The sequence below is a fragment of the Thermobia domestica genome, chromosome 2, assembly GCF_964235325.1.
Source record: "Thermobia domestica chromosome 2, izTheDome1.hap1.1, whole genome shotgun sequence".
Classification (NCBI taxonomy): Eukaryota; Metazoa; Arthropoda; class Insecta; order Zygentoma; family Lepismatidae; genus Thermobia; species Thermobia domestica.
The window spans coordinates 165,092,453-165,236,631 of NC_137455.1; the positions used below are offsets into that span (position 1 = coordinate 165,092,453).

The 144,179-nt window shown below is 36.8% G+C and overlaps 2 protein-coding genes across 2 annotated transcripts; one reads left to right on the forward strand and one right to left on the reverse strand.

Annotated features, from left to right (window-relative positions):
• The first annotated feature begins 36,952 nt into the window (after positions 1–36,952).
• LOC145677026 (27 kDa hemolymph protein-like) lies at positions 36,953–45,264 on the forward strand. The gene has a single exon (XM_081747733.1). The coding sequence runs from the start codon at positions 37,445–37,447 to the stop codon at positions 38,321–38,323; it is 879 nt and encodes a 292-aa protein (XP_081603859.1). The 5' UTR covers positions 36,953–37,444; the 3' UTR covers positions 38,324–45,264.
• Positions 45,265–59,061: 13,797 nt separating this feature from the next.
• Positions 59,062–102,682, reverse strand: ERp60 (disulfide-isomerase A3). Its single transcript, XM_081747736.1, has 10 exons — positions 102,398–102,682; positions 98,689–98,776; positions 96,456–96,576; positions 93,188–93,416; positions 90,162–90,278; positions 85,435–85,535; positions 73,771–73,966; positions 65,400–65,631; positions 64,369–64,503; positions 59,062–59,679 (listed from the first exon to the last, which is right to left on the reverse strand). The coding sequence occupies exons 1-10, from the start codon at positions 102,541–102,543 to the stop codon at positions 59,575–59,577; spliced, it is 1,470 nt and encodes a 489-aa protein (XP_081603862.1). The 5' UTR covers positions 102,544–102,682; the 3' UTR covers positions 59,062–59,574.
• Between the last annotated feature and the right edge of the window lie 41,497 nt (positions 102,683–144,179).

The following is a 144,179-nucleotide window of genomic DNA, read 5'->3' on the forward strand; positions in this document are numbered from 1 at the left end:
CCACCGACCCAACTTGTAGTGCTTCCCAAGTTGACGGAGGTGCTGCCGAATGGTTTCTCCACTCATACTGAATTGAAGTCCCAGTTCCTCACATGTCAGGCCACTGTTCTCCTCAATTGCTAACTGGAGATATTCATTTTGGGCATGTGTTGGTCTTCCGGTAATTGGCGCGTCTTCCAGTTTTTCATCACCGTCTTTAATCTTGTTAAAGCACCGCTGCATTGTCCATGTAGTCACGTCACCCTGACTAAAGGCCTGGCATATCTTCTGCCCCACTGCAATAGCGTTTCACTTCAGTTTGAACTCGTACAGCATACACACCCTTAGGGCTCTCTGTGGACGTCCCATGTTCGCTCTGTCCTTACGCAAGTTCACTGTGTAACTGAACTGCCACAACCAGATAGTATGTTGGATATACCCACACCAACAATGACCTTCGCTTATCTCCATTTGCATTCAACTCATGGTGTGAGGGCCAATTGAACACAGACCTTCACAAAAAGCTACAGAACTTTCTTGGTTACCTTTATAATATTAAGGTTTCAAGAACTTCGTCGAATAATTTTCAAATATTTTGCTGAAAGTCGAATAAATATGAGGCTTTACTATACGCTACCTTTTAGCGTCCACGTATATTTGAGGTTCATTTTGTTAGACAGTGTCTATTGCAATCACTTGCATGTTACGAGGTTACGACCTACGGGGAAGAATCTTCACATTTTTGCTATCTTGGCTCCTGAACGGTTAAATCATTTTCCATTTGAAAGTTCATGTGTACCTATCGACTATATCTATAGTTCCGGGAAATCGGATATATAATAAAAGGAAATTTTTCCATATTATTTTAGTTAATTTATTTTTATGCTTTGATTACGGAAATCAAGCGATCACACAAGAGATAGCCTATACTATTAGTAACTTTTTCTATTTGATGTTAATCACAATGAAAACTGTGATACATGGGAAACGCACAAAGAGTGGTCTACCTTCATAATTGAACCACTGATTGGAAAAAGGGAATAAGTACAATTTTTTTCGATTTTAACCTGAGATAGCAGATTTGTTCCTTTGAGATAGTTACATCGTTGAGTAGAAAATAGGAATGTTTGGGCAACTCTATATGACCAATGTAGAAGACAAAATATCTCGCTGATTAGAAAAAGGGAATAACTGCGTTTCTTATTTCCTTCTTCCATTCACTATAGGATACCACCACAACTGTGAGACTGTGTGTATGCAGACAACCATTAGAGCCCTCTGCTGACCTTACGATACTTCACCTTGTCTTCGCATTGCACAATCTATAGAGAAATATTTGCCCCAATCAGTTACAGATTTACGTATTTTCAGTGATACAAGTGGTGATCATACAATACCAAAACTGCAATCATACAATGACATTAATGCTTTTCAGTCTGATCGTGTCATAACGCTTTACCACTGTACAGCAATATTTGCCTGTCAGAAGTCACAGTTTTTACCATGTGACCGAAATTTTGTTATAATCAAACGAGAATTCAAACGACACAATCGCATTTATTTACCAGCACAGTATAACCATATGATTACGAATGCAAGAAATACTGATACTCCATTTCAGGTTTACGAAGTTGTCAATGAAGAAATCTTAGATTTTAAACATTGGTGGTAACCGTTTTACAAGAAATCTTCAGGTAGCATTGTGGACAAAACAGTGAAATTCCAAGTAAGTAAATAAAGACACTGTTTATAAATCAGAATCTCTAGGTTATGTGCAAGCTCATAAGTTTATCAATAAACTAAGAACTGATATTTTTCGATTACTCAAAAGTAATGTCACAAACGTTCCACTGCCAACGTCAAAGGCATACGATTGGCAAGTCCCGATCAATCAGAAAAAGATAAACGATTCTTCACAAATCATCAAATGCATACCTGACCAATACAAAAAGTTTTATAGGATGATTTGTTCATGGAAAACCACTGACCAAGAAACTGTAGAAGACGAAGATGCAGACGGATAGGACCCTATGTAAAGTCATTCTATTTTGACAACGTATTTTCTACCTATTTTTTTCAGCTGTCTATTGTATTACTTTTCTTGCTCTATGAATAACATGTGCTTTACCAAAAAAACGAACGGTGACAATAACAGTGTTAGAAGCCTAACCTGCGTGATAGTTCGGATACATATATCCAAGATTAACATACAACATTGTATTCAGCATGTATATTTTCATAGCTTTCTATCATAAACTGCACATTACATGCCCTACCCACAATTATAATTGCGTGCAACTCTAATTGATTGGAAAAAGGGAATATTTTTTCCATTTTTAAGCTTATCTAACCAATTACAGTGCTACAATATAAGATTCTTCTTCTTCTCTTAGTGTTTGTTAGTTCTTTTGCTACAAGTAATCAATTATACACTTTTTGCAACAAATACAAACAACGCCTCGGGAAGGTTTTTTAGCGTTTTTGAAAACTTAGGTCTGATGCACTTATTCCCTTTTTCCAATCAGTGATTCAATTATAAATAGAAGGGGTAGATTGGTGCAGAGCGGTTGGGGCACATAGGTCCGTACCAATCTACCCCACATGCATGTGTACTATGTGCCCCAACCGAACTTCAGGATCATTATTTCCTATAACCAGTGTGGTATTGAAGGGGGAAAGGGGGGAAATTCCCAGGCACATCTGAACACTTCCCCGGAACCTCGTTTCCTTTGCGCTTTCTAGGGAGGGGGGAACTTGGTAATGGCATCAACATTCAAGTGTAATTTAAAAAATAAATTTATTAAAAAAAACAAGAAATCCATTTTTTCAACTTACTACTAAGGAATCTGTATCGAAATGGAATCTACTCCGCGAAGACAGAGTATAAAGTTTTAGTACAGTGAGTTATCCGAAACGCTGAAAAGTAACATCTCCTGAACAATGAACAGGTTGAGATGTGTTGCAGTCTCTCAGGTTTAGTTCAGTGTCTCGTTGAAAACTATATTACTGTGAACAGTGGATATAAGACAGTTTTTAACAAATATCCCCTCTATCTTTTTTGTATAATACACCTATTTTAAACTAGAAGGTTAACTACTGTAAATAAATATTCATAATAATTGTAATTATGCATATTTGTAACTTAAATTTATCGTGGTGTTCTAGTGATTACACAAATTACAATTATGAGCACACTTTATGGAGACGCTCTCACAGAGGGTACCCAAGATCATTTATATGCTATGTACCTTAAAAAAAAAAAGTGATTTTTCAAGTCTTTTGTGAGAAAAATACTGTAAACTCAGAAATTACAACCCTTTCCATATTGTACAGGGGTATTTTCCTGCGAGTAAAAGTTTTTTTTCCCCAATGCGTTGAGAAATTAACACTTAGTCAGCATGACGGCGGCGTATTTTGTGAACTACCGGGTCTACTGGCAGTAGCCTAGAATATTACAAAATAAAGTTATTATAATATAAACTAAATTATATTTAAAAACTTATACTTTAGCATCTTCTTTTAATGATAGAAGTTTCTGAGAATTGTATGTATTTAGAGAGATTCATTAACTTCTTTGCACGCAGCATGTTTCGCGAACTTAAAAAGTCTTCGATATGAGAACGCAACAGAAAACACTTTCTAGCTACTACAGCACAGTGTTGCCACACTTGGTACAATTGTACCAAATTCAGCCCTTTTTGTCATTCATCTGCCCGCTGGTACCACGCTAGCATTTTCAGCCCGTTTTGTGAAAAAATTGTGCAATTCCACCCAATTCAGCACCATTTACCAAATACTTGTCACATTTTCAAAAGTGTCAATAAGACTTTTCCTACATCTCACGTTACTCATACTGTGTGTTGGATTCTTAAAAAATTCTGTTGAACATTCATTCTGTGACGTTGTAACGCATAACACTACGAACTTCGTGTGGAAAAATCGTAATTCGAACTATACCGGGAGACAAATGACACTATATGAGCGCATCCGGCCCATTCGAGGTTGTCCTTTTTGGATGTTTTAAAAAGTAATTTTTAAAAAGAGCACTATCTTGATTTGGACTCTTGGAAGAGGGGAGGAAGTGTTCTAGAACTTAAGCTCTTTTAGTTTCGTGTTACACTGGTATAAAATAATGAATTCAGCCCTTTTTCTTTCAATTTGGTACTATTTTTCAGCCCACTCCAGAGTTAGGACTGTGGCAACACTGCTACAGCAAGAATCCTATCACAGCATTTCCTTTCGCTCCACCTTCGCCCATAGCGTACGAATGGGCTGCCAGGTAACAGTAGTTGCCTGTAGAGAAATCGGTTTCTTGACTGTGAGCGAAGAGTAAAGGAAAATCATACGAGTAATGACAGTGCATTTTGAGGGTCTCTGGGAATTGTTTTGGACATCATGAGCCTCGCTTCGTAGCGGTTTCCGTTAACGCAACGAAACTTTTGTGTTTTATAATAGTTTGCGAAGCTCCTACAGACTGAGGCTCCTTCTTTGCTAATCGCCTATTTCAGCGTTCGTTATTACTCGGGCAGCATCCATTTACTCAGGTTAGAGGGTTACCACCTATCCAATGCGAAATGTAGTGATGCTTCATGCAACAAATAAAGGTAGAAATGTACAATCGTTTTTCCGTAACACTAATAAGATAATATAAGTCTTGCTAGTGGAGAAAAAATATTTGTCTACTTGATAAAAGGATGGTGTAAGTTTTTTATTGTTATTATTTTGAAGATTGTATAATAACGTGGAAACTAAAATCCAGTAATAATAATAATAATAATAATAATAATAATAATAATAATAATAATAATAATAATAATAATAATAATAATAATAATAATAATAATAATAATAATAATAATGTACAGGTTTTATAAAGGTTAGTGGTAGCCCAAGCCATCACACCAATATACGCCACTGCTGCAAGAGTACTTTCTTCTAATAAGTATAGTTTAGGCACACACTGTCGAAGATATGACTTTCAACGAACAACATTCGAAGAAATTTATCAAGAATGTTTGAAAATGGTCTTGAAATTCCAGAGCCAGAAACAGATAGGCTATAGAAGTTTCTCGCGGAAACGAACCAGACATTTGCAATCGAAATATAAATATCACAAATTCATTTTGGATGAATTGGATGCAGAAAACGAATTTTCTAACGATAATATACTAAGAGACTTTTTTTTTTTTGCCTACTATTTATAAGGCAATCACTGAGATGGAAAACCTCTTTGGATCATGTAGCAAAATCATTAGATCAGTCACAGCTTGATAAAACTTGTTAAATTACAGCATTGTTGAGCATATGGCCCAGCATTATGGAAGTGATCTGAAAATATTCAAATGTAAACTCAAAATCCTCCCAAATAAAATTGAGTTTTATGAAGACAAGAGAAATCCAAAGTTGATTCCTTGATAAATTTCATTGATATATTTTGTGTTTACAAAAACTATTTCCTAGAAATTTACAAGCTAGCTATCTACTCTGTGACTACACTAGTTTCTAGTGCTACGTGTGAAAGGTCAATCTCGTGTTTGAAGATTAAAGACATACGCAATTCAATGACTGACAATAAGTTGTAAAACTTAAGATTACATTGAGAAGAAAAGTGCTAAATCATTAGATATTGACGAAGTTGTTAAGTTTACTGCTGGCCACAAGAATAGAAACACCATTCTTTTTTAAGTAGAGGACCTGTAAGAGTTATTATTATTATTTTTACTTGTAGAAAGTGTATTGCTCTGCTTAAATATTTTAAATGCCGTAGTTAAATAAGTACTTATTTATATTAGAAATCAACTGTATTAATGAATCCTAGTTGACTGAGTCAGTAAATTGTTACGTTTTCACTGTTTTGAAAATAGTAAAATCATGAACAACAAAGATGAAAACATTGACCCTGAATATATATACCGTAAATACGCGCGTAATTTTCGCCCTCCGTCCCAATTTTGTAGGGCATTTTCTGTATATTTTATTTTCCTCGCGTAATTTGCGCACGCAGAAACTTTTTGTGAAACAGCATTTTTCCAGGAATCAATTACGGTAGCTAATGAACAATTGGCAACGCAGCAAAACCATTGTTGTAAGGTAAGAAACCACACGAATTCTTTATCAATTTTTTAATGTTATTTTTCTACAAATTTAGAATTAGTTGTTTGTTGTCAATTCTTGTTACAAAGAAATCGTTTATCGGTATTTTCGTGTTATTTTGACTGGGGGAAAAAATTAGATGATGTTCACTGATGTGGATATTTTTTTCCGCGCATAATTTACGCACTCTCGTTTCAAAACAACTTTTTTCGTCTAAAAAAGTGCGAAAATTACGCGAGTAAATACGGTGTATATATATATATATATATATATAATCTGAGAATAAAATTTTTCATTCGTTGGAGATGGCCCCCTCAAAATTTTCTTGGGCCCTTCATTGGCCCCCTGAAAAAAATTCTATGGAAAAATTAGAAATATAATTTACAAAATTCAATGGGTTTGAAATACAACCATTTCGTAGAATGAAATGTGTATTTGAATAAAAGTAGGTGGGCACAAAGTAGTATTTAATATTTATTGTGGGTCGCGGTAACAACAAGTTTGAGAATCACTGGTGTAGGATATATAACATAATGTGACCATACAATTGGTCTTTTCACAGGGGATGCGCGTTTCTTCGCGTACGTCTCAAATTTGCACTAAAATTAAAATATGATGGGAAAAGACATATTGCCTTTTCGCAATGACTGATTCAATTGTATCATACATTAACTTCCAAAGTTACATTTTCACTTGAAAGAAATTAATGTCAAGATCATTATTGTTAACAGACATCAAACCAATCTATAAATTCACGTTTGACTCCAGAGACAAGTTACTTCAGTAAAATCAAGAAGTAATACAATGAAAATACTTGACAAAATACAACAATGCACTAATGCACTCATGGTACTTGGATATATATTTGAGATCAAGTGGCTAAGGGATTTGGTTGCAATTGGGTTTGAGTTGAGCGTCCGTGTCAGTAGCAAGGCTATATGAGACGTAGATCTACTGCTTAACGAGATCCAAACCAGCATGACCTCATACCAGGAATGGAACTCGGGTCTCCCGCGTCAAAAACGAATATACTAACCACATAAGGAGCTCGGCGTTTACTTACTACTTTGATCCATGGTGGGATGCTTGGCTCTATCACAAACCCGAGTAGTGGTTCGGATTACACTGTACTGTATATATATATATATATATATATATATATATAGAGAGAGAGAGAGAGAGAGAGAGAGAGGATATTTAAAAAATGCTCGGAGCCGAAAAAAAATGAATTTCTATCAATCAACCAATTGAAAATTCATAAGGGCTATGTGATGCATATTTTAGTGTGTATTATTTTATGCAGTATTATTAATAAATAGACATGTTTTATTTATACATTACACTTGAATAAAATCTTTTGCTACTTCTTAGTTTTATCTACATCATCTGCACTAAAATAGAAAATGACAGCAAAAACTAAACTGCAATGCATCGATGCGTCATATTATGGTTTCAATCATCTTGTAATGTCCTGCGAATATTAAAAAAAAAAAAAAATGCACCAAATGCTTTAATTAATAGTAAATAATGATTGCTGTATTAAACATATTTATTCCTTTCTGCAACCAAATATTTAACCTGTGGCCTTTCTTGCACTTCTTGTAAGCTTAATGTGGTTACTGTCACGAGGGATGTGCACAGAAATTTATTTCAGGAAGTCCAATTCAATATGAGGATAAATTATACTAAAATTTGTAAAATTACTCTTGAAATTAAATTAAATTTACAGAAAAGTCGTAATTTTGGGGTACAACCCCCAGGATCCAAGGGCGCCGATCAAGGGGGCGGGGGCAGGCCCCCCAAAAACTCGTGTGGGCCTCCTTATTGTATTTATGAATGTGCAATATTTGGCATGATTTGAATGCAATTTGTCTTAAAATCCTCATATATATACCTTCTACATCTAAATGGGCCCCTCCAAATTTACAGAGAAATCGGCGCCCTTGCCAGGATCCACCCCTGCGTACGTTTCTGACCGTCACTAATCTTCAGTAGACAAGTTATCAATTGCTTTGAACGTTTTTTTAAAAAGAAAATTATAAGCCTCCCTCATATATGATTAAAATAATACAAACTTTAGCTTTTAAGGCGATTGAGCAAGGTCGCTGCAGTTCGAGAAACCAGTAAAATCACAGCAAAAGTCTTGATTTTACACGTTAAAATACTTTTGCAGATAAATAATTTTTCGATATCTACAGATATGTGAAATTTAAATAAGAAACTGTGTATCATTTTCTCTTTTAAATTTCTCTATACAGCTATAAGCCACACAAGAAATTGAGATTTTCTTCTTCCAAACAAACGTCATTCTTATTCATAATAACAATGCGTGCAAGCCTGCTTTTGTCATACATCAGTAGGGTTGAAAGGACAACGCGTTTTGCAGCTTTAATTGGACCTCTAGTAATTATTTTATAACTTTGTGATAATTTCACATTTTATTTCTGTGATAGCTTGCGACTCCCAGGTTGGGAACCACAGGTTTAAACAATCAGTTTTACATTAGTTTAATTACATAAAATAGGGGATGGTTAAGTTCAAATTTTATTGCTGTTTATTTTGTAAATCTACGTTAGAAGCAAATCTTTTTCTTTTTTTACTTGTTTTTATAGATATTTTTCAATTTTCACATTTGTCTAGAAAACTTGTTTTAGAAAAAAGTCAATTTCTGAAGTTTTTCTTATAAAAACACACTATTGTTTTATCATTTACAACTCGAAGTAGAGGGAATTCCCCCAACTCCAGGATTTCCCACCCTGGCGCCAGTCATTGAATTTATTTTTAATTTCTCTGGAACAAAGAAAAAATCAATGTGAAAATGAACTGTCAAGAGTTCAGGGTTGCAATAAAGGGGCGACCTTCAATTCAGGTACTCAGGAAGACAAAATCATCTCCTGTAATTATGAAGAGATATTTTCTTCCATTTTCCTATTGATTCACGTCAATACTCTTCCTGGTCAATATGTTTCACTTTCTGGTCGCTCTAGTGCAGGGTTTCTCAACTTGGGGATCGCGCCCCCGCGAGAGGGTTTCATGCGAGTCGCGAAGATAAGTGGAAGATAAATGAACTGCCCAAATTTGGTTTTAAGGAAGTTACTTTATCCACTATATATACATGAAATGGATTCTACTATTATAGCAATAGTCATGAGATTTTCGCAGTATGTATATTAAAAATTCCATACAAATTTATTACAAACCAGAAATTATAAGGGGATCACTAGTAAGAAGATGTGATAAAATAGGGGTCGTGATAGGAATTAGGTTGAAAAAAATTTAAATGAAATTTTTAAGTATTATGTCCCCTGGTTATGCCGGCTATCAGTGCGGATTTAGACGAAATCGATCGACTATCGACCAAATATTTACCATTCACCAAATACTCGAAAAAAGTGGGAATACAATACCTCGGTCAGAGACGGCGCCAGAAACGCTCGATGGGGTGGGCGGAAAGAGGCGGACCTAGTTACTGGGTGGATGGACAATGAAAATGAGAACTGGTAATGTAGACTTTTTTTTTGACAATAATTAAGTTTCAAATTTTATACTCTTTAGTTAGCTAAGGCTCAGGCCGAAATAGGGGAGGAACAAGGATGTGGAAAACAGCTGTCTTGACCTTATAGAAGGTACAATTTCGGCATTCGCCTGGTGAAACTGAAGAAATGCAAGACTTAGGATGGGCTGTGGGAGTTCGTGGCTATATGCTCGACCTACCGAATCCCGCGTGGCAGACACACTACCTATATTTCCAGTTTTTATTCTTTTTACTTTTTAACAATAATAACGGTGTGTACTGTGTAGTCGATGAAGTTCAAGACAGCTTTACCTCCTCTGTCTCCGAGAATGCACATGGATGCATAGAAATAAAAGATGGTTCAAACAACACAAACTAACAGATAATACTTTATCTTTCGTTAATAACATAAAATACATAATAAGTAGATAAAATAAAACAAGATTTTTTGACGTGATCTCTATATGCAACAGCAAAGACCTATGTTACTAAAAGAATAGGGAAATTCGACAGCATAATTGTTTAATCATAGCTTACACAGATATCTGTGAAACTGAAACTCAAGTAAGCAATATACATATATACTGTATATGATAAAGAAGTATATAGCAATTAACAAAACTTCATCATGATCTACATAGAAGGAACAATGTATTTTAAGATCACATGGTACGAACAAGCTTACAATAAACTTTTATACCTGTACCTTAAGAAGAGCAATGCGTCGATTTTTATGTCCAGCATCGAATGCATTTACCACATCCTCTACAGCAATATTCATTACAAGTTTTCTTTCTACTGAAAGGAAACAAAGATCGCTTAGGCGGCCGTTTGCCATTCGTCGTTTCAATCCGTCTAAGACACGAGAAAGAACGCTCACATGGTGAACTAGATAAGGAATGGTGACAACAATTACGGCTAATTTGTGAATTTCATGAAAAGCAATTTTGAAACAATCCATCACTTCAGTAAACTGAGAAGCGGAGGTAATTTTGCATTGCTTTTCCTCTTCATAACGTTTCAAAACTTTCGGGAGAAGTTTCAGTTCCACCTCTACACTATCGACATCACATCCATAATGACGTGCAAGTGGTTCAATTTTCTCAAATGAGAGGAAGTGTTCACTTTTAGGGTGAAGACTGGTTATCCCACATAGAATATCTGTATTTTCTGTAAAACGCCTATTCATTTCTGCAAGTATTCTGTCAAGTAGAGGAAGAAATATCCTCAGTCTGTAGTCTTTATGGGGTTAGATATCTTCTTCCTCAACTGACATTTGCTCAGTCATAATATACTGACGTAAATGATGGGGCAGTGATCGTGTTCTAGACATTGGACCCGTTAGAGATATACCGTTATTTTCAGCAAGACTCAAAGACTCATTCCAAATTTTTTCGAACTCCTCGACAGTATTTCGAATATTAGTAAAATAATCCACTACACCCTTCGTAACTAAAACAGCGTCAGCCAGTGTGCTCTCCTTATTTTGTAGATAATCTGACAATCTTTTCAACTCTCCAAGAAAAAGTGTGAACAAGTTGAGTTGGAACACAAACTGAAAATTTACTTCACTCAATAAACGTCTTGCTTCAGAAGAGTGACTGCGATTTTCATTACTTATCTCAGCAAGTGTTAGAATAATTGCCCTAAACATTCTCTTCATAGCCACACAAGCTGCAATCCAAGAAAAAATATTTCGTTAGTTGTTCAGAAGATACTTAATGCTATAAATAATACTACATATTGAATACCATAAGAAGATAGTACATTAGAAGCTGTCATTTTCTGTGTAGTATCACTGACGACACCTCAGCAATATACAAAGGGCGCGATGACCGATTAGTGGAAGGTCATTATGATGATGTAGTGTCCTGCCCGAAGGTCAATCTTTAACCCGAAGTTCCCTGAGCAAAATGAATCCATGATGGCTTGCCATAGCCTTCCATGGAACGATGATAACGTCCTAAGAACGGGACCTAGAGTGGGGTCCAAATCACTTGTGTTTCCACTGAGAATCGAATCCGGAACTCCGTGCTTACAAGGCAACGAGTGTATCCACTCATCTACCGGGGGCACTGGAAGGTCAATAGGAGTAACATTATTTCATATCTGTTTATTTTCATGGTAACTGTACGGACAAAATGTGGACCAGTAATAATCTTCGATAACTACAGCAGGAAGCGCGCGTTATTCCGAATATTTGCTTGAACTGTTCGGATTATTAAATTGTTTGGCGTAAAAAGGGAATGTTCAAAAGCCACAAATTCAGTTACAAACGAATATTTGTCAAGGTTTAGTTGTAATCTAAAACATTTACAGTACCGTATATGTAGTGAAGCATTTAAGTCATTTGAAACAGTCTTGTATTCAAGAAAAGCGACCTGATCTAGTCCAATAATTCACAAGAACTGTTCCTGTTTGAGCAATCAGCCTAAAAATATCAACCCCGCTGGCTAAAATGTCATTCGGACTAGCGCAGGGTTCGAATTATGGTGGATTTGTATTAACGCGAGCAGCCTGTACTGCTAATAGAGAAACAAAATACGGAAATGTATAATTAAATGAGCTCGAATGAAAGCAAGTCACCTATACCAGTGGTGCCCACCCCCCTCATGTCCATGACGCACTCCCCTCAATTGCCTATCCGTAGGTGTTCTTCCATGAAAAAAAAATATTTTCGATTAATTTTTACACCCTCTCAAACATATTTATATAGATTTTACCCCCCCCCAATATTTCAATGACGCAGTTTGCGTCATAGCCCCCCTTTGTGGGCACCCCTGCCTATACTCATGTCCAATAGAACAAGCTAGCAATCATGTTTACACCATGCAAGGGGAAATAATATTAGCAATTCTAGCCGTGCTAACCTTATTGGTCCACAGCAATTTGCGAATTATCTGGGAATTATGGGGAAATCCCACTTTAAAACTATTCTAATGCCACATTGACTTGATCCCTAGTCTTCCGTTGCAAGCGCTGCTATCGGCTGAAGGAATTCCACTCGCTTTCTCTCGCTTAGCAACAGCTGAACCCTTATTGGCTCAACGCGTGGGTGTGTGAGGGTGTGAGCTTTAGTTCACATTTTTGCCACGGCTCAAGACATTTTGGCAGCACAATAGATACATCATGTAAGTTTTGTGTGTGTGTGTGTGTGTTATTTTCTCCTGGAGTAAAAACTGGAATTCGAAAGGAAGGTTTACATGGATTGTGATGTCAAATAATGGAATTCAAGGAATAATAAACACATATTCCTCCTGTCAGTGTATTTGAGGAGGGGTGGGGGAGAAATTTTAGTTTTCTTTCCTAAAAGAAACTTTACAGTAACAACAATACTAATAATGCACAAAACAATAAAAATCACGTATATGTCAATAACTGAAATTCAAGTAGAGATATTAAGTAACAAACTTTTTTTTTTATTATTATTGTTTCATATGTCTGCAGCAATTACGAGTGATTATTTTTAAGATTTTTTCCAATCCTACGGAATCGTTTTAAATGGCTTCGTAATTCACGAGCTGCTGGAATTTAAAGCCCACGTAATTTAAAGGTTAATCACGACTTTTAGCATCACTATATTACTACAAGTATCTGTCTTAAAATTATTGTTTATTGCAGAGTTAAACAGAGTCCTAGAACCAATTACATTACAATCGAAAGTAATACCTAAATTGCGTTTGAAGTACAGGATGTCACCTTCATTATTCTACATCTGTTGGGGTGCGCGGATGGGTGGGCGGTCGCCCACCCCCGCTCACCCTTAATGCCGTCCCTGACCCCGGTACATCAACTATTTATTCATTTTAGAAAGGCGTACGACTCGGTTAGGAGAGAAACATTATACAACGTTCTTGCAGAACTTGGAATACCGAGAAAGCTAATTAGATCAATTAAGATATGTTTAAATGAATCCCAAAGTAAAGTCCGGGTAGGAAAATTTTAGTCCACGAGCATTTAGGTCGAAATTAGCCTGAAACAAGGAGATGCGTTATCGTCATTATTATTTAACTTTGTTCTGGAATACGCTATAAGGAAAATCAAAGATAGCAATCAGGGCCAACAGTTGAACGGTTTTCACCAGGTTATGGCATATGCTGATGATGTAAACTTAATAGGGGATGATAGGAGAACAATAGAAAGAAATGCAGAGATCTTATTAAACGCTTACAGAGACATGGGTTTAGAAGTAAATACAGAGAAAACTAAATATATAGAAGTGCGTCGGGACCGTAATACAGCAAATTATGGATGCGTTAAAATATTAAATAATACTTTTGATAAAGTGGATAGCTTCAAATATCTAGGATCAATATGAACAGACGAAAATCATATTCACGAAGAAATTAAATGTCGATTAAAAGCAGGGAATTCGTGTTACTATTCGGTTCAAAATCTCTTGTCGTCGCGAATTCTGTCGAGAAATTTGAAGCTTAAAATATACAAAACAATAATCATGCCTGTTGTTCTGTATGGTTACGAAGCATGGTCACTTACTCTGCGGGAAGAACATAGACTGAAAGAATTTGAGAACAAGATCCTGAGACGAATATTCGGACCCAAGAGTAACGAGAATGGGGAATAGCGGAAACTTCATAACGAGGAACTACATAATTTATACGGTTTACCCAACTTTGTTAGGTCGTCAAGTCCAGGAGGTTTAGATGGGCAGGTCATGTAGCTAGAATGGAAGAAAGTAGAAACGCTTTCAAAGTCTTGACTGGAAGACCAATCGGAAAACGACCATTAGGAAGACCTAGGCGCAAAAGAGGGGACAATATTAAGATGGATCTCGCAGAAATTGGAATACAAAGTAGAGACTAGATGCAGTTAGCTAAGGATAGAAGTCAGTGGAGAGCTTTTGTGAACGCGGCATTGAATCTCCGGGTTTCATAGGCCATAGAGTTAGTTAGTTAGTAGTTATGCCGGCTAGGCTAAAGGAGACGGTGATGATGAGAAATGATTGAAATGGTATAATGAAGAAAGTGGGAGGAAACGGGAGAACCCGAGAAAAGCCACGCAGACGGTGTTTATCCACCACAAGGTTCGCTTGCCTCAAGCTGGGATCAAACCAAGGATCCCATGCATCAGAGGTGAACGCTGTACTACTGAGCCACCGGGTTCTCCCAGGAATTAGGTAGAGAGCCACTGCTCTAGTGTAATTACGTACGTATGTTGCCGATAAAGTTTCAGCGTTAGGCAACCAATATGGTTCACGTAAAGTTTACTTTATTAATACAGTATTATTTTCATTCAATAGAGACCCCATTCTATTTTATTTATTTAAACCTTTTATTTGAGGAATTTCAATGTTAATTTTCCCTTTGTGTATGCGCATATGAAGTATAGAAATATCCAGTTACATACCATAAAAAGAATGACATCATTGTGAATGTAACATGAAACGTTATGAACGAAAGTGTATAAAGATCGACATATATATTACAAATTGTTACGTATGATTCACGCTGGAAAAGAGATATGAGTCTGCGGATAAGTTGCAGACACGATTAACGCTTAGTCACGGTCACACAAAATGAAATGCCATTTTTTTTTCACGTGCTCAAATTACACGAATAAGGATAAAATTAAGCATTGCTTTTAATGTTCAGAGTTCTTTTGTGTCTTAAGTCTATAGTTGTATAATTTGGTTTTTAATTTAACGTCTCACAATTATGTACTAAAGCTAAGGAAGATACTGATAATGATACTGAATTAAATAGCGGAATGAAGAAAATAAGAAGAAACGGGAGAACCCGATAAAATCCATGCACACAGTGTTTGTCCACCAGAAAGTCCATTGGCGAGAACTGGGATCGATCTAGGGACTCCACGCACTATGCCATTGAGCCACTGCGGGTCCCTATATCTGTACAAAAATTAGTAATAAATATTATTGGTATTAGTTGCCAAAGATTTAACGGAAGGAATATGCGAGTTGGGAGTCAGTGACTGACTACTTAAGGTTTTCTAGCACAGTTTATAATCATTTTACATTTACAAAGGCCGTAGCTAAGAGCCCATGATTAACCGTGTACTCTTCAAATCAAATTTTGAAATCTATTGGTTAGTCTAGCTATGTTTTATATTTTGATTGGTTGGTTAGATTAGAGGAGTGGTAGCCAAACTTCTGAAGCTTCTGAGCCACCGTGCCGTTTCTAAATCCTACTGTGAGCGACCAACCAAAAAAACTACCAACTTCTTCTTCTTATTTTTCTTTTTCTTTTTCTTTTTTTTTTTTTTTAATCTTACATTAAGATGGTTTAGCTCAGTGGAGGAATCAAGGCTAGTCAACTGTAGCGTTAACGCGATCTGCGAAAAATGTCCCCGTGAGCTACAATAGCTCGCGATCGACATGACAGCTTGGCAATCACTAGATTAGAGTTTAGCGCCCACTTTCAGCACCGAGGTACATGAGACATGGATTTACAGCTTTAACGTAAGATTCGACCCACATAAGCTCCCACTAGGAATTGAACTCGAGTATTCCCACAAAACGCACATACACTAACCAAAGAAATACTAGGAAGCTAATGTTTTATATTTTGTAGAGTAAACAGAAACGATTTGTTAAATAAGGTTTTGTCTTATTTACTCATAATTATTTCTGAAATTTCTTTTATTGTAAATTTCGATAAAGTATGGGTTTCCTTGGTTTATTTTAGCAATTGCATTATTCTATACGCTTTCTCTCTCATATGTTTTATATGAGGTGTGTCACAAGCTGTCATGACAAAAAAATAGGCTGTCATTCAAAGTTTGGTGAGCACGAAAGATAAACTCTTTAAATCAATTAGTAACTACTCAAGAAAACTGTATAAATACTGCATGTAATTTATAAGACTAATCAATGGTTCACCATTACTGATCAGAACCATTGGAAAAAATTGGAAAATAGATACTGCTTTTGAAAATGAAATGATTACTGTTATTAACACAGTATTATCTTCATTCAAGGGAGAACTCATTTTTAAAATTTATTTAAATCTTTTATTTCAAGAAGTTCACTTTTAATTTTGCAGCTGTGCGCGTATATGGTATAGAAATATCCTTCAGTTGCATACAAAAAAAAAAAAAAAAAAAAAAAGACATCATTGTGAATATAACATGAAGCATTATGAATGAAAATGTATAAAGATTTGTATGAAATTTTTTGTTCAATGTTCCGGAATTGGACATTGGGCAAAACACTGGTAACTGTCACTTGGAAAAAGAGCAAGTTGAGTACAGAAAACAACTGATTTCGCAATCAGCTTACATGAGTGTTAGCATTGTTTTTCTATACTCAAGTCACTAGTTTTTCAAATGAGGATTACCACTGTTTTCCCTCCATTCCCTTTAATTGTGCACGGAAGCTAAGAAAGATTGTGATTATGATAATGAATAAAATGGTAGAACGAAGAAAGTGGAAGGAAACGGGAGAACCCTCAAATATTTACGCAATATGATATTTGTCCACCACAAAACCCACTTAACACGAACTGTGATCGAATACTCTTCCGCTAAACCACAAATGGCCCTATAGATACTGCTTTTGCGAGGAGACATGTTAACAGAACTTAGAGAGGGGAGATCATGGTTAATGGGTACCCCTGTTTATATGATATTTTTCTTCTGTAGTAAAAGCACTGATAAGAATAACAGCAAATGAATGAAAGAGAAAGAGGAGGATAATTGAACTAAACTTGCGTATTTTGTTTAGATTTATGCACTGTGTTCTTTCAATCTATTGGGTGCACATCAGTTAAAAATTTCACATGACACGCCTGAGTATTTCACTTTCAATATCAACTTGAAGTTTCCCTTGTAGACTATACGTGATCAATTGTTTCAGTTTGTCTGGGACTAAGGTTGCCAACTCTGGGAAATAAAAAACCGGCACCCCCTCACAATTCCCTATGATATAGCTCTAAGTATGAAGAATCTTCGTTCGGACCCATCCATGGGAAGGAAATGTACCATCGTCAACAAAAGTGCATTAGCACCTGTATTCTGCATACCTTTAGTATATTCACTAATAATATTAATAGATACAATGTACTATAAATGAGAAGCTGAAATCGGCATTGACCATTTTATTGCATTTATCAGTAATTACCACTTCTTTAAAATTATCGAAACAGATGAACAAAAGTATATTAATCTTTACATGACAATTTTGGATTTGGAAAATGAAATTTTGAGCTTATACTTCAACTACAGGAAATTGCTTTAAGAAGTCATTTTTCACTCTCAATAAATGTATAAAATTCCTTACAAGTAAATCTCAAGTTTTCCCTAATACAGTCCCTGTCATCTCTGTAAAATTATCAAAACAGATGAACACTATTAATCGTTGATAGATGGTGAAAGGTGATAGTTTTGGATTTACAGAATGAAAGTTACTTTTTAAATCTTATATTTCGAACTAGATGAAATTGATTCGAACCAGGTACAAATTTGAAAAAAAAAAAAAAAAAACGATCATAAAGGGGTTGGTAAGAAGTTTGTACCGGTCACCGGCTTTAATCAAAATTACAGCAATATTTCCGGCCAGGCCGGCGAAAAACCTGCCAGTTGGCAACCCTATCTGGGACTGAAACAGAACTTTCAGCTGTCTCAAGCAGTGATTCCAGATTTCTGCCGGTGGGATTTTCAATACACAGGTGATTAAGAAAGTGCAGTGGAAATATACTGCTAACCCATGGCGAGCACGATCGGAGATATGAACTGAGAGATTTCAGGAGGTCCACTCCCCGAGTCATTCCAAGAAACCATCACTGGTCACAAGCATCCTCCAAATCAAAATACGCATTATTGAAATACCATTACTTTTGCTGTTGTTTAGGGTAGACTGTAGGTCTATCTCTGTTTCCAAATATTTTTTTCTTTCCAATCTCTTAGTTGAGTATTCTCGTAAATTATGTGAGAGAAAATAAAGTAAATATGCAAAATAACTTCATACAATATGTGCGTGGTTGTGGCAGGGTGAAAAGAATGTGGACAAGGAAGTTCCATGAAACATAACATGATAGGCAACTTCCTGTTGTTACGGAAAAGCTGATAATTGTTCTGAATACCGTTGGGTGATGCAGTTTGTAAGAGGAATATAACAACATTGGATAAAATATATTCGTCCCAGCAAGATGATATGAGCAAAAGACAAAGCAAACTACTTAAGCATATTACATATTTCAGCACTCTTCAACTAGGTAGTTATTTGCTTTGAAGACAATGGTTGCTATAGGCTGCAGGGCATTTCGTCATTTCACTTTCCCAAGGTTTCTCACACAGTCACTCGCATACACTTTGGAATATTCATGTTGAATAAAATATGCTGTTCTAGTCAAGTGACGATACTTTCAGGGTCTTATATGGATTTTTTTTTTTTTTTGTTTAAATATTTCCTTTAAGAAACAGTATCCCTTATGCTGTACGACGTCTAACGATATACAGGAGACATGACACCTAAGTGGTTAGTTACTTGTGACTCATTTACGAGGAATAAGTATATTACTAAGCTAGGTTAAAACGTGAGTTGCTTTTGGTATTTGCGAATGCAGCATATTCTGTTTAGCTTCGAGTAAAGTCTTTTTCGTCATGTCTATGATAATCGTAGACATGACGAACAGGCATTATTCAACACAGATTATCAATTTAAAAGAAGAAAAAGATAAAATTAATTCCAGTCATGAATTTCGTGAGTAAAAATGATAAATACAATTACTCGCTCCTTTAAGCCGCATCAAGAAATAGCAACTCAATGTCTAAAATAGTTTCCTGGTTTCATGAACAAGAATGTTTTCACATTTCCTTATTCAATTTCTGTATAGAAGTATACAAATTAATGAATTCTATATGACTAATTAATTAAGGAGTTTAGTTATCAAAAAAGAAAACTCTTTTATTTATTTACTCTGTCTGTCCGTGTCTCCGTCCGGGAGACACAAAATCTCAAGAAATACTTGGCAGGTCATCATCAATTTCAAGAGTGTAGATGTTGTCGTTGCTTTTGCCCGTAAAGAACTGGTCTTCGCCAAGTTCAATCACAGGAATTGAATCACTACAAAATCGATCACAGGAGGATGAGATAATACATACTAATCTTTACTTCATTTACGTCTGCACTATTAAAACTATCTGCGACGATCGCCATTATATCTAATTATAAACATTTAGAAATCCTTTCTGAATAACTAACTCTGTGACAGTAGCTGTGTTCTAATCTGGAACAATTGTTAGATCTTGGTAGCGTGTGTGGGGCAGTTGATAATGGTACGTGTCCACTTATCTACCCACAAAAGAAACACACTTGTTGGCTACTGTGTTTAGTAGAATAAAGAGCTAACTCTACTACACACATTAATTAACTGCTGGTTTTAATCAGTGAGTCGATTTGCAAAGTACAAGCAATCGCTGTGCTGCTAGCTCTAATTTTCCTTAGAATTATCCGATTTGCACCTCAATGACTACATTACTTGTAAACAATTATAGACTAATTTAATTAACTGCAAAGTTAGATACCTAATACACTTATCGACATATCAGTTATAGCTTATACATTAGACTTGTTTTAATACAAAGTATTTGAAATTGCAGAAATGTAATAATACTCTTCGAATAGATTACAACTATTACCACTCGTCAATAAATTTTCAATATGAATGTTGGAGCAGGGTAGGGACAATTTCTCGTTGTTCACGAACAATTCAGCAGATTCCGATTTCTTAATACGTTCTTTCTTCTGTAATACGACGATGCTACTTAAAGAATAGTGAGGAATAATTTGTAGTGGGATAATAATGTTCTTTGATAATACGTAGAATAATAAAAATTAACTACCCGAAAATTACGATTATTGATTTGCTTCATGTTAACGAAATTTATTACGATTTTTATGTCTTCTTAGTAGAATTACTTTTATGGGTTGACTTAAAGTCATTCTTTATAAAGGAAAGAAAGAAAAAAGAAAAAAAACATTGCAAGCTTTATTTTAAGCTGTCAAAGTTAATTTGCATCCAAAAGATTTCGTCGAGTAACACTTTTACTGTAAGTTACACAATCAAATTTACAATTATTCTACCTCCCGTGTTGCAATTAGTCCTTACTTGCGTGATTGTTCAAAGTAAAAAAGAAGAAGGAAATTCATGTCTCCTGGCAAACATTACGTCGAGAAAATGTTTTCTCTTTCTGTAACCTTGTTGCTAACTTTACTTCAAACGAACAACAGTAGAAACTGATTATATTTCCCCGCTCTCACCACATCCTGACACAGTAAACGAATTACAGTGAAGTCACTGAGTTTGTACAGTAAGGATTACCATGTTTCATAATTAAAACAGGTAGATTCAGAATAAACTCATCTTTACATCTTCTTTTCTAATAGATTCATAGTGGCCTCAACTAGACGGTTCGGGTTAGATCCCCGGAAGCAGCGTGATTATTCTCGTGTTTTTTTTCACTGGATTAAAAACAATATTGGAGGGTAAAGATGACGGGAGCGTGATATTAACCATTTAATCCCTTCTATGTATCTGTTGCAGACTGCAGTAAGCTAAATTTCCACCTATTAAATTCCTCTACTAATGTTTGGTGCTGACTAAGGGCTAAGTTCAGTTCATATTACTTTTCAAATTACACTCATATAAGGCATATGATTGATTGATTCGAAATTTAGCAAGGGTTTTCAGCTATATGAGATATAAACCTGCAGTTTAACATGGAATTCAAACGAATTGGCAATCGAGAACGAGTTCCCCACACTGACGATCCGTATGCAAGCATATAGCTATGAGGATGCTATAGTATAAACGTCCATGATAACACTCATAAACCTGAAAATGCATAATTTCCGAATTATGAAAACGTGTATAATGCATACACTTAGACGAAATATTCAAAATGTGCGCTATAGCACCATATCAGTCACTGGCACATACAAGGAGGATCGGAATAATAATTATGTGGCATTTGTGATTGATGTGACGCCCATTGGCATTTCCACAATAAAATTAGGAATTTTTATAAACCTCTACTATCTGATGCTTCGCCTCCTGTGCCCCCTAAGACGGTGCGTTATCAAACAACATTCTAGATTTTAAAAGTGAATACCTTTTCACTACAATAACACAAAATTTCATATTAATTGATCAAAATATACCTTTTTCCCGTATGTCCCTGCTAAGTATATTTATGGTGAATTTTTCATGTGATCTTTGGTAGGGGCTGTAGCCCCATATCAGTCACTGGCACATGTAAGGAGCCATGGAATATTAGTTCTGTGACATTTGTGCTTAATATGACACTCACTAGCATTTCCACAATAAAATTTGGAAATTTTATAAAGATCCACTATCTTATTCTTCGACTCCCGTGCCTCCGTAAGGGGATGCGTTACCCAAATGTCATTCCACATTTGAAAATCGCATATCTTTTTACTCCAATAACGTCAAATTTTACATTAATTGACAAAAGCAGCCTCTCTCCTTATTTTCCTGCTAAGGATATTTATGGTGATTTTTTTTTAAATAAGATTTTTGGAAGGAAGGCTGTAGCCCCATATCAGTCACTGGCACAAACAAGGAGCATAGGAGCATTAATTCTGTGACATTTGTGATTAATCTGACGTTGCTGACATCCCGAAAGTTTGGGATTTCGGTAATGCTCCACACATCCCCTTTTCTCACATTCTTGCCCCTGAAGGGGAGATCTTACCCAAAATAATGTTCGAGACTGCTGTACTAGCACTGCAGATGAGTGTTATTGCATTTTGTAACAAATAGTTATTCATTTGCTTCAAAATCCTTACGAATAATTATTGCTGAAAACTGCTTCCAAAATTTAACATTGAATCTCCCATAAGGAAAATGAACTTTTGTGTTTACGTCCCGAAAAAGGGGGCTAAACAATTATTTTCTCTTGTTTGCTTTAGAAATTCGAAAAAAATTCAGACATTTTTAAAATAAGAATAGCAAATTTCACATTAATAGGTGAAAACTTCATGTTCTTCCAATGCTGCAATGTTGTAGAAAATTATGGGGGACAGTCTCTCTCTCTATATATATATATACGGTATATATATATATATATATATATATATATATATATATATATATATATATATAGTCTGGCAACAGTCTGTTAAGCAAGAGCCTTATTTCAGTCTATATCATGAGTGGTATGAAAATGACTGGGAAAAAAATTGACCTATAACCAAGTACTGGACGTCAAAATGTGATCTATCAGAAAACATTGTTCTCTCTGAGTCCAATTCAGTCCAGAGTTCAACATAGCCTTCTGTTCAGGGAACACGTTTTCGAAACTCACCGTAACTACAGCTCCTGTTCAGATTACATCTCAGATATAAACCCCAATAGTGGCTCAGATTCACTTCAATATTAATACTGTCTTTGATAACCTCGGCGTTGCACAAAAGCATTAAACAAGTTCAATTTTGTGTGGGTGCTGAACATTTGATTCTGATTAAAGAAAGTTTCATTTGGAAAACTAATGTTTTTTCTAATGTTGAAATAGGTAAATGAATTTGATGGCATAAAATATAATTGAAGAAAACAGTATTATAAGTTAGGACAAAGTAGGACAATCATATAAAAGAATTGTTTAAGAAAGGCTGCTTCCTCATCTTTTATTTTCTAATTCTAACCCTTATGTGTCTGTTAGAAAATTAATTAATCAAAATGTCGTCTTCTTTACTAACTTTCATAAGACCGAGGAAATTTCCACGCGTTAATCTGTAATTATGAAGGCTGTGTAATACCCTTGAATTATTCAGTCCTTGTTTTCCTCCTTCACTTTGGAATTCCATGCAATGTATGAAATCTCATGATCTAAGCTATGGAGTATTCACAAGTTCTTTCCCTGTATTTTACAAATATTTCCTGTCACGAATTTCCTTGGCGTTACCGTCTAAAAATACTGGACAGTGCAAGTTCAACTGAATGATGAGTGATCAGAACATCGACTCCCAAACTTATTATTTCTGGTTTTTTTAACTGGAATTCGATATCCATTAATTTTAGTAGTTCACAAAGTTTAATCGGAAACCTAAAGCTCAAAAAGAATTTTGGTTAACGTCAGAATTCTTGAATTATCACCGGAAATCGAAAACTGGGACCACGTACAGCAGAAACAAGCACATATTATTATTATTATTATTATTATTATTATTATTATTATTATTATTATTATTATTATTATTATTATTATTATTATTATTATTATTATTTTAACGTCCTATGTTATGCTTCGATGTTAAGACAGACGGTGATAATAATAATGAATGAAATGGTGGAATGAAGAAAGTTGGTAGAATCGGGAGAACCCCGAGAAAAACACACGCACATGGTGTTTGCCCACTACAAAACCCACTTGGTAAAAAATAGCTTCGAACCAGAGACCCCACGCACCAGAGGTGAGTAATATTGACTGAGATAACCGCGGCTTCCTCAAGCATATCATACAATGCATTAAGAAATATTTTCTCACACAAAGATAGTTTAAATATACGATTAACGTTTTCGTTTTCGGTGTAGGAGATCCATTTCGATTTCCAGTCGGAATACATGCAGTCCCCGTTAAGCTGGATCCGCATCGAACAAACAAGTTTCAAATTTTCTCATGAAATTTGCACCACTGGCTGTTTTACACTCTCTAACTTTTAAAGAATTATTTTTTAACTTTATTTTTTCCTGGTGTTTATATTATGAACTTTCCTTCATTTACAATACTTATCTATTGTGCATTTATTGTAGTGAAAGAGAGGGTACAATAGAAATGAAATGAACCTTTTATTTTCATGAATGAATGAAATGGAATGAAATCTTTTGGTATTACATCCTACGTTTTTGTGCTGTAGACTGAAGGAAATGGTTGGATAATGAATGTAAATGATGATGAAAGAATTGGTGGAATGAGAATGAGTAAGGAAACAATGTTGCCCACTACAAACTCACATTGTTTGGGATGGAACCTGGAACTTCTTTCACCAAAAGGGAACGCTATATCATTGAGCCCATAGTGTACTATGCCATTACTATTTAAAAGATTATTACGAGAATACCGAGAATATACGAGAATACCGGTTGTAGCTTATTTTCGATTTGGCCACAGGATTGGAAGTCGTTTTAAAAATATCTGCGTGGCTAGTTTACGTCATCCAAATTTTTCAGTGGCCAAAATAGATTTTAAACAAGCAGCACGTGAAGAAGTTTGGTTTATATGATGTGATATTTTCTCAATTAATACTAAAACCAGAAAAGATAGTAGACTTCTACTACTCGCGGTTTTAGTAGAGAGATTAGCGCGGAGATGAAATATTTTCTGCGGCTGTTAGTTGATTACAGAAAAATCACTTCTCGCTATCTATTACCGATTTTACTCTATAGCAGTTAATGTTGAAACCTGAACTGGTTGATTTCTGAAACTTCCGGTTTGAATAGATAGCAGGCCTAACAATTCTTAGAAAGCTAAATCGATCCCCCCCCCAAAAAAGAAAAACGATTCTCACTATCTCTCATACTTTTTGTCCCATGTAGATCAATATTGAAACCGGAAGTTGTAATGGATATCTATCACTTCCGGTTGTAGTAGAGAGGCCGGTGATGAAATGTATTCTTGGGATGCTTATGCTTGGGATACTTGGGAAAAATATTGCAGGATACTGCTTCCCTCTACCTATTATCGTGTCTCTATATAGGATCAACTTTAAAACCGGAAATGGCTGGTTTCTAGTTCCACCATTTCCGGTTTGAATATTACCTCCATTGTCAAGCTCGAGTCCTAACTTTTGTTCTTCTACATCGTAGCCAAAATTTATGCTGTTTTATGAAGTATTTCTTGATATTTTTTTCCCGGAAGGATGGACAGACTCATGGACAGAAGGGTAAAAATATATCGTAAAAAAGGAGCCTTGGTAAACCAAATCCCTTTAAAAAGCACAAATCACGTAAGCAAAGAAACATGGTAGAAATAATACTCACATCTTATTAAGCAATATACGCGTTGCTGTCCATACTAAAGAGGCAGGAATTTTGATGCATTGACAATCGGATAAGTTATTTTCTAAATACCTAGGTAGTACCTATATTTACAACATAAAGCATGATGTTTGATTGGGGAACAACATCACTGTCGAAGAGCGACCCGCTATAGCGACGAGAAACGATAGATTTAAGTTAATTGTTCTTTATTGATGCAGATTGAAGTTTGAACTTTCAGAGGTACGCTGTGGAAATCTGAGATCTAATCATCTCTGAGAGAGCAGCCCGACTAAAGCAACAGCTCGAAAGAAAACAAACATGATGAAATGCTTTAAGAGGAACATGGAAAATGCTGGCGGACATGTTGGGCTCATTTTATATTATTACAATAAACTGTTAATAAGTCCTCCCATTAGTTATATTATCAATAATAATAATAATAATAATAATAATAATAATAATAATAATAATAATAATAATAATAATAATAATAATAATAATAATAATAATAATAATAATATCTCAGATTCCCTCTGGTATTGTGGTTGAGTTTTGCGAAGATCGTTTTTTCCAAACTGTGTGCCCTTGTCATTGAAAAGCTTTCTTACTATCCTGCTTGCTGATAGTAAAGGTTTAGCCCTTTCACTGCGTAAGTCGACTTTTGTCGACGGAAAGAAAATTTCCTTGATCAGCAAATGTCGACTAAAGTCAATGTTTAAAAAAAAAATGGTTGGTATCTTATTGGGCTTGTCGAGAGTAGTGTTCCGTGTGATTTTTTGAGTGCTATTATTATTATTATTATTATTATTATTATTATTATTATTATTATTATTATTATTATTATTATTATTATTATTATTATTATTATTATTATTATTATTATTATTATTATTATTATTATTTGCGATGCTAGTGTGAGCATAATTGAGATTAGTGAGCGCTAGCCTGAATGATCACTGATTGCAAAGTGATCATCTCTAGTCCTGGATCGCATTTAACTCACGCACAAAAGAAGTCTGCAATATACCATTGAAACTGCGTAGTTCATCTGAAGAATAAGAGAGAAAACATCTTGCCTTTATTGTCAGGTTTCTACAAAACTGTAGAATGTCTTCAACTCTTCAGACCGCGTGGGCCACATGAACGATTTCACTGACGCTCGTGGGTCTCTGTATGAACGAGACGAAATTTTCGTGAAAGATGGAAACAACATAGGGCATTTCCTACAAGAACAGAGATACTTTCCGAGACGAGACACTATCTTCTCTACACCTTTTTGAGACTAGACAGCCTTAACTCCTAAAGCAACCCTAACTGCGGTATTTATGTGTAGGATTTAGGGTTTATTAATTACTAGATTTTCTGGGCTTTCGGGATGTTAGCCCGTCACGTATGAGGGATAACGTCCCTCAGTGGTCACACTATACGAAGAAAAGGAGGAAAGAAAAATTTGGGGAAGGAAAGAAGCAGCCTGGGACCTCTATGTAATCCCGACATTTGCCTGGTGTGAGTGAGGAAACCCTCACTCTGGATGGCTGATCTCAGAAATCTTTTACAATTTTTTGACTGAGTGTTACAACCGGGAATCGAATTCGGGTATTTATCTGTAGATCTGTTTTTAATCGGATTCTATGTTACGTAGTTTTTTTTTTATTTTTATTTTTTTGAGGTCATGCGTTGAAGACCTATGCTCTACGAATAGGATGTCGTTTCGAGATGGAAACTACAAACAAACTACAAATTACGAAAACAATGCTATGTTGGCATGAACTTATTGCATTCGATACAGAAGCGTCATTTCAGTATATCTGTTTCTATATCCATATCTATATCTATATCTATATCTATATCTATATCTATATCTATATCTATATCTATATCTATATCTATATCCAGTGGCGTATTTAGGGGGGTTCCGGGCTTAAGCCCCCCCTGAAATCTTACTACTATAGTAAAATATATGAAATATCTTGCAGAATTTCCACATTTCCAGGCAAAGCCCTCCCTCCGAAAGTTAGCAAAGCCCTCCCCGAAACAAAATCATAAATACGCCACTGTCTATATCTATATCTATATCAGTATATATGTATGTAAAACTGAAGCAATTGCCTCTCCAACCTCCTAAGTGACGCTCCTGATTCGAAACATAAAAGTACTACTTTTCTAGGATTTAAAAAAAAAAAAAATCAGTAAGAGGATCCAATACTAAAGGTATGAAAAGTCTTAACTTTTTGTCTTTTTTCTTCAGGACCTGAAAGTAAGAATGCGTTTGCTAACAATCTGAACCTTTCACAAAAATAATTTCAATAAGCTACTTTCTTTTAACATCTGAAACAATACTTCGATATTGAGTAGTATAACATCCCTGCCGGCGCATCAGACCCTACATATCTCCCAGTTAGAGCACGAGCTACTGGAGAGTTATAAGAAAGGTTTACATACGAAGGGTATATTACAAAGAGTCCAAGTTATTATATAAAATGTTTTCGTGTAGGTTTCTGTAAGTTGCATAATAACAAAAAAAAAGTAGTTTAGAAAACAGGTTCTCATTTTAATTTGTGGGTAAATATAGAAGTTTACATAACAAAAAAAGACACATAAAAAAGAAACATGCATAGAAAATGTGAAATACTTCGAACAAGTTGCTGTCGCCTCAGGGCATCCACTAGAGTCACTATCAGAGATAATTGTGTTCTCTCGCTGCTGCTAGAGGTTAACTGCTATTCAAAGGCAAACATTAAGACGGCTTGATTTAATTGACTGTTAACATTTAAAAAATTAATATTTAAAAAAAAATTCCAAGTAACAGAAAAGTAGGAATCAGTTTTTAATATCGGTTTAATAGTTCCTTCAAAATTATAGAAATAAACTAAACTGATTGTTTCTTTAAAATTTTGATTACAATATTTTATTTTATTTCAACCAAATATAGCTAGTATTGCAGAGGTGTAAAATAAAGTATTCTCTGATAAATTATATAATTTAATTAGCGTATAACAAAAAGAAGAAAAAAGAGAGAAAACCTAAATATGAGACATAAATTATACCTACCAATAAATCTTACCATGATAAACAAAATGGTATACATGAGTGTAAGACTCATACGCAGCTTTCAATAATAATAATAATAATAATAATAATAATAATAATAATAATAATAATAATAATAATAATAATAATAATAATAATAATAATAATAATAATAATAATAATAATAATATCATCTTAATATTATTATAAACGTGAACATTAGTGATCTATGAGAACCAGGCCATCAATTAGGACTAAACTAATACTGAAGCATACCCTTACAGAGTGGCTATTTGAGAAAGCGTTTTTGATGTGTTACCCCTTGTAGCGAACGCAACCAAGGTGGCTGTGGCTATTTAGTAATTTCACTTTTGCCAGAGTTGTAAATCATACTGTGAGCCAGTCAGGGTTTCCAGGTCTTTTTGCCAGGTCCAGGTCTATACTAACAGAGTTCCAATACTCTGCACAAACCATCTTCCAAGCAGCTGTTTCTTGCTACAATCCCCTTGCTTGACACCACGTCTTTCCTTTTAGTCCTTCCTTTTGAAATCTTTTAAACAGCAGGCGGTCTATTGTTCCGAAACGCACCAAATACGCCCGAGCTGACGTTTTCTCCGCGTTTTTATTGCTATCGCGTTTGAGATTAGCCACCTACATTTAAATACATGGTCAGCGTATTCCAAGAGTATACGCATGAGCAATAAATACGCTTTGCGATCGCCTGAAGTAACCGGGTACTTATTGAAGCATGCGCTATTCATTATGACACTAGCAAGACGACAGTACTTAGAGATACTGGGTGGCCCAAAAGTAGGTATACACCCCTGCATTGATCAAATATAACATTCTAGTTTATCGGTTTATTTGATTTTTCTCTTCCGAGCTTAAGATGTAAGTAAAAACACACTAAGAACAAATAATAAAGAAACTAAGTCTACCTGAGGGATACAAGTAAGAAATTACATAAAATGCAATGAATCGATCAGTACGGTACTGTATACCTACTTTTGGACCACTCTGTATAGTCCCAAAATTAATGATTAACTCTTAAACTTTAATTTCTGTTGTAACTAGAATATTGTCCGAATATGAGACACATATCAGTTGATAGATTACATCGAAATGAATAAACTGACATGTTTTCAGAATAAATTCTCACGATCTTCCGAGAAAAAACGAATGTTAATGTTGCTAAAAAGTATGTCGTTCGTTGGAATAAATCATCGTTTCTATTCTGCTGAAACAAACTGTTTATTTACATTACCAGCCAAAACATTACGACAACTCCGCTACTTTTTGAACGAAGTAGTTCGGCTGATGTATTAGTCACAGTTCACAACAGAATCGATCGCCAGACGGTGAGAGGGATCTCACTCAATCAGTCAGTGTAGTATTTGTGCATAGAATGGAGAAGGCTGGTGACATATTAATGTCTCGTAAAACTTTGTCGCATTCTTGTTTGGTCTCGATTAATTCCTTCTCACCTCGTCTTGATTTTCAGAAACCTTTTCCCGTCTCTCTTTATAAATTTATTTATGAACAAAATTTATGTCCTGATTTTCTTCTTAATTTCAATTTAGAAGTTATCAGAATCTTTCTGCCTCACGAGAGGTCAATGAAGGGTGTAGTATAATAACACTTTAAACACATTTACTATTGAAAACCATTGTGTAATGTGACTTACGCATCTTTAAATGTTGACAAATGCTCTTCATTATGTTTGTATATACAATAACTTTTTCAATTTATAATACTTTACTATGAATCATATAAGACTAAAAACAGTGTTAGAAATCTAAGATTTGGGTGAACTAATATTTTCCCACGAGATTCAACTGAGTCAGCAATTATCATGTCCCTCGTCTCGTCTTGTCTCGAATTTGAAAATTCACTTCTCGTCTCGTCTCACGAGCAACGCTAACAGTGAAGTGTGGAAGGAATCTGAAATAATCTTTATCCATAAGTACGCTTAATATTACTTGACCTATTCTAAATGATACAGCAACCATGAGAACAGAAAGCACGTGCAAGCTGGCAGAATATTGATAATACTGGAACAGAGCTATAATTTATGCCATGAGAAGGATTTGATAAACACCAAATATTCTCGCTTTCATTTTATTATCAGTCATGTTGTCAATTATGTCACCGAAGCTTTTGTTTCAATGCCATGAACAAAATGATAACAGGCGTTTCCAGAAAACTTCTTCCGAAGAAAACTAATCCCCAAGGGTAAATTGCCCCTTGTATTTTTTTTTCATGAAAAATGACGTATACCATCCGTACTCTAGGGTTGATAATGCAACATATATTTCAGAAATATGAACAAAATTACTTGAGTCTTTTTGAGAAAATTGTTCCAAAAAGAACTCTTCCCAAGAGTAAGCTAGTGATTCTGGATTTTCCCCACAGAAAGCATTTATCTATCTATATAAATAAAAATGAAAGTAACTATACTTGTGACTTAGTAACTCTTGAACCACCCGACCGATCTCTATCATCTCGGATGATTTGTATCATTTCACTTTGACGGTGCAACTTAAAGAAGGGAGAGGGGGATATTTAAAATGATGGAAAATGACCGATATTAATGTCGAATCCATAGTATTTGGGGTCACTGAGATGAACAGCGACACTTCTGATCCGTTTATATCCAAATTCAGCTTCGCAACTTGGGGAGGAGGGGGAGGGAATATATAAGAAATCATCAAAAATGACCGATATCAAAGAGCGCTTCAGTAGTCGTAAAAGGTGACGGAACATATTATTTTTATTTTATTTTAACCCATCAAAACGGGTAATTGACGCCAGTGCCCTATTATAAGCTCGCTAATTAAATACTTATTCGTTAAAAATAAATAAAACATCCGAGATAATCACATTCTTTAAATTTTCACCTTCAAGCAAACTGCCTTTATTTTGCGGCGGTAGGATGAAAATTGGATGACTTCCACTTGAGAACCTTGTTTTAAAAATCCCAAGTTAAATATTTGGTCCGAATACGTTGAACGTATGGATTCTAGACGAGTGTACATACATCAGGACGAACAGATAGGCCCAGATAAATAGTGATTGTGCATAATGGTGGAAACTTTTCAAATAACAATTAACAATTTTCATATTATAAATGTAAAACTTTATGCAAAGAATTAATATTATTACAAATAATAGCAAGAGTTTTTTTTTTTTTAAAAAGTCATCGAATTATGTAAGTAACATGAAGTTATGGAGAAACATTTTTAAAATGAGTAAGAAACTATTAATACAAGAGTTAATTGCTATATTATACTTATATATAATTAATATAAAGGTAATTAGCATCTGTACTATATCTAGGTCGCTAGAAAGTTGATGTGACAAAATGTTTCTCTCACATAAAAATTACAATGACTTTCATCCATTATGTAATTTATAGATAAGACATTTAATTAAAACATAAGTAAACGTAAACAAGAGACCTGGATATATTTTCAAACGTTAGTTATAACGAACGTTTACATAAAAACAATAATTAGTGTAATTTGGTGAAAAGGTCTGTGCACGGGTGCCCAGAGACGGGCTTTGGGTGCACATTGAGCCCATGAGATTATTTGGGAGAATATAATTTTTCACTGAAAATGATATAATAAAACTGGAGAATACTAAATTTGAGGGAGAAAAGCATATTTGGAGGGAGGAAGAAGTAAATTTGGCGATAGAATGGTAAATTTGGGGGGAGGATGGTAAATTTGGGGAGAAGAATAGTAAATTTGGGAGAGAATGATAAATTTGGGGGGAATGGTAAATTGGGAAAGAAGGGTAAATTTAGGGGAAGAAAGGTAAATTTGGGGGAGGATGGTAAATTTGGAGAAAAATAATAAATTTTGGGGAGAATGGCAAATTTGGGGGAAGAACGGTAAATTTGGGGAGAATGGTGAATTTGGGAGAAGAGTTGAGTTGATTTTAGAGTAGCGTCCCTTTCAGCAGCGAGGCTATATGAGACGTGGACCTACTGATTAACGTGGAATCCGAACCACATGAGCTCCCGCCGGGAATCGAACCCGGGTCTCCCACGCCAAAGGCGCGTACGCTAACCGCTTAGCCACGGAGGAGCTCAATTTGGGAGAAGAATTGTAAATTTAGGGGAAGAATGGTAAGTTTGGGGAAGAATGGTAAGTTTGGGGAAGAATGATAAGTTTGGGGAAAGAAATGTAAATTTGGGGGCAATGGTAAATTTGGGGGAAATAATGGTAATTTTGGGGGCAGAATGGCAACTTTAAGAGAAGAATAATCAATTTGGAGGAGATTGTACGCGCAATTTTGGGGAAGAGAAACATTGTGGGAAAATGGTCAATTTGAAGGATTTGGAAGGGGTTGTGTCTAAGCCAAGATGTTATGCCGTTCTTCAGATATCTGAAACTATCTGTAGTAAAACCTTGTAATTTTGTACAAATATTCTTCATGCTCTCCAGATCTCCATAACTACGTATTAAGCATAGAATTTTGAAATTCTGTATTGATATTATACTTGCACGTTGCACCCTAAGTAGATAAGACGGGATTTTTGCGACTCGTAGAGGGACCTTGAAAATTTTATGCCGTTCTCCAGATACCTAAACTACCAAGTATAGAACCCTGGATTTCTTTTTTTAATACTTTCTCTATACTACGGGCTGAAGATAAGATGCAATTTTATGAAATATGATTCCTATGCAGTAAAACGACGGCGGCATAAGTACACCATAAACTTATGTCAACAAGTATGTATATTGAAACCAATATATATATATATATATATATATATATATATATATATATATTATATATATATATACAGGGTGTTTGAAAACAACACCTACAACGTTTGACAGGTGATTCCTGACACCAAATTAAGACAAAAAGTATAGACCAACTTGGGTGTACAAATGCTTCCTTTCGCAGTTATAGGCTACCGAAATCATGAAAAATTGAACCTTAAAGGTCCATAGCTCCAAAACTATGGTACCTACCGAAGTCGGGTTAAGACTTCACATAGGAACTAATATGTGCGCTATCCAAAAATCCATGTTTGAAAATCCTGCGGTACTTCCGCAAGAGTTTTTATAGAGGGAGTCTGGCTGCGGGCATATAATTTGAAGCACTAAGCAACTACGTCTATAAAAATTGTTACGGAAGTATCGAAGGACTTCGAAACATGGATTTTTGGATAGGGCACATATTAGTTCCTAAGTGAAGTCTCGTAAATGGGCAATTCAGGACTTACAGGATTGATGGAAAAAGAAGTAAACATCTAGCTTGGTTGAGCTGAACTTTAGCATCTCGTTCAGCACTGTTACATGAGACGTGAACTTACAGTTTAGGCCTAACTGGGATCCGAAACCCATGAGCTCCTACTCGGGTCTCCCATACCAAAGGCACGTACGCTACCATACGAAGGAGTTTAACATCGTTCTTAAAACCAGCATACCCTCTTGCTGGTCTAATGGTTAGTGTAGCAGTGTAGGTGTCTTTGGTACATATGGTTTCGGGCTCGATTCCCGGAGAGACAGCACAAAAATAATTTCACAATCACTCATTAATCACCCATCTCCATTTACCTAAATATCATAATCATGGTACGTTTAAATAAAAAAAAAGTAAATAAATAAAAACCATTTTGTTTGAAACCAATACCAACTGATACTGTCAAATCCTTAGCTACGTTTGTAGTAGCGTGGAGTTTAGTTATAACTGTTTTCGTACATATTTTATTGACTATTGGGTAAGAGTTCCAAAATACCGATGCTGTTAATTTCTTTATTTGGGACTACTAAATCGTATTTGTGTCGCCTTTTATCATGGCAATGAAGTTTCTACACCATGTATGTAGTTCCTATACTAATAATTACTTAGTTTCTTTCAAAACAATCCACTCCAGTGTAGTACTAAATTTAATGATTGTTTTTTGTGTTATTTTAAAGACCTTGAAATCCATGTAGTTTCCCTGGATTTTTTACTGTCTTGGGAGAGACACGCAAAGGAGAGACAGCTGAATACAAGGTCAGCAAGGTAAGAATAATATATTAATGGGAAGTTACCTAATTATAGATCCTTCAGGGAGTGTTTATACAAACACACCTAACTATTTTTGTCTTTATTAAAAAATTGGATAGGGTCTACATACTGTATGTTTGAGATATGCGTTCTATAGCATCAGATGCTGATTAATGTCTGAACACTGTTTAATACTATTACTGCATTATTGCATTGTTAAAGTTTAATCTCTCATTACAGCACCAATGTTACGTAATGAGGAAACGGAACAATATAAGCTCTTAGCGTGTGTCGAATCATGTCTCCTTTGCCGAAGAGCGTAGGTTAACCAATTAGCCACATAAGAGCTCAAACATTTTTGTTTTGCAATAGCAACGTTAGAATAAATCTATAAAAGGGAGAAATCGTTATAAACACCCAAATAACTCTTGTACTTGTGCTCAATCACAGAAGTTTGAATAACAAAATGATATAGAGGGCATTCGAATCGTTAAAAGCAAACTCTATATGTCCCACAGCGGTAGGTTACTCACAAATATACACTATTACTACATTTCCACGGTTCTGTGGACGAAAACATTTCGTAGTTTTCCCCTCATATCCTCAAATACGTAGGAACAGTACAAACCACACATTAAAATAACAATAATAATCCGCAGAGCGGATAAACGGGAGTGAGGTCACATCAGAACTGCAGAAAATGGTTAAGATTATTATCATGGCTTCGTATTTTTCAACTTTTTGGGGTTTAAAATGTAGATTTCGACGAGCTCTGTGCAATGGCACCACTTTTGACCCCTGGAACTGGTCAAATTAGGGGTCAAAAATAAAGTGGGACCATTTGAGCAATACAGACCAGTGACCAACCGGGACAAAATGGCTGACATTCGGTTCGTATTCACACCCACTGATATTCCATTCCCCGAAAAATGAATAACTTATATTCCATTTTCCGGAAAATTCTATTTTGTCCCCGAAAACTAACGAGAATCTAGAATTTTGGATCTCAGATTTTCGTTAATTATCCTTATCAAAATTGAATTTTCAGGAAAATGGCATATCAATTACTCGTGTATGTGAAAATACGGATCGAATAACCCCTTTTTTGTTCCAGTCGGTCACTGGGCTACATTGCCCAAAATCCCTGGTTTTCGTTAATTTTCGGGGTCAAAATAGAATTTTCGGGAAAATGACATGTCAATTATTCATGTACGTGTGAATACGAATCGGATGACACCCATTTCGTCCGAATCGAGTACTGGTCACATTGTCCAAATGGTCCTATTTTTTTTTTATTTTTGACCCCTAATTTGACCTTGAACTGATCAGTTCCAGAAATAAAAAGTGATGCCATTGGACACAGCTCATCGAAATCTACATTTTAAAAATGTTGCAAAATACAGGCCACGACAACTCCCATTTAACCCACAAAATAACGACAATGCAGAAGCCTAAACTGACTAACAAGTAAGTAGGGATGCGCACGAATCGAGACACACTTTGTAAAATTCGAGACGAGTCGAGACAAACGTATTTCTCGACTCGAATTTTCGAGTCGAGACTCGAGTTGAGTCGAGACAGCTGGTTAAAATCTCGACTCGACTCGAATGTCTCGAAAATCTTTCTATAATTTTTAATATTATTTTGAAGAAAGTACTCATTCAGAAACACTCGGCACGAGAATTTCGGAAACTGCAGGACTTGTCAGGTGTTCGAGGAGTGCTGTGGTGATTGTCTTCAACAAGTGGCGAAACCAAGGGAAAAAGACGTCCAAATGTGGAGGGGTTGGGCACCCCCCCCCACCTCATTACACATGTCGGACGTCGTAGGCTGGGCAGACTGGTAAAACAGAACAGGCAGCGAACTGCGTCGGAACTAAGATCAGAGTTTAATGCTGGGCAAAGTACAAGTGTGTCTAAACTAGTGTTGTCAAATTTCCGGAAATTTTCAACCTGTTTTTTTTTTTTTTTTTTTTTTTTTTTTTTTTTTTAGAAAAAGCTTTTTTCGATTTTCCGGAAAAATTGAAAAAATAAATATGTATTAGGTTAATTTTACTAGTAATGATATATCTTTTTTTTCAAACGCGAAAAATGTAAGTTCAAAAATTTCAATATTGCGAATATTAAAAAATAGCACTCGAAAATAAAACTATTCCAATTATTATCTATATATTAAAATACTAGATTTTCTTTTTCGATTTTCGTGTGGTCCGGCGATACAGTACAAATGCTTAATTCATTTCTATTATTGGGCTAGAAAATATTTCAAATCCGCTATTTTTAAAAATTTTTTAATGTTCAGTTTTGGCAGCACTGAGCGCGTGTGGCTGTAGCCTGACTTTGCTTTTGGCAACACTGAAACGAGTTGTGGTTGGAGTTTGGAGGTATTTTCTTTGAAGTTTTATAAGTTTGTGATGCGGGGATTTGGTTTGGAATAAATATTGGTTTTCCTCAGCCTCACAAAGCAACTTATGATTGCTTAAGAACAAACAAATACATACATTTGAGTACTAGCGAATAGGTTCATATCTCTATAGTAAAATACTTTTCAAACGATTGTACGAATTGTGTATTGTGCAACGCACATCGAAGTTCACGTGATGAGTTCACGTTATGTAAGAACAGGAGGTCGCTGAGTCATTGTCGAAGGACAATAGCTACGAGAGTATGTGTTGATTGTGTTAGAAAGCAAGTGAACTTCGAACTGTTGAGCCGCTGGAGCTGGATGGTTGTAGTTGAGACATTATAAGAGCGGAAATAGTAACTGTTAGAACTAAATTGGAGTATTGCCGGTGTGCCGTATGTAACGTTGGATGACAATTGTTTCGTGTTAAGTGAAAATGAAGTGCTTTATTTTATCAGTTTTTATCATTTTTGTGATAACTTTATGTGATGCTGCGTTTGAAACAAATCTGCCAGATTTCCCAGACTTGAATGAGATTCCAGCAGGGACTGTGGAAAAGGGAGAAGAGGCATTATATAAAAGGTGTCGTGAAGTTGGTGGAGAGAAAGCAGTCGACACATTTAAAGCTGCCAAAGATGAGTTTACGTCGTGTATTTTATCATACATTAATGTTACTCAAGTAAAAGAGGAAATAGAAAAAGCTACACCAACTGGTGAGTTAGATGCAGTGTTTAAAAAATATTGCAATATGTCAACGAATTTGCGATACTGTGTTTTGAATTTTACTTCAGAGGTAGACGTGTGTTTGAAAGGACCAGAACGCAAAACTAAACAAGTAGTAACAGATGTTACTGATTCATTTATTAATTTCGTTTGCCATAAAGGTGGAGATAGAATTGCCTTATTTATAGCAGAGGGTGGCCCTCAGTGTTTGGCGGACAATGTCGAGAATATTCAAGAGTGTGGTAACGCTACTGTGCAAAGAAACGTTCCAGATAGTATTAAAAATATTACTTCTTTAGATGATTTAGACATAGACGATTTAGAAAATATAGATGTACCATTTTTTGTTGTTGGTGAGAAACAATGCAGAGAATTCGATTTAATGCAGAAGTGCGTAGTCGAAAGTCTCGAAAAATGTAAAGAACCTACACCAGCAAATATTGTTAATAGTATGTGGACTTTCATTAGAAAGGCATCACCTTGTGACAAATATGAAGTTGCAGGAGTATCTTCTGCGAACATCAATTTTCCCAGTATGAGTGCAAATTTTGCAATTGTTTTAATGTGGTTGCTTGCCCGACACGTCTTGTAGGGTAGTGGTTACGTAAAATGTTCTATTACGTGTGATTCTACGTATAATTTTTGAATTGAACTAATGTTGATGTCGGCCGTATCAGTTAGTTCGACGCGCAGAAGTACGAATATTGACTCTTTCTAATTGAATTTTCTCTTGCTACAAGAACGTAGCAGTTGTTAAATGGCGCTGGTCAAGTTTAGGCACACTACATTTTGCAAGATAAACAGGTAAAATGCAATACTCTACATGGAAAGACGTGTTGATAAAGAATAAAATTTGGTAATAGTATACATGAGAACACCCTGATCTGCGTTTCTTCTGTGTTCTATTGCCACTTCTATATGAAATACCATAAATTTTCTACGTAGTGCAATAGTAAGAAGTATTCATGTGCACAAGACATGCGATATGTGTTAAATTCCCCCCCCCCACACACACACATAGTCATAGATAAAGTACAAGGGCACTACACATGCAGATATAAAGTACAGGTATGTTCCTTTTAATTTTCGTATTAGACGATAAATAAATAAAAGTCGCTTTGTTATCCCCTTTGTAAGTTCGTACATACTCAATGAATAATCCCTAAAAGTATGAGCATCCTGCTCCTTCGGGAACTGATGGAGCTTCATGTATATTATATCCTAAAATTTTTACAGGCGACAGAATTAAATATACGGAAGTTTCTAGAATGCTCGTCCGCACATATAGGTGAAGAGTTAGTAGCCAGGTTGGTTGCTTTCTTTATCAAAGCTCAATTCACGTACTAATGCCGAGCGAGTGGTAACGAGTGAAGGCGGGTTAGTAGTCAGGTTGATTATTAGCTTTATTACAACTCGATGAGGATGCTGACCAGCGTTCTAGAACCCTGCTAGTATTAAGTAATACAGCTATATTTTATATTTAGAACTGTCGGATTACTGGTTTAGAATCATCATAAGTGCTTTACGACGGTTAAAATGAGTGGGTGTATATGAAAGATGACTGCATTTGCTATATCGCCGGACCAATTTCAAAATCGAACAAAAGTACTACGTACGGTAATATTTGGTTGGACTACATTAAGTTACATTAGGCGCGCAGTTTTACTTTACGGATCCATAGTATAAGTAGTAGTAGTAGTAATAGTAGGAACGGGCTTGAAGCCCCGCAATAGTTGGTTGGATTCTGTTCTTGACATGAAATGGGCAAATTACGCTTTCCCAAATTTTTCTGTACATTTACAGTCTGTCACAGCTTGACATACACGAGCCATTTCTTTCGTGCCACTGTATCATAACAAGTGTAGCTACCTATCCGCGAAATAGTCCATACACCTCCATATACAGTGTCGCTTACATCAAAAAGAACTAACAAATACAACCACTTTCTTAACTTTTTCTATGCTGCCCTTACCTGCCTTTCACTGATTCTTCCTCACAAACTTAAATAAATTCTCCAGTTGACCCGGTAAATTTCCTAAAATTGGTCCAGCGATACAGCAGTTAACCCAAGATGACTGTATTAGACATATTCCGCCGGCGGAATATTTCTGCACACTGTAAAAAAGCTGTATTTTATGTTTACAAGTATAGCATTACTAGTGTAAAACCATTACGACTGCTATAGGAACTCGTATCACTGCGAAAACCCACGTATTGTCCATGCGCATAATCACCATCGCTAACGCGCCTACTACCCCTTGCCTCGTGGGTAAAACGTCTTCGTCCAGCCCTGGTTCGGTTAGCATTCGTGCTTTTTATTGACCACCTAGCACAAGTTGCTTTGTGTCTTTTGCACTGTAATTTTTGTAGTGTATGTTGGTACGCTGTATTTATACCTAAATCGTTATACAATAGCTTCTGGTGTCCCTCTTACATTTCACGTATGATCAATGGGGTATTGTCATGTTTTGGAGGACAATAAGAAGGAAATGAATGCAAGGATTATAATTTTTCAATAGTTATTTCGAGTGGTGTGCCTAAATTTGACCTGCACATGTTAAATATACGTATGCTGTTTACTAACTTAATGTTTGAAGATTGCTTCTTATTTATGCGGAACCTGATTTTCTGGGAACCAAAGTGAATATTATAAAGTGCCTAACGAAATTACACTCTGTGGTGTGAATTCCCATGCTATACAAAGATTTTGGATTGAACGTCCATCGTTTACTGTGAAAACACTGAAGGTGACAACGTCTGAAGTGTTGAAAACTATATGAAGTGTACTATATATGTGGAGACTGTATACTTAGGAAAACGGGTGTGGATACGTAGTAGAGGGGGTATGCCTTATTAACTAAAGAAGATGGATTATCTTCGGAACCATTTGTCATCGGAATTGGGAAAATTGTGAATATACATGAATGTTGTTGGAGAGCGGTATACGTGCTCTGTTGCTATGGAATAGGCAGTTGATATTTTCTGTTCTGTTTTATTTGTGCTATGGCGACTGGGAATTTGGTATACGGAAAGGAATGTATTAAATTCAAGCTAGAAAAAGTTTATTTTCTGGTTTTAAGCGAGTTATAGAATAATATCTGCGTACTTGCATCTTTAAATTCTGTCATCCGTATTTGTTCTTACATAATTGTTTGCTGTTAGCATAGTTGTGTTTGTAATCGTTAAATAGTTTGTTTCGTGTAGTTGGGATGTAAAAATATTGATTTATCTGTCAGGTAGCTGGTAGACCATGACAGTCCCAAAATAATGTTATCAGTTTTGTGAAGAATGAGAAAGTGTTAAGGTATCATTTTACCATCGGAAATTTTGTTTCTTTAATAATTAATACTCCTTTCACGTTGAGTTTTCTTTCTGTCATGGTTGATCTATTTGACTGTGGAACGCAATTACAATGTCATACGTCCTATAATGTTAGATACACAATGCTATAAGGTTCGTTCAAATTAAATTTTATTTTTTTTGTTGCACTTTCTGGTGTATAGTGTTCCGTACCCGAATGTCTTTAAAAAAAAAAAAAAAGTTTTGTAAGAAATAAATTGAGTTGGAGGGTAGTTCATGAAGTGAATCTAAACGAGATAAATTTTACTAAACTTACCTCGCTTCGTATGCTGTGTGTTCGGAATAGGAAAAAAGAATCAAACAAAAAGATTTGGTTGAAGAACTCAGTGGATAGTACACACTTCATTTTTCTTCGGTGGGTTAGCCCCGCGTAGCGTAGTCGCTAACACACTCTTCTTAGATGCGAATGGTCCCGGGTTCATTTCCCAGCGGGAACTGTCGGTCGAAAAAGTACAAAAAGCTTTTTCAAGCCAGCCACCCTGAGTGAATTTTCCCTTATGCACACCAGGCAAAAACCGGGATGATACTTCACATTATGTTCCCCGGCCGCTTCCTTCCTTCCTCCTCAAATTACCGGGCAGTGTGATCGCTGAGGGACGTCATCTCTCATCCAAAATACTTCGTAGAGTAGGAAATTAGTGCAAGATAATCAAAATTTGAAACTAGGTCATTCCACTTCAGTAATGAAATTTCTGTGATCGAGCGATGTTGGAAAGTAGATCAGTATTGTTGCAGTATTGTAGGTGGATTAAGAACGATATGTATGTTCACGATTGAGTTTGTAGCGTTTCTTCTACTGCAATTTACAGTAAGATGAAGTTCTAGTAAAACAGAAAAGACGATATTAAAGTTGATTCGGAGTGGCTTCACATTTTGGGATGCATACGGCAGAAGTTAGATTCGTATCAACTGATGCCACTATACAGGGAATACTATTCTGTCCAGAATTTTCTGTTCAGATTACTTCGCATGTTGAACTATCTGTGATTCTAAACATTCAGATCTGTTGCTGCGTGTTGCTCATATTTATGTGCAATTTATTTGTTTTTATAAGTGTTAAATAAATGAAGTCCACGTAGAAACTGTATAAACGTGATTTTTTTTTTTTTTATTTTTAAGTACTGAAGTTATCTAAAATTTGTACTTACAGTACATTTGCATACGAAGTTCAATACATAACTACTGACCTATTGTGATGTAATAATTTTCCTTTTGGAAAATTAATTTTTTTCAGTACTTTTGACTGCTGTCAGTTTTTTGTAAGATATATATTAGAATATTAATGATAAAGTATGTCAATGTTATTTACACTGTTGATTTATGGAATTTAAGCAGAATATGAGAGAACAACGTTTGAATTCCATATATTGACTAGTGGCAAATGAATTCGTTAACAAGGAGATAATACTCGTCTATATAATTTTCAACGAAATTTACATAATGTCTGACTGTTTTTGAAAATATGTATTTGACGATTGTTTGATGTGTTTCTGATTTTACTATCAGTTGTTGTGGTACAGACATATAGATGTCTTATGTATATTCAGGTTAATTTCACGACAGTTTAGCCAGTGATGTTCACAGTTTTTCAAATGCTTTCATAGTGATTTACATTTAATAAGTTTATTTAAGCCTAGTGCTCTGAATTTTTCAATTTTGTACCATGGATAATTTAAACTACTTATGTAAGGCTCTTCTTAACGTGTCCCATCGTAGATCTTGAATTTTTGTACGTAACATGGTAACAGTGAACAGTATGACAAGTTTAGAAATCAAGCTCTTAGTGCTTAAGGGGGCAGACTACTAAATATTTTTCAAAAGCTAACAATTTTTCTTTTGCCAGTTTTTCGTAAGTGAAAAGAGATAATGAAATGTAACTTACCTCATTAATAGATAATGTTATTCTACACCCGAAAATACGGATTGGAAGAATTTTCTATGGTAATAGTTAAGAACAGCTACTTCTCATCTCCCGTGCACGAGGATACATCTTACTGTTGCACTACCTAGACACCCTAAGTACAAGGGCAAGAACTCAGTCTATTACCTACTTTTTAACATCCTAGATAGTCATTGAATAATTCCTGAAAGTATGGCGTTTCTCGTCCTTCCCTAAATGGGAAGTACGGCTTCTTAACTATAACCTTTTCGGTGTTGCCATCCATAGAAATTACACTGTGACCAGAATTTGAATCACCCAAAAGTCTAAGTTATGGCAGCGTCTAGAAAAATGAACTCAAAGGCAATTGATGACCTATTATACTGCCTGTGTTCCTTGCTAATTACTTTTTAAATAATATTTTTATTTTAATTCTACTGATAATTAAAAGTTATTTATTTTGTACTCTTTATTACAAAATGCTTTTATCTAGTGACTTTTTTTTTAAAAAAACCAAGCAACCTACTTTCCATCTATCTGATAAGGCTTATTTTTTTCTTATGTTTGCTGTTCACAAAAATTCAAGATGATGTGTTGGAAACCATAAGGGAGAGACTTAACATATGTACCATTATCATTATTTGTGGCAAGGAAATGTACCTAGAATGGTTGATTCTGTACAAATCAAAGTTCCTTGCTTACAATAAGTATGTTAATGCAATTGAAAAAGTACTGAAGTGCATGATAATTTGTGAAATGTTTCACTGTACTTACTATAATTATTTGCGGTAACATGTGTATCCTTATATGAACTTCTTTTGTTTAGATTGCTGGTTGAGAAAATTAAGATGAAACTAGTATTAATAGACTTCAGTTTCATGGAATCTCAAATTTGTCAATGAATTGGAAGCTAGTATTAAGATTCAGAATTTCAATGCAGATCTTACTTTTGTAAATATTTCGTTAATTGACAGCTATTTAAAAAAGACATATTGTTGCGTTCATATTACAGTTATATACAAAATATGAATCTTTAAAACACTTTTAATTCTTTATACATATATGTATATATAATTTAGTATCCATGTAATCAGATATATTCTTTTTTCTCTATACCTAGGAGGCAAATGTCATGCTCGTTTTTATGGGCAAGATTGAGGTTTTTGTATGTGTATTTTATTCCAGATTTATTTTGCCCGTACTTCGAACAATTTTTTTTCAATGTTATTTGCATTCGTACGTTAGATCTTTTTTTACGAGAATACATTCAATATTTTTAAGTTTAAAACCAGGTTTTTTCAAATAGAATTCACTGCTCCTTCTTTTGTCCCTTCTTTCCGATATCCGTTAAAGGGAAATATGTAAAACGGGAAGTTTGTTTATTATTATTATTGCCATTATAGTTCAATTACTTAGACTGTTTCATGGATTTTTGTAATACGTACGAATGTGCAACGCTTCAAATTTTACGTAGAATTGAAGAATTATATACATGTATAATTTCTCTTATGTCGGGAAGTTTTCCGGTCATCCGTTGTATAAAGGTTTTCAGTTTGATGTACCATTTTTTTCTTTTGGGGATCACGGTGGCTCAGTGATAGTGTTTACCTCTGGTGCATGGAGTCCTTGGTTCGATCCCCGGCCAAGTTTTGAGGCGGACAGCATCGTGTCCATGGGTTTTCTCGGGATATTACAGTTTCCTCCCATGTTCTTATTCTATCAAATTCTTCCATCTTTTTACCTTAACCAAAATGGCATAATCGTGAGACGTTAAGCTGAAAGATTTAATTTACATTTTTTTTTCATTCGTTCCAGATGTTAGTATTTTATTGTTATTACTATTAGTATTATTATTTTGTAATCAACATGAGTTTCCGTCCATAAATGATTTAAAGAAGCCTCCAATGTAAAGGAGAAAGCTGTAGTAATTTTTAGACTTTTCAAAAAGGTTAAATATATGCAAAAAGGATCAAAGAGCATTGACGGTATTAAAGCTGAGTATGTCTTAAATGTAGAGGGTTACAGTGACAGGAACTAACAAACTAATCCTGTCGGTATCATTGTAGGCCAAAAACCTACATCGAGTATTTTGTTGCTTTTGAGTGTACACATGTTATTTGATTTTTACATGGTTATTTTAGTGAGCTCCTGTTATCCATGACTTCCATGTTTAGAATTGTTTATTGCAAGCGAGAAGTGTTTTCAAAACACGTGTTTTGTATTATTTAAAAAAGTTATTTAGTTCTACAGTGTATTGTATTTGTATATGGAAAGAATAAAATACATAACATTAATTTCTTTTTCTATGCTTGATAAATTCTAATGTTTGTGGCAGCGATATTACAGTTCGTGTGACCAATGATTCTTCTTATGTTTTTTTACTGCTCCATTTATTTATTAGTAATGATTCTCAATTTAAAAACACTTTATTATATATTGATTCAAATGAACTTTAGTTTTAATGACCTATGTGATGACAAAGTGACTTTTGCATTCTACAGTCGTTTTTTTGTAGAAAGGTGGAGAGTGAAAAGCCACGCACACTTCATTAGAAGGCCGTATTGACAGAAATAGAGAACAAAGCATGTTCATTTTAAACAAGGGTTTTAAGTGACCAAAGATTGTTCCATTTGTTTGGACTTTCAGATAAGCTTACAGGTAGAGCGCAGATGCGCATATATTTGTATATTTTCTTTGCAGATGGCTGATAAAATTTGCACACATTCATGACTATTCTTCGAAGTGGTATTAATTATTCAAGTCTTTCTGTTGGTGTGATTACCGTTTGGGTACAAATAACTGCCAGAGCACTTTTTTGCTTTGCGTTACTTCTCAAACTAAGAAGTATGAAGTGCAAATGTAATTTTATGTGGGTTCAAGAAGTGACTTAACTGTTCTAAGGAGCTTCTATTTCCATTTCACCATTGCGTTCTTAACAAGACTTGTGTCTTATGGGTAATGAGATTAAAAAATAAATAAATAAAATAAAAATTTGGTGAAGTAGTCAAAATTGTTTGACATGAGCTATTAGTGAATTATTATCTTTCTATGGATTTCGCAATTTGCATAGGTTTTCGACTTTATTTAGCATAGTTAACTTAATGGAAGTAGTGTATATAACATACGATTCACGAAACTATTTCTACAAATATATTGTATACTATTTTTACAATCATAATTATCCTTACAGTAAAGGAATTGTATGTGTATGTTCTCATTTTCTGCGTTACGGATGTAGATTCAGTAATTTAGATCCATGCAGATCTTAACAGGCCTTCTCAAGGAGCAACAGATATCTTTGAATAAACAAGACTGGGCAGTCTTTTCCTTAACTTGAAGGGCAATTAATGGTAATTGTAAATTATTTACAGCGTAAAGTTTTTACCTACTATTAATAGTAATTTCCCATGTACTTATGAACTATTTGACACATTCTTCTGTTCTGAGCGAATACTGATGTATCGTATATTTAGCATGCAACAATTAAGTTTAGTAATTAAAAGAAGTGAAAATGAAGTATTGGATACCCAACAGTCATTTCCTTTAGGATAAAGGAGACGGATGATTAATGAAAGACTTGGAAATAGTTGGTATCATGCAAGTACTAAAGTGCATTCAAAACTAGAAACAAATGGACAACTTAAAAATACGTGCAGATTTGTTTTGAAGAAGGGACTCTACGTCACAGTTATTGCGGTCACTCAGTGAGGGTCTGATCATAAATGTCATTTTAGCAACAGTGGATGGAGGGTTTCCTTGACAAAAGATCTTAACATTCCAATGTTGCCGCTAGTAACACGTGTTTTCAGAAGGAAGAAAGCTATTTTAATCTTTCGTTTCTTTGTGCGTGGGAGTGATTTCACACAGGCCACCCCTCCCCGCTTTCCAACATGAACAAACTGGAACGACAAACATCCGTTCAAATAAACCAATATTTAGAGATTCTCCTTTTCATTAAGAATCACAGGACAGTTCCAGATGATGACTTACCGGGATGCGCACGAAGTGGCAACAGCGTACCACGTGCTTCTCCAAACTTCAATTTGTTTCTAGTTTTGAATGCCCTTAAGCACACGACACGGCATTTATTTCCTTAATCTCCGAGTGAGTCGCAGCAGGTCAAGCCTAACGCCACTTAACAGCTGGAGTTGTGATGCTGGAATACTTTATAATCAGACTTTAGGGTCTAGTCCAGTGAATCAGTAAACTCTCCGCAACACACTGCTACATTTTACAATTGTTTGTCGTTACAGGCGCAAGTGCTGCGCAGGTCCGTGAAGAAATGTTTGCTGTTCATGGGCAAGATACGTTATATGCAACATCCAAAAGCTGTTTGAATCGCTTTCGTTCATAAAATTTCCGTGTCCAAGATGCTCCTTGCAGTGGGCAACCAGTCACAGCAAAAGGGGATGGCAAAGGTCGAGCAAGACTGGGATATAAGGCATCATGATATCATCAATGGCCTAACATATTCATCAGTGTTAAACCCTTTAGGGAAGGCTGGCTACAAAAAACTCGATGTTTGACCACCACATAATCTGATTTAAAAAGATTTACTCGATCGATATTTTATCTGCGAATCTATTGTCACATACAGCGAAACAGAAAAATGAGGTCAAATTAAAGTTCTCAGCGACTATATTTTACTGTTCTTCAAGCACATGAATATTATGAAGCTCCATTCATTATGGCAGGTGCCATCTATGGCTCGAAATTTTTTATACCAACAGGATTCCATGGCCTTCATGTTAAGACGCTTACAATACGTCCTTTTCGTTTACAGTTGTTAAAGGTCTAAAGCCTACAGACTACATTTTACGTGCCAACTTTGCAAATGAAATATTACTGCATGACAATGAAGATTTTCTAGATTGTGTCGCCTTCAGTGATAAATCGACATTTCGCCTAATGTTCGCATCTGGCGGTCAGCAAATCTTCAGATGGTGGTACAGTTACAACGAGACACCCCTAAATTGAATGTGTTTTTGTGCCATATGGCGGAAAGTTTATGGGCCTTCCTCGTCTATCGACTCGATGTGTGCTGTGTGACGAATGAAGACTTGTAGCAAAAACTGTTTAGGGTACTCTTTTACTTGATGTATTGTTTATAATTGTTCGTTAAATGTAATAAGGACTACAAAGCCTTAAAACGCCGATATTTCTCAGCAACAGTATTGGAACTAAGATGTAAAAAAAAAAGAGAGAAAAGTTTCCTTATAAAGTTATTGTTACAAGAACGATGCTATTATTATTCGACATTATAACTGCTACAATAAAACGAGTTACTAACCAAAAAATGTTATCAAATGTACAATAACCCTTTCGGACCCAGGTGGTCAGTGGTACACGGGTATGTCACTTTTTTAATAAGCTCCTGTGTGTATACAAATTAAGGTATCGGGATTTTTTTTTTTTTTTTTTTGCCAAATATAGTTGAACCCAAGTTGAACCATAGTTTATCATATTAGTTTCTTTTTCTTCTGGTTGTCGAATTTCTTTCTCAAATTTCAGCGCAGTCAAAAATTCGTGAATTTTCCTTTTTTACCCTGTGGTTTCCTTCGTTGAAGAGAGATCTTAAGATTTGTTAGGTAGATACCTTGGATGGATACCTAATTGATGGGATCAATTGGACGGGCCTACGAGCAATGTTGCAAACTAGGGAAATTAAAATTTCCCTAAATTGGGCAAAAAATGAGATTTTTTTTTATAAATCTGTGTCTATATGTCCGAGCGCCATTCAACTTACTGCCAGTCGAACACTGGTCCTTATTAAACAAGAGCGGATACAGATCGTTACAATGGGGTAATTAGGAGGCGCACGAAAAATTCGTATTTAGGTTCTAACCCTTAATTTTTCTAGTTTTCCCTATTTTTCTGTTTACCGTAATCTATTTTTTGTGATTAGAAGCTTTGTTTCTTAAATACCGCCATGATACTTGAAGGATATATTAGAGTGATACCAAAGTTTAAGGTGGTTTGTATCTGGAGCAGTGTTGCCAGCTACAGAAAACTTTAATTCCCGATTTTAGGGGGAAATTTTGGTAAAATCCCCTTTTTGTCTTATTTCCCTCTTGTTGGCTACATTGGAACAAACGCACCACTGTATGAAAGATTTGTTCTTGACCTACTCAACGCACCATAAAACGTTTCAATAGGATAATTAGGGAGAGTACAGTTGAGGTTTGTAATCTGTTCTGTAAATGGTAAAAAAAAAAAAAAAAAAAAAAAAAAAATTGAATTTCTGGAGTAGAATGAAACTTTTTTTTTTTAAATTTCATGCTTGCTTTGATATTACCATGATACTTGTAGGATATATTGGTGGGGTACCAAGGTTTGTTTTCAGGCAGTTTGCGTCTGCCCGGTGGCAGTGTTTCCAACCAAAAAATTCGGAAAATTTCCCTTTTCCCCTCTATTATTTTCCTCTTGTTGGCAACATTGGAACAGACATACAACTTACCTGAAAGCCTCCTCTTTGGTGTACAGAACACACAATAAAAAGTTTCAATAGGATCATTAGGGAAGTTGTAGCCCCGGCCTATCTGTTCATTTTTGCTTCTGAGATATAAGTGGTGTAAAAATTTCATGTGTATGGTGACAGAATTTTTTCTTTCTCTCTGTGCGGAAGCCAGTGACTTCAGGTTTTCACTGTGCCTTGTCAAGACACCAAAGAATTGTTTTAGGAGAGTTGAATCCATGTAGTAACAGTGGTGCTAGATACAAAACATCTTGAAGTTCGGTTAGGGATTTTTTTGTTGCAAAATTTCCCTCCAGTTGGCAACACTGCAATGTAACAAAAATAACCACATCCCTTTTCTTCGAAAAAAAAAAAAAAAAAAGCTTTAACCATATCAATCGGGTAAATGGTTTTTGAGCAATAAGTTACTAACTGAAAATATAGGAAAGCTCCAAAAATGACTTTTCGAAAGGGTTAACCACACAACTTTGCTCGTATAAGTGCAAAGAAACAAACGATTTGTAAGTTACGAGGGCTTCGACTATTTCTGCTGATTGTTTTACTTATCTGCAACAAAAATCAATAAATAACAGTCAGAAAAAAACAGACATTTGAAAAAACCCTGAAAAGAACAGTTTATTGAAAAAAAACAACAAAAAGAACCGTTTTTTAACAACACTAAGTATAAGAACCGTTTTTTAACAACACTAAGTATAACAAAATTATATTACCTTTATGAGGTAAAGAAAAATCCTTTCAAGGAATGCCTAGAGAAACAATTTCCTCTTAGTATCTTCAAAGTCTTGGCTTAATATTGAACCATTCTTAAAGTTTTCATATATTCCTTGGGCCTTAATCGATTCTCTTCAGCCTTGATCAATTTTAATAAAATAATTACCTCCAACATAATATCTTTATAATTAGTTGAAACGTAACTTGCTAATAAAATCTCTACTCACAGAACCACTCCTCCAACTAATAGTGCGCCTATCTTCAAGTGTAACGGCAGTGCAATACAATTAACACTAGAAAAATTAATCATCTTAAAGTTGCACCTTCTAAAATTATTATTACTATTAATCCCAACATTCCCTTACATCACTCACCCCTTATTATCACTAATGGAATAAGGGATCCCCGAATGTTTTACCTGTTAAGTAAAATCTAAGTAGAATTGAGTGAAACAATCTTATAGGGAAAAAAAAATATTAATTATAGGGAAGAAATATTCAAGATTAAATTCCTAGAATAAAACCCGGCTAAAAATGGTACGCTACGGAGTGCTGTTAGATACATTTAAACATGACAATGTAAGAGGCATTTGCCCCACAAGGCACGTATTCTCCGAGTATTTTTAGTGTCACCTACACCGTGAATAATTGGACCTGCACACACAAAAAGCAATGCCTTAAATAGGACATGTATAAGTACGTAAGTTAGTTTATTTAAAAAAAATCGATAACATTGTTATAAGTTCTAATTGACTTAAAGCAATAATTTTCTTCAAATCATTCATAATTAGCCCCTATGTCTACTATAAATATTGTCAAGCCTGACAATAATAATAAAAAATCTCCATCATAGACATTTAGTTAGACGCCACTAAAGAAAATCAATAAAACTCCAGCAGTCACAATAGATGAATGAACTAATGCGAATACTGGAGTTGGAGCCACTTCTGTAGCTGCAGTCAAGCAGAAAAATGAATCTGGGCACTTTGTTACAGCAGCCAATATAACAAAGGAAATATTTCCACTATTATTTAAGATAGTTCCAAAACAATAAATAAATAATACTCAGGCAATGGCCAATAAAACTGCAACATCTCCAATTTGATTAAAAAGTGCAGTTGATATTCCAGCATTATATGATCTAACATTTTGATGATAAATAACAGTATGATACTAATCCCACACCATCTCACACGAGTAGAATTCTAAATAGAGGAAATAATTAACAATAATATTGAAAAAAATATTAAAACTAGTAAAATAAGACGATTGAGATAGTGATCAGAACATATTTACTGATCACTATATAATAAATTACTATACTAGAAATTTACAATACGAATATTGTAAATATAAGTGATAATCAAGAGAGTCATCGTAACTCTTGTTTCTATTAAATGACAATTTCCCACTAGATAAAAACACTATAATTGTCAATTAGAAAATATAAACCTATTACGAATGAAAGAAATAACGTTTAAAAATGCAAATCTAATTACATAAATAAGAATGGATCAAATCACGGCCCGAGGATCACAATCTTGTTCAGTGCAGGGTGTCTACTGATACTGGAAATACTGGAATTTAATTTTGATATTGGAATTTTGATTCAAATACTGGAAAAATCATGAAACTGGTAATTTGTCAACAATAATTCTTTTGCAATTATTTTAAGTCTTAGAAACAATCTTGTTTCCATTGAGATCGTAAACTTTTCCAAGAGCTGTATACATCTTGTAATTAGACATTTAAAGTAATGGGTGGAGTGGAGTGGAAAGCCGTGAGGGCAGTTCGGAAACCCTTTAAAAATGCTTTAAGAAATCATTGTATTTAAAAAAAAAAAAAAAAGGGCTAACTAATTTTACTAAAAATAAAATCTCTTTGATGGTAAAACAATTACAAACTTGAAATTATCAAGTGTGATTATTCCTAAAGAACTTTTAAAAAAATGATTGTATTTGGTACTGAAATTTTGCTGGTAGTTACACTGAATATACTGGAATTTTGGAAATGAAAGTCAGTAGAGAGACTGTCAGTACCACAAATTAAAATTTTACATATTAAACTACTCAAGCACTTACAATTATAAAAATCTTTCACTTACAAAAAAGATTAATGAATTTGAAAGAAGTCAATTTAAAATTAATAATAAGTATTCTCGTACTCTTCCTCTTCAATAAGAATACAAATTAAAATAAGCAGTCTAATGCTGTGCATATGAATACAAATATAAATTATAAGCAGCACTTTTTAATAATAAATAAATTTATATGTACTGCAACATTCTCTATAAAATACATTAGAGGTTCAACAAAACACCAGCTTAATGGACCCTAACGGTAGCCTCAACGTGTGCCTTTGGTAATCACAAGTAAACTAAAAATATAGATATTTTAATAAATAATAAGAAAAAGCTACACTAGGGCAAAATAAACAATAACCCTTATCTTTAGCACACACACACACATATTATATATATATATATATATATATATATATATATATATATGCCACCCTGCTGATAGCCTCATCCCAAAATCAAGAACAATATCCTCGAGCCATAATTATTATAGCTCCGATACTTAATAAGAGTAAAGAATATCTCAGTCCATACACACACAAATAGCCTACTTCCCAACGAAAAATCATATTGTTTCCTAAAATAAATAAATAAAACATATGCCAATAAGGCAAAACTAAACTAATCATAATTTAAAAGAATTCAAAAGTAGGAGACAAAATTAATTTTCAACATATAGATTTCTTAAAGAATAAGAAAGCAAAAGAAAAATTACTACTACTATAGATTCGTCTTCAGAGAACTATCAATAAATGCTTACTTAGCTGCATAACGAAATATGCTATACCTAAAATAATTAAATGACAAGAAAACCAATAGTATTTTCATAAACTTTTATGGTATAATTAAAACCATTAATGAATTTTACTCTGCAGTATCAAGAGAAAGTTTCCAACACTTATTTTCAGTTCTCAAAACTAATATTTTAAAACTACATCTTGATATTAAAATAACCCGAGTACTATTAATAAATTTAACATTTTCAAGTCTTCTCTTAATTCACATACTACACCTCTTATCAATGGGCCTGATACTTAATGTGAACGGTCCCAGTGGGGGCACTTGTCAAATGAGTGTAGAAAGCTTTTTCAGGCCAGCAGGCAAATCCCGGGATGCTACTTAACATTAGGTGCCAAGCCGCTTCCTTCCTTCCCTTTCTCAGGATAATGTGATCGCCGAGGGACGTCATCTCTCAAACGTACCGGACTAACATGGCCATAGATGCCGAAAACCCAGAAATGTAAATCCTAAATCCTTATTAATATAATCATTACCGGCTTGATTATTTCAACTGACAATTTTCCGATTCTCTCGTATTCTCTTCCTAGTTTTTCTAAGAGGTATATTAGACTGTTTATGTAACAAGACCAGGCATCAAATGAAATATTTACATTAAACATGCAAACTATTACTACTAAATACTTTTTCCTATCCTATTAACAGTTTGATTGAGGCTCTATTAAATGTGTTTTCTATTCCCGACCCTTATTTAATATTAGACTATCAAGAAATTCCTAGTATAAAATTGTACATAACATCTGTTGTACTAAACATTATTATATTAACTTATTACTTTAATTGCAGTAGTCAGAATTACTTGGTTATATCAAGGTCCTTTTTGCTCTTTTAACACTTGTCGCATCAATTACATCATCCTCTATTCAATATTGCAAATAATGCGCTAGTAGACTTACCTGCACCTGTTAATATTTCATATTGATGAAATTTTGCTCCTCTTCTTGATGTATGCTTAATTTCAAAGTACCACAGGTTTATTTCTAGCATTACATTTTCTCAAGTACTGAATTAGCCTTTAATAGAGTAATTCACATTTGTCGAGATGTTCAACTTTGGCAGATTGCTTCGCACATCTTAATGTTGGTCGTGGAATATATTATGGATCCTATTTATACCTTCATACATGAAGAGTTGGCGTTATTTTACTATTAGTAATAGCAACAACATTCGTTGGATATGTTGAGGAACAGTTGTTACAAACCTTTTATCTATTTCTTATTTGGGTACAATAGTACAATTAGAGATTGCTTCGCCGTAGATAATGCAACACTCAATCGATTCTGAGAGTTTCATTTTTTTCTCCTTTTATTGTAGACGAAATATATATGTATATATAATCCACTTACTATTTATTCAAACATTCTAATAATCCCCCAAGTCAAAAGATAAGATTCTTTTCCACCCCTACTTCTGAAAGGATACTATTGGATTCATAACAACAATTACTTCTTTCATTATGAAATCCGTACCATACATATTAGGCTATCCAGAAAATTTCACACCATCCAACCTACTAGTAACTCTTGTACACAAACAACGATATTTTCTTTTTGCTTATGCTGTTATTACAAAATCTGTTTAGTAAATGAATTACTACTTACAATCTTAATGTCAAGAATGCCAATGTTTTATTAATGAGACAAATGGTATATTGTGGAATTGGCACATATAGAAAGGTAGTACATTTGATTTTTTTTTCCTACTAACAAAGTAAATATTTAATGTTAAGTGACACCTCACAAAGTACGTAAGCTTAGCTGCATAATAGAATTTCTACACTCATTCAAAACTAAAGCAATTATAACCAAGTTAAATATAGAAATAACGAGAATATTTAAGTATGCAAATCGATAGTTTTAGCTTTTCAATGTCCCACTTTACCTATTGCTGTTGATGCTTGATCAGACAATGGTCTCTATACCTATGGGTTTTAAACTAGTGGTTACTTCTCAGTCATCTCCATTGTCACTCCGAGACACTATGGTTGCGAGATTGAATGGAGGATCCCATTTGTTGAAACCGTGAGTTATCGGCCCTGTTTATCAACAAGTTTTTCTTTCTAATTAGCTAAATGCAATTGTATTTGGTCTAGGAATTAATTCGTGCGGTTTTACAAAAGATGGCGTAACTAGCTTATTGTCCCATAGTTTCGTTGATCCAAACATGCGTTGAAAACTATTGTCATTGAGCATCTTGTTTAGTATATGTCAGTTGCTTGAAGCGGAAACAACATTTTTTCTTCAACTGAAAATGGCACATTTTGTGCCTGATAAAGTGTTTTTGCGGGGAGTTATTCTTCATTGCTTTAACATGAAGAAAAGTGCTACCGCAAGTCATCATATTTTAGTGGAAGTGTTTGGTGACCATGCTCTAGCTGAGCGAACGTGTCAGAAGTGGTTTGCACGGTTTAAAGGTGGTGATTTCAGCTTGGAAGACCAAAAGCAATTTGGACAGCCAAAAGAATTTGAAGATGAAGAATTGAGAGCATTGCTTGATCAGGATTCGTGTCAAACGCAGGACGAACTTGCAGAAGCATTTGGAGTTGAGCAAACAACAGTTTCCAAACGTCTCAAAGCCATAGGAATGATTCAAAAGATGTCTTATTGGGTTTCACATGAATTGAAAAGAAAGACGTTGAAAGAAGACAAACCGTTTGCGAATTGCTGCTTCAAAGACAGAAAAGGAAGGGATTTTTGCATCGAATTGTAACTGGTGATGAGAAGTGGATTCATTACGAGAATCCTAAACGAAAAAAGGCCTGGGTGAAGCAAGGTGAACCAGGTCCTTCACAACCGAAACGAGATATTCATTGTGCAAAGGTTATGCTGTATATATGGTGGGATTTGAAACGTGTGGTGTACTATGAACTTCTGAAACTTGGTGAAACTATTAATGGACACCGCTATCGACAACAGTTAATGCGTTTGAAGCAAGCTCTGGCCTGAAAACGACCAGAATGGAATAACAGGCATAATAAACTTATTTATCAAGATGATAACGCTCGACCACATGTCGCAAAACCGGTCAAAACCTATTTGGAAAATGTCGGATGGAAAGTGTTACTCCACCCGCGATATTCACCAGACACTGCTCCGTCTGACTACTACTTGATCGATTGCATGAATAACGATTTGATTGGACAGCAGTTCACTTCTTCAGAAAATATCGAAAAAATGGATCTTTGATTAGATTGCGTCAAAAGATGAGGAATTCTTTCGACACGGAATCCGTAAATTGCCTGAAAGATGGGAGAAAGTAGTGGCTAGCGATGGACAATATTTTTGTTAACGTATTCATTTACTTTGTTTTTGAAATAAAGCTTTAATTTTTATTAAAAACCGCACGAATTAATTCCTAGACCAAATATTTTAAATTTTATCAAATCTTAGGAAAGTCCAAATGACATTTTCTGAAAAATATGGTTACTAGCGTAATGAAAAAAAAAAAATATTTTGGAGCCTAATTTACCACATATCACCTTCATGTCGACATAGAAAATGTTAAAGCTATATTTTCTGCTTTCAACAATTAACAGATTACAAGTTCTCTCCTTTTGATTTTAAAAATAATACTTATGTCCTGATTGGACGTTTAATTTATATATTACTGAAATTTAACGATCTCTAGCCATTTCTGAAGCGATTGATTACGAATGAAAAATGAAATCTGAGTTTTACGTCCCACGGATATGCCGGTTAGACTAAAGCAGACGGTGATGAGTAATGAATGAAATGGTGGGATGAAGTGGGAGGAAACGGGAGAAATCCGAGGAAACCCACGCACACAGTGTTTGTCCACCACAAAGTTCACTTGGCGGAGGCTGGGATCGAACCCGGGACCCCAAGCACCAGAGGCGAACGCTCTACGACAGCCACCGCGGCCCCACTGATTACGAATGAAAAGTGGGTAACCTACAATACGCGAAAAAGATCATGCTCAAAGCGAGAAGCTCCAATGTTGCAAACTCATATTGACTCCCAAGAAGGTTATGCTGAGAGTGGTGGGATTGGAATATCGTGCATTACAAGCTGAGACCAAAACTCGGACTGTCAATTAGCGCAAGTGAACCTAGCAATTCAAAAGAAACGGCTGGAACTGGTCAGCAGAAAATTTTTATACCACGCTGACAACGCCGGACCACAGACATCTGTAACGATTCATCCAAAATTCAGAACTTAGCTGGGAGATCTTAATGCATCCACCGTATATAGCCCGGACCGACATGGTCATTGTTTTGGACTGCAGAACTTCCTGAATGGTGTTTTCGTTAGTTTCACTAGAGGCCTGCCACAACCACGTATCTTTTTTTTCCTTCTTTCTTTAAATCAGAAACCACAAAAGTTCTACAGCGACGGGATTAGTCTGGCCGGAAAAATGAAATTCGAACAAAATGGTGTACAAGTAGTTTTATAATGTCACCTTCAAGTCACATCAATGTCTTTTCAATTTTGACCTAAGACTCGATACTTTTTAGACAACCTGATATCTATCAGGTTACGGAAATACACGTGAACATACACAGTATTCGCACTGTCACCTGTTCAAAAGTTCATGGTGTAGCTGCAAAGACAACCAGATCCTGATAAAATTTACATGCAATCTGCGAGAAAGTATACTCTTTGAAACTAAAATAAAGATATCAGTAAATATATGTTGGAGTTATGCGTGAACATGCATAAATTATGTTTGTTAATTATAACATAACACTATCAGCCATTGTGGAATTTCATGGTCTAGCTCCAAAGACTTATGTCCTACCACCAAGAAAGTATACTCTCAAACAAATCATCAAAATCGGTGCACCTGTCTGAACACATACAAGAATGCTAACTTACTGTGTATGTATATGAATTTCATTTTTTCTTTTTCAAATAGTTTATACGTAACAACCTTCCTTTAGGAATAGTTTATTCGATAAGCGAAAACTGTATTGAAATGGCCAACTCTATGATCACGAACATCCTCACATACATACAAGTCAAACCTAACTACTATTTAAGCCTGTTAAAGGTTTGAAACTTACCAAGGAATCAACCGATTCTTCTTTACCCAGTGTGAAGTGCGATTAGGCCTGGAATCCGCTTTGCTATTACGGTGAGCTACCTACGTCACTCATTCCGTTCTGACCAATACACTTTTAAATTTGGTATTCTATGCGAATCGACAGTGAACCGGAGACCCGATACTTGTTGCACTCTCCCGAAATTCACACCAAAGAGAATAAAATATGTTGATTCCAATTAAACTACCATAAATGTTACTCCCAACATAGTAAATTGGAAATTAGGAATACTTTTTCATTGCCCTGTTCCTTCCGCCCCCCCCCCCCCCTTACCAACACCACCACCACCACTAGTCAGTTACGTGAGGTTCCAGAAAATATACAATTCTCCAGATAGACATAGCAGCCAAATTGTAAATTAACTTCGGAACACTTATTATTAACGTAAGTATTAAATATTCACTTATTCTTCTAGTATTAAAATATCGAAAAAAGAACACGAATATAGTGATTGATAAAGCGAATGGAATATTTAACCTACTTTACCGAATTTTATATGACATCTTATTGAATATCTCAGTACTTATATTGCTAAATTTTTCCGTTATCTACTACGATTTTGAATATTTTAAAATACTTTCACAACTCCAAATGAAAATGTAAAATCAACGATGAACAAAATATCGCCAAGGTAGATTCTTCTACAGACAGAATTTAGTACAACATATAACAAATTTCATCTTTAAAGCTAAACTAATGCAATAGTAGACTTAGCCGAAGTTCTGCGACTTTACTAACTTTCGAAGAACTTCGTACCTATTTCAAAAGAAGTTTTCTGTGTCCCTTTCAGTTTTAACTATACTTTTAATTACCTTAAATATTCTAGTCTAAACATAGCATTAGACTAAGAAAGGAATCAAGGAAAATGAACTTATTCTAATGATGCTAAAATTAATGACTTTTTGTTGGACAACTTTTGCTGCTGGTTGTACACTATTAACAGGTTTCGAAAATAAAATACTAACATAGACATAATTTACTGCTTTATTTTTCATAAAACAAATGCAAGGCTGATTCTTTTGAATGAAAAATACTTGTACAAAATACCCATAGAACGCCCCGAAACCATACAGAATGGAACATGAAATCAAATTAACATTACAAACTGAACAAACGTTTCAAAACAAATATGCAAATATTCACGGTCACGTAAATAGCATAAAGATATAAATGAAAAAAGGGAAGAATTAGGGCATTAACGGTTCACGTTAAGTCAGTCATGTAAACCTACAACTGGCTAAGAGTTTATCACTTACTCTATAGTTTATATCTCCACCCACACTAATTTGCCACCATATCACTCCGACAATCACACGATACAAATCCACTAGTTACCACATTTATAGACTTCAACATCACAAGAACTGCATTCTGCATTCACTCTTACATTCAACCTTATGTGCATTTTGTCATTTTTTTCCTCTACGGTTATACTTCAGAATGTCTTCACAACACATGTTTAGAATTTTCCTTCTCCCTCTAAAGTTCTTCTTTCTTTGCTGTGCCACTTCTGTCCCAACCTCTAAGCTCTTCTGTGGCATGTTTTGCAATATAATTTATAAAATCTTGAAGCTCTCGACCACCCTGAAATATACAAAAATTAAAAGAATTAGCAACAAAACTACAATAGTCACCAAAAGTTTCAGTTCACATTTAAATTACAAAACCGGCAAATGAGAATTCTGCTGAACAAAATGCGGCACCTACTCTTTCACTATAGACAATACTAACATCTAATCTTTCCATTAAAACTTTCTGCTGCTGGACTATTATTGCAGTAGCTGTACAGAGTATTCGTTGAAGCAGGAAAGCCCATTGTTCTCAAAAATCTTTAGCATTCATAACTAATTTAATAGTTTTCTGTTCTAGTAATGGAAAGGAAAAACAAGTCGAACTATTTCTCAATTTTAATTTTAAAATCTGCCCAGAATGTGTTCATCCATGGAATATTTCAATCTTTTCCCTCCCCTCCAAATAAGCAAAAGCTTTATTTTATTTTAGTTATTTAGTTTTTTCTCCACGTCATTGGATATCTCACATTTGAAAATTGAAAATTTTCTTGAAAGCTACATTCAATTTTCTTGTCGATTAAAAATTCACCGTCATTGCACAACTCTAGAATGTTCATCTTCATTCATTTATCAACTTTCTAATAAATCAGAACAAATAGTTCAGAGTAGTTTCACGACAAAATTTGAGTCACAAAGTCATGACATTTCAATTCCATTTTGCTTACACTGAAGAAAGGAAAAAAGTTACTTGTACGAGGGAGGATCAATAAATTTTTCGCCTGGAGTAGAAAGAAGAGATTATTTTCATTGTTTATTTCTCAGTCTTCCTAAAAGTGTTGAGACGGTCCAAATACTCTAGCGCACACATGACATCGTTATCACTGTCAAATATCTTTCCCCGCAGTTACTCCTTCAAATTCAGAAATACGTAGAAATCACTTGGGGCCAAGTCTGGTGAACAGGATGGGTGTTCGATCAATTCGAAGCCATCATGAATAGCTGCCATTGCAACTGGTGACTTGTGGACCGCAGCATTGTCTTGATGGAAGAGCACTTTACCTGACAACTTTCCTCTTCGTTTCTGCTTTATGGTTTCGCGCAAGCTTCGGATTAGGTTGGCGTAATAGTTACCTGTGATGGTCTATCCACGTGGCAAATAGTTAATGAATACCATCCCTTTAGTATTCCGTAAGACTGATGCCATTATCTTTCCGGCGCTGGGTACGACGCGGAATTTACGGATGCATGGAGAACCATGGTGTTCCCACTCCATAGATTGCAGTTTCGTCTCCGGATCGAAATGATGGACCCGAGTCTCATCCATGATTACAAATTGCTTGTAAAACTTTTCTGGATTACACTTTACCCTGGCCAAAAGTTCCTGGGAACAGGCCACTCGCTGCCTCTTCTGATCTATGGACAACATTCTTGGCACCCATCGAGAAGAATTTTTTTCATGCGTAGAATATCGACCAATATTGACTACACTGTGCTATATGATACGTTAGTCTCCTCTACGATTTTGCGTCTAGTCACTCTTCGATCAGTCATAACGGTAACATGGATCTTGTTTAAGTTTTCTTCACTCGTCACTGTGCATGGGCGACCGGCACTTGGTGCGTCCATACATGACTGCCAAGCTCAAATTCGTGACCCATCTCTTTACAACTGAATATGATGGGGAAGAACCATGGAACGTACTCACCAATTCTTCATAGATTTGTGTTGAGTTGTTTTTTTAATAGGAAATTGATCACTGTACGGTGCTCAGAAGATCCATTTTCAGCAAATGACAAAACGGTTCATTCACATACTTGTAATTAGAAAAGAAAATGAAGTAGATACTTGAGATTTTACGCGTAATCCTACTAAAGACTACGAAACAACACATTAAATTTCCGAGGATGGATCTTATTTCTAAGGGCATAACGCCGAAGACATTGATCCACCCTCGTAGCAGAACTGAATCTGAAAGAAAGTATCTTCAAACACACAATACCTAATCTAGCCTAAATATTGTTAGAAAAGTACCAGAGGCTGCAACACTTGTGAGTAGAAAGAACGAACCTAGAGGTGAAAAGTGCGACCGATCATGCATGGAGAGTGCCGCTGTACAAAGGGATACACGTAACCCGTACAGGCAGGATGGAATGGGGCGAGTACGAAATAGGGTACGAGTGATAGCGCTACACAAAGTTGGAAAACCATCGAGTGAAATTTTTGACACTAAAAAAGCTTATTAGTCGTAGGTTTGTGTGCCGCACCATACTGTAGTTCCTCAACTAGGTCTGTTTAGAAGCGGGTCTGAGAGCTGGCAGACCACGAACTGCAAGTACTCTAGAAGCTGTGAAAGCAGTGGTGGCGCGTATGAGAAGTCCCGTACGGAGGCACACAATAATGGCCCGTGAGATGAACATCTCCAGGCTACTCAAGGACGATATTGGTATTCGAGCCTACCGACGGTCAACGGGACACTTTCTGATGAAGCAAAGGAACCGTGAAAGTAAACGCCCGCTTCAGCGGTACGCACAAATTCGGCACAGAGATTTTGTTCACAATGAGAAGTTGTTCACTATCGAAGAGTGTTTCAATCGCTAAAGTAAGGTGTATACGTCAACAGTTCACAAAGCCAAGGGCAAAGTTCCGAAAATTCAGAGAGCATCATCCCACGTCCGTCATGATGTGGGAACTGAGCTATGCTGACACCACCCGTCTTTATTTTTGTGAGAAAGGAGTGAAACTAGTGCCCGGGTGTACCAAAACACTGCTGGAGCCTATAGTGAAGGACTTGACCATCAACCTTTTTCAGAACACCCACATGGACTTTCCAGAAAGACTTGGGTCCTGTTCACAATGCAAAGTCAACCCAGGGGTGGCTGGCGCACAACGTGCCTGACTTCATATCCACTGAGGACTGGTCCTCTAGCAGCCCTGACCTTAATCCCTTGGATTACAAACTGTGGACAGTAGTTGAGGATATTGCGTGTAAGAAGTGTCATTCCACAGTTGCCAGTTTGAAGCTCTGTTTGCTGGCTGCAGTGATATCAACTCCCCTGGAGATAGTGCGTGCTAACGGCGGATATTTTGAAATATGATTAGTGCAAACTTGTCAGATCGTGCTTCACATACTATATGTATATTAAATTCCCTTTTCTCTTATTGCTGGTGTTGAGCTTCTCTTTGTAACAGTATTTATGACTAGACTAGGTAAAGAATACAAATATATAAAACCAAATCACGGAACATTCGTCCTATTATAATAAGCTATGCTCTTGTAGACTTTTCAACGCCAGTTCCATATCTTGCTAGGAAAGGCGCAGCATTTAAGAACGAATTGAGAAAGATTAACAAGAATCGCACGCATGATCGCCACGTAGAAATACGAGGATAATTTTTGGATGCCTAATAGTCTAAAACATACTATATAGGTACAATAAGAGAACGCATACTATGCTGTTAAAAGTATACCTCACTACATGTTCAATCACAGGCATATAGTGAAGTAGGAACTCACTTTCTGTGATTAGGATATTAGATTGATATCTTAATGGTGCAGTTACATGAAAATTGAAGGAGTAATCACTTCATCACACTAATTAGTATTCGAACGAGACATGCATGTTTCTATTGTACTCTCTTGTCTAAAATTTGATTATGTATTTTGTAAGTGAAGAAACATACACTAGCAGTCCTTTCTTTAATCAAATGTGTCTCTGACAGGTTGAGAGTCGTTACATCTTAATATGGTACGGCATTTCCAGATTGCGGATAAATAATACACCAACTTAGTCCAGTTATCAATAGGCTTCGGATTCTTAGGTTTGATCTTTTTTTATTCCTGTATAGTTAATGGAAAAATTTTGTGCTTTACACGTATTACAAGTTGCTATGAGCAAGAATACAATTGTTAATATGGGAGTTACGAATTAAAATATCCTAAATTAACTTTTTGAATATATAATGTAGTAAATCGCCATTTGTAATTATTTTTAACTTTTATTTATTTTTATATTTTTTTTAAATGCACGAAATATCAATCGTAGCCTATCGTTGTCAACCAACTTTTTACAGTACCTAACAATACTCCCTCTACGCGGTACCGCAAGGAAACAGCCAGTACGTCTTGTGATGAACGCAGTTTTCCGGCATTCATGAGAATTTTGACAGACTATAGGGAAAGGTTCACAGAAAATCTTCCATTATATTTTGTTGTTCCATGCCATTCCAGAAAATGAAGTGATTCCTTTGTGTTATTCAGTACCGGAAACCCAATAACTCAATATTTTCTTCCTCTGTGTGATTCTAGGAAAGTGAAAGTGAAATGATGTTTGTGCTGTACAAGAATCAAATATACGAAAATATAAGGTGTGTGTATATTAGGTTCATTGTGGTTCTAAACAGGTTATGCTATACCTGATTTCAACTGTTGGTAACAATTCAAGGTAAAAGAAGTTTTATTAATATATTTATTCCGTACAAGGCCGGTTAGCTTACAGTTTACTAAAATAGTTTTCTAAAGAAAGTTTCGAAGTGTACAATAAGAGTTCTCAAATATAACCAAATGTATTAAAATGTCCTTTCCTGTAATGTAAAACAAAATTTAAACTTTTCTGAAAACCTATAAAATCCAAAAATGTAATTTTAAAAATTCTAATCTGAACTTTCTTGAAACTTAAAAATTCGAACCCTACTCATTAAATATGCAATCTCAACGAATGAATCACGAAAATTTGAAACCACTAAGTTAAGGATTAATGCTTACCTCATATCTAACAGGATTTGCCTTGTCATCCCTTGGTGCCCAGTATAATGTGGGGAATCCTCTAACGTCGTATGGAGCCGGAACATCATTTGCTGTAGCGTCCATTTTTACAATAGCTACATCTTCATTTTGAAGCTGAAAAAGGACAATAGCATTACACAAACTTTACACAGAAAAATACGAAAACTAATCTGTATATAATGCGTAACATTACATTTAAAAAGCTCTGATACGCATACGAAAAAAATAATACACCAAGAGTTATCTTACTTTAAACAAAAAACAATGTAACTACTCGAATGTATAAACAAGCTGTTTATAGTCAACCTAGCCTGAAGACCTGCACATATCAAATAAAATATCTTCAAGTCCTTACTTCATTTTAACCCTTATCCGGGCAAGCGAGGCCTCCCTGGCCCAGTAGCTTTTTTTTCTTTCTTCGAATTTCTCAATAACTACAAATATTTCGATGACAAAATTCTGAATTCTTCTATCTTTAGTCGACGTTAAAATCCTGAACATATCGAGTTGGTAAGGCTAATAAGAGTTGGTATGGCCCCAGTTGCCGTCTACGTTACAAAAATATCTTGCCCGGACAAGGATTAACTCGTCAGATCAAAATTTCCACAATTAAATTACTGTCTCATGGCTATGTCCATTAGAATAAGGATATACAAACGAACTATTATGAAAGGAATGGAGGAAAATTAACTGGAAATAGTGGGTGAACCCCGAAGAAAGCCAGAAACACTATGCTAAACGTCACAATCCCATAAGGCAAAGTGCACTGCCAATGGATCACCGCGGACTCAATGAAACAGCAAATCTGAACAGGTTCATGAACACTCCAAGGGCATATTTTATAAAGAATGTAGTTAATCAGCCTATCTTCACTGGTTGTTCTAAGAAATCTTAACACCAATTAACATTTCTTATTAACAAATTCGATACTGTTTCTAAGTTTCTGCCTAGTGTATTACAAACTCATATGCAAGACTTCGAACATTTTTTTTTACACAAGACAATGTTACCTTCTTAGCCAGTTCTTCGTACGTAGGTGCAAGTTTTTTGCAATGCCCACACCACGGAGCATAGAATTCAATAAGTGTGTCCTTATTGTTGTTTATAACCACTTCATCAAAGTTTCTGGCCACAGCAACAGTCACGGGTCCACTGTTATCATCAGGAATTGCCTCAGACTTCAAGTAAGGTTCTAATTTGCCCTCTTTCAGGTCGTTCAAGAATTGTTCAAATGCTTCCATACTAAAATAAAAAACACGTTGAAAATCGATTAATCAACAGTACACATTACGTATAAAGATTTACCACGAACTATAGAAAACATGACAGTAATTCTGTGATATGAGCAGATAACTGTACTGAATATTCTGACGCACTGATACTGGAATAGAAACTAATTTTCGAGGTATATCTACTCTGTAATTTATTCTACATCTAACGCTGTTATTTTTATGTCATTAAAATAGATTTATAAATGTGTGAAACATTTGTTAGAACAGCTCTATGTTAAATGTGAAGCACGTCATTAGTAACCGTACAACTATGAAAAACCAGTTAGAATTCTGTATGAAGAACTTGCAAAAGATGGATCACCAGCAATTCAAACCATGTTTATAAATTTTTAATACCTTTTCTTCCGATCGAACTTTTGAAACAAAATCTGCTTCTTTCTATTCTGTCGATGTTCATTGATGAACCAATTGTTTCTTTCCTTCAAAAATTGACCTGTACCATCATTTGAGTGTTGTTAGCCAGTAATTACGTTAGGTAATTATCCAATGATGTATCATCAATATATTGAAGCATTTCTCAAGTACCACATCAGTCACATTGCACTTTAACTAGTCCACTTATTTACGAAGTACAGTAAAGAATATTTTTATTCAACACTGTTTAAGAACTTGTTTACGTAATATGTAAGTATAGTAAAGTATTTCACGGACTTCAAATTTAGTGGACCGAATTTGACTAATTAGCTGCGAGAAAGAAACTGCTGAGAGAAACATGAACATTCAACCAGAAAGCACCTGAAGCTTGCGGAGTTTTCACATTTCTAGCATACAGTTGTCTTTCTTTTTGCTATTAACATGGTATGTACACTCATGTCCAAAATTATTGTCGCATGTCTATGTTGTTGCAAGAATATAAGTTCATAATTCGTCCGGTAATTTCTTATGTTAGTATGTGTATAATCGGCAAAGACATGTATGTGGCAAATTTTATATCAGAAGAGCAGTAAATAAGAATAAAACGAAAACTTTCTTGACAATTTAGCAGCATTTTGTTTTCCTCATTCTAATTTTCGTATTTATAATTCTTTTCCTATGACATTGACCACAAATATACATTTCTCGATTATACTCACAGTATCAGTATTATAAGTACCCTGCAAAATCTTTATCAAATTATATTCACAGAAGAAGACCGTTATAGATATGCGACATTCATTTTGGACATGAGTATACAATACTCGTAATTCGCGATTCAAAGGACTTCCCGTTTTATAGACACTTTTTCACCCCAATTAGTAATTTAAATAAAGTTTCCTGTATTCTCAATTGACTATGATAAAACAAGTTTCAAAAAATAAAAAAAAAAAAAAAAGTCTTAGCAACCCATTCTGAAATTTCAATTTATTATTCAGTTTTTAAGTTTGTTCAAGTTACAAGACATAAGCTTACTGTTGTATTCCAATAATGCTTACTAGTCAAGGAAAGCCCAGTCGCATCACATCAAAAAATGGCGACCAGGTATGTGAAGACCTGTTTAAAGGATTTTTCTACGTTTTTGCTTGTATCTCTAACAATACTAGCGAAAATTAGTCTATCTAAAAAATTAGAATAGACAAAATTTCTCACAAGAAAGGTCTTTAATTTTGTCGCAGGGTTAATTCTTTCAAAATCATAGGCTTTGAAAGTTCATTTTTAATTAGGATTAGGAGAAAGTAAGCGTAGGGAAGCGAAGATTCTGCACTATTCAGAGAGTAATTATTGTGTAAGGGGAAGAATAGACGGGCCAGCACTTTTTTTTGCACCCAGATATTGTTCGCGGCTCCGGTGAATACTGCTCACAACACTAATGCACTCGAATGTATTAAAATTAATACTTTCGAATGCATTATTATCGCGAGCAGAGAGTATCTAATGTTAATCCGGAGTTGTGAATAACTTTTTTTCCTGTTTCCTTACGCGGTCTGGAAACTACAGCTGCGTCATCTGCTGAGGCGTGTAATGTGTTGGCAAGCACTCCGAGTTTGACTGCATATTTTAGTGTTGCCATATTCTTTTGTCTGTTCTCATAATGACAGTTGTTTGATTTGTGATGGAAGTTTTTTGATAATGAATTTAATCAGAAGAAAAACTTGTTGAACTACATCAGAAAGTATATGAAATACGCAGCAAAGAAAAGTTTTGGATCATGCGTCTGAGCGGGGAGAAAACTGGGACGAAGAAATATCCAAGAGTGATCATTCTTGATGAGTTGGTAGCAGCTGGTCCAATTTACTATGACAGTTACTGAAAACAGTTCTTTCCACCAAACATGCAACCGATGAAAAAATAGGACGTCCAGTTGATTATGTGTCGACCTCTAAACTGAGCGAATCATGGCATGACAAGTTCGAGGTGTGATAAAGAAGACGAGCGCCTAAGAGTGTTCGAACTGTTGCTGCTGATTCATTCCATGTTAAATCAACCAAGCCCAAAACCTCATGGTGTGAGATTTCGATGAAACTGTGTACATGTAGGCCTCAGAAATGATCATGCACCAAACTGTAGCCCTGTATCCCCTGTAGTTTCAGAGTACAGGTTGGTAAAAAAAAAAATCTTTGTAGAGTCTTGTTAACTTTAATTGGTCATATCTCCCGTAATTATTGAGCTAGAGAAAATGTACCATTTTGAAGAGAAAATAGGCTAAGATATGTCAAACATTTATTTGAAAATCAAATCATTTTCCGGGAAAATTTTGGATCACTGATCTCAGAAACTGCTCATTTGATTCCCTTGAAATTGGGTACCACGGTAGCCCCATATATTCGGCATAAGTATGCCAAATATGTTGGGCCTGTAGTCTACAATGACTTCTGTGTGACCATGTCGGGAAAGACCTGGATTGTTAATCTCTCCAGCTTCTTTTTTGAATTGGTGACGCACCAAGTACCTGAAAGCTCAGCTTTAATACGTCAATTGCTGCGTCAGGTGATGTAAAAGCCTGATCAGGATTTGCACTAAGAGACTGTCCATCAGATGATTCTTGGTCATCACTTGCCTGTACGTCAGCTGCTCTGGAACGGCACCAATTTAGTTCCTTTCTGCACTTGTTACACACCTTACTTAGACTGAGCTTTGGGTTGTGGAGCCAATTCTGTCATCCACGCTTGCACTGGGCGAAGTCCAACCCTCACTTTACTGCTGTGACTGCTAAATGGATTGGCATAGTAGAGGCGAGGCAATGCTGACATAGCGGAATCTCTTAAGCAAAGCAGCTTTTGAAAGTACACAATTACAGGTAATGCTGCACCTGGTTCATGGGACTATCCACTACTGACACTTAGAAATGTGCTATATAGTCACTGATCTCACTAGCTATGCCTGAACATTATATAGACACTTCCAGCTAGACTTGCTGTCCAATCTAGAGCTAAGAGCTCACTGGGATGCAGTGTTTATGACCTCTGCTTTTATACAGGTAACGAACCTGTCAGAATGTTCCAGACGGCCTAGAACTTTCTATAACTCTCCAGATGATTCGAAGACCTTCCAGAATGTTCACATTTAGGTCAATGCGATGTACTACGATTTTAATGGAATGTTCCAAAGATCCACATAGGATTACTGAATTACAGATTACACCAGAAAAACATTACTGCTAGGTCAGTTACACCTTACTTCACCAGTACTGACAAACTGGCAAGTTGCTACATTTGGCACCCCAGGTGTCTTCCGATATGGTCATACGACAATCATTGTAGACTCCAGGCCCAATCTTGGCCCAAGTTGACATTTGGCACTTATACTAGACATATGGGGTTACCTTGCTATCCAATTTCAAGGAAATCAAAAAATGGACAGTTTGAGATCACTGATCCAAAAATTTTTCGGGATTTCTCGAAAATGATACCGAATTTTCAAATAAATATTTCTGACGTCATGTAGCCTATTCTTTCCTCTTCAAAATAGTATATTTTTCTCTTTAGCTCAATATTTATGGCAGACATGACCAATTGAAGCTAACAGGGTCATGCAAAAAAACATCAATTTTGTCCATTTTTTACCACCCTGTACTCAAACTACATGGCGTATAGGACTAAAATTTGGTGCATGATCATCTCTCCAGAGGCCTACATACACACCAAGTTTCAAATTCTCAGACTACTTTTTTCCTGAAAATTTAGTTGATTTCACATGAAATGGCTCTGATACAATAACAGACATACAGTCTCATGTTTACAAGAAGTATTACCCGGTAGCGATGGTTTCCTGATAGAGTAAATTTTTATTTCCCCATGCCATTATTAGTGCTGTTTGCTCTCATTTATTTCTTTCCCCACTCCTGCAAGGTATTTGCCTTGTTTATTCACAGAAAATATGGTGCTTGATACACTTGCTTGCAAAACATAGGGTTCAGTGCTTTGTACGATACTCAGATATTGGAGTTAACTATTTTGTATGATATTCAGATATTGGAGTTGACTATTTACTATCTCCAATAATCCATACCATCACGGATATTCAGCTTGAAAACATTCCATAGCATGGGTGGTATTAAATGCCTTACTCCAGCGCGAAAGCTTCCTTCTGCACGGCCAATAGAATAGTTGGCAACTCCCCTCTGCTGAAACCGTCGGAACATCAGGGGTGCTTCAGCTGGAGACCTTTGAATGCATGGGTAATATCGGGCTGAAGGACACTGAAATCGAGGAAAAAATCCTTACCTCCCTATAGATGTTCCTTTTCCGAACCTGTCCGATGTTTTACGGTCTTCTGTTAATGGCTCAGAATTAAAGAAATTCCAGAGTGGAAGGTTTACTCGTATATACGGGGTCTGTATGAAGAGTTTCCAGATAGGAGTGCCGAAGTGCCATTACCACTCCATGCACTTCCTAGGATAGAACATAATATATGTAACCACACTGTCAGCACAAGAGAATGAAGACTTCTGACCAGCCGCTGTATATTAAAGACCGAGAAACTGTGGCATCATGCCAGGACGAACCTCTAAGATCCGTCATGGTAATGTTAGGTGGATTTCGTCTATTTACATCGTCTTTGGAATGCATTGGCCACATAATAGCTGGTAGCAGTTTTAAACAAATTTTGGCCAGTGTGTTTGCTGCTAATTCAGTAGAAATCCTTATTGGCCATGATGCCTTTAGCAGAGCTGTACGACGACATGCTTAGCCAAAATTATTATAAACAGTCTCGCGGTCTCAGATGGAGAGATGAAATAAGTGAATTGTTGATGAAAGGTGAGACACTGACTCAAGGTTTAATCAAGCATAATGCTCAAATGGCTTTCCACGAAAAATGAGCTAAACACCTTGAAAGTAATGAACCCAATGCCGCTCTGTGGGTTCAGTATTTTCGCAATATCTTCACCATGAAGCACTTTATTGCAGCATACCGCTCTGGTGATTGGGAGTCTCATATCTACTCTGTCCAGAAAATGATTTCCTTTTTTCATGCACGTGGTCCCTTATTGTATACTAAGTGTTCTCGTATCTGTAAGATATGCGTGCTCTTCTGACTACTCACCCCCTTTGAATTACAAGATTTTGCTCAAAAAGGTTACTTCTCAATATCTAGATCAGATCCTCCTGGGTTAGGAAACTGCTCTGGTATGACAATAGACCTAACCGTAATACGTGTCATTAAGACCTATGGAGAACAAAGTGGGAGAGGGATAACTGATTCCGCGTTGAAGAATGTTACTAGCCTATAGCTCTCAACAGGGGACAGCATGTAGATTACCACACATCACGGCACACTCGAAATGAAAAAGACAGGAAGAAGCTATTAGAATGGTTAATTCAACAACCTCGATTTCCAGAATCTCCTTCACTGGTATCACTTGCAATAGGAACCGGTATTGATGTAAACTTCAATGTGAATTGCCATCAAACTCTGGAAGTAGGAAAGACCACAATGTCAAAACTGGAAACAAAACAGGACCTTTCTTGCACGAAATTTTGTCTGCTTTGATTCTGTAGATACAAAACTTTTGCTAGGATTGTTAATTATGGAGATATACAGATGGTGATCAGAAAAATGGAAACACCTGTAGTTGGCAACACGTCAGATGTATGGGTTGGCAGTGGTGTCGTGGCGCCCGCAGCGGCGGACCGCTGGTGATTGTGTGTTAGGTCGGTCTCCACACTACGTCAGGCGCAGTGGAACAGCAGTGTCCAGTGATTGCAGCAGACGGAGGTAGTGTAAAATGGGAGACCTCTCAGATTTTCAAAGAGGGCAAATTGTTGGTGCGCGATTATGTGGAGTGAGTGTGACGGCAGTGGCTGTGTTAGGTGTGTCGCGTGGGACATTGAAGGTGATGACGGCCTACACAACACACGGGAAAACCACATCGGGAAAGCGGAACAGTGGGCAGAAGAAAATCATGAGTGATAGGTCACGCCGGGTATTAAAGCGCATTGTCACGCAGAACCGTCGTGCCACTGCGGAGCAAGTGACGGAGGAACTCAATCAGCACCTCCCCCACCCTGTTTCGACAATCACAGTCCGCCGCGAATTACATGACATGAACTTACGGGGTCGTGTTGCACGGGCCAAACCGCTCATCATGGACTATAACGCTTTCGCACGCCGCAAATGGTGCCGCGACCATGCAACTTGGACCGATGAGGACTGAAAACGTATGATATGGTCGGATGAGTCATCCTTCACCCTATTCCCAACTACGGGCCGTGTTTATGTGTGGAGAACGCCCAAAGAAGCTTATGATCTGCAGTGTCTCCGCCCAACTGTGAAACATGGCGGCGGCTCGGTGATGCTGTGGGACGCAATATCATGGTTTTCATTGGGTCCTGTGGTCACAGTTAGCGGACGAATCACTGCCAACGATTATGTCGCAATTTTAGGAGACCACTTGCATCCTATGGTCCGGATGTTGTTCCCGGACAATGACGCCATCTTCCAGGATGATAATTCACCCATTCACACAGCTGGCGTTGTTGCAGCGTGGTTTGAGGAACATCGGGATGAAGTTCAACACCTCCCCTGGCCCGCCCAATTCCCAGATCTCAACATAATTGAACGTCTGTGGTCCGTCTTCGAAACACGACTCCGGCGACGATTTCCATCTCCATCCTCTCTCACAGAACTGGCCGATGCCCTGCACGAGGAATTGTGTAAAATTCCACTTGCTATACCATTCACGACCTCTATGCCTCCATCCCACGTCGCATCAAGGCTGTTCTGAAGGCGAAAGGTGGCCCGACACCATATTAATCTGGTAAGTTGCAATTTCGTTCAGGTGTTTCCATTTTTCTGATCATCTGTATGCAAAAAACAAAACCATCTTTAAACAACACCCACCCCCGGTCACCTCCACCTTTCAGGATTTTTAGTATGATGTACTCTAGGTGGATTTGTGTGGTGGATCCCAATCACAGAAGTGACATTTTGTAATAAATTTTATTTTAATCCAGCCATGAAGGATCTTCTTGCAGGACTTTTTCCAGCTTTATAGAAACATTAATTCCATCCCAAGCCATGGCAGTTTGACTGGACAAACACAGTACGCCCGTGTAGATGCTTTTCTGTAACTATTGAGTTTTTCACGATTAATGCGGCTCAAAGGTACTTCTCATGCAGCTCAAAGGCCAAAGCATCAAGTATAAGCAAGAATGATTTGAAGTGCTTAGCTTACAAATTTACAAAGAACTACATATAACTTAAAATAGCTAATCTTTTTTTCCTTGATAAGCAGATCCAAATAAACTAACACCTACAGCGCTTGTAATCTAGGTAGAATAACCTAATTCAGCACACTATATTATGCTAATCCAAATAAATCTGCGCAGGGTTCTTACATGTTTTCCTTCTACATGTAATCTTTCAATCCTACTTGAACTGCGATCGAACAGATTCTCTTTCGCACAAACGAATTTTAACAAGTTCGAAATCACGTTTGACTATCAAACCTAACACCCACATTCAACGTATTTCTTTGAATTAAAAATTTATCCGTACCAGTCCTCTAAAAATATCGCATGCTGTAACTACCGGAAACTGTTCAATATTCAGCATGATCTAGCTTTCTTCTTTACATATTATATGACTCCATTGTGGTAAGTATAACTTTTTCTAGTATAATTATGTAACTAAGAGTTATATGCCTTTGTAGTACATTTACATTGATACTTACGTAAATTCATCCTTCATCACGAACTTCTGTTTCTTATCATCTCGTGCACAGATAATAGGTTTATCTCCAGCAACATAATCAAATCCATATTCATTTAATTCATGTTGGAAATCGTCTTTGGCACTGATAGCAAAATTGAAGTCATCAGCAAAATTTTGAGCAATTTTCAGTATCCTGTTTCTCCAGTAGTTGGTGCCTGTAATTTAAACAGAATAAACTTGCGCATAGTTGACAATTGAGAATTTTTACATTTTGCAGGAAAAGTGCCACGTAGCAAGCTTTATACGCAAGTCGTACGATACCTTTAACCAAAGATAAATTTGTGTGCATCCCAGAACCTACTGTCGAAGTAAGAACAAATTAAAACAGTTGATAGAATGTGAAAATTACCACAGATAAATAGGACGAATTGGCATAATCTTAGTTGAAGATTCGAACAAAATGTCACTTCCGATTGATGTTGCATGTTTCGCCATACTTAAAAGTCTATACAAGATACCACTGAAATTACTCACTGCAATAAATTCTCTTAGTCTCCAAAATAAACTCAACACGCGGAACGGAAATTTAAGATGTCCAAGATAAGTTTTAGATCGTGGTGTAGTTTCTTCGAGTCATACCCAGTAAAATTTGAAGACCGCTATTGACACAGCACTACTCACTGTATTAATGCCAAAGCTATATATATCGTATAATAATCCAAATATCTTGTTACAAAATTCTACTAAGAAATATAACTGGACTGTAAAACTAAGGAAATATTCACTGAACGTCATGTCACAAAATCTGATGTTAATATCTATCTTTTTGTCGTTTGCAAATAAAGGAAGACAGTCGAGTGAGCTATTTACGAAACTGAGAAACCAAAGGTGAGTCATTGAACATCTTATGTAACGTCGCAAGATATTCAAATCGATATAGTTACTACATTATGTGATGGTATTCCCTCTTATGCAACAATAAAATGGGCAGCTAAATTTAAAAATGGGAGAGCCAGCATTGAAAATAACAGTTGATCAGGAAGGCTATAATCCAGGAAAACAGCCCATGAAAGTGTCGCAAATGATCGGAGATTGACTATCATGCAGACTGCTGAGTGAGTACTGGGAGAAGAAAAGTTTCAGCAAGATGGGTGCCTAAACTTAACCCCAAACAAAAAACCTTCAAATGATAATCTTCACCTCTTCCGGTCAAATCTATTTGCCTATCTGCTTATTCATAATAGCGACGCGGTTTGACCGTTGCCAACCCGAATATAAACATTTTAAGCAACGAAAACACCCCTCAATTTCCAACCCCCAATCAGAGGCTTTAATGCACTAACATCGATAAGCAAAACGCTTTGAATTGTCGGAGGACAATGTTGACAAGTAACAGTATACTTGAATTATTAGTCGCTTCTATCATACGAAGGTTGCACTGAAAGTATCGCGAATGTAGTATTGTGGAAACTGCCATATTTGTGAAGATGGGTGTTCGAAGTAGCTTTCCAACTAACAATGATTAAGGCAATAATTTATTACAGCTTTCGATAACGTTTGACGCAATAGTCGAATGTGCTACGTTTGACGCAATAGTCGAATGTGCTACGTTTGAAGCCCTATCTAAAACAACCATTTACTTTTGGTTTTTAGGAATTTAGGCTTGGCCGCGACAACCTCAATAACGAAGTTCTCGAACCTCGCCCAGCGACATAATGGTGCAAGAGAATATTGATTGTGCGAGAGCTAACTGAGTAATCAACATGTGACATACCGTGAAATTCAAGCCCATTAGGAGACAAATAGGAACAATTCCTTACGATTATTTGTGTGTGACGAAGTTATATTCTCATTGAATCCCGCATAATTTAATTCGAGAGCAAAAAGACATCTGTGCGATGTGGTCCATAACAGCTCAAACGGTTCAACGTAGCAGCGTTAAACCTTGTGTGCAACATCACAAGTGATGAAACGTGGATCTACTCATATGAACCCGAAACTAAACTAGAATCTGCTGTAAGGCTGTACCAAGATTAACTAAAACTAACAAAAGTTGTTCGTTCACGCAGCTGCAAAAGTTGCAAAGCAAATAGTTGTTCATTCTTCGTGAAGTCTGGACATCTCCACTATTACCTCGGAGAATCGCCGAACAGTTAATGCTGAGTGGTATACTACCATTTGTTCGCCAGAAGTTAATATAAAACCAGATTACAGTCCCATAATCCCGGACGCCACGTTTTTGCATTATGAAAATGCAAGCTCTTACACAGTACCTCAAATACTGGAGTTCAAGAACAGTGAAATGCTACTCTTCTTACCTTGCTTATTAACCAGACCTAAACCCGATTTTTTTTCCAACTACCAAATATAAAATGCGTGGGCAGCAATTTCTAGTCCCAGAAAAGGTAGTGCAAGCATAGAAAATTCAAGTTTGAGATACCCACTACTGGAGTAGCATAATTGCTTCAACCGATAATTTAACACTGAAAAGCATTAGAAAATATTTGCATTCTATCTATCTTCTGTCAGTTTCTCGAAACCTTCAAGGCAACTCTCGTACTTACAAACACTAATATTTACGTCGATATTGCCATAAAAGCCAATGCTTTATGTTCTGTCTTCTTACATTTTATTTTTAGGAAATTTATGTCTGTAGATTTAGGGATTAAAGGAGTTTTAGGACCCATAAACTCAACAAAACGTCTTAAAAGAGAAGCAGCACATGTCAAATATCAATTTGAATTTAACATTACTTATAGAACAGCCCAAGATGAGCCTTCACGATATTGCGTAGTGTCTGCACACAATCCTTATTGCTCAAATTGCTAAGTCGTTTTTCTTTTAAAAGTGAATAAAATTACCTTTCTACAATTCCATCCTAAATCAGTTACAACAGCAAAAAACACGACTACATGAATTCACCAAAGTTCTCTTTCAATTTTCGTGGCCAATTTCGGCAACTTGACAGACTTCAGAGCACTCAAAGGATGGATTACGAAACTGAGCTATTGCGGAAAATATACAAAATTCATCGTTCTTATCCAAATGCTACAATATTTATTTTGTTTGTTCAGTAATCTTAATTCTCTTAACTCCGTATGTTTTAGTTTATCAGTTGAAGACAAATGAAATGCTTTGACTGTCAATACTACTGGCGCCAAATGGTGTTTGTCACTGCTTATACTCTGTAAAGAAAAACTAGCGACACTTGCTCGGATATCGTTTTCACAAGATAGATTAATCAGTATGATTTTTTAAATATAAATTTCTGATAACAGAGTGCATATTCTTAATGAGCAGTTCATCCATATTCAGGTTACTGACATGAATATAATGAATTTATATGCATATATAAGTAGCTATGGATGTTTTGAACCAAATCGTTTGTAGAAAGACACATACAAAAAGTAAAAGAAGATCAAGAATAGCGCAAATCAAAAAATGGAATATCTTAAGGGTAAAAATATATTGTATACGAACATCAGGAGGTACAATACAGCAAACTAGTTTTTTGTATGTCTACCATGGGCTTTCTTCAGTGCAGCGAATCATCAAGGTTTGTTCGTAACAAGGCTCTTGCAAAATGCAACCCAGACTTCATGGAATCACACCCGGATTATCTGTTCCGCGATTGATTGAAAGGGGGTTTATATGGGCGCGTCGACAGCGAGGTCTTTTGCACCCTTCTCTGACTAGAAAAATGAAGTACCCAAAAACATAAAAGCATGGTATCACAGATATAATAAACTAAAAGCAAAGTCTGGAATACGTAAAAGGTGTTCAGTCATTTATGAATTAAAATGTCATAGCATTCAAGAAATGTACAAACTCGATACACAAACACAAGGACGGGTTAGTACACAATGACAGGTTAATCTTCTCTGCCGGGGCAGCTCGGCAATAGATGAACACACGTAGGGCAGCCCAGAATTAGTACTGAATATAACAGTGCAGTAATAGAATAAAAGCCAGGAAATGCTATGACAAGCATAAAATCATGAAAGCTAAGAAATAGTAGATAAAATCAGAAATAAATTAATTAAATGGAAACGTGAGAAATGCACTCCCAGAGCATTCAGAACATGCAGCTTCTGCAAATAATTGAACATTTTCTGAATCATGGATTCATCATCACCAAGCAAGATTGCCATATCGGCTGGTAATCCAAGTCGAGCTCGCTCAGGAGCAAGAGGCACACATTCCACTAAGAGGTGACGAATACTCAGGGGCTGACCACAATGACGACACACAGTCGGAGGCGTACGTCGCAGAAGATGTGCATGGGTGAGATGACTATGTCCAATACGAAGGCGTGCCAAAGTCCGCTCTTCCAGGCGAGATGATCGGGAGCTCGTCGACCAGACTCCAAGGTGGGGCTTCACTGCATGCAACTTATTGTGAATCTGCTCATCCCAGTGTGTCTGCCAGCGGTGAAGAAGAAGACGATCGATCACAGGACGAAGATCAGAGCTGGGAAGCGGTGACGGAGACTCAGGTCCTGTAAGGGCAGCTTCTCTGGCAACACGGTCAGCACGCTCGTTCCCTGGAATACCAACATGGCCAGGCACCCAACAAAATTGGACATCGCAACCTGCAAGTCGTAAGGAACTGCAAGAGAGTAGAATTTGCTGAACTATAGGGTGCACACTTGACACATCCGTGAGACTATGTAAAGCGCTGCTGGAGTCAGAGCACACGAGAACATGTCGGAGATTGCGTCGACGAATATAATGCAGAGTCTCCAGGATAGCAACCAATTCAGCAGTGAACACAGTGGAAGTAGGATGGAGCTTCAAGCCAGCGCTATGATCATCCGTGACGAAGGCACAACCAACAGAATCTTCATGCTTCGAACCATCCGTGTAGAAGACAGCGTAGGTACGGTACGCATCCAGAAAAGAGAAGAACTCCTGACAAAATTGTTGATTGCTGGTAACAGACTTCTTAAATTGCGTTAGATGAAAGCTGACAACTGGTGGAAGAACTGTCCATGGAGGAATGGGCAGGAGGCCCAATGGATAGATGGCAGGGACATCGAGTCCAAGAGAAGCCCCAAGGTCTATAGCACGAATGCCAAAAGGCCGGGTAGCAGTAGGTCGTGCTTGATATCTGTCATAGCGAGCACCAGCCTCAAGGGCAAAGGCCGAAGGATGGTCAGGTACGGCACGGATATGGATGTAATAGCGCAGGAGCAGGCAGTCCCGACGGTGGGAAAGAGATGGTTCATGAGCCTCGACATAGAGACTAGGAATAGGGCTAGTTCGGAAAGCTCCAAGCGCCAAACGAAGGCCAAGATGATGTACAGAATCCAGATGACGTAGGATGGAAGGTCGAGCAGAACCATATGCAACACAGCCATAATCCAATTGGGAGCGGATGAGGCTACGATATAGACGCAACATCACCACACGGTCAGCACCCCACGAAAGATGGGACACCAAACGTAGTAAGTTCATGGAGCGGAGACAGCGGTACTTCATGTCTCGAACGTGAACAGCCCAGGTAAGTCGTCGGTCAAACTCCAAGCCCAGAAAACGAACATGGTCCACATAGGACAATCGAGAACAGCCAAGGAACAGCTCAGGATCATAGGCACAGTGACGAAGGCGACAAAAATGTACGCAGTGTGTTTTGGTGAGAGAAAAGCTGAAACCAGTAGTGGTAGACCATCGGTGAAGGCGGTTGAGCGCTAACTGCAACTGGCGAGTAACTGTACGGAGATCACGTGAGCGACAGTAGATAGTAAAGTCATCCACATAAAGCAACCCATGAACAGAAGGGGAGAGCTGCGACATCACACTGTTCACTGCAACAGCAAACAAAGTGACACTCAACACACTACCCTGTGGAACGCCATTCTCTTGTGGAAACGGAGCAGAGAGAGTAGCTCCAAGCTTGACTCTAAAAGAACGTTGTTGGAGAAAATTCTGGATGAAGAGAGCCAAGTGGCCACGTAAGCCCCAGAGATGGAGTTGCCTCAAAATGCCATATCGCCAAGCGGTGTCATAGGCCTTTTCAAGGTCAAAGAAGATGGCTATCAGATGTTCTTGATGACGAAATGCATCCTGAATAGCACTTTCAAGATGCGCCAAATGATCAGTAGTGGAACGGAAGCGCCGAAAGCCACACTGAAGATTGGAAATGAGGCCATGGTGTTCAAGAAACCAGACTAAGCGGGTATTGATCATCTTCTCCAAAAGTTTACACAGACAGCTAGTCAAGGCGATCGGGCGGTAGCTTCCACTGGACGTGGCAGGTTTAGCAGGTTTCAAAATAGGAATAATGTATGCTTCACGCCAGGCATCGGGGAAGGAGTCTGCAAGCCAGATGCGATTGTACAGGTCAAGAAGATGTTGCTTGCCATCATCAGGCAGGTGCCGGAGCATAGCATAACAGATGCCATCAGGACCAGGTGCCGTGTCCTTCGTAGAATCCAAAACAGCAGCAAGTTCAGCAGTAGTAAAAGGCAGATTATAAGCTTCAGCGGTTGCAGAGCGGAACTGAAGTGGCGTACGTTCGGTGCGTTGTTTGTAACTGAGGAATCCAGCTGAGTAGTTAGTAGAACTGGATACATCCGCAAAATGACGACCTAATGCAGCAGCAATTCTGTCCTGATCAGTGACCATTACACCATCGATAATAAGGGATGGAACCGCAACGGAGGAAACATGTCCCTGTAAACGACGAATTTGCGACCAGACCGCTGTCATGGAGCTACCAGCAGTAAGAGAAGAAACATAAGTGCGCCAGCTATGACGCTTAGCCTGCTTAATCAGATAGCGGGCTCGAGCACGAAGAAGTCGAAATTGAGCCAAATTATCAGCTGTAGGAGCACGATGAAAAGTACGTAGTGCTCGACGTCGGACCAGAATAGCGTCACGAATCTCCTCTGACCACCAAGGAACTGTGCGTTTACACCGGGAACCAGCATAGATAGGAATAGAGTCGTGTGCAGCTGCCAGGATACTCTGCTGAAAGGCCTCACAATGACCATCAACAGTAAAACGTGGGTCTAAAGTGAAATGAAAAGTGGCGGAAAAATGATCCCAGTCTGCTCGACGGAGATTGTAGGCAGTGAACGGAGCAGAATGGATGAGCGGAAGACCATGCACAAGAATAGGAAAGTGGTCACTGCCACAGAGATCATTATGCACGCGCCAAGTAAGATGGGCACCAAGTTGAGGACTGCAAATGGAGAGGTCCAAATGAGAGTAGGTACCAGTAGCAGTAGTAAAATGTGTGGGACTGCCATCATTGAGGAGCAATGAGTTAGTGTTGTCAAGGAAAGTGGAAATCTCTTGACCTCGTGGCTCAGTACGAGGAGAGCCCCACAGTGCATGGTACGAGTTAAAGTCACCCACAAACAGAAATGGGGATGGAAGCTGTCGAGCAATCTGTTCAAGATCAACAGCAGTAAAGGTGTCATGACGCGTAAGGTAGATACAACAAAAAGTAACAGGTTGTCTTAAGAAGACACGAACAGCTATAAGCTGGAAAGCACTATTCACATGGATGAGAGCAGAATGGTAAGCATCAGAGACCCCAATTGCTACACCACCTGCTGCACGACCTGCAGTAAGCTGATCATGACGATATACAGTGTAACCAGAGAGAACAGAGTTGCTAGTAGAGGTAAAATGCGTTTCCTGAAGACAGAATATGGTAGGATGAAACAATGTCAATAACTGCTTAAATTCCTCGTAGTGTGTGGAATAGCCATTTAAATTCCATTGAAGAAGGGACATGTTCAACAAGCATCGAGAACAAGAAGCGAGGTACTGCTCTTGCCCTTTCCACGGCCTTCCACAAGGGTAAAATCATCGAGCTCCTCCTCCACCATATCATCCATAAGAGACTCGTCATCACTAGGTGGACTACGTGACGTATGCTTCTGTTTCTTCGCCCCAGGTGGGCTAGAAGACTGGGTGCGTGAAGATTTCTTCGATGCCTTGGTAGAAGAAGCAGTGGAAGAGGGAGAGACAGCTTTGGAAGCTTGAGCCTGGAGCTGTTTTTTTCGTTCCTTCTTAGTGAGGGGTTTGGTAGGAGGCTGGCTGTTTGACTGCTTCAAAAACTGAGTTATGGAGGGAGTAGGAGCAGACGAGAGAGAGCCAGCTGCCGGAGCGGCAGGAGGCTGAGAAGCAGGAATGGGCTTAACAATTCGTGGAGGCGAACGATCGTTCAAGGGAGGCTTAGGCTGCGAAGCAGATGATGATCGGTGCTTCGTGCGAGATAGTCCTGGGTTCACAGAAGTAGTGGTACGGGACGCCTTGGAAGAGACTGGCGTACTGGGAACCTCAACGTCAGTTTGGGTAGCAGAATTGACTGTCTGGGTACCTTGGGATCTGCTGGTCTTTAGAAGCGAAGAGAAACTGGTGCCGAAGTTGACTTTTGGCTGTAGTCTTCGTTTAGCCTCAGCGGCGGAGATCTCGATTACCATCAATTCACGGATCTTCTTCTCAGCCAGAAAAGTAGGACAGTCACGTGACCAAGCTGGGTGGTCACCTTTACAATTAGTGCACTTCGATGGGGCCACACATGGGGCCGGACCATGAGCTGCAGAACTACAATTGCCACAGATGGCAGAGGCATGGCAAGAAGGGGCTGAGTGGCCAAAATGTTGGCAGTTAAAGCACCGTAAGGGTAATGGTATGTACGGTCGGACCTTCAAACGGTGGTAGGCAACGTTCAAATGCGTTGGAAGGTCAGGTATAGCGAAAGTTATGATGTAAGAATCTGTGGGCTGTACTGTACCATTTCTCTTTGTACTAATACGATGGACGTCTATCACATGGCTATCCTTAAGTTCAGCACATATTTCCGCCTCTGGTAACTCCCTCAAATCAAAGCAAGTGATGACTCCTTTGCTAGTGTTTAGTTGTCGATGAGGCTCAACCAGAATAGGAACAGGTCCTAACTGCGTACTAGCGAGGAGTAATTTTGACTGTCTTTCGGTGGTCGTCTGAACAAGGAGCGTCCCATTCCGTAATTTGCGTATATGTCCAGGAGGAAAAGTTCCTGTGGCAATGTGATGAATTTGACGATGTACTAGGAACGGTGACAATTTGCTTAATGCTCCAGCGGTTTCTGTTGATCTATCCTTAATAATTAAATATCTTGGTGCAAGACCAAGCTTTTCCTCTTTTTCTCTGTCCTGGGTGGGTAGTTGATGCGTATCCATAACTAAATGAAGCCCAAAATCCTCTCAGCTTCCCCGTCATGGTTCGAAGCGGCCAACGAGGCTGGCAGGTCCTACCTGCATGACCCTTGTCAGCAAGCTAAGCTGTGACACCAAGTCAAAATGACAAGGAGGCAGAGCCACTTGCACCGCCGACTGATGGGTACTTTTGAGAGGACCCACGTCCCACCGTGTAAGGGGAGGAACCAATGGTTCATTGGAGATTCCCGCACCGCAGACTCCCAGCATTCCCTTTCAGGGCATCACTCCTTCCGGTCCTGCTGGGTGCGCATGCGCTGCACTCCTCCGTCCCACGGCCCCGGGTCCAGCGTCATCCAAGAAAATCCAATCAAAACCAGTCCATTGCAAGGTTGTCTTCTAAAAGAGCAGTCCACATCCGAGGCTTTTATTTGTAACTACGCTCGATCGCAGGTTTTAAATGCCGGGTGATCGGCCCGGCACAACCCCCAACCTGGAGGACCAGTGGCTGATTGCAGTTCCGAAGAACTGGGCGATGGGGGCGCCACATCCCGACGCCGGGTATCTGTTCCGCGAGTTCCATTCTATTCGAGATAGCTGACTATTCAGTCTTCTGCTCCTATTGACCCACAAATTTTCAACTGGATTCATATCAGGTGAGTTTGGAGGCCACATGAGTCTGAATACCCAAATTCTTGAACCACGTATTAATGATTTTCGCTCGGTGACATGAAGCATTATCCTGGAAAACGAAGTAGTTCATATTTTCTTCTATCACCGCTGAAAAGTAATCTTTAGTCATTATAGGAACTGTATGTGCTAGAATTTGAAGATATTTTCGTGCATCAAATGACCATTCACTTATATCCACCTTTCTGACGCCTTTAGCGGTGAAGCGAGCCCGTGCCATTACTCAGTAATCGAATTTTTAACCCTCTGAAACAATCCTTGGCAAGTTCCTTGATCGTTCGTATCCGCAACTTCACACCACCATCGTTCCGCACTATTCTAAGTTTCTTTTCTACGTAGAAAACTACATGCTTCCAATCGTAAGTCCAAGTTGTATATCGGCCTTCAAACCTACGTGTCGATGCCCTCTGTTTTTGTCAGCTTCTACTTACGTGGTTTCTTCTTCGGAACAGCCTCTTCATACGGTCAAAACTAAACAGTTGTAAGTGTAACTGCAGTTCCAAGGTCATCCCGAATTACAGAAGAGAGTTGTCTGGAACTTCTTTCTTCGCTGTGCAGTGCTATTGATTTTATTTGGCTATCTGCTCTCAGTGATGCTTTATTTGATGTATCACACCGTTTACGAATGAACGATTATTATGCTGATTTTGCTTGTGAATTACTTTTCCTGCCGTCGAATGCTAGATTTTGTGTATTCCACCCATCTCCTTTCGAGATTTACCTTAACTGGCAAAGCAAGTATTATCTCTTGTTCACATGGCGACAAGCCACATTTTTATCCATCTTACTTGTTTACAGACCACATATAGCAACAATATCAAACGAAAACAACGCTACACGATAACAATACTGCCAATTGAGACTGACCAAACAACGAGAAAGCAAAGAACAATCACTAAATACTAGTTACCTAGACCTACACATCACAAGATTTATACAGAATTCCCACTAAAATAACTTGTGAGGCACTCAGTGCCATCTGGCGAGAATATTACTGATACATGAACAATTGGCAAGCGCCGTTGTACACCACAGGTGTCACAAATAACGCAAATGAACAACCTCACTCAGTTTCCTTTTATTCACTTTCTAGTGGGCTCCAAATATGTTTCTCTGAGTAAGTTACCTTGAGAATTGAGGTGTTTTATTATTTTATTTTTTATTTTTTATTTTTTTTATTTTATTTTATTTTATTTTATTTTTTTTTTTACAGAGTGTATTACGTATTCTAAGTCGTAACAGTTATCACAATGGTTGGACACAAATCATGACATATGTAGAAGTGCTGAAACTACCATATAACTCACGTTTCACAAGATGAAATTAAATTTACTACTTTCATGTCGTACGTTTATGCCCTTTAAGTTCAAGGAGACCGATGGTTAATGAAGGTGAATGGTAATGAAATAATTGGTGGAATGAGAATATAAGAAAAAACCCACGGACATGATTTTGTCCACCATAAACTTCAGGGACTCCTAGCACCAAAAGATGAGCGCTCTCCTACTACGCCCCAAAGTTCCACAAGACGTTAATAAAGTTAGCTTCTGATAGGATAAGAAAAATTGATCCCCAGGGCATGGCTATTCCTGAAAAAAATTCTCCTTATGTGCCAAAAGGATAGCATAAGCTCCTACAAATGTAAATTAGTTCCTTAATTTGCTTCAAGTATAGTAAAATCCCATTTATCTTTCCCCATATTTTATACATCATAAGATAAGTAGGCTCCCTTCAATCCTGAATTGAATTTCAAATATTTGGAAGTAAAGCAATTACATATCTACACATACGAAGAGACTGAATAAGAGCTCCACTAAGATGCTTTCCTAACTAACTTACCTTTAGGATTCTTTACGTAATCTACACTGTAGTAGGCAACAATTAAAGGTTCCCGGAACTGGTTAACATTCTCTGGCTGTCTGTGTCCACAAAGACCATGGCTGAAATTAGAAAATACGACAGAATCAATACCAATTATCCATCTGGTCTTTTCTCGACAATGCTCACGGAAGTTGCTATTTGGTGTGTGATGTAGAGGCAGTTTCATGTATTTTTGACCAAACTGTTCTTATCAAATAGTTACGAAATCCAATGTGCCAGGTGCGGCAGTACCCGATGTGTTCCCTTGTTCCGAACGATGTCCCGGCATCGTAATTTCATTGCAGAAGGTTCCGTGGGAGAACTAAGATCTTTCTCCTCTTTCACAACTTTCCCGACTCTACTCAATTCTTAAACGCTTCTTGCGCAAAGCCCTTTTAAGCAATCTAAACTCACAGATGACCATTGGACCTTCGTCTGGAGACTTTATAGGTATTTCGCAGAAAGGTGGCCCGTATTCCAGTAGTCTTCATATCCTCGTTAGGAGAGGTACGAGCTGCAGATGTGTGAAGCTTTGTCTTGATCGATGTGGACTACTTGACATCGATTCTGTACATTTCCGGTAGTGTCTGCTCGTTGACCGGCCTCAGGATATCCTCGTAGCACTGCTAATTGATTTTGCACTCTCCACCTTCCACAGGATTGAGCCAGCAGCCGGAGCGGCAGGTGGCTGCGAGGCTGAAGAAGACCTATGCCTCGAGAGGGAGATACCTGATCTGGCAGAGGAAACAGTGGTACAGGACTCCTTGGAGGACACTGGCACACTGGAAACATCAAAATCAGTCTGAGTGGAAGTGTCAACTGTTCCGGTACCTTGATACCGAGTTGTCCTCAGAAGTGAGAAGCTGGTGCCAAAGGAAACCTTCGGTTGAAGTCTGTTTAGCCTCAGCAGCAGAAATCTTCAAGGACCATAAGTTCACGGATCGTCTTTTCAGGCAGAAATTCGGCGGATTCATGTGACCAAGCGGGATGAGCACCTTTACAGTTAATACACAGACTTGGGACCGTACATAGAGCCTGACCATGCGCTGGGTGTACCAGTTTCCACAGATGGCAGAAGCATTACATGATGGGGCTGAGTGACCAAAATGTTCACAGTTGAAGCATCGTAATGGCAAGGAAAGCATCGGACCTTTAAACGATGGTAAGCAACATGTAACTGTGTTGGAAGGATAGACAAATCAAATATAAGTATGTAGGAGCCCGTTGGCTGCAAGGTACCGTTCTTTGTGGAAATCCGATGCACAGCAATGACATGATTTCCTTAAGTTCTTCGCAGATTTCGACCTCCGCTAAATCTTTAGGTCGAAACATGTAATGAACCCTTGCTTGTACAAAGTTGAAGTTTAACGATGACAGGATTGTTTATATACCAATCGGAAACACTAATGACCCCTATTACGAAACTGTAATAAACATTTTCCGAATGCATATACTGTGCGAGTTATATGAATATACAGGGTGTCTAGAAAATCTGTTTCCACCCATAGAAATCGCAAACTATGAGAGACGCCAAAACAGGAAAATACGTGTGATCATTTTAAAAGTACAACGTATCAAAGGAAAGCGTTGTCTCAGGGCCACCCACAGGGTCACAGGCGGGGTCCAACTCAAAAAATTGCAAAAGGCAAGGGGGTCTTGGGGATATCTTTCCTCTTTGCTGCAGATAGTGCCAGTATCCGTGTAGGGTGTATGATGCGAATCCATAATTTATGAAAGCCCAAAATAATCCTCTTCCCAGTTTTCGTTCAAAGCGGCCAACGAGGCCGGCAGGTCCTACCTGCGTGACCCTTAGCAAGCTGAACTATGACTCCAAGTCGAAGTTACTATGAAGCAGAGCCACCTTCATCGGCGACTGATTGGTATTGGCGAAAGAATCCACGTCCCACCATGTAAGGGGAGGGGCAAATGGTTCTTTGGAGATCCTCGCGCCGCAGACTCAGCATTTCCTTTTAGGTCATTACTCCATCAGGTCCTACTGGATGCGTATGCGATTTACTCCTACGCCCCATAGCCCCTGGTCCAGGCGTCATCCAAATACAAATCCAGTTAGCATAAACAAGGCCATAGCGACGCTGTCCAGGGAGACCAGTCCACTTCCGAGACTTATTTTGAAACTATGCTCGTTGGCAGGTTTTAAATGCCGGGAGATCGGCACGGCACAACCCCCTACCTGGAGGACGAGTAGATGACTGCAGTTCCAAAGAACTGGACGATGGGGGCGCCACGTCCCGACGCCGGGGGTTGAATTTGGATTTAAACGACGTACGAGTGTCACTGTTAATCTCAGCGACCTCGAAAACTACGGATTCGATACTAACATCGGTAGTTTTAGATCATTTTTGTCAACCCTCCTACTCCCCCTAGATTTGCTAGGGATCTTATCATGGGAGGCCTAAATTAAGACAAAGGGAATTGAAACTCGCCAATCAGCTCGGATTCCGAAAACTAAGAATTCCAGGCTAACTTTTAAATTCAAACGATTCTCCAACTTTTTTTTATAATCCTGTGTCAACTCCAAAAAGCCTGATTCCATAGGGAATTGAAAGAATTACAACCTCTTATGGCTACATGGGAGCACTAAGCCCACTACATCACTGTGGCAACACGCTTTCAATACAATCCCATTTATACTCAAAACTAGTTGAAAAGCGAAATGAATGGATAGCTATATCTGAATATCTCACACGATTAACGTTTCTACCAAGTCATGACCACGAATATAAAAATATTAAAATTTACTAATATCAGTATCTGACAGGGTGGAAAAAAATCATGATTTTTTTCAAAAAAATCATTTTTGTTGATTTTTTTGATTTAAATCGATTTTTTTGATTTAAATCAAATCTTTTTCTTCGTATAATACAAGTCGCGAACTGAAGAAAAAACATTAGGAATTAGTATTAAATGTTAATTATGCCATTTAAGTGAAAGTATTGGGTTTTAATTTTGAATTAATTTCCAATCGTTAACCTATTTCAATCCCAAACAATGTTTCTTAAGCATTAAGGAAAAAGTACAGCAATGTATATCAATATGACACTTTTCTTTTCACGAAAGTTACTGATATTTGGCAGGGGCATATTTTTAAACAATTCGAACTAGCTAGCGGCACGAAATGCATATAAAGTACATAAATTTCGCCTAAAATTAACTAACTCACTCTATGACCTATGGAACCCGAAGGTTCAATGCCATGTTCACAAAAGCCCTCCTGACTTCTATCCTTAGTCAACTGAATCCAGTTTCTATTTTGTATTCTTATTTCTGCGAGATCCATCTTAATATTGTCCTCCCATCTGCGCCTAGGTCTTCCTAATGGTCGTTTTCCGATTGGACTTCCAGTTAAAACTTTGAAAGCGTTCCTACTTTCTTCCATTCTCGCTACATGTCCTGCCCACCTGAGCCTCCAAGATTTGATGACCCTAAAAGTGTTTGGTGAACGGTATAAAATTATGCAGTTCCTCATCATGAAGTTTTCGTCATTCCTAATGTCCGTTCCTTTTGGTCCTGAATATTCGTTTCAGGATTTTATTCTCAAATACTTGCAGTCTGCCCTCAGCGTAAGCGACCATGTTTCACAACCATACAGCACAACAGTCATAATTATCTTTTTATATATTTTAAAACTTCAAATTCCTCGACACAATTTGCGACGATAAGATATTTTGAACTGAATAATAACACGAATTCCCTGCTTTTAGTCGATATTTAATTTCTTCGTGAACATCGTTTTCTGATCCTATATATTACCCGATGGCAGAACCTTCTTTGTCTTTATGCGATGAGCTTTTGTAAGTCAAAACTTTTCTGCGGGAATTCCAAAATAAAAAAAATCAAGATGATCAGTTCCAGCAGAAGAAACACTTGTGATTGTTAAAAATATGCTTTAAGTGACGTGAAAAACAGTTCAAATGCGAGTCGTCCGTGCATTTAAGACATCTATATATAGCAGGCACGTTTTTATACTTTACTGTTGGCTATTTTATTTCCTCTGACAATTTTTCCTGCACAGGCGCGGCAAATTTTCTGCGATCACATCGCAGATCGCGGCATGTTCTGCAATGGGGTCAAGTATCCACTTTATCAAAAGTATTATTCGATATTTTAACACATCTTAAATTTGTCGTATTACGATTCCGAGGAACTTCTATGTATTTAGTACATAAATTTTAAATTTTTTTTTTTTGTGGTTCGGAGAGGGGATCGGGCCCCTCTAAATACGCCCCTATTATCTGGAAACAAACAAATAGACGTGGACACAAAAGAGTTTTCATCTTAAATGTCCATGGTGATTTCCCCGTTGGAACAGAAATTTTAAAACCCTGTGTTATAAAGGAAAGAAAGCAGGGTTCACCCGTAACCCGTTCAAACGGGATTTTCCCTGATCGTTTCCTACATGATACTCGTTTTCATACTGTGCTTAAATACATTTGAGTCTCATTGTATTATGATTATTATCTTCCATAATCGAAATAACAGAAGAGAAACTGGATTTTACTTACTTTCACTTTATTAATTCATTTTGGAATTTGATTTAAATCAACGATTTTTATTTAAAAAATCAAGTGATTTAAATCTTGATTAAAATCGTGATTTAAATCAGACTGATTTAAATCAATCCACCCTGGTATCTGAACTAAAATCTTGATAACAGTACAAATTAAAGATGAAAAATTAATACTTACTAGTTCTTATCAAGCCACTGTTCAATTTCATCCTTACGATCTCCCCCACTGTACACGGAAGTAGAAGGTTCAAACTTGCTTTGCAGATGCTTTGGTCTATAAAGCACTATACCTTTCCTACAAAATAAAAGGAAAATCAGCATTGAAAAACAAACATACATACATACACATATATATACATGAGCACATACCATACTCTTATCTCATCGAGAAATTTAATTTTAAGACTGTGAAAGCTGTAAAAAAAATAAGAAAATTCGACTGTCTCCCAGCTAAAAATATTTCATACTTCACTTAAAAGTATAGCGAAATTCCTTTATAGAAGAAAAAGCTTCATATTATATTCAGTAATCCAATCAAAATAAAGACAAAACAGATTTGCGAAAATAGGTTAGCATGAGCGATAACAGCTAACGCAAGATTTGTTAAGAAATTTTATAAAATATTGCGTAAAAGCAACAAAAGAGAAGAAACTAAAATCTTGTTCGTGGGTCCTTCCACATTCCCGTTCCACCTATTTTTATAAATATCTACTGTTATTAATCACTGTCCTATTGGCAATAGGGAATAAATGTGGGATGTTGAACTATTTTATTCTTTTCGTTTCGAAAGTTCTAGGAAGAGTGCATGCATAAACACTAGTGACGGGTTCATTTATAAAATTCGGATTAAGTCACTGGTAACCTTTCACATACTTCTATCTGTATTCATCTTAAGTTCATTGGAGTTTGAAAGAGAATTTAACATGTTAAGAGTAATACATTTCGAAGGAAAGATTTTCTTTCTCTCTCTCTCATATATATATATATATATATATATATATATAATATATGAAATTAATGAAATGGTGGAATGAAGAAAGTGGGAGGAAACGGGAGAACCCCGAGAAAACCCACGAGCACGATGTTTGTCCACCACAAAGTCCACAATGTCACTGACAGCAATGTTAAGGCAGTTAAGAAAAGGTTTCGGTAGAGATAGGATGTGTGGGATTTATATATGGAATTTAAAATAAAAAAAAATACTTAAAGTATTAATTCATATATATAAACAGGACTTTGTAAATGTTCAGTAGAATGTAAATCCAACGCATGAAATTTAAGTGTAGGAAACAGGCCGGTCGTTCAAGGAAAAAGTTTCCCCATGTCGCAAAAAATTTACTTCTTAAGATACAACGACCATTTTGCACGAACCAGCATGGTCTTACTTCTGAACAATCTCCAAGGCGGTATAAGAATTTGTACCATTGTTACATGAGTTCTTGAAATATATCCGCAAAAAAATTTCAAGTCCAAAAAAGAACGCTACACAGCTGTGTGGATCTACAAGAGGAAACAATTGAGTCACTCGGAGCCAAATCCGGACTATATGAGCTCTCATTTCATTTCTCCAAGTTTAGCCTGCGTTAGTGCTGCCAAATGGGAACAAGCATTGTTATCCAAAAGAATGACACCAGCGGAAAGGAGTCCAGAACACTTGCGGCGAATTGCAATTTTTACTTTTTCCAGTGATTGGCAGTAACGTGCAGCACTGACTGTTCCCCTTTCTTCAAAAACTCTGAGCACTATTTTCTTGAAAGCTCAAGACAGCCACCAGAACCTCACCTGTTAAAACAACCCCCCCCCCCTCACAGGGAACCTGGGATGTTTCCGTTCCATCAACATTGTGTCCAGGGAACGTAGTGATGAACGAAGCTCTTATCCTGAGTCACAATACGACAAAGAAAGTTGCTTCCTCCATTGTGGTACTGGGTCAGAGAACCCAAGTGACAGGCCATACGCGTGTTGTGAAGTTGTTCAGTGAGTTGTCATTGGAACCAATCCGATGAAACCATCGCACATCCCAGTTTCGTGGATGATTTTGTGTGCAGTCCCGACGGATATATTAAAATCAACGATTGCTTCACAAACCTTGGTTCTTCACTTGACAACACAAATGCATTCACTTTGTCAATAAAGTTACGTTATTTACTAGAGATTGGCCGTCATAGAATATGATTGTTCGTACTTCATACAATAATTTGCACGACCTTCACACCAATTGGCAATACCATTCGCACTGACACTACAGTCTCTCCACAAAGAACAACCAATTTCCTGTGGTTATTGATAAGAGTGAAGCCATCTGCCCACTTGTCCCGGATAAAATAACGAATCCCTCCTTTACCCTACACCGCCAACACAGGTTATTTTGCAACGATTCGCTATTCTTATGGCCAGTGCACGTTTCTCACTGCATGAGATGCTAATCACACGCTGCATTGAGTGTGAAATTTAAAGGAAAGACTACAGAACACGTTGCTACTTTCATTTCAATTATCGAGCTCGTAATTTCTTCAAAAACCCTTGAATGACCTACGTAATATCTTTATCTTCCTACTAGTATGGCCTTCAGCCCAGAGGAGACATACGTAGAAATTAGCGATGATAAAAATTGGGATAAGAATGTGCACGGGACCCTCGCACCAGGGATAAGCATCATCGGGCCACTGTCCTCTTTAGTTCAGGAAGTACGAGTATAACCTTACCTAAGCCACTAAAACCCTAATGATAAAGTTTTGCACATACCATTTACTAGGTTCTTGTATTATTTAACATGAATTATTTCGGTAGTCCCCACTACAGTCATCAGTAAAATTGTGCGTTACTGGCATATCATTTCAATTCTCAAAATGACATCTTGCAGTTTTGTATGTATATAACTGACAAATTAGGAGTTCAAAAAAATTGATAACCAAATTCCCTGCTATTGCCTGTTGCAGTTTGGAGTCCCTTCTCAGCAACTTAATTGTGAGACTTGGACATACAATTTAAAAGTGCGACCCGAACCATCATAATGCGTCTTTTTTTTCCCTAACCTTTCCTAATGGTAATCGAACCCGACGCCTGGTGCTAGCTATTACATCAGGTGGGAAGGTCTAAATTCAACAGCAATAAACTAAGTGCAAAACTTATTTTATCACTATCATATGTCTACTTTTCTTGTTGAACATGAAAATCCTAGTTACAGAGAGAAGTGGAACTTACTCTTGCCCTTCTTTTTCTAAAATCTCTGCCACAGCTGTATGGGCAAATCTTATTTTTTCCTTCAATTTATCAGCTAATTTCAAGAACGCTTCCTTCAGAGAAGAATCAGATTTAAAGAAGCCAACAACCACTGCATCCTCTTTTGAGATGAAGTCCTCGAAATCAGACAGACTCTTCAACTCCTTTGAACTTGGTCCCACTTGAGACTTCATATATTTTACAATTCCACCTGCAAAACAAATTCAGAATAAAAGGACTGTCAAGACACTGCACGACATTTAAAAAAGCATTAAATGAAACTTATAGTGGTCTGTCGAACGATGAATGACAAGCTGGTATCCGTATGTTGTGTGTTTGCTTTCTTTATACAATTTCAGCATAAATGAAGTATAAATTCAGTACCACATACTAACACAAATTAAGTTCAGTAAAGAGGTGTCACCTCAACTCACAAGACGAGAAAAATTTAGAAAACATACCGAACTTTGAAGTGTATTATGTTAGCTGTTGCGCCCAAGCGTTCAGTCCCTTGCAGAAATTAATGCTGTTTATGGGGAAGATACTTTATCAAAATCAACAGCCAAAAAATGATTCAGTCGCTTTTGTTCTGGATATCTCTAAGATGGTCCTCTTAGCGGGCGACTAATCACAGCAAAATGAATGATATTTTGACAAAAGTTGAGCAAGATCGGCAGGCAAGCAGCTGTGACAATGTCAATGACTTCTGCAGAATTCTGTGAATAGTATTTAGTTTCAAAATAGGCCTATATAAGCTAGATTATTTTTTCTCTGAAACCACAAGTTCTATAGCGACGGGATTACAGCACTGGCGGAGAAGTGGAAGACTGCAAGGAAAATTGTGCATATGTGGTTTTATAATGCTATTTTGAAGTAATAAATCATTAACCTTGACCTCTAAAGGCTAAGTACTTTCTTAGACACTCGATAAGTGGTTTCCAATCTAATATGATGGAAGTTTTCCAATCATCAGCCGTTTGGGCTCTATACTGGTAAAGCATCCCATGTTAAATGACTGAAAATAATAAAAACTTCTCCCGTTCAGCAGACTTCTAAACGAAACGTAATGGCATGCAGAAGTGACAACGTGCAGACTGCACATTGTTGGTACGCTGAAGATCCAAAGGAACAGCTTGTTGAACTGGCAACGTTGGTTCTTTAACATAGGGCGCCTTACCAGTGTGGTCTCATACGATTTGTATGAGGAAAAATTCCTAGCATTTGAAATTGAAAAATCACCTCTTCATTATTTTCGTATCTTTATTCATAACTAAGTTAGGTCTACAGCCCTGAACTTTTGATATTTATTGAAATTTTCCACCTATGGAAGCTATGGAATAAATTTGAATAAATTAATAAACTCTTGCCTTCAGAACAGAGTTCAAATCATTAAACCATGTCAGCATACCAGACTCATTAAAAAGGCTCTGTATGTTAGACTCTCCTTGACACTTAAATAACCGGAAACAAATTTACAAGAACTAATGGTCACTTTCTATAAAGCTTCTTTTAAAAAATAACTTTAGCCTCATTAAATCAAGTAGACTTTCCACAAAACAATGGGAAATTTTATATATATCACAGAATGTTTTTAACGTCTTGTATGTAAGTTTATGGATCACTGAAAATGTCAAGAGCATGTTAAAACGATTTTATAATAATTCGCTGAACCGGACACTACAGTTACTAAATTCTATTCATTTTGAGATAACGTTTGTCTACTCATAGCATGTTCGCAATGTATGATGAGAATTTCCATGCGAGATATGTAAAATTTATAGTTGCTGTTCTAGATAAGTCAATTCTGAATGTCATGTGTATTGCATTTCGTGACTTCCGACACCAGAAATTCTCGCGTAACAAAAATTGTGCTGATCACTCCGTTTAATATTTTAACATAGTCTTGATATGAAGTACTTCGTCAAAAAGGAAACGAGTAATAGTTTTAAACTTAACACAAAACAAAATATCCGAAGATTAACCGTACAATATATTCTAATTAACAATTTTACAGCAATTCTTTTCTTTTTGACGAAGAACGCCGGCGGAATGCAAAATACTAGTACATCAAAAAGACTAAACAGAGTAGTGAGTTACTTTTTATTATACAGGACAAGCCAAAGTCAGTTTACCCTACGAGAGAACGAAGTTGTAACACTTGTAATAAGGTAATATGTGATTATTATTGAACAAATTTAAGAAAATCACACCTACCGTACATGCTAGACATGTTTTCCATCATTCGGAATACATTCTGGGCAATGATAGATGCATCTTGGATAACATTATGTTAAGCTCACCGAAATAATTTTTTCATCTTGCTGCAGACAATTCAAATTTTGTGGCTTCACATCACAAATAGCATTCTTAAATACATCATATAAGGCAAAATCACGAGGAGCCAAATGTCCCGCAGTGCCTGACCCATTCATGAAATGGGTATTTCAAAATATTGAAAAGAAACTGCGTAGTGCGGTAAGGCACCGTACAATGGGCGAGAAGTCATGGTAAACACTGGGATGTTTTTAAGCTCCAGCATCATACTCATGGCTGGCTCTGGTAGCATCAAGATATGACTCCTTACCACAGGAACTCAACATTTTAATTCTTAAAATCACATAATTTCTCCTCAGGGAACTGACTTTGGGCAACCCTGTATATTGTTTTGCAGTACTGAACACTGTATAATAGTTCTTTTGACTAACAACAATTAATGTAATGACAAATCTCTCATTTGGAGTTTTCTATGACGACACACACACAGAAGCAGACTATTGTGTGCATTTTTTCCTTATACTGTAACGCAACGTCCCACTATCACTGGTAGTGACAATACGTTCTATTTTAAGAGTTTCGTAATTATCACAACTTCAGAAGAGAATATGAAACATTCTGGCGTCTAACTACTTTCCAGTTTTAACTAAAACATCCGTGGGTTAATGAAAAGCTTCTGCTGTGTAAATTTAACTTCTCCCCCTTCAGAAAAGCTTATATTGAAGACTATTTTTGTTTGTTTTTTAGAGGAGGAGATTACCATGATTCAGCGGGCAGTGCAGCAGTAGAAGGTACACTGAATAAAGGGATTAAATGTGCTGAAAACTTGTGATTTTCGCTTCGCACACAGAATGCAACTTTATTCTTTTCAATACTAAATATCAATTTAATAGCCTCCATAAATAGACAAACATGCAATTCCGAATGTAAAATAGTACGACATACGAAAAGTAGCAAATAAGATTAAATAACTTACCTGCTTCTCTCGGTCCATTGTATTCCTGAGAGAATTCTCCTCCCTTGAATATTTTAAGAGTAGGATATCCTGAAACACCATATTGACTGCATGTTTCTTTACCTGCTTCGGTACAATCAACCTACAAAAAGTTAATTTTGTCTTTAACAGCTGCAATGATCGCAAATTTTAAATATAATAATATGCATATCATAATATCTCAAGATCGTAAATAGTTTATACTATATATATATATATATATATCGTAATGTCAAGATCGTGAACAGTTAATTATAAACTAGTTTAATGCAACAAGTAAAGAGTTTCGTAAACCAAAACTACATCCATGCACGAGATAATGAACCCTGCTTTCGGCGTACACTCATGTTGGACTCCAGTGATAACTCACGTCAGAAGAGCAAGTGAGTGTTATCTGAATGAAGAACTAGCGGAGAGCTTTATGGTCAATGCATAAATCATAGGCAATCCAGTTGAACTTTATTATTTCTACTTATTAACCACTTATCAACACGACCAAAGTTAAAACTCAAATCGAACTCTTTCCTAATATGGTACACGAAATACTACGTTACACTCATAAGAGGAAGATGGAGGTCGTAGTCTTGGAAAATAAATGGAAATTTAAAACTAAAGGAAAAAGACAATTTTCAATAGTATTTAAAAATGTGAATTTTTGATGCACATTTGAAATTTCTGAAAACAAAAGAAAAATTAACTTTGCGCAAATCCTTTGTTTAATCAATTATAATTAATAAATTTACGAAATAACACAAATTCCCTTTACATGCGAACTTGATATACAGAGTGAGAAATGCACAACTGGTCCGAGATTCGAACCCGGTCCTCGCTTTGCTATCCCAAAAAACCACTACTCTACCCAGTTCGCTCCTGTAGTTCGAATCATCATACTTTCCTAAACTGTCTCAAATATTGTTAAATATCTATTTTTGGGTGCTTTTACGACCATATTTAAGTGGAATCGTATTATTACGTCTATAGTTTAAAGTCGGATAGATCTAATCTATTTCTGATCCACATGCCACGAGAGGCTACGGACACTAACCACTTATAAACAGGTTAACTATTTTACCTCCTGATTTCAAGATACTTTTCTAAGTACAGCGTAGGAACAAATTCTTCCAATGCTCGATTCCATTTATAAAACCCAAAAGATAATGCAAGACATTTTCAACATTTGACTACGAAACACTTTTCAACTCAAAGTTGGATTCTACAAGATTCATGTTAAACCTTTCATTACAAAATTTTACTGGGTTTATTATAAAGATATTAAGTAATAAAGAGTTTCGTCGTTATTCCGATCCTATGTGAAGTTTACTCTGCAGTGTTGCGCTCCTCAGACTCCAGATCTCAAAGGTGATATCGTATTGTGACAGTTCTTGCATGACTGCATCAAGCCAAGTGTATCAGATTCAAGTTTGTGTGGGTCGAATCAGACAAATATCAGACTTCATTCTTGAGAAACTTGGTGTTGCGCAAAAACTTAAGAGAAATTAATACGACCATCATTCACATAATCCAACATATTGATTTGATGTATTGTTGGGTACACTTCCAATGCCAATATAAGAAAGAAAAGTATATCGCAAATATGCTGGTTACTTATGTACAGGCATTTCAAGAAGTGACTTTAGGGAACAACTTTGTACATTCTGTAATCCTTTGAACAACTTAAAACAGCTTTGGAAACGCGAGAATTTGAACCTCAAGTACCTGTAAGACCTACGGAATTAGCGCAAAGCGAACTATTAGAAGAAAAAAAGCTCTCGAACGCTTTAGCTAGAGATCTTTCATCTACGGTTACGGACTGTTAGGTTAACATTACTACTCTGCAGGTAATACCATCTCCCTTTCCTACCTTCGTCTGTGTCCTAAAGTATAATGTTCAATACATGTGACCACGCTCTCCGACAAAATTCCGTACTTTCAACATTAAAATTTTGCAAAACCAGTCAGAAACCTTGAAAACCCTACTATAATCAGTTTAAATCTTCCTTTATAAGCTTTCCATGAACAATCACATGAAAGCTATCTTGATAAAATGGTTTCTATAGCTGTTAGAAGCGTGGATGCACATACTAAGAAACTTTTCAAAGATGACTTTTTAATAACACTAACACGAGATTACCCAAGTAACATCAAAAATACAATTAGAGCAATTAATACTTCTTTGCAAGAAACGCTACGAAACAGAAGTAAAGAGTAAACAAACCTTCGCAAAAGCTATTGGTGGATCATGGTCCTTCAGCAATCCAGCAGCTTTTTCATATTCTGGTTTCAGTCTCTTACAATGTCCACACCTTTGTAAAGAAACAAGTAGTTAATCCTAGGATTACTAAATTACTACATTGAATTAAAATTACAAGTTTCAATTTATTTGGCCCGACATTTCAATAATGCAAAGAATAAAAAGTGTAACTTCACCAAACTTGATCAATCTGCAAGGAGACTAGTACAGCTAAAGATACTGTGCAGTTGTAAATTAATGCAACTGTTTATAACGTGCGTTGAGCGAAGAAAGAAAGAAAGAAAAAAAAACTTACAGCAATCTTCCACTTGTAACAATAAGTGATGTGTAATTTTTTTCGAATCGAAAAGTCTTCAAACTATACGGCAAAGCGTGTACTACATCAGGCAGTACCTCTTATTCTAGTAACACAGTGAACAAAGAAAAATAGTACGTTAGCATAGCCACTTCGTATCATTACGCCTACTGATGATTCTTATAAGCCTCCCCACCCCACAAACAAAGTATTATTGCAAGGATATTGATCCTTTTCAACTAGCTGATATGCATCCCACACAGAGTGAAGTTTCAAAATTGGTTGTCATAGTAAGTGATGACTATGGTTAAAATGAGCGACTGCGTATGAGACATTACTAAGAATTTTTACCAGCGGAGTATTTTTGCTCAATACAAGAGAGCTGACTATGTTTACAGGTGCAGGGCAATCTCAACTGTGGTCAATTTCTTTTTGTCACGAGAATTATTTCCAATATGTTACATTGAAACACTACAAAAACCATACAACGGTATTTGTAAATAAAACGTACAAGCACAATCAAAACTGCTACTTGTAGTGGTCAACCAGCAGTTTGTGCGTATTTTTGCATAAGTTTTTATGTAAACCCACCATCGCCTCTCGCCTGCTCCCTATGGACACCTCGGCCGGGTTCACAATCTTCGCTCTGCACTAATGCGGAATAGACACCATTTATTAGCCATGTAGCAGTGCTATAGCATATCAGTTAACACGCATTTAACTGATCTATACACAGTTATCGGGGCATGCTGCACGAATATAAAGTGTACAGTCTTTCATTGGAACAAAAGCACAAGTTGATGCTTATTTTTCGCAAGAAAATCTTTTTTGCACACATATTACACGCGTATTATCAATCTGCATGCAATTATTTACTAATACATCAGAAAAATCAGTGTGTGCAATGTCTTTGTATTATTTTAAAGTAAGGAAAGTGACTTATTTTAATTTGACAGCCTAAAATTACAATTCAAAGTATTTACACGCATATTAACTATCATTAACGCCCTTACTTCTACAGACGCACCTTGCCCTTACTCTACTATACACTTTTACAACAGTCCTACTCGTCGATGTGCAGCTGGATTATAAAGTGCACCCGTATACTAATCCGAAACACATTAAGTCGCCATGTATTCCTGAGTGGCACAATACGGAATTCTCACACTTGGCCGGACACTGTATCATTTGACTTTCTAGTATATGTCAATATTTATCCAGTATTTCCCGCCAACATACAGATGTCGTACAATAAGGAAAATTTCTTGGCAATATTCCGTAAAGTCATTGTCGCTGTCTATGACATACCGGGAAACGGAACCAGTTGAAGCAGCATAGGATTAGCATTGCATTTAACACACTACGCCCACAAAAATAGTTCGTTCGAGAATACGTCACAAATAAGTTCGAGAATATCAGTCCCTCTGTGTGCAGTAACTTATTAAATTTCACTAATTTTGGCAACCCTATCCTTAGCGTTTGCCAGGCCATATTACATCCCTCCGTACAGAGTTATTTCAGGTGGACATACAATAACTGTCTTACGTAATTTGCAACGGGTTTTAACTTTAATTCTATTAACGATTTACTACTTTTATCAGTATGGATGCATAAAAGGACCCTTTTCTGTCAACAACTGCACACAGTTTCAGCGCCGAAAACGCAGGGAATAAGTATGTTTAAGTGTTTTATCTCGGACCAATTTTAGGAAATTTATCGGGTTAATTGGAGAATTTAAGTTTGTGAGGAAGGATGGCAAAGTCAGGTAAGGGGAATAGTAAAAGTTAAGAAAGTTTTTTATGTAAGTGACACCGTATGTGGAGGTGGATGGACTATTCGCGGAGAGATACACTTGTTATGATATAGTGGCGCGAAACGCAGTGTGGAAATGACGCGTGTATGTCTAGGGTGTGTCGTATCACGTGTGAGTTATATAGAACTATTAAGGGCTGTTAACTAGCTGTCGAATAACGAGCGACAGTTGAACTGTTGTACACGATCTTGAAATTGCAAATTTTACAAGCCCCAGTTTTGAAGCGAATTTTAACTCAACGTCAATGTACTTCTGCACAGTGTACAAAAGCTCTACCTTATGTTTACAAGTGAAGCGTTACTAGTATGAAACCGCAAGTGCTATTGAAACTCGTGATTGCCAAAACCCACACGTTTCCACTACCTTCGCTTATGCATATACACACTGTCACTGACGCGCCTGCTCCCTTCGGACGCACCCCCTCAAACCGCACGGGCCCACCAGCTTCACCCTGCCCTGACTCGGTTAGATAGCCTTCGTGCTTTGTAAGTGATCACTTAGCACTGTTTTTTGCACTGTAGCTTTTATGCCCCTAATCTAATCCAACCACATATAACTGAATGCGGTACAGTTTGGCACCCTTCCTAGATTTTGAAATTGGTTCGGCGATACAGCACTAATGCCGTAGTTTAGAATAAACCATATGAAACTACATACTGTGTCTCAATAGTACTTTCAGATATATATCTTACACTTCCCAGCTGCGCATCAATAAATAAAGCCATTTTAGAAGGGTATAGTAGAATAAGGTAAAAGATAAGTAGGGTAGGGTTGGGTTACCTCAGGGTTTGGCAAATTTGGATTTTTTTGTTAAAATTTTGGGATTGAGTATAGCCCGCTCCTCCCAGTGATTTTTAACGAATCATAGTGATTCTAACGATTCATATTAGTTCATAATGAATCGGAATCGCATGTTATAAAGACTTAAGATGTAAATCTTGTGGTGAGGCGGCTTCAGTATAAGTAGTAGTAGTAGTGGTAGTGGTAGTTAGTAGCAATAGTAGTAATAGTATTAGTAGTAGTACTAGGAACGGGTTAGAAGCCTCGCAGGGGTTGGATGGGTTCTGTTCTGGATATCAGTAGTAGTAGTGGTAGTGACGACCCTTACAATTCCAGTGACAAAGAATTGGGGGGAGCGGGCTATACACAAGCCAAATTTTGAGTGTAATTTCTCATCTCTGCATAAGGATACCAACTGGAACGGGCATTGGAAAGATCAACCACATTTTCTATAGACTCATAATAACAGCCTTGAAAGTGACATTCACCTACGAAAACCTCCTTTAGTGTGATACCTTATACTCAGATGCCAGTAATTACCACGTTTAAACTATACCGCATTGAATGAATTTAAATTTTAAATTCCACCGCCCAAATCATTACATATATTGACGACGAAGACTACAATGATCGAAAGATTACTATCGAGACATGTGACATTTAAATCAATTTTACGAGTAACCTGAACAACTAAAGAGACTACAAGGAAACAAAAAATAACCTTACAAGTATATATTTCTAATCTTTTAGTTAGCAGTACTCATTACTGAAAATATTAAACTTACCAGGGAGCAAAGAACATAACTAGCACGGTTTCATGCTCTGCTATTCGAGTGGAGAAATCATCGTCCGTGAATACTAACACATCTGATTCTGCAGCGAAAACTACTACAAATAACGAGAGAAAAAACAGTATATTGGAGAACGCCATTCCTAAAGTTTGTAGGAGTAAAACTAACAGTGATTATATCCCCAGCTTCGTTTCTAATACTGCTAACACTTCATCTGTCTACAATACAGCCGGCTAGACGTGGCCTCTCCTGACCGGTGACCGCTGCAGTTCTTTGTGTTGTCGTCCGTTGATTGGCTAGCGACGTTTCTAAGGATGCGAGGGTGTCATCTGTAGGGAAATGCTGTTACTACGTGTTAAATAAGGAAAAATTGAATAGTGTTAGCTTTTCGCAATACCGGAATATTACGTGAAATTGTAATATTCAAGCAGCATTGTGAGAATTTCAAGGATGTTAGATAAGAGGAACGATAACAAGCTCATTGCAAGGCTAGAATATGTTTTATTGCTTGTACTCTTTATGTATATTGTATTTTGATATTAAATTTTTAAGATGAACAAGAAATACTGCATATATAGTGTATGATTTGAACTGAGTGAAACGAAAGAAACATAATATGCAATACTAAGATAAGAAAATAAATGGTTGAAAATCTTAATTTTTCGTATTTAGTAAATGAAGACGTTACATCTATTATTAAATACAATAAAACGAATTACTTTTTTCTTCTAAATAAAGTAAACAATCAAATATTACACTCTTCGATCAGAATGATTTGACCATAAAACGATGTTTTAATTTTGAAAAGTAGTATCGATGATTCTTTCTAATACTAAATCATAAGGATAAATGTCAGAGTAGTTGTTGGTTGAAGTTAAATGTTCCTTTTGAGTATTAATGTTGTAGGAAACGAACTCTATTGCTTAAAACCAGGGGCGTCATTTCACACTTCGCTTGAGGGGGGCAAGAGTACCATCGACATAAGACTTTCACGTTTTGTACTAGTATATTAGTAGACAATCGATTAAAGTACATGTATTCCTCAAACTTAGGGGGCAATTGCCCCCTCCTGGCCCCCCTAAATGACGCCTCTGCTTAAAACGAGTCCGCATCATTATATAAGATCATGGACCTAGATGGCCGAGACCTTCTTAAATTTACTTGGATGGACGTACCGTCATAGATGTTTTGTTAGGTATCTGACAGAGGGATGTTCGGTAAGGTTGAAAACCTATTGGGAGCAGTTTTCGTAGGTTTTCTTAAGAACATTTCCCTCGACTGATACAAATTTTTCCCTTTTCTTTTCAAACTTTCCCTAGCTTGTTGAGAGTCCAATTCCCATAATAGAAGTTACGTGATAAGACTAATTTAGCTATTAAAGGAAGTGCCAACCACATTTGATTTAATTATTTGCTTTTTGCTTCTATTTTTTTTGTTTTTTTTTGTTTTTACCTTTTCCTTCACTTTCTTTTAACAAAAAGATACACAAATACACCCAGCGAGCCATCAACTACGGCAAATTATGATACGTTGAACAGATACACACACAAACCAACAGTGCCGGATTTACGTATGAGCTAAACAAGCTATAGCTTAGGGCCCCAAAAAATTAAACGAAAAGAGAATTAGGTGTACAATTCCAAAACATATTGTAAGATAAAACAAATAAAATAAAACCTACATACAGTGACAATACTAGACCTATATGTATTAAATATTATACCTATATGCCCCTACAGTTATGATGTAAGTACTGAGGCCCTTTTCTGCTAGTGTGCTCCTTAAAATATGGCTCGTTTGCTCCTTTTTGTATATAGGGCCCCTACGTTCTCCATAGACTGGTTGTACATCTGGACACATAAAGGGCAAGGGCCCCATTACCTTCAATAGCTTAGGGCCTCATCAATCTTAAATCCGACTCGGTACACCAACTATTGCTACTGTTTTGATCTATTTCTGAAGAACAAAGAAAAATTTAAGAATTTATATTGGTCAGTCAGTTAGTGCGAGAATTTGCCTGGATTTTTCGTTTTATCGAAAAATTCCCCTTTCCCCTTTTTGCTAAATTTGCTTATGTAATTTCCCTAGATTAGGGAAATTTCTTTCAAACCGGGAGTGAAAATTTATCGAGTTGTCATCATTTGAAATTATCGAAGTTTCGGGTATTATCGAAAATTTTAATATCGAAGTTTCGGGTATTATCGGAAGACTGAATATTATCGAAGTTTCGAGTATTATCGAAAGTTCGAATATTATCGAAGTTTCGGATATTTGAAAATTCTAGTACTATCAAAATTTAGAGATTTTTTTTAAAAAAATATTATTATAGAAATTTCGGGCATACTCGAAACTTCGAATATTAACAAAATTTCTGGTATTCTCGAAACTTTGGGTGTTATCGACTTTCAATATTACTGACATTTCGGTTATTGTCTAACCATTACGAAACTTCATTCGTCGAGTATTCCAAAGTTTTCGATGTCATCAAATTTTGTCAACCATGATCTTATGATCTTTTTTTTTTTTTTTTTTTTTTTTTTTTTTTTTTTTTGAAGTGTTCTGTCTTACACTTGGGACTAATGGAGGCCAAAACAAATGTAGGGTATATGCCTGGCTGATATAGGAATCAAAAACCCCTAGCTTGCAGCGCACCAAAGTAACCCCCTTTGCTAGCAAGGTTGACAAGAAAAGTCGGTAACAATGCTGAAATTAATAATGTCAGATTGATATTTTACCTGTAATTTGAAAGGATTAGAATTTATCAATGTCGCCCCATGGAAGGGGGGGGGGTGAATGCTAGATGTTAACATGGCTTAAAAAAGAGAAGATGGTTCCGATTCAAACCTTATAGCGTCGAGCCGTCCACTCTGACTCATTTTTTTCTGTCCCTAAGTCTGCTCTATAACAAGGAACCGGCTAATGTAACGGCTCGCGCCGCGTGTGTGTGTGTGGCTATGTCTGTGCCATGTAAAGATCACTAGATATAGAGTAATACACTTTTGCACACGCGAAGTTAGTGCCACAGACTGGCACGGCAAAAGTTTGTCAATCGCACCACTTCATTTCAAGATGGTGGTCAAATGAAAATCGAGGCAACGGGAGAGTGATGAAGTATAATCGCACGAATATTCTAAACTGGTGAACCGAATCGAGTGATTCCTTGCACGATTACTGATCTTAGTCACTTACAGGTTACAAGCTTATAATTTTATGGGGTGCGGGCTCTGGCGGGAGCCAAAAGGAATATTCGAAAATGGCAAAAATGAGGATTCTTCTACGACCTTTTCATCGGAGGGGGAATAGGTCCGATTGTTGCTGTACGTGGTCATAGGCATTTCAAGATAGCGGTAAAAAAAAAAAAAAATCCATCATAGAAAAAATTAAATGAAATCTTTAAGTTTTACGTCCCACGAATATGCCGGTTAGGCTAAAAGAGACGGTGATGATGACAAATAAATGAAATAGTGGAATGAAGAAAGTGGGAGGAAACGGGAGAACCCCGAGAAAACCCACGAACACGGTGTTTGTCCACCACAAAGTCCACACGTCACGAGCATTCGGTCATAGAAAGTCGCGCTAAAAGTAGAAGGACGGTGTTAAGTCCCGATTTCTAATAGTTAACGTATTATTTGGGTACTTGATGGTAGGCATTTCAAAATGGCAGCAAAGAAGAAAATGGCAGACAAGATGGTGGCAAAAAGAAAATGCGAACACTGGCGGAAGGACGGGCCTAGCTTGTTTTTTATTCACGTACAGCAAGTATTAGGTGGAAAGATATCTTTGGTAATCTAATAAATTTTATGTTTCTGTTACCATCCCAGGATTCACCTTCTTTGACTGTATTAAAATTTCATTGGGCTGTAAAACTTTAAACTATTCTTAAACATATCAATAATTTGGTGTAAAATCTACCTACTTCACATAATCTACATAATACCATGAGTCCACAAAGAAGAAAGGAAAAAGATTAAATTATACTACTGAAACGTATTAAACATCCGATGCAAAAATGACAGTAAAAGATTATAGTGGTAGTAGTAATAGCAGTAGCATCGAATACACTCAAACTAGAAACAAATATTCGGATTCAAGGGAGTTCCCTTGTCGTAAGGCAACCAAAAACAATAGGTGTATGACGAAAACAAATGGGAACATTCTGAAGTAAGTTCCATCAAATTCAGACAATCCGTTGGAAAGTTATCGTCGGACGTTATATACAGAGAGACAGTGCGATCTATAATAGGGAGCTTCGCACCCAATATCCTCAAAGTTTGTTTCAATGAACTAACTAACTAACTAACTCTATGGCCTATGGAACCCGGAGGTTTAGTGCCGCGTTCACAAAAGCTCTCCACTGACTTCTATCCTTAGCTAATTGGATCCAGTTTCTACTTTGTATTCCTATCTCTGCGAGATCCATCTTAATATTACCCTCCCATCTGCGCCTAGGTCTTCCTAATGGTCGTTTTCCTATGGGTCTACCAGTCAAGACTTTGAAAGCGTTTCTACTTTCTTCCATTCTAGCTACATGACCTGCCCACCTAAGCCTCCTAGACTTGACGACCCTAACAATGTTGGGTAAACCGTATAAACTATGTAGTTCCTCGTTATGAAGCTTTCGCCATTCCCCATTCTCGTTCCTCTTGGGTCCGAATATTCTTCTCAGGATCCTGTCCTCAAATACTTTCAGTCTATGTTCTTCCCTCTGAGTAAGCGACCATGTTTCGCAACCATACAGAACAACAGGCATGATTATCGTTTTATTTTAAGCTTCAAATTCCTCGACAGAATTCGCGACGACAAGAGATTTTGAACCGAATATTAACACGAATTCCCTGCTTTTAGTCAACATTTAATTTCTTCGTGAATATGATTTTCATCTGTTAATATTGATCCTAAATATTTGAAAGTATTCACTTTATCAAAAGTATTATTTAAAATTTTAACGCCTCCACAATTTGCCGTATTACGGTCCCGACGCACTTCCATGTATTTAGTTTTCTCTGCATTTACTTCTAAACCCATAGTAGTAATTGCGTTACTATAGGAAAATTTGGACTTTGACCCCGACCTTTGTGACGTCATAGGTCAAAGGTCAATGACCTTGGCCCGGGGTCAATGACCTAGGGGTACCTAGGACCACCCCCTCTAAATTTTGGCAGGGGTACCTTGGCCCACCCCCTAAATTTTGGCAGGGGTACATAGGACCACCCCCCTTAAATTTTGGAAATTGCCAAATTTAAAAATTTGGTATGGTAGCCTAGGACCATAGTATGTACCTCTATCAGTATTGGGTGTCTATGTCGTTCCCTTTTATGGGTAAAAAATTGCCAAAAATTTAAATTTCGGGGGTTTTTGACCTAATTTATCCCCTTGGATGAGGTGTTATTACCCTATATAGTTATATGGGCGTATACAGGGGTCCATTCCCTTTCATAAGACATGGGTATATTAATGCACCCCTTGAAAAATTTGGGAGGGGTACCATGGCCCACCCCTTAAATTTTGGAAATTGCCCAATTTCAACATTGGGTATTATAGTACCGGACCCTAATATGTATCATGATAAATTTGGGTGGTCCACCTCGTTCCCTTCTAGGGGTACAAAATTGCCAAAACTATAAACGTAAGCAATACGTTGTACCACGTGTTTGGTTTTCGACCTAATTTATCTCCTTGGATGAGGTCCTATTACCTTATATGATTATATGGTCATGTATAGGGGTCCATTACCTATCATAAGACATAGGTACATTTGTGCACCCCCGGTAGGGGCACCTTGGCCCACCCCTTTAATTTTGGAAATTGCCCAATTTAAACATTTGGTATTATAGTATAGAACACTAATATAGATCACTATAAATTTGGGTGGTCCACCTCGTTCCCTTTTAGGGGTACAAAATTGCCAAAATTTTACTACAACCACGTATTTGGTATTTGGTACATTTTACCCCCCTTTGATGAGGTCCTATTACCTTATATGGTTATATGGTTATGTATAGGGGTCCATTATCTATCATAAGACATGGGTACATTGGTGCACCCCGGGAGGGGTACCTTGGCCCACCCCTTAAATTTTGGAAATTGCCCAATTTAAACATTTGGTATTATAGTACAGGTCCTCAATATGTATCATGATAAATTTGGATGGTCTACATCGTTCCCTTTTAGGGGTACAAAAATTGCCAAAATATAAACGTTGTACCACGTGTTTGTTTTTTTTTTTTTTTGGTCCATTTTATCCCCTTTGATGAGATCCTATAATTACAAGGGGTCCATATCCTATCATAAGACATGGGTATATTGTTGCACCCTTCTTAAATTTTGGCAATGGGGGTCCACTGAAATTGTCCAATTGAAGCATACACTGAGAAAAAAAAATGTAGGTGGCATACTTAAAAACGTAGGTTACATTCGTAATTCCTGTAGTTTCTGGACTTAACGTACAACCGTATATAACATCCTGCAGCAAACGTATAGCTGAAAAAGTATGTATTATACGTACTGTCTGCACAAGTGCAATGACGTCATTCGTGTGACGTTATCTGCAGTAACAAGTATATACGGAGGTAATATCTAGCTTTGTGACGTCAGGGTCGTATGTAGCATGTGGGTTAATAATGACGACATACACTGACTATCAGGACGGAGCATGATTTCAAGAAGTATGCAATATACGTTCTGTACGTATGTTTCTTGCGTTCAACCCCGAGACAGCATCTATATTGTACTTGTGCCCCATACGTACGACTAGATACAGTATACGTATTGTACGTATGTATTATACAGATTTTCCTTATGTCGCACACAGCTTGTCCAGATACAGCATACAGAATATCCGTATGCACCATACAGAGTGCATATATGTAGCTTACAGACTGTCTGCATGCAGCATATAGATTATACGTATGTCGCGTACAGGTTGGCCATATGTAATGTATAGATTGGATGTATATAGCTAATAGGTTGTCCATATGAAATATACAGATTTTACCTGTATCGAATACGTATTGCCTTCTTGTAATGTATGGATCGGACATATGCAGGATCTAGAGTGTACGTATAGTGCACCATTATTAAAGTGCTGCAACATACTGCAAAGTGCATGATACATTCTTACTGTAATGTTGTCAAATATTGTTTTACTCTGTATGAAAACAAAAATAGCTTAAAATATGGTTGATCTCCTTTGTGCCAATAATAATAAAATTAACAATACTACACTTTTCAAATCTTAGTTTGGAGCAGTGAAACTGTCCAAAGAAATGTATTTACCTGCAGGGTGTCCTATAAGTTTGGGCTTCCTGCTAATTCGTTGGAAAGCTACTGCAAAGTCAAGTGTTGAAAAGTGACACAAGCGTTAATTTTAAAATTATGGGCACAAAGCAGGGGTGGATCCAGGACGGACTTCTGGGGGGGGCGGTCGGCGGTAATACTGCTACTTTTAAGAGCTCCAAACTTGTTATGGATGGGTTTATTTATATATAAAATAAGAAAGTTTCCTCTTGTGTTTCCTCTGGATCCGCCCCTGGCACAAAGGAGGTTAACCATATATTAAACTATTTTCGTTTCCATACAGAGTAAATCAATATGTGATATATTACTGTAAGAATTTATCATATGGTTTGCAGTTAGTTAGTTGCAGCACCTCAATAATAATGCAAAATGCACAGCCTTATACAATCCTATATTCAAACTCAAACAAGATTTACGTACAATCATTTATTAAGCTGTTATCATCCATTGCTTGTACGATATAAAGATTATTTTACCTCATTCTTTTCCTTAATAGTATCTTCTACTAAAGTGCAGTTGTTACCACAAGAGGCCTGAATAGAATTTTCCAGAAATAACTTCTCTGTACATTTTAATTAACAGTTTTTTTTTTTAAATGTCGCAATAATTAAAAGTGTGGTGTCAGCCGGAAACGCATTCGCTTACAATATTATTCCTACTCAGTACTCGCCATTAAAAATGAAACACCAAGAAGGAGACTGGGTAGATGCGCCAAAGTTCACAGGCCGATACCTAATAGTAAGTGCAGAATACTCTTAAACGTTCGCTGTATTCGCTGTGTGACAACGTGGTGACAGCGGAGGCGTTGTGCAGCCATCGACTAAACATATTTATTCTTCCCTGCTATAGACATTCTGCAAATTTGGACTTTCCTGGATGCATCCTTCTTAGTGCAACATTTTAAGGAAAGAGCAATTTAACAGTCTCATACATTGCTTAAAGAAAGAGCAATGATTCTCAGAATTACTCGGAAGATATATATACACAATAATTTAAAACGGTTATTTCAAACTTTGCAATTCAAAGCACGAAAAGAACTATAGATAAAGGAACACTGATTTTAGCCAAATAGTAATTAGTAAACTCAATCACACTCAGTACCATTAGTTGCTTGGTGTTATCCGTAAGTCAGAGATCACGGTATCTCATTTCGTATAGATTTTTGCATTTGTTTAACGCTAAAAATGTATTTTATCGCTAATTGAACCCAGTACCATATATATACCGACAGGACGTACCTTAGTCACAAGGTGACATGAGTGAAACACTAAACTATTGACACCTGCGGCCTTGTCAACACTAGAGAAAGTTACAAAGTGATTAAGTAAATACGGAACATAGTTCATACAAAGTATAGCGATGTATGAAGTCTCCGTTTCATACGACTTGGATAAAGGATACATCTGAAATAGCAACAAAGAAATATATAATGATTTCTCTGGATAATTTGGATTAGTCCAGAATTCGAACACACACACGCTGGTAAGTCCAACATTTTTCTTTTTTTTTTTTTTTTTTTTTAACTTCTTTCTTCGGATTCCCAATAAAGTTGACTACTGAAAAGCTGAGTTATAGATTCTGTATTAAAACAACACCTTCGCTAGACATGTTCAGTATACACATTGTCTTACATACAGAACAATACATTAGTTATTAATGCATGTCTGAAATAATAGTGCTTCGTATAGAATTTTACTTTATCCAATCGCAATAGCACAAAGATAAAAAATATTGCTAGGGATAATGTTCTTATTACAGAGAAAAAGAATTAAAATGACTTAACATTAACAATCATTTTCTTTAAACAGAGATAATATTTTATTATAATTTATGGAAGAAAGAAATAATTTGTAGTACAGTATCTTTATTAGGGTTATATATTCGTACAAAATAATGTAAGTACAACTGAGTCTGTCTTCAGAAAGGGCGTACTTTTAGCCACAACCTACACTGCTTCTTTTGACTGTCTTTCAAGCAGAATCCTGGTTTGATGCACGAAATACCTGCAACAAAAATCAGAAAATATTTAAAATGTTATATTCAGTGTGCTTAATTTGGTTGTACTTAACAATACAAAGTATCTTAACATTTTTGAGATTAAATGGACAAAATCTGTTAGGTCAGGTATGGACTTTTGGGTTGCACGTAGAAAAACTATGAAGTGTTTATTGATGCTGAACAACAACTCAAAATGTATTACCATTCAAAAGTAAGTGGGTACCTCAATGGTGTTCGGGCTACCATGGGGTACCTAATGTCTGTATTTTTTAGATATATGAAAATATATGTCTCTAAAATGTAAGGAACTGACATCTGTTTACCGAAAACCTCAACTCGGTAAGCCTTATGGATATCGAGATATGGGAAAATAAAGAGCGACACTACAGAACTGTGGAGTTTGCGTACTAGATGGTGCAGTTTCGGAAACGTAATTACGAGGGCTTACAACAACCTCAAAAGTAGTTTCAATTAAATACACTACACACACGCCCTGATGGGGGTTTTCGGGTACCATGATATTCCCAGAACTCTCATTTCTAAATATTCTAAAATATGTCTTAATAACGTTTTAAAGAACGTTAGAGGTGTGTGTTTACCGAAACCGCAAGTCGGTACGCCTAACAGTTACCGAAATATGGTGAAATAAAAAGCGACACCATAGGTACGTGGAGCTTGCATATTAGACAGTACAATTTAGAAAATTAATTAAAATATGACTATCAAGATATTGTCAAATAAAGGGAGGATCCATATAGTTATGGGGTTTTCGTGTTAGGTGGTAAAATTTCCGAAACCGATCATGTAAAGTTAATAAGCATCAGTAGCAATTTCATCTTAAAATAATTAGGTATTTCCATGGAGTTTAAGAACATCATGGGGTCTACCAAGATTAAATTTTAAAAGTTTTGTAAAATATATTTTGACATTTGTAAAGAGTATTAGAAATATGTATTTACCTAAAAGTTCCAGCTAGTACATCTAGCAGCTAGAGAGACACCATACAATAAAAGCGTATTAGATCTTGAAATTTCAGAAGACAATTATTGATCCTAACAAAAGTTAAATAAGATGGTACTTATATGGGTTAAGTGAGAACCTCAGACTCATCAGTACAATTTCGATCGAAAGATTAATTCAGCTCTAAATTTTCTTTGGACAATTCCAAGCGTTCATCGGGCTCTGAAATAAAGTGAACATTTTTTGTCAATATCTAATATAGCAAGCGAGATATAAGGAATTATGTATTTTATGACGTCGTAAAAATAGAGACCCACATGGATTTGTACTTTTGAGTATTTGCTGTAAGAAGAAGAAATTTCAGAAAACAACCGTATATACCTTAATAGACAATTAAATGGGCGGAGGCACAGTGGCTTAGTGGTAGAGTGCTTACCTCTGGTGTATTGGGTTCTTGGTTCGATCCACGGCCAAGTCAGTTTGTAGTGGACATCGTATTCGTGGGTTTTCTCGGGGTACTCTCCTCCCACCTTTGCATTCCATCAATTCTGTCAACAACATTCACTTGCTTTAATCATAATCTCCCTGAGACTAAAATGCATAATCGTGGGTCGCTACACTGAAATATTTCCTTTTATTTAATTTTAAAATTAAATAGGGAGTTAAGTATGATCGTATTTCTATGGGTTAAGTGAATACTCCAATAGTTTCTGCAAAAAAAAAAAAAAAAGATTAGTTAAATACCCTACCACTAAGCTACTGTGTCCCCGCCCACTGAATTGTCTATTAAGGTATATACAGTAGTTTTCTGAATTTTTTTCTTTTAGGAAAGACCCAAAAGTACAAATCCATAAAGATCTCTATTTTCACGTCATAAAATATATAATTCCTTATATCTTATTTACTATCTTAGATATTGACAGCGAATTTTCATTCTTTTGCACAGCTCGATGAACCCTTGGAATTGCCTGAAGAAAACCTAGGACTGAACTAATCTTTCGATCGAAATTGTACTGAGGTACTGATTTAACCCATAGAAGTACCATCTTATTTAATTTTGTTGCGACCAATAATTGTATCCGAAATTTCAAGCTTTTATTTCACAGTGTTTCTCCAGATGTTAGATGTACTAGCTGGAAGTTTTGGGTAAATACATATTTCAAATACTGTTTACAAATGTCAGATTATATTTTCAAAAGCTTTTAAAATTTAATTTTGGTAGACTCCATGATGTTCTAACACCCCATGAAGATATCTAATTACTTTAAGATGAAATTGCTACTGGTGTTTATTAACTTTCCATGACCGATTTCGGAAATTTTAGCATCTAACACGAAAACCCCTTAACTGTGTTGGTCCTCCCTTTATTTGACAACATCTTGATAGCCGTTAGTCATATTTTAATTCAATTTCCGAATTGTAGCGTCAAGTATGCAAGCCCCACATACCTATAGTTTATTTTCCCATACCTCGGTATCCATAAGGCTTACCGAGTTGCAGTTTTCAGTAAAAAAAAAAAAAAAAAAAAAAATCAGTTCTTTACATTTTAGAGACATGTATTTCCATATATCTAAAACGCAGAAATTAAGTACCGCATTGGAACTCCATTGGAGTACTCACTTACTTTTGCATAGCAGGGTAAAAACGCCAGTGGTTCTCACTTTAAGGTTGAAAACATACTATTTTGTCTCTTCTCTGAGCATCGTGAATCTGTCGGAGCTGTACCATAGTTGGAAAGACTCACTGATCCTTCCTATAATGACCATGTAGTTAGAATTAAAAAAGGAGTAGCCGTTGGAGGAAAAACAATATTTTAAAATCCTTGCACCAGTAGTCGTCACCTTAAAATCAAAATGTTCCAGTAGTAGTCAGGATTTTCTACCAGTGTTCGTCACTCAAATAACTTGACATAATTTATTCAAAAACGCACTGTGTATCAGTTTAGGGTTAAGAATACAATATAAAGTAGTAAGCTTAATAACTTTGCATCACTTTTAGCACTCAAGAAATAAAATAAAAAAGTTTTTACATACTTTTTAAAGCAATTTCAGAGAGAAAAATGTTAACTGAATTCAAAAGTTAACTGTATATCACTTCCACGTTAAGAGTACAATATTAAATACTATGTTTAATAACTATACGTCACTTTAAACTCTCAAGAATGAAAATAAACGTTTGTACATACATTTTAAAAACAATCTGAGAAACAAAATAAGTTAACTGAATTCAAAATTTAATTATACATCACCTTAAGCTTGAGAATACACTATAAAATACAGAGATTAATAAAAAATGAAATCTTTAAGTTTAACGTCCCACGATTATGCCGGTTAGGCTACAGGAGACGGAGATAATGAGAAATGAGTGAAATGGTGGAATGAAGAAAGTGGGAGGAAACGGGAGAACCCCGAGAAAACCCACGAGCACGGTGTTTGTCCACTACAAAGTCCACACGGCGCGAGTTGGGATCGAACCAGGGACCCCAAACACCGGAGGTTAACACTCTACCACTGAGCCACCGCGCCCCCCTGAGATTAATAATAATGCATTACTGAAGAATGAAAACAAAAATGTTTTAGCTACCTATATTGTATTTACATGTTACCGGTATTTCTCATTAACTTTTTTTTTTTTTTTTTTTGTGATACCTCATGATCAAGTGTAGGGATGCGCAAGAGAAAAGATTTGAGATTGTCTCCTCTCGAAAAGGTGCCGCGAAAGTTATGTCTCGTCTCGAAAACTGGATCCGTTTCTATTGGAAGAGCTCTATCTCGTCTCGAATTTCGTAACAAAAATTCTGTCTCGTCTTGTCTCGTGCGCATCCCTAATCAGGTCCATAGCCAAAAACTTCATTTCGGAGGGGGTTTGATAGGGCTTTGGGATATCCGAATTTAGATATAGATAATCGATATTGACAAACTATCGAAACTTGTTCGAAATATCGAAAAATACAGCAATATCGAAATATAAACAATATCAAAAATCGAAAATATAGAAATATGAAAGAGATCAAAAATATGGATATATCGATCAAAAATGGATATATGATCTTGGAATACGATTTGGTGGAATAATGAGGGAGAAAAATAATCATTGATTAAATATTAAATTGAAAAGAAATAAGAGCCTGACGCTCAAATACTTATCTATCCGGCACCCATCTTGATCCCCATAAAATATCATGAAGTGCTTGATTGATTCTAAACCCAATAATAGTAATAGTAATTTAACAACAAACACAGAATATATAATTTACGCACCTTGAAATGTAGAAATTAATGATTGTAATCCCCAGCTTTCCAATAGACGTTTGATTTCTCCAAATGAAGATTCGGATATCTTGTTTCTTCTCAAGCAATAATGGGTTACAATAATCAGTTGCAGTCCAAAGCCAAGTCACTAAGTTAAGCATGAAAATAAAGAATTCATTAGTTAGATGCATACAAAATCCTACGCATATAAATCCGAATCTACTTGTATTAAATTGTAAATTTAAACAAACTAAATTATACTACTTTGGAAAGCGTCTCCAAATATAATGTTTTCATTCTAAAGTGAAGGAATTTTTAAAATCGGATGACCCGTTTGCGCTGTACACTCGCTATGCGTCCAATGTGAAATGAAAATGCAACATTGCCATTTACCTGGACCCACAACGTAAGTGAGTGAAGTTACTGTCTTTTACGCTAACATGTCGATGGCCAGCCCCCGTTTCAAACAGTAACTTCATTCACTTATGTTGTGGGTCCAGGTAAATGACAACGTTGCATTTTCATTTAAAATTGGGTGCATAAAGAGTATACAGCACAAACATCTCGTCCGATTTTTTTTAAAAAGTGTTCACTTTAGATTGAAAACGTCATATTTCGAGATGTTTTTCCTCTTACATTTTGTTGTAACTCTGATAATAACAGAGTTATCCTATGTCAGGGAACGTTTGAGACATCCTGTATACATCATAAGAAGTTCCTTTCTAAATTCTACACGGATGTGGTTTCATTGAATGTGAGGTGGGTGATACACATTAGGCCTTTTGGGAGTACGTCACACGGACGACCGTAATTTTGTGTTCAAAATTTTTATGAATTGATGGGATATGTGATACATATGGCCACGGACTAGAATTTTCTCAGTATGTCAAATATGCAATCAGATTTCATGCAGCTTAATTTGGTGAAAAGCTATTGCCAATTGAACGTTACATTTACCTCTTTCTTGCAGATGTTGAACCATGCCGTTAGCACGTGAGGAATGGATCGAAATAATCAAACTGTGGGGCGGGAGGAGTATATGTGCAGTGGTTGCCGATTGCAGTCATCCACAATGTGACTCTGTGTCACATGTTTCAGTGTCACAGTAATTAACTAAATTTGAGAAGACGGGGACATTCGTGAACATACATCGTAGCGGTTCAAACTCGCGGAACCTTTTTCCTTCCCCATTTTGAACCGGTACATGAAAATGCCATTTTCTCCATGTTTGCCTGCGCCGATTTTGAAAATTCCTTCACTAATCGATTTCTCTCGTCGAGTACTACAAGAAACAGTTAAAATCTCGCGGGCCCTTTTTTCTTCCCCATTTTGAACTGATACATGAAAATGCCATTTTCTTCATGCTTGCCTGCGCCGATTTTGACAATTCCTTCACTAGTCGATTTCTCTCGTCGAGTATTACAAGAATCAGTTAAAATCTTGCGGCCCTTTTTTCTTCCCCACTTTGAACCGGAAAATGAAAATGAGATTTTCTCTATGTTTGCCTGCGCCGATTTTGAAAATTCCTTCACTAATCGATTTCTCTCGACGAGTACTACAAGAATCAATTAAAATCTCGCGGTCGTCTTTTCTTCCCCATTTTGAACCGGTACATGAAAATGCGATTTTCTGCATGTTTACCTGCGCCGATTTTGAAAATTCTTTCAGTAATTTATTTCTGTTGTCGAGTACTATAAGAATCAGTTAAAATCTCGCGGGCCCTTTTTTCTTCCCCAAGCCAATATTTTTGTATATTTTGAATGTATTCAAGTATGGAACAAAAGTATTATATAATTCCCTTAGTAGGTTTCTCAACTTCATATTTTTCAACTTAAATTTTATTTATTTTAATTATTTATTTTCTTGTGACTCAATATTTAATTGCAATCGTTCATTGGGGAGAAGGGTGGCCATTCTCAAATATATAAATATAGTATTCTTAAAATTTATGTGTTCTCGTACTATTAGTTTCTTCCACTAGACCTGGAAATTGAAAAATTAATACCTGGAAAACCTGGAAAATTCAGGGAAATTGAGTTCCATATTTATATATGAACACTGCTATTTACAATTTTTTTTTCGAATAGGGAGAACTGTACAAAAGGGTGTTTTGGGAATGGTATAACAATAGGTTTCTGGGAGTGTTGTTCGAAATGAAATCTCTAAGTTTTACGTCCCACTATTATGCTGGCTAGGCTAAAGATAACGGGGTGTTGTTCGCAGTGTTGAATTCAGACATTTACACCCGGGGGGGAATGTCAACTGCTCGGGGGAGGGTTATTTTTCTGTATTTTTTTCAAGAAAGCAGCATATTTAACAATTCCATTCACATACACATCTTACCTAATATTGAGACTAATTGCTGATAAATATTCAATGAGATTATAATTTTAAGAAAACAATCGTTTGATTTCATCTAAAACATTAAATAAAGACTGGCAAAAATAGTTTAGACTAAACTTTAACTGCTATTTACAGTAACTATTTTTATTATTTCCTATATTCAGTAATTACTGTTTGTTACTAATGTAAAAATTTTTAAAAAGATTTAAATTAACTGAAATATTTTTTCTCCTAAAACAAACATACTTAGGAATATCTTAATAAAAAGTTATCATTCTTTCTCACACTTCTGATTCTAAATCAAACATATTAGCCTTGGTTTCTTCACTGCATATACATCAATAGTTTAGTTGACGAAATCTTCAGTAGGATTAGTGCCGTGTCGTGGAAAATCAGCGCTTGGCGCGAGAGTATACGACGGCATCCCCGTATATATGAGTGAGGTCGACAGACCAGCCGCCAAAGGTGGGAAAATTTTAAAAAGTAAACCCTGCTTTTCCTTGATTTTGAGCACTTTTCATTACTTTTTTCCTTTCATTTTATATATGTCCACATGTATTTCATTCCTCTGTTTTTCTTTCCTTCTTTTTTCTTTTTCCCTCCCGAATTTTTCACCCCTTACTTCGGCGCCCGGGGCCGTTGCCCCGCTTGCCCCTCCCCCATGGAACGGCACTGAGCAGGATCTTGGCCACCTTCAATAGCAATCTTTCACTTATATACTATTATCATATTGATAAATTCTATATAAGTCTCTAATCAAGGAGGGATAACTGTTCCTCCCTGATCCCTCTAAATGACGCCCACTGAATCTCACCCTTTAACTGAATTATTTTTAATTAAAGAAAGATGTGTTTACTTTAACAATCGTAAAACACATTTACGTCTGTTACTTCCGATGCGAGAAATGGGATTTAGGCGCCCTATTTCAAATAATGTAGGAACTGTATATTTTCAAGAACTGAAGTCTGCTGACATGAGAGATTATATGGAATGATCGAAAGATCTTCCCTATCTTTCCTTTCGTATCTCAACCTGTGCTAGTGCTACCTACTAATATATAATATAGGGCGAGAGTATAGTACCTACTAAAATACAAACCTTTCTTCAACAGTTAACAATTTCATGTTCTGCCAAACTCAGTCATAGCGTTAAGAAATACAAGTTTTATTCACTATTTGGTATTCTATCTTAGATGTTACATGTTAACATTTATATAGAATGGGTCTGCGTCATTTATATGTATATTGAGAGATCGGATTTCGTCTGCACGTACACGGACAGAAAAGCAAATAATTGGGTGAAGTAATTTCTACATTTTGTGACTGAAATTTTGGGAGTTTCTCCGGGGGGGAATGAATTTTCTTCGGGGGGGAGATTCCCCCCGGGCTACCCCCTGAATTCAACCCTGGTTGTTCGGTGGGGATCAATGTTGCCAATTTTGGGTAAAGTCGCTAAATAAGGGGAATTCGACCTCAACGATAGCGTAGGTTGACCATAAAATTTTCAGTTAAAAACGGGACAGGTTCTTGCAACCCTAGACTTTTAGATCTACCTTTGTTCTTATCAGTGCCTTGATATCAGATTTCCTCCTCTCTCTCTTTGTTACAGAACGGGTACTTATGAAAAAGGAAAGACACGTTGAAATTTGTTCAACACACAACCAACTGCTAAAACCTCTGCTGCCTTTCGAGCAGTACTGCGAACTATAGAGTATGTTTAATATAGGGAATTTCAGTTCAATTTTTGCCTCTTTGTTATTATTAATTATTAATACTTTTAAAAGGAGTAAAGATACTGGGTTTGTTATTTACTTCTTTCATTTACATAGAACGGGACGAATACTACTTTTTCCATCTACTGACGGGACGGCCGGGACACGCCACTAAAACGGGACTGTCCCGGTCAAAACGGGACGTATGGTCGCCCTACGATAGCGACAAAAAATATTTTTTTCCGATTGGAGACTTTTTTGGGTGATTTTTAAATGACGATTTACCTACTTACACATTTAGCGACTTTCTGCTCCAAACAAAATGTTCATCTGTAGAGAAGCATTATTAGTTCAAAACAGTTTTTACGTTCTTTTTTTCTGTTTGTTTGTTTTAATCAGCGCAACTGATGAAGAGTTTGGAAATACAGCATACTCACTGCCCCACAATCCTGCATTGTTATGTTACCCTTGCCCTCTAACGAAGAACAACTACAAACTTGATGTCCTTTAGTTCGCAGAGTTTCCGTTGAGAAACACACGTAATACATCATTACCGATAGCAACAAGATTAGCTATAGATTGCGTGAATAAAGGCGAAGAAGATGTTTGTTATATTTGTCCTTTGGGGTCTTTTAATTATTCTGCACTTTTTCTTTTACAAAAAAATGATCCCTGAATTAAAGGATTGGTTGCGCCCTATTTACAAAGATGTGAGTAGAACCAGCGGCGCAAATCTGTCTTCAACATTGGGAGGGGGGGGGGGTAAGACCGTTACCATACTTTTTTTTGACGATGTCCAAAATACTTATGAAGTTGAAAAACAATGTTGTGGAGGATCAGAGTTGTTTTCAGCGTTGGGAGGCTGCAGATTTGAGGCTTATTCTGGGGGACATCTATTTTATCTCACGTTCCTTTGTAGCAATCGGACAAAAATAATCAAATTTCTCCCAAAAAACACATTTCAAATCGGATTATTGGGGAGAAGTCCCCCTCAGTTCCAAGATTGGAGGGGACATGTATCCGTCATCCCCCCCCCCCACGGATTTGCGCCAGTGAGTAGAACATATTGTTTAGTTTACATCTACAACTTTAAAACAATGCTTATAGACAATGAATTTCTCTATTATTTTTTATAGCGACTTTTCACCCAAAATTGGAGTCGTCATATCCCGTTTCGCAAACTTATTGCCAACATTTTGGAAACTGGTTGCGAAGAGAGCTACAATGGATGAGTCGAGTTATTTCGTCGCTTCCGCTGTGAACCTAAGTACAAGATTCCAAAGAGATTAAGAAAAAATGAAATGAAACCTTTGAGTTTTACGTCCCACAGTTATGCCGGTTAGGCTAAAGGAGACGCTGATGATAAGCAATGAATGAAAGGTGGAATGAAGAAAGTGGAAGGAAACGGGAGAACCCCGAGGAAACCCACGCACAAGGTGTTTGTCCATCACAAAGTTCATTTGACGGGGGCTGGGATCGAACCCGGGACCCCAAGTACCGGAGGTGAACGCTCTACCACTGAGCCACCGCAGCTCTTAAGAGATTAAGAGTCACAAACATAGTCACTTTCAATTTTGTAATATATATAGGTCTACATATTGCATCACTGACTAATAACTAAAATCCTTGGATTGTATATATAAAAGTCGCCCCCTGCCCGTAAAAAGCTTCATTCGAACTCGGAATCGAACAATTGCATCTGTAAAACAGTGCTGATTTGATTTTAACGTTCCTTTCAGCAGCAAGGCTGTATGAGACGTGGACCAACAGATTAACGTGGAATCCGAACCACATAAGCTCCGGCCGGGAATCGAAAAAATGAAATGAAATCTTTGAGTTTTATGTCCTACGGTTATGATGGTTAGGCTAATGGAGACGGTGATGAGTAATGAATTAAATAGTGGAATGAAGAAAGTGGGAGGAAACGGGAGAACCCCGAGAAAACCCACGCACACGGTGTTTGTCCACCACAAGGTTCACTTGGCGGGGCTGGGATCGAACCCGGGACCCCAAGCACCAGAGGTGAACCTTCTACCACTGAGCCACCGCGGCCCCCGGCCGGGAATCGAACCCGGGTGTCCCACGCCAAAGGCGTGTTCACTAACCACTTAGCCACGAGGGAGCTCATCTATAAGGCAGTGTAAGCAAACAAAAAAACGCACACTGGATGTTTGCGCAACTGAGGATCAAAACATTCTCAATGGAGTATGAGAAATAGTTAACGCCAATCAAAGTGTGCTTTTGCTTATTTATTACTTCGTTAATACTTAATTCCTTCTAGAAATAGTGAAACTATACTATGAAGAAACACTAATAAACTAATAACAATTACGTTGTATTTCTTACCACACCACGACCATTTTTACCACCCATAGAATTTGAACCTAGTACTATACTGCATTAGTCACGCCGTAACGAAAGATGAACATCTGGCACTCGTAGCTGTTGAAGCTACCTGTATATCACGCGGCCTGCGTTGGTACTCCTCAACATAAATACCTCACAGCCCAAAGCCAGGAAACATCACAGACAGAAGACAGGGGCACAAGCAGTGCCTGACACTTCACGAACTCTAAACCCGCCAAGACTCAACTCAACATGACCTTCAATTACGTTCTAGAAACCAAACCAATGCTAAGACACAAACTTACCAACTTCCTATATGAAAACACAAGAAAAAAAATCTAACTTTTTTGGTTCCAAAGTGATGACATAACAATAATACTAAAAAGGTTTTAATTTTCAGTAACCCAAACATTAATTAACTAGGGAACATAACAAAGCAAAAATAAATAAAAATAAAAATAAATTAAATTAAAAAATAAAAATCTGACAAGTAAACTCTCCCTGATTACTTTTTTTTTTTAATTTCAGTGAGGCTGTAAAATATGTTAGTATCTTCGTAAAATATATATATTTCAATGTAAACAAGTTCTTTAAACAAAAGAAAGCTTTGTAGTAGAGCGCTTACCTCTGACGCGTTAGGTCCCTGGTTCGATTCCTACTCCCGACAAATAGCCTTTTGGTGAACACTGTAGGTGTGGTTATTCTTAAGACTTTCCAGTTTCCTTACATTTTCTTGATTCCACCATTATCATGTATCTCATTGTCACCTTCTCTCTTACATTGATGTACAATCATGGGGCGTTAAACTAAAAGCAAAAAAAAAAAAAAAAAAAAAAAAAAAATGCAAATATCCTAGTAAAAATGAGTTTTCTAGACTACACAAGTGGCCCCGCCTCGCCTTCGGTGCGAACGGTTCCGGGTTCGATCCCGGGGGAGAACTCGGTCGAAAAAGTATCAAAAGATTTTAAGTCCAGCCATCCTGAATGAGGTTTCCTTGGGTTTTCCTCATTCACAGCAGGCAAATGCCGGAGTGGTACCTAACATATAGGTCCCAGGCCGTTTTCTTCCTTCCCCAATCCTTTCTTCCCTTCCTTTCCCCGGATAGTGTACTCGCCGAGGAAAGTCATCCCTCATATGGGGTAACAAGGCCATTGATGCCGAAAGCCCAGAAATCTAAATCCTAAATCTTCACTACACAAGGAAATTTCCGCGCTGAAAACGGTTTATTAGCAATTATGTTAAGCAGTCCTGTAGTAAATCTGCACCAAGTAATAAATCGTCACATATAAAATGGAATGAATAAACACATAACATTCATTTTGCTACCTTGAAACATAATATGTTTCAAAACATTAATATTCAAAGTTTTTTTCAAAATTCAGATTCACCCATTCCATTCTCCTCAATCATTTACGAGTTACAATAGTAAGAATTGTAGTCATAAACTACATTACTTACTTAGTACTATATTAAAGCAAGTTACACTAAAAGAATATATAATTAATGGGAATATTTAACTAAAGTAATAGTTAACTATTGTACTTACCCAGGCTTCCCAGGTTTCCTTCCTCTCTTCTGTTCCGTTTGTAAACAACCTCGTTTCGCAAGCAAAAGACGGTAGTTCAATGACGTCAGCCATGGCGAAAGAAAGAGTGTCTATAGGCGGTCTGGATCTTACACACAGATGGACGTATATAACGTATAGCTGAAGTATTTAACATACGTATACGTATGTAAAATACAGAAGATTGTTAGATATCAGACATCCTGCAGAGACATGATGTAATATCTAAGCGGGTAAAAGGCAGTACCTATGTAGTATATGGATAAAGTACGCTCCGTACAGATTTCCTTAGTAAACATAACGAATCCTTGTATTTGTACAATATACCGCTGTCCGGATAATGGATTTTTCTCAGTGTAGTACAGGACCTCAATATGTTTCGGTGGTCCTATTTTCAAATTTTTAAGTACAACCACGTGTTCGGTTACTGACTCAATGTATCCTATTTGATAAGGTATGGACGGTATCTCCTTTCAATTTGGTAGTACCCTTCGGGTGTAGTACGGTCACGTGATCAATGATTTGGTTTTGATGCGCGACGAGGTCCCTGGTCAATGTTCTCTAGGAATTAGGTGGAAACTTTGTCCAGGGTTCTCGTCTTATATCGCACAGTTCTTTAGGAGAATCTGATAACGTTGTATATGGAATGGACAATAAAAACACATAAATAAGTATAAATTGTATTTTATTCATTTTTCTGGTTTCTTCTTTTTCTTTCTTATTGACAATGTTTCTTCATTAGACCGCCTCGTCTTCTTGATTGCGATGATTTGTTTCCATGTTTTGCAGCATAGCACCCGTTTGCAAAGCTTCGTATTGTGAATTCTGTAAAAAAGAACGAGGAAAAAGATGATTAGTATAGAAATAGATGATGATTAAACAAATACACTTACAATGATAAATATGATAAAATTACCTGGAAGGTATATTGCAGCAGTCTACGATCATTAACCGTGGGTACTGTTGTGAACAAATATTGAATTTCACGCAGAGATTTTCCTTGGGCTTTACAGCACAAATAAAAATAAGCATAATAGCCACATACGGATGAACCAAGACTTTGCATTTGGCTATTATTATATTTATAGTACATACAATGAAGTTTTAAGAATGCAACATGTTGTGGTACATAAGGAGGAAGGCCATAGCTGTCAAAATATTCTCCAACACCGCGATGATCAATATAAATTGCAATCCAATGACTTCCTAGTTTTGTGGATGGATCTGTATTTACAATCATTGCCAGAGGAAGAGAAATCCGTGAGGGTAACTCATCGCTTGCAAATACCCCGGTAAAATGATTTCTGAATAATGGACTACCGTGTAAAGCACTAGCTAATTGTAATGTATTCAACATCGTGAATGGAAATGATACATAACGTATACGTACCTTGTAATTTAAAAGTCCAGGATAATGTTGCGCTGGTGGTCGATCTCTAGGAGTGAGGAAAACTCTCCATACACAATACAGTTTGCAGGTGCTGCTAATTTCTCTTGGAAATGAACTTCCAATCGGATGGCGCCATGTCGTTGTAAATTCCAATAGTGACAATCTCCAGCAGAAGAATCGGGAGTTAGATCAAATACAAACAGTGTATATCCATTCTTGTAGTCGGCTCTTGAAATTGTATTTCCAGTATTGGTAAAATGTATGCCAGAGCCTGAGAACAATGTGTGGTACGATGAAATGTAGAGATTTTCTTCAAAGTTGGGTTGCAATGGTTTTGAAGGTACAGCTTTTCCATCCACGTACAATGTAAAGAAATTAATGTTTAGATGTTGAAATTCAAATGGATTGGTGGTAATAGTTCCACTGGATGCTTCATTCGATGTAAATCCTACAATAATACGATTTGGCAATGTTCCCATAAACAGGTTATCAATAGTTTTGGATTGTATATCCTTCGGGATGGTAAATGATTTCATTTGAACCCTTGTCAGAGGATACTTTGCCGGTGTAGATTGTAAAATTTTATTGTGTGCCAATTTAACACTAGGGCTGATGCTGACTTTTTTCACCTGCAACGATGCATCTAGAATATTGATTTTTGCATTGACACCACTTTCACCGGCCATGAGACAAAAGTTTGGTTTTGCAGGAATAAGTTTCACACGTAATTCCACTCCATGAATTAAAAATTTATCTTGATTAAAAATGTCACAATGAAGATGTCCAATCATATCGAATTTCATACTTTGTTTTGTCAGTTCATAGCGTTGTTGAAATCCTTTGTTCTCACTTGTGGTTGCGTTCATATGACCAGCCGTATCTTGATACCACATTGCTGTTTGTAAATGTGTATTTTTAGCTCCATCACTATAATTGAGCAGTTTTTCCATGTACGAACGATATGGATGATTATGTGACGGAAATGAAATCAGTTTATTGTTCAAGTAGATTTGTACTTCACTAAACATAGCATTTAGAAAATCATTGACAGGTGCAATTGCTTTATCCGTATTGATGAAGGAGGAACCATCTGGTTTCACAATTTGTGCTTGGATGTACAATAAGGTTTGTGGCAAATCAATGTATTCATCACTGCTACCACTCACTACAAATTCTATTGGTGAATTTTCAGCTATTGAACTAATTGGTTTGTAGCCAATAATACGAATGTCCAGAACACTGGTTTGCGTGGGCAACGTTGAAAAAATGTCCAATTCACTTTTTACACATTCACAGGATTGATGATGTAAGAAAGCCATCGTTGAATTAATCAAAAATATCTGGTGACGATGCCAATGATCTCTTCTTCTTATGTGATAATTTACGTCTCTTTGTAGGATTGATGGTGTTGTTGATCGTTGGAAGGTCAACCTCAAACTGAGAGCAGTCATCCCATTTTCGTTTATGATATCCACTTCCCAGCATAGTTTTCAACTTATTTTTAGCTTTTTCTTGTAAATTTGTTTTTGCCTCTTGCATCCGTTGATGAAACGATTCTTCCAGCGGTTGATTCGAGATCACAACGTCATTAATCATATTGGCACCTGATTTTAATAATTCTTTTCCCACAGTTTTAGCTCCTTGCTTCACAAGTGGTAACACTGAACGAAATAAGCCACCAAGGAAACTTCCAATGCCATGTCCTGCTTGATAGGGACTTCCCACATAGACGTTGCCGATACCGGATAACGCTTGTTTTTGGTAGTATTGCAAATACGGATCAGTCATGACGACGACGACGGAAATGTAGTTTTGTACACACCGTTCCAAAGGTGAATGGCATAGGATGACCTGTGCTATCCCTTATATCGATTTGTATTTGCTCAAAATTCATTTTTTCCACCGGAACATAATGTGCAGGATTAAAGATTTGCACTGCATGACTTCCAAAAGTATGATTCACAGGATCCATGTTGACAATTCGTAGCAAGGGTACCATTGTATCTCCAACAATGACAGATTCAATAATGTCACAATAGACGTACATTTGTGATGGTAAGCCTAATCGTACATCCGGTGTATATTGTCCCTTTTCCATATCTTTTAAATCACTTTTTGGTTCAAATCCAAGCATTAAACTAACACTTGGTGAAATTTGTACAGAAATATGGATTTCCTTTTTGGGATGTCTTATGAGGCATATATTATTAGTTGCGTCATGAGATATAAATAAATTGGTTTCTTTATGATGTATATTAATTGCATGAATAAGATCCCGTATATTGTTATAATAGCGTACAGGGATCGTTACAACCTTCCACGGTTCTTGATCATTAGTACTTGATGATTTGTAATATATTTTATTGTTTTCACTGTTAATGTTCAGCAAAGAATGTGGATAATGAATCTCTACAATTGCCACATCCCATTTCTGGCGAAACTCTACACGTCGTTGTAATTTCGTAATATATGAAGTCAATGTATTTTCTGGAAAATAATCCATGGAACTATTACTGGGAAGTGTAACGTAAAAATCTTGATCAGGTTCCATTCTTCTTCTTCTTCAATGAAATTGCAGGGATCCACGAATTGAATGAGGAAGGATATCCTTTCCACTGGACGAGATACTCCTTTCTGCGACCTTTTGTTCTTGTACGTAATATTTTATCGATGAGGAACGTCGAAGGGAGCGGCACTGGTTGTAATTCTTCTCTGTAGAAAACACCATCGATAAGTTGATGATTTAAATCCTCTAGTCGATACACTGGTGGGTTTCTTGGTACAATGGCTTTTACTCTGAATATTTCCCAAGTCCAGTTCTCGAGGTAACCCTTGTCAAAGATACGTTTTGTTTTACTTATACGAACAGTATCACCAACAGATAAATCCGTATCTTGTTTTGAACGTTGTAGCTTTTTGTCGTATAAGTTATGCCACACCTCCAGTAAATTGTCCTGAGAAACGTTTGCAGGTGCCATTTTAATACTGGAATGCCGACTTTCATTGTATGCTTTTACAAGTAAAGGCAATACTTTGATGTAATTGTATGTTTGATATTTGGTAAAGTATTTCCACATACGATGTTTCAATGTCTGATTAAATCTTTCTGCGATGCTGGCTTTAATATCTGGATCCTTTGTTGTAACATGTTGCACGTTGTGTTTCCTGAAAAACTTTTGTACTGTCTTGTTGGTAAATTCAGTTCCTTGATCACTACGTAGTACAATTGGTTTCCTGTCCTGGAAAATCATTTCAAATGCATTCACTATATCCTCGGCACTTTTTGATTTTAGTGGTACAGCCCACCCGTACCGACTAAACACATCAATCACTGTAAGAATATAGCGGTAATTGTCATTATAGTTTTGAAGTGATTGTAAATCATTTAAATCACATTCCCATTGATCATCAATATTGTTGACAAGATAAAAATCTCTACGGAAACGACGACGTACAGGACGATGTAACGTGTAGGTAGGTTGTTTGTTTAACCAAAGTTTTATTTTGGCTAGAGGTATAGATTTTCCTGTGGCTTGCCATAATTTCTTTGCAGTAGAAAATGATGCAGGGTGTGCTGGATTGTAATAAATGGATTTCAACTTTTTGTTCATGGTTTGTACGTTGACCATTGTGGAATGATACGTTTTCTTTTTGGTCGGACTTCTAAAACATCATCATCATCATCTTTTTCTTCTTCTTCTCCGGAAGAAAATAATTCAGGTGCCGGTTTTGGTGGTGCAGATCCTTCAGATGCTGTTGTACTATTATGCTTGACAATATAGTTTAATCTCCGTGGATTACCAATCAATTCTTGAGGTGTGTTTGACGATGCAAGGTAGTTGCAAAACAATTCCCAGCCTTGAGGATTAGAATGTTTCCTCGGTCGAGTCACATCGCACATTAAGTCTACATTGGATCCATGTAGTTTATTGTCGTTGATGTACACTGTTCCTTTATGATCCCACGTAATTGCGTCATCTTGTTTTAAACGACGGAATAGTAGTTCGGCTTTCTTACGATACATTTGTGGTATTGCGGCTAAAATTTCTTGTTTCGTGCTATCGTCAACATTCGGGACGTCACCATCAGGTTTCATTGATGTAATTGTAAGTGGTATTGGTTCTTCTTGTTTACGTATCACATAAAGATATTTCTGTAATATTCTATTGTACTGATTCCATTTTTCTTCATCACTTGGATACGATGTATTCAATATGGATTGCATTTCACGATCAAGATTAGATTCTCGATTTTCACTCGCACGGGATGATGATGCATGCATTCGTTGAAGCATTTCTGGTGGCACTAAAACCATCTTCTTGCTATGTTCCATGATGTTTATTGTTTAAACAAAATACTGGATAACACACTTCCTACAATAGGTGCAAGTAATGCAGGTAAGAATCCTCCTTGTTGTACGGCTAAATGTTTCTTCTTTTTATCCAATGATTTTGTATTGTCTACGAGATAGCGGAGCGTGTTCTTGTAACGCTTTAATCTTGACTTCTGCGCACTTGTCAGTGGAACATTGCCTTTTAAGACATTATAACAACATTCACAAATACTAGGGGTACCTAGGACCACCCCTCTAAATTTTGGCAGAGGTACCTTTGGACCTACAGTTCAAAGTGAAATTCGAATCATCATAAATGTAGCTATAAACACCAAATATTTGTTTCTATTTTACGTATAAGATGAAAAGCGTTTATGTCCTTAGGCTGTATAAGACTTGAACGTACTTCTGTGGGTTGTGTACTTAAACCCGTAATAATAACGCCAAAAATCGAACCTGGACTTAGCCACTGAAATCTCAAATGGGGTTAAGGAAAGATTTTTTTTTTTATTGTAATGCATTCAACCTGGAAAATGCTGATTAGCACCTTGACCTTCAAGTGAGAGGAGTGAGAGGTAAGGAAATACTTCCGTGCTTGACGTCACATGAATGAAATTCTGTCCATCTTAGCATTTTTTTCGTTCTGTGCTTTGATCAGTAAGCTGTTATTCGTTTCATACAAGTTCAAGTGTTAATGTGGCTAATATTTATTAAATCACATCTTAATGGTCGCTAAACTAAGTAGTATTTCATTCCTGGTGATCGTACAGGCTATATGTTTAGAAAAAATGGTCACGGCTACACAACTACAACAAGATTGCTTTCATGAGCTACGATGTGAAATCAGGGTATGGCTGGCCAACGGGTTCATTACATAAACGAACTCAATCGTTCTCAAGACAATATAAATCTTAAACCGTAAACTATGTTACATTACTAAAAGTTACGGCTCGCGAAACGAGTGATCACTTTCAATCTCTGTTAAGATTTTCGAAAAGTTTGAGTTTGATAATTGTAGTTCAAAAATATTTTTAATTCGAAACTTGAGTTTCAAATTTTGATTTTAAAACTTTCTGAGTTCGAAAATTTTTAGTGAGAACTTTGAGTTCGAATTTTTTAGTTCAAAATTTTAGATCGAAAACTTTTGTTTGAAATTTTGATTTGCAAGTTTTAAGTTTGAAACTTTCTGAGTTCGAAAAAAAAATTGTTTGAAAATTTGGTTCGAAAAGTTTTTAGTTTTCAAATTCGGTTCGAGTTCGAAAATTTTAAGTTTAAAAAAATTTCGTTCCAGAAAGTTTGATTTTATTTTTAGTTTTAAAAATTTTAGATTTTCAAAATTTGTTTCAAAATTTTATTTGAAATCTTTTAGTTTGAAAATTTTTGTTTTAAATTTTTTTATTTGAAATTTTTTAGTTCGAAAAATTTTTTGAAAAGTTTAAATTTTTTAGTTTGAAATTTTTAGTTTTCAAAATTTTTTAGTTTTGAAAATTCTTGCACTCAGCGGAACCGTTTCGAAAAAGAATCGGAGCAGTTTAGATTTTCAAAATCTGGCAACATTGTTTTCATCAATGAAGCGCTTACTGATCAACAAACGCAGAGCGTTTAAAAATCGCTCGAACAATGAACTAATCAGATTTAAGCAAAGAGTCATCTTTTTATTTAATCCATGAACGGAAACGAGAGGTCCAAAATCACATCATCCCATCCCTTTTATTCATCTCAAAATAAATATATCCTTTCAAAGTAAACCATTGGCAATTAAATACTGTATATGTTCAATATGCAATGATACTGACAACGAATACGTAAGCACATGTAACACAATATAGCTGACGTTTGCTTCTAAACATATGATTATAAGCCAATGCACGAAGAAGCTTTTTTTTTTTTTCATCATTTTTATTTAATCTGCGAACAAAAACGATATAAATTAATGTTATTAACCAGACCCGAAATCGTTCCTCCTTTACACCTCTTAGAGATATTCAATAAACGAACTGACATTATACTCTTCGTAAAAGTAGATTCTGCAAGTTCACAACAATTCGTATGCGTAACAACGAGCAGAAAAAATGTTTAATGTAACATAACATGTCCATGTTTCTTTTCATAGGTAAAATTGTTCACACCAAATGGGACACGGTGGCTCAGCGCTTGTCTCTAACGAGTGAGGTTCCACAACGAAGTAAGTTCATGTTTCCTCCTATCATTTTTCATCATCGTTTCAAGGGGACGTTAAACTCAACATTTCTTAAACTATCACAAAAAATCGAACTCGGGACCATGACATAGTAATCAACAAACTGAACTTCTCAATGGGCCATGGTGACTCAGCTCTTATTTCTGATGTGTGAGATCTCTGTTTCAATCCGCAAGCAAGTAAGTTTATGATGTTTTCTCATTTCTCATCATCGGTGGGGACATTAAATTCAACATTTCCAAGAATCGAACTCGGGACGATTGCAAGGTTCACCCCTGAAGCGGAACAAAATGGATCACAAAGTACTTATCAAATTTAAGGAAATAATTTAAATACGTCTCCAAAATAACGTAATAAGCTCCAAAGGAAACGATAACTCCCAAAAAGTAAACCATTGTACTCTATTATATAACGAAAATGTCTCGTGAAAAATAATAGGATAAGTTAAAAAAAAAAAAAAACCTTCCGAAATTGATATTTTTATACTCATCAAATGGAACGAGGCCCCCTCGTCACGTGGATCAAGGTGATCTTATGTGTCCTGAGTGATCCCTGCCCCTGAGTAAACATAAGCAAAAATTTCAATAGGTAATGCAATCCCGGCCAAAGCATCTCTAACTCATTCATTATGGTCCATGTGGGGGTCCCAAAAGTGAAATAGGGTCACCCCGACGTCAAACAATCACATTACCTCAAACCAAATACCTCTACTTCATTCGCACCAGTAAGGAAGGTGGTGGCTCAGTGGTAGAACGTTCACCTCTGCTGTATGAGGTCCCTGGTTCGAAGTAATTTTGTGGTAAGCAACATTATGCTCCAGTTTCCTCCCACACTTTCATTCCTTTCTCATAGTCACCGTCTCCTTTAGCCTAATCGTGGGACGTAAACTAAAGATTTCATTTGCACCAGTGTTAGTCCATCTCATCAAAGGAATAACAATCCGAACCGCATGAGCGCCTTCCGGGAATCGAACCCTGGTCTCCCACGTTGAAAGGGAACGAAGTAACAGTAATATGTATTAGGTTCCTATACTATTATACCAAATGTTTAAATTGGACAATTTCCAAAATTTAAGGGGTGGGCCAGGTGGACCATCCAAATTTATCATAATACATATTAGGGTCCTGTACTATTATACCCAATGTTTAAATTAGGCAATTTCCAAAATTTAAGGGGTGGGCCAAGGTAACCCTCCCAAATTTTTCAATGGGTGCATTAATATACCCATGTCTTATGAAAGGTAATGGACCCCTGTATACGACCATATAACTATATAAGGTAATAACACCTCATCCAAGGGGATAAATTAGGTCAAAAACCCCCGAAATTTGACTTTTTGGCAATTTTTTACCCATAAAAGGGAACGACATAGACACCCAATACTAATAGAGGTACATACTATGGTCCTAGGCTACCACACACAATTTTTAGATTTGGCAATTTTCAAAATTTAAGGGGTGGGCCATAATACCCCTCCCAAATTTTTCAAGGGGTGCATTAATATACCCATATGTTATGAAAGGGAATGGACCCCTGTATACGCCCATATAACTATATAGGGTAATAATACCTCATCAAAGGGGATAAATTAGGTCAAAAACCCCCGAAATTTGAATTTTTGGCAATTTTTTACCCATGAAAGGGAACGACATAGACACCCAATACTGATAGAGGTACATACTATGGTCCTAGGCTACCATACCAAATTTTTAGATTTGGCAATTTCCAAAATTTAAGGGGTGGTCCTATGTACCCCTAGGTCATTGACACGGGCCAGGGACCATGGGTCCTGGGGGGTGGTCCTATGTACCCCTGCCAAATTTTAGGGGGTGGTCCTAGGTACCCCTAGGTCATTGACCCCGGCCAGGGACCATGGGTCCTGAGGCAGGGACCCAGGGGCCAAAAAGTTTCCTAAAGTAACGCAATTACTACTCCCATGTCCCTGCAAGCGTTTAATAATATCTCTGCATTTATTTCTACTGTTCTCCTATCATCCCCTATTAAATTTACATCATCAGCATATGCCATAACCTGGTGAATGCCGTTCAACTCTAGGCCCTGGTTGCTATCTTTGATTTTCCTTATGGCGTATTCCAGCACAAAGTTAAATAATAATGGCGACAACGCATCTCCTTGTTTCAGGCCATTTTCGACGTGAAAGCTCGTGGACAAAAATTTTCCTACCCGGACTTTACTTTGGGATTCACTTAAACATATCTTAAGTAAGCTAATTAGCTTTCTCGGTATTCCAAGCTCTGTAAGAACGTTGTATAATGTTTCTCTCCTAACCGAGTCGTAAGCCTTTCTAAAATCAATAAATAGTTGATGTACCGGGATATTGTATTCCCACTTCTTTTCGAGTATTTGGCGAATGGTAAATATTTGGTCGATAGTTGATCGATTTCGTCTAAATCCGCATTGATAATCTCCAATAATTTCATCTGCGTATGGGGTCAATCTTGCTAACAGAATATTTGAAAGGATTTTATAGGATGTTGACAGAAGAGAAATGCCTCGATAATTATTACAGTCAGTTTTGTCGCCTTTCTTGTGAATTGGAAAAATGATTGACTCTTTCCACTCTTGTGGCAATTCTTCCTTGTTCCAGATAAGGAGAATGAGTTTGTGTATCTTGTTCCACAATTTTTCGCCTCCAGCTAAAATTAACTCAGCCGGAATTTCATCTTCACCCGGAGATTTGTATTTCTTTAATTTCTTTATAGCGGCTTCCACTTCTATTCGATTGGGTTCTGGAATATACAGTTCTGCGGTGTGTATCTCCTTTTCTCCACGCACATTAGTTTTTGGCTGCGTGTTCAGCAAATCGTCAAAGAAATCTTTCCATCTATTTAAGAGGCTATCCGTATCAGTGAGAACTGTCCCGTCAGATTTCTTTAATATATAAGCACGAGGTTGATAGCCTTTCTTAAATTCGCTGATCCCCTTATACATGTCCCGAATATTTTTATTTTTACTATTATCTTCAAGTTCCTTAATTTTAGCTTTGAAAAAATCCCGTTTCTTTGTTCTAAAAGTTTTGGAAGTTTCCCGCCTGATATCTGCGAAATTTTGTGTAGTTATTTCATTCAGATTTTGTAGCCACCGTAATTTTGCCTGTTTTCTCTTTTCTGCTAGTTTAATGCATTCTTGGTCGAACCATGGTTTGTTCCTACGTATTTCCGCGTGTCCCAATTTTTCTATTGCTGAACTTTTAATGCTATCTCTAATTTCAATCCAAGTATCCTCAACACTAGTGCACTCCGAGTCTTCTAAAACCGAGAATCTATTCGAAACTTCAATCTGGTATTCCTCTCTTACCTGGCTCTCTTCTAATTTCTTTAAATTAAATCTCTCCGTTTTCGGACATTGAGTATTACCTTTATTCAACGATAATCTCTCCCGTATTATCGCTGCTACCAGGTAGTGATCAGTGTCACAATCAGCCCCTCTAAACGACCGGACGTCAATTATGCTAGATTGTCTTCTTCTATCTACTAAAACGTGATCAATTTGATTATGTGTTTTTCCGTCTGGTGATGTCCAAGTGTATTTATGAACGTCGCGATGTGGGAATTTTGTACTCTTCACGATTAGGTTTTTGGATGTTGCAAAGTTCACGAGTCTAACACCGTTATCATTACTTTCCTTATGCAAACTTTCGTTCCCTATAATCGGTTTGAAAATATCCTCTCGTCCTACCTTCGCATTGAAATCCCCTAATAGAATCTTCATATGGTATTGCGGGAGTTGGTCAAATATCCGTTCCACTTCTTCGTAAAAACTATCTTTTATATCGTCACCCTTATCTTCAGTTGGAGCATGTACATTTAAAACAATAATATCACACCACCGTCCCTTAAGAATAATAAAAGAAAGTCTGTCAGTAACAAATTCAACCCATTTAATTGCTGGTAATATTCGTTTGTGAACGAAAAATCCTGTTCCTAACTGGTGATTTTTATTTCCTTCCCCGTAAAAGAACGTAAAATTTCCGGATTTCTCAGATCCATTTCCTTCCCACCTAACTTCCTGAACTCCTACTAAGTCCATCCTGTATTTCTCTAACTCACTCGTTACAGATTTTAACGCGCCTGCCCTATAAAGACTTCTAATATTCCATGTTCCAAATCTCATGTCCATTTTCTTTTGCTGATGTCGTGCCAAGTTATCAGTCCTTGTCCGAGGCTTTTGTGAATGTTTCTGAACAAGTACCTTTTTTTACAGGATGAGGGTGTTAGCCTTACCCAAACCCCCAAGCTGGAGGACCACTCCTAGTCGTCTGTCCGCGACTGCTTATTCAGTATATTCGCAGCTAACCTCTATATCTAGAGGCCTTCTCCTCGATCCGCAACCTGAGGACGCGCCATGCCGTGGTGACAGGAACCCACGTTACACGGTTTGTTTCAATGATACTTGAAGTTTAGATATTACACGAAATTTCGACACTCTCAAATACTCAAAGGGTTTCGAGTATCGGCTAATAAATTTTCAAAACTGAAAATCGATACGTCGTCAGCCTTATCGAACTTCAGCCATACCTGTATCAGAAGCTGTCCCCACCCAAAACTTTAATTTAATCCCTCGAAATCAGCATTTTTTTTCCTGTCTGCTCTATTGTTGGCACAATTGGTAAAGTGACTGTTTGTAGACTAATGAGGCTTTATGCATAGTCGTTTTGACATATGATTAGCGTCATACTAAAGGCCTGACTACTGCAGAAAATATGTTAGTCGAACTCTTTAGTATGGCACTAATCACGCGTCAGAATGGCTCTGCGTAAGGCCCATGGGTCTTGGATTCCAATCCCGTTCGGATGATGCTTGTTTTCTCTCCTCTCTCTCTCTCTCTCTCTCTCTTTCTCTTTCTCCCTTCCTGACAGACAATCCGTTGAAAATTATAAAAAATGGCTATGGATGAGATATTGAAACACCGTCTTCCATAATGAATACCATCATGTCAATTTGTTTTCTTAGGGTACTCCTGTTTCCTCCCTTCTTCTCATTCCATCAATTCTTCCATCACCATTCCCTTGCCTTAATCATAATTTTTCTTAGCCTAAAGAGTATAATCATCGGATGTTAAACTGAAATAGTTCATCTTCTCCACAATGCACAGAGGCCGGCTGGGTTGGGAGTCCCGTTCAAGTTAATTCCGCGACAAAGTGTTTCGGAGACAAATGACATTGTTTAATGTTTAGGTGGCCACACAGAAAAGTGACATTTGAATGACAATACAGTTGGTGGAAAATACATTTTATTAGCCTATTGACCCGGTGTGCCAAACAGGATGCAATTTGCAAGTTGTAAGACGCCATTGCCCTTCAATCCTTCCTCAATAAGTTCCCTTATCTTGCAAAATACGTACGTTTTGACCTCACCATTTTGTCGAGCACCCAAGAAAACACCCCAGTACCAAAACTGAAGCATGTATATCAAAAAGCGTGGTTACTTCAAACCTTTTTCAAAATATGTTCAATTTTGAACTTTCAACCCTCATAATTCGAACAAGCTTGCGCTCGAGGATTTCTCCGGTTGCCTAATTGTTTCATATGTAAAAAGGAGTCAACTGAGCATAGTGTCAGTATGAAGCCAGAGTAACACCCCACGATCTTCCCTAGTAAGTGAAATTAATTAGTATTTTCCACTAATGAGTTCAGGCAACTATTCGTGTATGTATGAAAGCTCAAAAACATATATAAATTATTTTCAAGAATATATATTATTTTCAAGAATATATATTATTTTATCTAAGCAAAATGAGTTTCAGCAAAAATAAAGAAAGAAAGAAAAGGAAAGAAGAAAACAGAAAGAACACACATTACATACTTAACGTTTAAAATGATCGTCAAAATAAACTACCTTTGTATTACACGTGTGCGTAATATTTACGTGGAAACAGTTAAAAATTGAAAAGCGCTTAGCTCTTTCTTTAAATTATTCTCCCTTTCTCTTCGCTTCCCTTGGCTCTTCGATCTTTTACTTTGAGTTGGATTCTTCTTTTTTGTATATGATTCCTTCCGTTTCCCCATTTTCCATTTTTTATTATTTATAATAGTTTTGTCACAATTCACAGGTTCCGCCTCTGGACTTGAAACGCTAACAACGAATTGCCCTACTACTGTGACTGCAACAGTAGACATGCAAGTTTGGCAACGAAGCATTATGGCGTCCTGCGCAAGCATGAGATTCAGCCGCTAAAACTATTTCCGTAAACATAGAATTATATTTGGATAGAAAGTAAAACATAACACGAAAAATGGTCATATAATATCCATATTCCGTAATGAGACTATTTATAAAATAATTTATGCTTGTAAGTAAAAATTTCATAAAATTGAGCACAGGAGTAGCAAAATCTAACAGCAAGCGCCATCTTGCGTACTCAACTTAAAACTCATCAAGTTTTCCTCTTATATTTTATATTTTAGATAACAGAATACATAATCACAGGAAATAGTATCTTATGTTATAGCTGACGCGTAACTCTATTTTATAGTGCAATATTTATAATATGTGCCATTTCTTTACGAGTTGGTTAAGGCAATGAACTAATGCTTATACTGACTTCTGGGTAGTGATCCACCTTAAGCCCGGTATAATGGCAGACATAAGTCCTTCATTAGGTAATGCCGACTGATTTCAAACCAAATGCAGAGTATGAGAGTTAAATCTGTCATGTCTGTGGTGTGGAGAAGAAACAAAATTGTGAACCAAAGGTTTAAGAGCAATTCACATTATTAATATAAACTATGCCAAAGATTATTGACTTATATCATCATAAAACAAATACGAATGAAGTTTTGAAACGAAGAAAAATAACGTAGAAATTGGTAAGTAGAGGCAAAGAAACCTAACTTAAACACATAAAGACGAATTATTCAGCGCGTAGTGATTATGATTTAGTGGTCAAGTCCCTCGCACAGTAATCTGGAGGCTCTTGGATATATATACTTTAGAATTTTTGGTGGCTATTGATAGGCGATGACACACGTTTTATTATTTTATGATATTTTAATATTTGGATGTTTCAATATTTGAATCATCAAATTTTCAGTATTATTATTATTATTATTATTATTATTATTATTATTATTATTATTATTATTATTATTATTATTATTATTATTATTATTTTAGGAGCTCATATCATACAAGCTAAAACGTCACATTTGGCAAGAACAGTGCGGTTTTGCTTAGTGTTGCCCACAAGAAGTACAATTTCTCATCTCGTTTCTGAAACAAACCAAACAGAATCGAGACGGAACTTAACATGTTACGTCCTAGGCTAACTGAAATTATCGTCTCGCTCTGGAGATGAGAATCGAGACGAGACGAAAAGTATTGTAAACATTTCTCGTCTTATCTCGATTCTCGAAATAGTGTATGTTAATTTTTAAGTAACAATTGCTCTATAGACTGAATCTTATATGTTATTTTGTTTCTTTGTGTCTTTGAGCTCATCGAATTATGGTCTGTGTAGGTACTTTGTAGTAAAGCTTTATTATTATTATTATTATTATTATTATTATTATTATTATTATTACTGAAGTGTTTTGTGAATTTAATGATTCACCGAGTTCCAAAAAGAAAAAGAGGAGAAAAAAGAAGGTGTCACCTCCCGGACGATATGAAGATCGAAACTTCGGATGCCTTAACAGACGGGCGTGCGAGACCCAGGTTCGATTCCCGGCGGGAGCTCCTGTGGTTCGGATTCCACGTTAATCAGTAGGTCCACGTCTCATATAGCCTCGCTGCTGAAAGGGACGCTAAACTAAAATCAACTCAACTCAACCTTAACAGACGCTAAGTAGGATTTGTCTTCATCATAATACATAGTAACGCTCTTTCTTTTGTAAACGAAGTCAGATTATGAATACGTTATATTGATATTTTAACATAATATACATACAATATAGAAAAGAAAGTTCCTATTTATACAAATTTTGGTTGAACGAATATATGGAACGTGTTCGAAATGGCGAACGAAAACATTATTATTTCTGGCAGTAGTAGTAGTAGTAGTAGTGGAAGAAGTTAAGGTACAATTCCACAATTCCTAGAAACAATAACGTTTGCTTTTGATCCTTCACATTTATGACTCATACCAAGGATGAGCTATATATTCATGAATTGTTTGCTAAACATGTTACTTTCTCAGACAGTATGAATGAAGGTTGTAGATATGTGACGTCATGTTGTTGTAGCCATGTTGTAGCATTTCCCCTGTAAAGAAAGTCCTTTCAACTCTAAGACCAAGAGAAATTGAATATTTTTCATGTTATTATATACCAGAAGTATCAATATTGTAAATGATAAAAATTTACTTAATTACCTCTGCGGGAATTGAACCCAAGATCCCTAATTTACGAAACAAATGCTCATGCCTTTACCCTAAGACAGCTTTGTTAAGTAAGAGGAAAAACACTCGATATGTAATGTATGTAGCAAATTGCACACGTTTACGATTCCAATGTTTTAATAACGACGAAACATTCTGATTTTGATCGTGATAAAATACTATAGTCCAGAGAATTCAAATATAAATTAGAAAACAAAAAAGACATACAAACACTTAAGGATATGAAGGAGAAAATGGTATTAAGAGTGATTCGAACCCTTAACTGGTACTCCTCTTAACTGGAACCTAGTGCCTCAGACCACTTTTCTGTTTGTTTTCTGAGTCACCGAAAGTATCTCCGTAATTTGTCTCTTATTTTCTACTCGGTTATACTCGTTTTACAGTATTTCCAGTAACCTTGAACGGCATTGACAAGAACACAGATACATCGTGGACACTTAAAATTTCACAGGCTCTTCCACCGGGAATCGAACCCATGGATCGTGATCGCTGAATTATCTGATGGATGAGGTACCTGGTTCGTTCCCAAGGCAATTAAACTTGAGGTGGACAACATCGTGCTCGTGGGTTTTCTTGGGACACTCCGGTTTCCTTGGGCTTTCTCATTCTACCAATTCTTCTATCTTAACTCACTTGCTTTAATCATGATCTTCCTTAACCTAATCGTGAGACATTAAACGCAAAGATTTCATTTCATTTTCAAACGATTAACCGAAAGCAAACCGAACCGAAAAAAAGAGACGTATTGTTCATTGTGTTCTCACAAATATATATAGAGAAAAAACATAGGGAATCGTAATTCCATTGCGAAGTGAAACAGCAGATTCGCGATACCTTAACCTAATAGAAAAGCATTACATAGCTTTAGGAACTTTTCCAAAATATGATATGTATGGGTATTCTGAAAAGTGTCAATATAGTATCTGTTTTCAAACAAAACAAAACTGAACTACATAACGGTTCGGTTTCGGAAATAAACCGACAGATTCTGTTCTGTTTCTTTAGCAACCTAGCTGGCATGAGCAGTCAGCACAATTGAGCCGAGCCGAGACTAGCTCATGGCTCACTCGTATTGGATCTCATCGAGAGATCGTCTCAGCTAATATGTATTGATTCAGCTAATTTAATGAATCTACTCGAGGCATTGGTTCGGTTGCATCCAGTGATGCTTTCAGATGGTGGTCATTGCGTGGTCTTTGCCCTTCGTAGAATTTTCCGTCGTGTCCTTTTCTCTTAATGATTTTCTATTCGTGGCTAATCCCCGAAAGTAATGAGTCAAGTCTTAAAGGTGAAGAACTCCTCAGGCTCTAATTGAACGTGGAACAAAAACAACAACGAAACCTAAGAAGATGCACAAACTAGGAACAGTTTTTGAAATTGTCTTTTGTTCATCTTCAGGTATAACAATACGTCATTTCATTATCGAATGCTATACATATATTATAGATTTTAAAAACTATACATTTTAGATATTGCGTTTGAAATGAGAGAAAAATAACAATTCTTATTACTGGTGGTGATTATGTGTCTACTCCATGTTGTTGAATTGTATGGCAGTCTTACCACTTTTGTTCTTTTTTAAAGTAACGTTTAATTTGCTATTTAATTCCAAATATCTAAATATTGTCAAATAATATTGCTGGACGGCATGGTAAAGGGAAAATTGTTTGAACTATGAAATGAAATATCATTTGATTTTTATCTTTCTGTTCATGTTCGTTCCTCCACAGTAGAAGCTTCTTTTGAATATGGAGACGCTAAGTAGAAATAGATTAGTTACATGTTGAGCCAAACTAAAGATAAAATCCCCTAAATTGTGATTTTTACTAATCTTTCAGATGGTTTCATTTTTTTTTTTTTGCATACATAATTTCACACTAAGGTACGAAAAATCACTTGATAGCAGTAGGAAACGTATCGCATCCTAACCAAGTCGAGTTGCTGCAATTCTCCATGCTCCAGGAGGTCCCATAAGCTACTAGACAGGCATTTCATGACTTTTGGCACTTCAATGTAATTAGTGTAAAATTTGTGTATATTACAACCAGACTTAACTTTAATAATTAAACTTGATAATAGCCATACTTAACTATTATCAAGTGAGCAATTTTGTGTCAGATTGCTCACGCAGACTAGTTGCTCGAATTTGGTTTATTCTAATAATCTTTAATTACATATGTAAATAAGTTTCTACCAAAGGAAGAACAGCTTTATATTTCAACTTTGAGTAACCACTGGGAATTAGTTAATCTGCTGAGAAAATCGATATGAAAAATCAATTTAAAAATTCTCATAAAAATCCGCACAATCGTTTGACTAATCAGAAAAAAAGTATTTTCGAACATTTTGTAGTTTTGATTAAACAAAAACAAATATTTATTGACGTTTTTCAGCCGTGTCCTCTTCCGTATAATCTTCTGGTAACCTACTTAAAAAAAAATAAAATAAAAGTTCCCAGTATTTTCGTTTCTACCATATATAGATACGATTTGCCCACCACAAACTCACATGTCCTGAGTTCGAATCAGAGACCCCTCACACCAGAGGTGAGGGTAATACAACTAAGCTATTTTTAGCTTTAAAAGGAACTGATAAAAGTATCTTGAGCATCGAATCTGGGTTTTTACCCTTACCTAATTAGACAGTGACATGAATACATCGAGAACTTCGTTGCGGCTGAATGGTTAACGTATGCCTTTGGCATGTGAGACTCGACTTCGATTTCCGGCGAGAACTCATGTGGTTTGGATTTCACGTTAAATTGCAGGTCTACGTCCCATATAGCCTCTGTGCTGAACGGGATGCTAAACTCCAAATTAACCAACACATCGAGAACAGCTAAAAACATCCCTACTCGTCAGCGGCACTTGAACTAACGATGGGTTACGCTTTACGATTATAAGCCGAGCATCTCATACCGCTTGACTACACCGTGCACATGATGGGCTTCAACTGAGGTCGTAGTTTAGAATATGCATCGAACTGTTCCGTGTACTTGGTTCTGAAATGAAACTGAATTTCTAGTTCAACGTTCGACGATTATGCACCAACTTTTAGGGAAACGGTGATGATTAGGTTGAATGAAGTGAAGAAAGTGGGAGGAAATAGGAGAACTCCTAGGAAACCATCGTACATGGTGTTTGCCCACCACAAATTCCACTTGGCGTGAGTTAGCATCAAACCAGGAATCCCATTCGCCAGAAGTGAACGCTCTACAACTGAGCCATCGCAGTTCCTGTGCTTGATTAGGATTGGAATCCAGGAACAGCATCAGGTTTCACCCATTTATACACTGAAAAGTGATATGAACTTCTTAATTCTTCATTCGAAATTTCAGAATGTTCATCCCTTGGTTTTATCCCCCAAAACCCTCCAGACTGAACTGTTGCATGTAATGTGATTCACCAATTTCACAATTCACAAAACATTTTCTCAGGACCCGCCAGTGGGGTGGCAACCCATTGAGTAAGAATCGATGAAGTAGAGAGTTGTTGGAATGTACGAGTCAGTCATACATCGAGTAGGGATTGTGGAGAGTTGTTGCAGTGTACGAGTGTATCCATAGAGTAAGAATCGATAAAGTAGAGAGTCGTTAGATTATACGAGTCAGTCATGCATCCAGTAGAGAGTGTGAAGAGTTGTTGGAGGATACGAATCAGTCATGCATCCAGCAGGAAGTGTAAAGAGCTGTTGGACTGTACGAGTGGTGTGGCAACTTATAGAGTAAAATCCGATAAAGTAGAGAGTTGTTGGAGTGTACGAATCAGTCATTAATCGTAATTTTAGAACTGTTGAAAAGCACCACGCACTATTTCTCTTATCACATTGTAGAAATAATTTACAGGCTGGGCACAAAGTTTCATCATTGCCCTTGAAGTACTAAATATTCAAGCTACGCAAACTTTAATTATGACTATAGATTCACACACTGTTGTATGAGTTTTATGTGTACTGGACATCTGTTGCTTCAATTTGTAAATGTCTAACACATCAATATGGGATTCGACGTGTCCGAACACAAAATAA

Excerpts from the sequence above, each read along its gene's own strand:
- LOC145677026 (XM_081747733.1), top strand. The coding sequence starts at position 37,445 with ATGAAGTGCTTTATTTTATCAGTTTTTATCATTTTTGTGATAACTTTA.
- ERp60 (XM_081747736.1), bottom strand. The coding sequence starts at position 102,543 with ATGGCGTTCTCCAATATACTGTTTTTTCTCTCGTTATTTGTAGTAGTT. Across the intron at positions 85,536-90,161 it reads CAGTGGCTTGATAAGAACTA|CCATGGTCTTTGTGGACACA; the intron begins GTAAGTATTAAT and ends TTCTAATTTCAG. Across the intron at positions 64,504-65,399 it reads ACGAAGAACTGGCTAAGAAG|CTTCAAAATGAAGATGTAGC; the intron begins GTAACATTGTCT and ends GTCCTTTTTCAG.